This window comes from Schistocerca cancellata, chromosome 4, assembly GCF_023864275.1.
Source record: "Schistocerca cancellata isolate TAMUIC-IGC-003103 chromosome 4, iqSchCanc2.1, whole genome shotgun sequence".
NCBI classification, from domain to species: domain Eukaryota; kingdom Metazoa; phylum Arthropoda; class Insecta; order Orthoptera; family Acrididae; genus Schistocerca; species Schistocerca cancellata.
This window is the reverse complement of record NC_064629.1, coordinates 905,248,213-905,392,391: the sequence shown is the minus strand read 5'-3', so window position 1 is coordinate 905,392,391 and position 144,179 is coordinate 905,248,213. Positions and strand designations below refer to the sequence as shown.

The window sequence follows — 144,179 nt, the reverse complement described above, 5'->3', positions numbered from 1 at the left end:
TACTGTGGTGTTCGTTACATTATATTCTGCATAGATTCTCTTATTTCTTCATATTGCGCTCAGCTATATGTTATCATAAAATCAAAATGAATACATCCATCGCCATTTTGGGATAGTTTACAATTGTTTTGTTGAAACTGAACTTTGTAAGAGATTATCTACTTGAGATGTCCTACTACTCTCAGAAAATAACTATAAAATCCCTTTGTTTCAGTTTCTGCTTGCGCTCTCCACAATGGATTGAAAGTGATATACTTTGACACAAATTCTGCTGCAACAAATCGTTACAATACTCTTTGCAGGGAACTGCACAGGTGTGCGGATGCAGATTCATGAGGACTAGTGGTAACAATAGGGAACAGAATTACTCTGTGTGATACAGTAGGTGACTTTTCTTTTTGGCTGAGTTTACATACTGTGAGAACTTTCTTAGTCAGTCTTTCCAGATTGTTAAAATATACTGTCTGTCGAAGAATCTCGAAACATTTCTGTGATCCAAAGTGACCATAGCTCCGATGTTTATACCATACTAGTTTCTTTATTAATTAATCCAGTACGTGCACCACCCAATCAGTCTTTTCAGAGTCTCAACATTAAAATGAATCATCTCTCAACTGGTGAAACGTATCCACTGCTGTTTCGTTTTCATTCTCTAATCTTGATCTGAGTAATATCAGAATGGGATTTTTATCTTGTTCCTTCTGGAAGTTCTACAGGGATGCACCCACATATTTCTCAAAAGCACCCTGCCTGATTATATCGACTGCCATTCAGTTCCTCACGACTCTTCCTGTCCAATCCAATTAGAGTATGGGACAATTCGTCGGGCTCTACATCTTTTGGTCTCAGAGCACAAACAATTTCTGTCTTAAACTCTTGAAGGAAAAGGGCCTGCTCTATTAGTTAACCTTGCGTTAACGTTGCTGACATCAAGAACTGCAAAATTTTATTACTTGTTTGTACGTCTGTTGTTTGCTAAAGGTATAGTATCTAAAACTAGTAAAACCCCAAACTAAGGACTAAGCCTTGAGTTCAGTCACCTACTAACTGTTTTTTTGGCTTGCTTAGGTCATGGCTTGCAAACACAGCCGTCCATGGCACAGTCTTCCCAAATGGAATACCACAGACTAACACAAGATTTTGTGGCGGCGTTCGTAGTGACCAACACTTCGCTGTAGAAACGGCTTACGAAGTCACCGCCACACTTTTAATAGCGGCCCGACCGGTCCGCTGGAACAGTGAACAGAAAGATGAAAACACAAACACTCTGATTAAACAAAAGTCGGTACTTATCTTTATTAACGAAGATACAGAAACACAGTAGTGAACTCCGTGTCTACAAAAATCTGTCTAGTTCGAGTCGGAGTGGCTAGGTCAGCGTCGGCTGACTACAAACAACAACTCTGCTGCGATGAACACACAACTGACTAGCAAGTACACAAATCGGTGGCGAGTATACAACTGAGCGGCGAATACAGAACTGTCCTAGCGCTCGCGACTCCAGCGCTTAAGAAGCCAGAAGCCAGCGGTGGCGCGCGCAGACTTGCGGCGATTTCCTGTATCGCTGGCGCTGCTTATGCGGACGGCGTCCGGACTTTGATGCTGCCAACCTTTTGGCAGCGGGCTCGGTTGGCATTACTGGCTAGGATATAACACAAGAACGCCTAAATGCATGTCATACCTTCCCACCGTGAAAGAGACGCAGTTCCGAGGGAAGAAACGAGAACAGAAGCCGAGAGCAGAACCGTGTTAAGTTAGAAGGCCCTATGATAAGGGACGGACACCCACGTCGCCAGCCAAGCACCAGGACCACCCCCCAGCCCATGTTAAAAGATAGAGCCCTCCAGAAGAACAGTATAGATCTTACGATAACACTAAAAGGCCCACACCAACTGCAGGTTTTAGCGTGAGACTCTTTCGCGTCTCTGTTACGTTGCAAACGTTAAAAACATTGCCCCACCACGAAACGTATAACGTTTCTCATTGGATAGACAGCATTTTTGTAGGCGGAGCTTAAGGTTAACATTGAGACCCTGATTGGTCAGATGAAAACACAGCCAGATAGTTTTTTTTAAACCAACTTCGGTAAATTGTAGTAAGGAGAAGTTAGGAGAGAGTTGTTTCCGAGACGGCGAGGTGCGTGGAGCTGTGCCGCCCGTCGCCCCCTGACGAACACCGACAAGGTAATGAACGCACGCGATGCCACATTTTTGAGCGCATAAGGCTTCACTCAGAACTGCAGAAGTCTCATCTGTTACATCCCCTTTTTACGTAATACTAGTGTCGATCGTCAATTGAAGCTCATGGTATTCATATTTGCTATGTAAGTTAAAATCTGAAACGCGATGATTTTTCTGTTATATAATTATTGAGAAGCCACGTCAACCACTGTAATATACGACAAGTTAGATAAGTAATTAAAGATAATTGAGGGTCACTGTAGACCATTTTGATAGTTTTCTCTTTTGTGAAACTTAATTTAAACCTAGATTATAGATGTGATATGGCATAGGTCATCCTTCGATCCATTGTATAACTTGGAAACCCACTCAGGGAATATTCGTTCACATTTTTGTTGAAAGCAGCTAGTTTATTTCATCCTGTATTAAAACATCTCCTTCGATCAATAGTGCAATTTATAAACAATGTTTTGTGACTAGAATAAAATTTCCAATGGTAAACTTAACTGCTTTTTCGACGTTATTTTACCAGCTAACTAAAAATAGGAAAGCCTTGAACCCGTTCCACTAAATTTAGTTAGTATTAAGATTATTTTACAGGGAGTGCAGTGGGGCTGACGCTGAAATCATTAAGTATTTGGTTATATCATCGCTAGTCTCACTGAACTCTTCAGAACTCTACATGTCATGTGTAGTCTGGTGTCTCCCTACCAGCAACAGGTCCCAGGTTCAAACTAGTCAATTCCCTAAAAAGCACGCTCAGAGCGTCGTTGCGCGAAAGTGGTAGGGAGACACGACTTAGTACAAACAGACACCACGCAGAATGTTAGAGAATGGGGATCCTGCCAGGATGGCAAAATACCATGATTGAAGGTCGACCACATGCCTAACTAGATCAGAAAAATATCTTGTTGAAAAATTTTTGTAACAATTTTTTTTCCTAAAGTTATAAATAGTCGAAAACAGTAGCTGCAGCGATAGATACTAAGAAAGTATTCAATAGAACGTGAGACATTCTAGCAGAGACAATAGCATAATTAAATTATGAACTTTAATATTGTTAGAATTAAGTTTTCTCTCCAATGCAAGCGCACAGGTGGCGGATACATCATTGACAAGTTGGTTCTGACCCAACAAGTAAGTGAATGGGTTGTCAAGTCGTGTGCGCAAAAAGTTTATGAAACGCGTGAGATCGTATGAGCGCATGTTGACGCGAAGTAGGGCGCGTGAATTGCTTTTAAAACAGAAAATAAGGGATTCGGAAAGATTAGCAATGGCAGATCGAGACCTTAACCGAATTGAGGTAGAGATCCAGCGTGAAGATAGACAGAGAATAGAGGACAGTACAACAGACGATGCAGTATCGCGAGAAATATGACAGATAACGCACCATAACGAGGATAATGTACGTCAAGGCATAGAAAACGTAAGTCAGCATACGACAGAGGAGCAGGAAAGTAGAGAGACATTCGATGAGGATTCTAACTTGCGTTTTGAATACGTAGAAACCATAGTACAAGTAATCAGAGCTCCCTCACCACAGAGTACAAGGAATGCGAGCAGAAACGTGTCACCGCACAGTTCAATGCAATCGGTTGCGAACCAACACTTGGGCGAAAACACAGAGCGTAGGACGTCGGAAGAAAACGCAATAGGACCCACCAATCTGGCAGAATTATTACAACAAATTACGGAAACCATGCCAAGACAAAATAAAGAAATAGCGAACCAAATTCAAATTCAGAATGCAGAAACCACGAGACAAATGCGTGAGATTAAACAACAAAACAAAAAAATTCAGTTACACCAAAGTCATATTGAAGACGAGGCAAAAGAATCTCGAGAAGTGGTAGGGTACTTAGTAACAGGTCACAATCAATTGAGAACAGACACTGACAAGGTACAAGCGGACGTACAAACATTGCGTAATGACACTCAAGGCGAGATCAAAACATTACGTAACAACACCCAGGGAGAAGTCAAGAAACTAGAGAAACAGATAAACGCAATTACTAGACAAGCAGCAGGTACAGCGCGTGAAATTGTTGAAAACAGTGTGTTACGCAAACGTATCACAAAAACAGCGCTGAAAAGATATGATAACCGCATAGTCAAAATAGAAATGCAAACGAAGCAACAATTTCAGAAATTGCGAACAGAGTTGTTGAAAACTATTGAAGAGCGTAGTGAACAGGATCGAACAAGCACTGAGTCTGCAACCACATCCGTATCTGTAACAGCACCGGGAAAACAAGCAATTATCGAAGATATTACGCATTTGCGATTCCAATCACAGGCGGAAAGTAACATACGTGAAATCAGACAACCTGCACAGCAACAAACACGTTTCGAAATTCTTGATGAACAAACGGCACCAAAAACACACGCGGAACCACAAATGTATGTTTCAAGACAGTTTGGATCGTGCAATGAAGCAGCAAGATTAGCCAGACAAGATACCGAACCAATACGTGCCAATGGAAAGCCAGGTCGCGAAGAGTACAGTGCAATGCATTCAGCTACACGTTCACAACCGATGGAAGAAAATTATTGCGTACCACTCCAACGATACTACGCAAGGGTAGGTGAAAGTTACGGTGGACGATATCCAATGGATCTACCACAACCGGAAACAACGACGGGAGAAATGATCAGAAACCATAGTGGCGAAGAATCGCGAATTTCATATGGAACTATGACGAAGTACGACAACGATCATTTCCTCACAGTCAGAAAATTTCAACACTTTCGAGAAGGAAACTCATTACATCCACAACTTTTATTGATCAATTCCGAGTAGGATTACCAGAACACTGGACGCTAGCTCACAAATTAGACTTTATATGTGCACACATGTTAGGAACAGTCGCAGAAACCATGCAGAATGTTGCAGCGACATGCCGATCGTACGAAGATTTCAGAGAGACGTTTCTCTCACGATATTGGTCCAGCGAAGCACAGAACAGAGTGAAGTACGAATTATTACAGAACCCATATTTTGAAAATTCAGGAGAGAAGAGTCCCGTGAAATTTTTCTTATTAACGGCAAAGAAAAATCAATGCTTAGATGTACCATACAGTGACGGAGAGTTGATTAAATTATGCGCGATGAAGTTACCATTGAAATACCAGCAATCATTAGTAGGCCGCGGAGGCAATGACGTCGAAGCATTTAAAGGTATTCTAAGGGAACTAGAGTCCATATTTACGGAAGATGACGCAAGAAAAATACAAAGCGCACGTGAAAACGAAAGCAAAAAGCAGTGGAATCCACAAGACACGGCACGCAGAAACAATAATTACGAACCACGTGATAACTTCGCACCAAGAAACGACAATAGATTTCAACAAAGAACAGGTTATGGATTTAGAAGAGAATACGGCAATAACTGTAATTCACCCAGGAACGGCAACAACTATTACAGAGGGAATAACGACAACCGGAACGGGTATTGGAGCGCCAATAGACCGACAAATTATCAACAAAGAAACTGTAAGTAGGCTGTTTAGGTTTTTATATTGGTAACGCCACGTAGCGCACTGTATGAAAATCACTGGCTGTGCTGTGTGCAGTCTGTGGCTAGTTTGCATTGTTGTCTGTCATTATAGTGTTGGGCAGCTGGATGTTAACAGCGCGTAGCGTTGCGCAGTTGGAGGTGAGCCGCCAGCAGTGGTGGATGTGGGGAAGTGAGATGGCGGATTTTTGAGAATGGATAATCTGGAGGTGTGTCCATCAGAAACAGTACATTCGTAAGAATGGATGTCATGAACTGCTATATATATTATGACTATTAAGGTAAATACATTGTTTGTTCTCTAATAAAATCTTTCATTTGCTAACTATGCCTATCAGTAGCTAGTGCCTTCCGTTGCCGGCCGGAGTGGCCGAGCGGTTCTAGGCGCTACAGTCTGGAGCCGCGCGACCGCTACGATCGCAGGTTCTAATCCTGCCTCTGGCATGGATATCTGTGACGTCCTTAGATTAGTTAGGTTTAAGTAGTTCTAAGTTCTAGGGGACTTATGACCTCAGCAGTTGAGTCCCATAGTGCTCACAGCCATTTGAAACATAGTGCCTTGTGTAGTTTGGCCGTAGTGGCGCTCGCTGTATTGCAATATTTCGAGTAACGAAGATTTTTGTGAGGTAAGTGATTTGTGAAATGTATAGGTTAATGTTAGTCAGGGCCATTCATTTGTAGGGATTATTGAAAGTCAGATTGCGTTGCGCTAAAAATATTATGTGTCAGTTTAAGCACAGTCATGTATAATTTTTCTAAGGGGACGTTTCATATGTCGACCCTCAGCCGAGGACACCTCACTGGAATCTTCTGATTTTTTTTTCGTGTAGTTTGTGTAACTAGTGTAGCTATTGTTTATTGCTAGCGCCTAGTTATAGAGAGAATTTCCTTCGTAGTTGTAGTTTTTCATTGTTGTACAGTAAAACAGTTGTGGCTTGCATGTAGATTTGCACCAAGTATTGCGCAGCTGCACTAGCAATTAACGAGATTTTATTTTCAGTGGTATGTTAATGCGTTTTTTTTTTTTTTTTTTTTTTTTTTTGCTCTTCAAATTGTGCTTTTCTGTGTTGTCGTGTGAAATATTGTGACAATAATGGCGTGTGAAAAACGTAATACTAGGCTCCAAAGTAAATGAGAAATGACAGTGAAGACGAAAGCAGTGTGTTAGCGCCACGGTGTAATGAATGAACTAGTGTTCAAACTAGTAATTTCGTAATTGTGCGCAGGGAAATGGAGCGGGCTGCAAATAATGGTGTAGACAGTGAAACAATTAGTGAACAGGGAAGCATTATCGATCGATCGGTCGGCAACAGTTCGCCTCAGGAATCCGAAATGACAGGACACAATCTTGCAAATACTGTAGATTCAGGTTTTGCGTCTTCACCGTTTTCTCAAATAAGTCAAGACACATTTTCTGCTCGTCGAAATGGGAATGTTGCCGGTGCAAATGCACTGCCGAAAAGTATAGGGGAACAGATTCCAGACACTAATACATTATTATTGCAATTAATGCAACAAATGAAACAAAATCAGAGACAAACACAGCAACAGTTAGACACAATGGAACAAAATCTTTAAAAGTTAGACACAATGGAACAACACCAGAGACAAACACAGCAACAGTTAGACGCAATGGAACAAAATCTATACACCACGCTTGAACAAACACGTGTAGATTTAACTACCGAGTTAAATAAAATCGAATCGAAATGTCAAAAAGTCTGTAATGACGTAAAAACACAAATTTGTGAGCATTTCCAACCCATTTTTCCGCGACCTGAAAATACATTACAGAATCACGAAGCAGCCATAAAAGAACTGCAGACTATTGTTCATGAAAATCATGACACCTTGCAAGCTAAAATTGACTCAGTTGCATCTACCGATTCGGTTACGCAACTTGCAAAAAGCTCAGGAAAACTTAAAGGACACAGTAGATACGATTTCAACTCAAATGGACACTCTGAAACTTGGTTCAGAAAAACACACTGAGGAAATAAGTTCACTATCGGAGAAAGTAGCCGAACTTTCGGATCAGTTCACTAACTTATCTACAAAGGTGGATGATGATCTGAGTGACACAAGACCTGTAACCTTCACTGACACAGAAGAGTATGAACAAATTAAGAAATTCAAACAAAATCACAATCAAATTAATACGCAACACAAAAGAGAAATCCGTGAAGTACAAGATCAGTTGGCACAAGTAATACAAGAATTGCATGTTTCAGAGGACACTCGCGCTACAATACGGGAAGAGGGACATAGAAATACGGAACAGCCACAAAATAATAACACAGCGCATTTCGGAAATTATGAAAGAAATTGGCAAGGTGCACCGAATTTTAAAAAGGAACCGCCGAAACGACGTAACAATGACCGACATGCGACTCGCTGACACGATGATTTTGACTATAAGCTGTTCATTACTACATGTAAATTCAAAACATTTAAGAATTCTGGCAACGACATTCATCCACAAGCGTGACTTCATCAATTCTCTCATTGATTTCCTCCCAACTGGTCATTAGAGCACAGATTAGAATTTGTGTGTGACTATTTAGAGAATGAACCAGCAGTAAGAATGCGATCGGTCATTCACGATTGCCACAGTGAAGGAGAATTTTATCATGCCTTCCTTTCAGCATATTGGTCTCAAGCTACACAGGACCGAGTAAAACATAGCATCATAATGATGAAATATTTCGAACAATCTGAATTTTCCAGTCTTGTGAAATATTTTGAAGACATGTTGCACAAGAATCAGTACCTGTCAAACCCATACAGCCCCTCAGAACTCATACGCATTTGCTTAATCAAATTGCCTGAACATTTACGACACATTATTTTGGCAGGACGTTGCAAAGACGGCATTGAAGCTTTTCATGGATTGTTACAAGAATTGGAAATTGACACTGACAATCGCAGAACTCGAAAACAGGAGCACAACAACTACAGGTCACATACGTCACAATTCCGCGATGACAGAAATAATAAACGGACACGACAAGGCTATTCTTTCAACGTAAATCGTGATCAAAACAAACACCACCCATATGACAACCGTTGGCAGAGTAGTAATAATTACAGGGAAAGATCACCTCTCCGCGGTAATGACTATCACAGAGACAATCAGAGAAACAGACAATATGGGAACCAAAATAATTATTATCAAGGGAGACAGAATAACTTCAGACGCAACGGTCCAGCGCAGTTACGGTTAAGAGAGAAATTCTCCACCAAGTGACCAACAAGAAAGAAACTATGGAATCTACCAACATGACGACAGATGATATGATTGTAACGACAGACCTGAATTGCATCAGGACTGGCGGGATTCAAACAGGGCAGGGCCTTCTCGTCAAGGTGAATTTGTAGAAGTTAGATGTCCAAATTCCAGGAACGATGCCCGCCATCAAAGAGACAGACAATGACTCGCACCGCAGGCAGCCAGGTTCGCTGGCTGGCTCAGAGAAAAATAACATTAACGCTAACCTCGAGAAAAATTCCAGTTGAAACTCTGCGTACTAGGAAGTAAAGATTGCACCACATTTCACTTATAAAACTGTTTATTGAGAGATAATCTGTTTTTTATTTAACTTATTCTTTGCTATAGGATTTTTCACTTAACAGTACTAGTATGCTTTGTCAGACTTAGAATCTGTTAACATGCAACAAAGTTTGAAGCTAAATGCCCAGTCAAGAACCAAGAGAACTTATTTAGACAGTATATACGAGTGCATTGTTATAGTGAACAGACGACACAGTGTTATTGTGTGTGTACATTCTTGCTTGTTAGTTGCACGATTACATAACGACTGTCAGCCTGACATACTTAGAACATATACTGCCAATGAGATTTTAATGCAAGATTTTGGTTTACTTGAAAAGATACTATTTATTTGAAGTACATTCGGTTATAACACTCCTGTCTACCACTGCTATACCATAACCTCAAAACTGGAGGCAATTTGCAAATCAGAATTATTTTGTTGTAGTAATAATGGTATAAAGCAACAAAGCAGTGTTACCCCCTGAGAGGAATTTTGTTATGTTGACCGTGTTGTACCTAACGGAGGTGGCTTATCGGAAGTGAAAGTCAGAATTACGTAAATATTTGAACAGTACAAACAAAAGTTTGCCTATCTGCACTGTTTAACTGATAAAAAAACGGTCGCCGGCCTAACTATCAAGATAATGATTAACATTCTCGTTTAAGAAAATAGGTATTAGTAATTTTAACGAATAAACACAACCTATACTTTGTCACACGCGAGTGCAATGAACTCTGACACATACATATGTTTACGGTAAGATTGAAACTAACAGTTAGAGCAGCAGAAACTATTTGCAAAATTATAAGAGATACCGAAACACACTATCACTGTCAGGGCTTAAAGAAATTTTGGTTTTTATAATTAGTGGTCTTTCCGTTACTTGTTACTGAGCATTAACACATTAGACAAACTGTGGATACTTTTATGCTATTAATATGCACTTCGAATACACAAGAGAGACAAACACTTAGCAAACATGAGTATATAACGTTTCACAACTGTAGTTTTCCACTTTTACTACAGTGAGACACAAAATTAACATATATGTAAGATACTGACTCACCTTCTGCGATTTACAACAGGCAGTAATGTGATCATTTACTAAGCAAAACTTTATAAGCCTCACTCTTAAGAACTTTTAATTTGAAGTTGGCAACAACACATTAATAAGCAGCTCTACTAGGAAAATTATTTTCAGCAAGCATCATTAACTTTAACTCACTCTCTTGCCACATTAACTTTAACTTTCTCTTTACTATGTTCAAGAGGCATTAATTAAAAAAAGAAAGAAAACTGGTCTTTAATGTTCTTTCAGTAGGGACACTCAGTAATCACTTTAGTTCAAACGGAGAGGAACCTGAGAGGTGTTATGATAAGGAAAAAATCAAGGTAGGTACTTAAATTCAGATATAAATTACCTTATATTTGAGCACACTAACACATCCATTAAGCTGATCCTTCACTGTACATCATTGTAGCTTTCCCTATGCAATGATTGCGCAATGTGGTGGCAACTGCATGTTGGTAGGTGGAATTGCAGGTAGAATTGCTGGACTCTGTCAGTTCTTGGTGGCGATGATAGATACAAATTCCAGAATAGTTTCAGCTCTTTATCCATCCATCCGAGGCATGGACAATTGGCAGAAAAAGCCTCTCACGGAACCAGCACAATATGCTACCTTTAAACGGCCGTTCACAGTTTGGTAGCTCGTCCTCGACTCGTAGCTCGTCCCCGACTGACTATCAGTTCCACCTTTTCTACATAGGCCAACCACAATTTGCACGCGCTACACAGTTCCATTCCCAAGGGGAACCACTACACCATTTACATACAAACTAACTAAGAACCCTAAGTGAAGGTCAGCAGTTTACATAACAGCAAACAAATACAAGACAGAACATTTGCACAAATTGACATTTCTACAAAAAATTATTCACACAGAAATTACAATTATATAATGTAAGGTTTGTTCCCTCCAAATGGGACCAAGAATTTAAATGACAGATACACTACTTTGCATTGAACCAAACCATGACATCAAAGTTTGTACAAATAAAGGAGTATACAATTCTGTGTTATCTATTCAATCAAACACATTTACATAAGCTCAATGATGTAACATTAAATAAAACAAAATCAAAATAAATCCATACAGCAGAAGAGCTATGGTGTTACACATGCCCCATGTTTCGTTGAAGTTTCCTGTTAGGGATACTTCAAGGAAACATCTATAACACCTAAGTGGTGTTGGCTAAAAAAAAAATTATTCCATCCAACTTCAGTTGGGAGAAAAAAAATACATATTACAGATATACAGTATACAATCTAACAACTTCATACATTTCTTCCCAAAACATTTTCAAAAGTAAGACATTTACAGTAATTTTCATTTTCAGACTGGTTTAAGGAAACTAATTTTGCATCATTACACAAGTTATCTTTAAGCATGTTCATTTCATACCCAAACAGTTCAAATAACAGACAAACAGTACACAAAATAAATCTGCATATTAGTAGAAAATGGTATAGCCTTCAAATAAAATAAAAAAGTAAACACATATACAATAACACAGAACATTTTAACTTAACAAAGCAGATATTTGTTTTTCAATATTTTTAAAGAGTGTAATTTTTCACAAACACCCAAGCATACTCATGATCACAGTACATTTTGCAAGGTTCAGCATTTAATGGAATGTCATAAAAATTCATTTTGCATTCACATATGTATCAATAATTACACAGAATAGCTATATGAATGTTTTCCAACTGTCTCTTTAAATACCAAAGTAACTTTTCAAGGTTTTCTTCAAAGTAATTAACTTTAAAGCTGCCCTTCATTAATAGCAGTCCAAAATGATTGCTGCACATAAACACACTAACCTATTCAGATCCTAACTTTAATTATCACTGCTGTGTTTTAAAACATGGCAGTCCAAAACTTTAATTTATTCCAGAAAAATCTAGTATCAAAAACATATACATATATTTAAATAAGAATGGATATATATTTAACAATAACTTTTCACTGAATTCAATAAGAATAGTCAGTTCATAACACATTGACCAAGAAACCTAACTTACTTCACTGCTTGCTTCAGCACTAGCAGTCCATGTTACCCATTCTGCCCATTATTTGTTTGGCAGTCTTTGTATGTAAACACAATTTAGATTAAGAACACTAAAAAAACACGTTCTGAAATTAATACACTGCCCCATCCTCTAGGTTTGGCAGTTCATGACCACATACCAACGTCTAGCCCCACAATGGCAAGTCCTTTGGCTACTGCTCACACAGCATATTTGGTAGCCCTCAACTTCAGGACCACAGCATTTTTTATTCTTTTGTCTTATTTTGCTGCCCAACAACATATTTTTGAGCAGTTTATAGTCATCACCTTAAAGTTTTTTTTATTATGTCACCTCTTTGGTAAAATTTGCATTAATGGTATAAAACATAAAACCTGCAACTTTGAAACAGCAATTAGACATAGGTAATATTAAATCTTCCTTTACACCATAACAAGATCAGGTAACATACACATCATTAATAGAGAAAAATTTAAATGACATTTTTGGTATAATGACAATGTTCAGGAGTTATTTGAGAGTCCCAGATTTGTAGTTTTTACCTCCACTTTCTTACTCAGTAATATTTCTTTTAAAGTCAGTATTGAATTTAATAATTTTTACACACATTTAGGTTATCAAATACGTCAAGATCAGAACAATAATTTTACATCCTACTGCAAGTGATTTCTGCCCACTTTTGGTGGCACTAGACACATACCTCTCTAATCTATTTCATGTACATTAGTCAGGTTTATCTCCTCAGTTTTAAATACTCATACAGTTTTTCAACACCATATTTGCCCCTTTTTTCTAAAACATTTACATTTAGTCATATTATGGCATTCATTTACCTTTTTTTTCAGTAACCTAACCTTTTCTCATCCATATTTCTCTTTCCAATTACTTTTCCATTACATTTTTCCTTTTACAATACCCACTATACTTTCATTATTCTTGGTCATTTTCTAGTGTACCCAATGTAATTATTCATTTACTTGTCCACAAACAATACACAGATCTTACACTATTTCTACATTTTTCAGTTTACTCTGATAGAGAATAAGGGAAGAAGATAGTAAAAGTTCTGAATGATGAAGAGGAACGTTGGCATCACGAAAAGAAACGGAAGTAGTGCTGGCAACGACTCGGGTCCCTGGTGCTCGTCAGGCACCTGACAATGCAAAGAGTGCATGTCCCCTAAGGGTTAACAACCCTCATCTGAGGACATGTACCTTTAAATAGACAACATGGTGCAAACATAAGCCTTTTCTGGTCTTTAAGTATATTAAAAATTAATTATTATCTTGTGGAGTTCTTTGCACTTTCATAAAGTTACCATAATCATCATTATTCATAAAGTTTCCAGGTTTCTCAGACTACATGGCCCTGTCTTCATAATTAGACTGGCAACAATAAGTGTTCAATTGAAAATAAACATCTCCTAAGGAAAGTCAAACAGTACACTACAGTACAGTACAGTAAATAAGCAACACCTGCCCCATCCTCAAGATCAACAAAACAATAATTCACTTTCAGGTAACACTCAGATATAATGATAATACTAAAGTCATGCATTATATTAACAAAATATATATACATACATCCTACGCCCAGTCTCTTTATTAACAATGCAGTTTTTTATGGTTCATAAAACTCACTCAAGTCTGATGGCTTTTTAGGCCTCCTGTTTTCTACATCATTCACTAAGCTATTCAGATCTTGCCAACGTTTTGTTTCATCAGGTGGTTTTTTAGGTTTTGGAATTTCAAAGTCCTTAGCAAGGTACATGATCTCCTGTTCTGCTATTATCTTACCAGGTGGTTCTTTTTGTTTCTGTAATTCACACTCTTTCAAAACATTTGTTAAGGCTTGCCCCAGTATAGTATCATCTGGAGGTTCCTGCAAATTATGCCCCTGTGTTACATTACTGAATAATTCATTCGGTTTTGGCCCAGTTCTACTTTCTGTATCTTGCTTTGGAAAAATGTCACTAATTTTCTCATAGTCTCTTTCAGTAAAAGTATATTCACTTTCGATTACACCTGAAAATTCATCTTCACTGGAGTCATCACTACTCTCTTCTTCACCATCAGATTTATTTAAGTACTAGACTTTTGAACAATAGGGAAAGTTAGTACATTCATTCTTATCTGTATTCATATACTCTTCATCATCTGAACTATCACTGATTTCATTATCGTCATCAGATTCTAGCAGGAAAGCAACCTTTAAACAGTGGAGGAGTTCAACATTCGATGTTTTAGCAACTTCGTTTTTCGAATCGTTTTTTACACAAGGCACATCATTTGGAGACTCAGGCACTTCTGTTGTATCACTTTGAACGATTTCAGCCTTAACTTCATACTTAGTATAATCGTCATATACTTCGATAACATTCATTTCATTTTCTTCCTTACTATCAGTTTCAGGAAATCGTGCGAAATTCCTACTAGACCCTTCTGCATTAGAATTACAAAACACCTTTCCATCAACAATAACTTCAACTGCCCTGCTTATAATGTCATGTTCGCTAAGGTCCTCCTTTACCTCATTTTCACCTATTATTAATTGTGCACACGTCTTTTGCGTGGCTTATTCTACCTTCCTTTCCTCTTTATTCATCATATCCGTCCCCACATCTACGTCTTTTACCTCATACACATGATTAATAGTACAAATATTCCCCTTTTCACTCTCCTTTTCTGTCTCCCTTTCTTCCTTTAATAACGTCTTTTCGCACGATTCCGATATTGAGTTATCCTTATCACATGACATATTAACTTTATTTCCATTTTTACATTCATCTATTACTGAAACCGGCCAACGGAAGTGTCCGATCCCGCCTCTTCTGTTTCTCTCTACGGCAGCCATCTTGTTGTGACGCCTGAAATTTTTGTGTGCTGCCAAGTGCAATGTACGGTGCTCCAGCAAGCGCTGCCCCGAGCACAAACAGCCATGTGACTTCGCACTGGGAACGCCACTATGTATCACTCCACGCCCGTCTTCCATAGGCGCGTCCTTAACCTTCCTGCCCTGGGCTTTAAATCTTTCCTTCTCGAATTTATTATCTGACATATTTTCTTTGGGCCCAAAACCGGTTTCCGCGTGAATCCGGCCCGTAACACACGCGGTTTTCAGTTTTCCATTTCGTCTCTATTTTGGAAATTCCGTGCCATGTATCCTCTGCCGTGCGTCGTATAATTTCCTCTACCTCTCTGAATCGTGTTTACACGAAATCTATCATTTTCATGTCGTTCAGCTTGGTCATTACTTCCTCGCGAATAATTGTTGTTATTATGGGGACGAAACTCGCGATTTTTTCGCCAGTGATCTTCAACCTCGACCCTTTCCAAAAAGGCAGAAAAACTTTTATGTGTACTCCCAACATATCGTTTAGAATCCTCAGGCAGTTTCTGCCAAAGAACCCAAAAGATCTCGGCTTCAGTCCTTCTAGCCTTCAAATGTATCAGTTTTCTGTACCATGATTCGCAAAATTCTTTCATGGTTTGCCTCTGATATCATACAATCTGGCCATTAGAAACTCACGCCACAACTGGTCTTGTTTCTGTTCTGACCAGTATTCGTCAATAAATTTTTGTTTAAAGCTTTCAAAAGACATATGGTTTGTATCTAGATTCAACCCCCACCTTTTTGCATCTACCGTTAATGCACTGATCACAACATTGATTTTTTCCTGGTCAGACAAATATTCAGGAAAATTTGTTTCGCAATTCTTTACAAAATCAAGGGAGTGCCATCCATTATGTCTCTTTGCAGGGTCGAATTTTTCCTCGCCCTCTAATATTTTACTGAAAGCGATTCTTTCTGTAAATTGTGTAGGTCCTGTTTGTATTTTTCTTTCCAAGTCATACATTTTGCCTTGGATTTGTGAAGTGTTATGGTCACACTTCTTTTCGTAATTAACAATCGGTTTGGTTAGTTCCCTACTTTTTTCTGTTACAGATTGTTTAATCTGTGCAAATTCCGCATTACATTCTGTTTGTATTTCGGATTTAATACCGAATACCTTTTCGTCCACTTTAGTACAGAATAAGGGTTCTATTTGATCTTGAATTTTAATTACTTCAGAGCCAAATCTTTTGTTAATGTCATCAGTTTGTCCTTGTACATTGGCAATATTGCCATTGATGACAGTAATTTCGCTTTTAATACTTTTGATTTCATTACTCACTATTCCTACCCTTGAGGTGACTTCTTCAATTTGTTTACTAAGTCTGACGCCCTGCATTTCGATTTGTTTACTTTGTGCACTAATCTGTTGGTTTTGCTCAACAAGTTGATTATTAATGTTTCGCCCCTGTGCTGCTATTTGTGCATTAATATTGTCACTGTGTGCTGTAATTTTTTTTTTAAATATCTGGTGGTGCTGAAGTCTGATCAACTTCGTTGATTTTTACTTCTGTAGGGAATGTAAGGGGTAAAAATTTTCTCTTTATTTATTTATTCTTCTTTCAGCTTTAGTTTGGGCACACAGAAGGGTCCTTTAACTCGCTGCTTTTGGTGTGTATTTGAATACATGTGTGGAGAAGTGCTAAAGGACGATATGTCCTTAAATTATGGAGAAGTACGTAGGGATATCATTTACGGAGGCTCAAATACTATCGCCTTCGGTACTTTATATTTGTGGTTGCGTAAGGGTTCTTCCGTACCTACTGTGGTGAGTTGTGGTGTACTGTCACGTATCATGTCCAACTTCCGAAATAAGGTTCGTGCCTTCTCCTTGACCTTGTCTGAGAGGTAAGATTCGCTTAAGGCTCGATGAATGTCATGATTTCGGATCCACCATTAGGCTCCTGTGATCCATCGTAGGCATCTGCTCTGTACAACCTGTAACTTCTTGTAGTTAGTGGCACACGTAGTACCCCAAGAGGTCGATCCATACAAAATAGATGGTTCGACTGTGGCATGGTACAACTGGAGTTTCGTGCGTTGGCTGAGGTATGAACTCTTCAGAAATGGGAGGAGAGCTCCCAGCATTTTGAGGCCAGACGTCTTCTTCTCCATAATGTGATGACTATACAACAGTTTGGCGTCCAGATGCACTCCCAGGCATTTTACAGTTGTTGCCCAGGGGAGTGGCTGGTCTGATATCCGTAGGCGTTCATTGACGATGGGTCTCCGACGTGTGAAGACAATAACTTTGGTTTTCTCTGCGTTGACCGTTATTTTGTTCATGTGGGTCCAGTGGTCCACTAAATCTAGTTGGCACTGCGTCCGTGTGACGAGGTGGTCCATTCTGGTGCCTGCAGTCAGGAGCGCTGTGTTGTCGGCATAGAAACTGACAGTAAGATGTGGCACCGTCGGGAGGTCGTTTATATATAAATTAAACAGCAGTGGAGAGATGACCGATCCTTGTGGAAGTCCTTCAAGGACAGGCCGTGTTGTTGAATTCTTGTCATCAATGCGAACATATAATCTGCGATCCTGAAGAAAATTGTCGAGAAGTTTTAAATAGCAGTCAGGTAGGGGAGTGGTACGTCGGAGCTTGACGATCAAGTTGTGTCGCCATACTTTATCGTAATCCTTCTCTATATCGAGAAAGACTCCAATAGTATGTCGTTTCTTGTTGAAATTGTCTTGGATAGATTCCGTGATGCGCAGTTGTTGTAACTCAGCCGATAGCTTCGCCTGGAAGCCAAACTGCTCCAGCCGGATGATGTTGTGTGCCACAAGGATGTCCAGCATGCGTTTCAGTAGGACACGTTCCAGTACCTTTCCCAGCGTCGGCAGTAAACTTATGGGTCTTTAGCTGTCAGGGTGTGAGAGACCCTTGCCCAGTTTTGGTATTGGCACTATTCTGGCAATCTTCCATGCCTCTGGGAAGTATCCAGTCCTGAGGCAGCTGTTCACTATCCGGGTGAGAAGCACAACGGGCTTTCTCGGGAGGTGTTTCAACTCCGTATTGCTGATTCTATCTGCTCCAGGTGAGGTGTGTTTGCTATACTTGATAATCCTCCGAATTTCCTCCGGCGTTGTCAGCCGGGGCATAGCGGTAGTCGGGGCGTCCCGAATAGCTTCCCATTCTGCCGCTGTGTCCTCCTCTGCACGGTGGAGTGCATCATCTCCATCCTCCGTGGGGGGCGTAGTCATCTGATGTTGGTATGTATCCGCATACAGCTCCGCCTGCGCAAGTGAGTCGTACAAGAGGCCATGGGGTCCTCGAATAGCCCTTTTGGGGGGCTGTTGTTGTCTGAGACTTTTAACTATTCGCCATTCATCTTTGGTGCGTAATAGGAAGTTGTCCATTTTGAGTTCCCACATGCGTTGGTTCCAGTCCTGAACCTTCCGCCGGAGTTCGCGGGTTAGTCTGTGCGTCTCCCGTCTATCGTCCGGATGGCGGTAGCGGACCCATCGTTTCCGAAATCGATTGCGCCGTGCCTTAAGTTCCTGCAGTGGTGGTGGAAACTCGTCATAATTGACTTCTGGTTGCAGGTGCTCCGTGAGTGCTCGTTGTTTCGCATTGTTAATCTTCTTTGGGAGTACTGCGACTGCCACATCAATCGCTTCTCTGGTAGTAACAACCTGGGTTGGTCGCACATTGTTGTTGAGGTACGCTTGGAACTGCTGCTAGTCGTAAGTTCTTGTCGTCGGCAGTGGGAGTTGCAAAGTAGCCCTCTCTATGAGTCCTAACACCGGTCTGTGGTCCGACGAAAGATCATCCAGCGTCCGCAGATGGAGATTCGGGTTGATGTTCTTGATTATGGCGATGTCTAGAACATCAGGGTCTTGTGTCTGGACGTAAGGTATCCTCGTCGGTTCCCGTGGTCCATGGACGGAAATATGTAAATTCTCAGCCAGTGCAAACAACATACGTCCTTTTGGGTTAGTCTTACGGGAATTCCAGGCAACATGTTTACTATTAAGATCCCCTCCAAGGAGGATCTTGTCGTAACCCTCTGTAACGGAGTAAAGATCTTCTGGGTGGAGAGGCTTCTTTGGGCTAAGGTAAGCTGCAATACAGGTAATGTTTCCGAGCGTCGTGTGGATTGTTACTGCCGTGGCCTCTAAAGTCTGGAGTGGGGGTAAACGTTCTTGGTGGTGACGAATACATTTTTTGATCAGAACTGCAGTCCCTCCACCCCGTTGGTCCCGTCTGTCCGTCCGGTAGATGTGCATGTTCCTCAAGCGGAGGTCGGTTGACTCGCGGAGATGTGTTTCGGAGACAAATGCTACGTCTATCTTGTGGCGATGTAAGAAATCCGTGAATTCTATTTTCTTCAGTTTCAGGCCGTTGGCATTCCAAATGCAGAAGTTAAGATGCCTCGTGTGATGCCGTCTATCCATGTAGGGTGTTTGAAAAGCTGTCAGTACGCTTTCTACAAGCGAGAGGATAGACGTCAGCTTCTGCTGGAGGGCGGTGAGTAGTCGAAGAATATCTGTTAACGCTGGTGTAAAAGTGGTCGACCAGGCAGATGGTGTCTCCGCTGGTGTTGGCGTCGGTGGATGGGCACGTATTGCTTCGGAGTACGAGCGCTGTTGTCTTGTATGACGGAGAGTCACTCTAGGTGCCAGTTGTGGTTGAGAGGCGATTGTTTCCACAGGGAGAGGTGACGCTTGTTGTTGGGTGGCCGGAATCGCTGCCATGGCCGAGTTCTTAGCAATTATAGGCCGTTGTGGGGTCGACTTCTTTGGTGTCCTTCTAGTATATTTCCGTAGGAGTTCTTGAAATTTTGGGCAGCCACGGAAGGTCGCTGGATGTTCTTGTTCACAATTGGCGCACTTTGGGGGCGCCGTCCTAAGATGGGTACAATTCGAAGATTTATGGGATCCACCGCAGCGGACGCAGCGTGCTGGCGTGCTGCAGTAGTTCGCTGTATGCTCGAAACGTTGGCAATGTCGGCACTGGACTGGTCCTTCTTTACTATTATAGGTTTCTATTATCACTCGTGTGTAGAGCAGGTATTTGACATCATATATCTTGTCACTGTCTTTTCCGGATGGGAGGGTGACTCGGTACACAGGTTGCGGTATCAATTGTTTCGTCTTCTCGTCGTGTTCCTTAAATTGGTAGACTTGTAGCACGTTGAAGCCTTTTTCCTTGAGGGCATAGTAAAGTTGTTCTTCGGTAACTTCCGGCGGAAGGCGTTTGACAACTACTTTCAGTTCCCTGTCGTCTGGTGCTTGATGCGTAAAATAGGAGAAGCTGTGGTTCGTGAAGTATTTTATTGCACGCCTTTGATCTTCGAAGGACTCAAAGTGGTATTTGATGCGGTCCTTTTGGTATATACCTTTAAGGGTGCCCTCTAGAAGTCCGTTGAGCGTTTCATTGAGGTGAATGTAATCCTTTGTGTAATAAATTGTGACTGGGGGCACTTTGCGAAGCACATTCTTGTCTCTGTCCACGGCTTCTGCGGCATTAGAAGTTTGTGCCTGCGGCTTGTTGGTGGTTGATGGAGGCGCAGCTTGAGAAGTCAATGGGGCGAATCGGTTCGTTGTGGGGATGGTCTCCGTTCGTCTCTTAGCTGGGTTGGCTAAGTCCTTGGCTAATGCGTTGCTTCTGCGCCGTTTGTTGTGTACGAGCGTAAAGTCCCCCTCTGCGTGTGGGGAGTCGTTGTCGTTTTCTGCTGGAAAGGCCGCTGCCATTTCCGCGTCGGCGACCGTTTGGTGGGAGTGCTGTGATTCGACATCTGAGTCCACAGATGGAGATGCCAGACAGGTGTCGTTATCCTGCTCTTGCGTTTCCCGTGAATAGCGGATAAGGCGTTGTGTGTCCTTCAGCGTTTCTTTGTCCTCCTCCCGACATATTTCGAGTCTTCTGGCGTAGTCCTGGCGGGCGTCTTCATTGCTGCGTCCGTCGTGATGTGATGTATGGCCGACGTCCGAATACGGTTTCGTCGTGCGGTGTGTAGTCTTCTGCGGTCGAATAGCGCCTGTCGATCGTCGTTCTATCCTGTCATGAACCGGTGCCGTAGCCTGGGTCGTCAACCTGGGATCCGTCCTGTGTGGAGCGGCCGCTGGGGCGTCCGGCGGGCCAGGCCCAACCGACCGACCAGTGGCCGACTCCGGCGCGTCCTCGCTCGTCGGCGTCGCGAACTCGACTGACTGTCCTTGCTGTAATTTGTGCCTTAGTATTGTCATTTTGCGCTGCAAATTGCGCAGACAGTATTCTAGGTAAGTCAGTCAGATCTGGTGTCTTTTCACTTTTGGTTTCTACAGTATTTTCGGGTTCGAGTCCTACTTCCCTCTCAGTTTCTAGTGATTCGAACATATCCCGCGATTCATTAACATAGCCACTGTCTTTCACAACATCGCTCATATTATCTTGCTTAGTACGAGCGACATTCATAGCTTCTATCTGTTTATTGACATTGGCGTGGTACCGTACGTAATTTAACTCGCGCGTAATGTCATCTGTTGGTGTGCTGCCTGAACTGCTCTCGATTGCATTCTGTTCTCGCGTGTCTAGATTTATTTCTAGTTTCCTGTCCATTTTAGCTATTATTAAGAACTGATACCATTTATTTTCACTTTAAACTGAACTTTCACTGTCCAGTCTGTCAAATGATGCACAGGTTCGTGTCGCTGGACGTTTTAAATTCACTGTATGTTTGTAAAACGCTAACTATTTATAATTTTTTCCTGAACTGAACAACATCTCCGGCGGTACACCACAAGGTTACCGCCCTTCGATTGTGCCATTCCAGCACAAATCGAAGTGCTAGGTTCTTCAGGAGCCAGCCCAGCCCAGCCCAGCCGAGCCGAGCAGCAGCGGTCCAGCAGCAGCAGCAGCAGCAGCAGCGGTTCCGGTTCCGGTTCCGATCCCGGCCTCCAGCGGCGGTCCAGCCGGCAGCAGCCAGCCAGTCCTCCTACTGCAGCAGCAGCAGCAGCAGCGGTCCAGCCGGCCAGCCAGCAGCAGCAGCAGCGGCAGCTGCGGCGTTCCTACCACCCTCCGTCGCCGTCGCCGTCGCCGTCTCCGTCCGACCGTCCCCGTCTCCGTCTCCGTCCGATCGTCTCCGTCTCCGTCTCCGTCTCCTCTCCCGTCCCGATCCTTCCCTTCTCGAGGCCCGGAATCTCTCCCTCCTCCCCCGCCAACACTTCCCTGGTGCCCCCATCTCTCTCCTTACTCCCAGACGGGATTCTGTACTCATCTCCTCCCCCAGCCCAACCCTCCATACTGACATGCTCTCCCACCTCCCCATCACCCGTTTTGGCCCCAACGCCTCCCTCACCCCTGCTCCTTCTCCATCTCCTACCCGCCAACCCCAACCCGCGTGTCGCCCACCAACACTCACCGCCGTGATCACTCAGCTCACTCCGTCGATCACGGAGGAGGAGGTGTTGGCGGAGCTCAAGGCGCATCCCACGCTGGAGGTGCGGGCGGTCCGCCGCATTTTCAACTCGGCCGGCCCCACCTGCCTTATGCGGGTTTTCTCCGAGGACGCCTCCTCCATTGACTGTCTCCTGAAGGAGGGTGCCCTCCTCTTCAACCAGCGCTACAAGGTCGACCCCTCCCATTCCCCTCCTCAATCCCTGTGCTGCCAGAGGTGTCTGTGCTATAACGCACACCCAACAGCTGAGTGCCACGAGACCCCCACCTGCCCGCATTGTAGGCAAGCGCACTTCCTCCGGCAGTGCCCTAACCTTCAATCCCCTCCCTCCTGCAATACCTGCAATCTCCCCCATCCCACCTACTCCCAAAAGTGTAAAGCCCGACCCCCTCCGACCACTCCTGTCCGTCCTCTGGACGCCCCCACCCCTCCTGGCAATTCCCTTCGTCCCCCCCTCCCTACTGCTGAGGACATCATCAGGTTCCTCACCATAGTCCTTCAGAATGTTCATCCCTTTCAGCGCCCCCACACCCTCCAACAGATCTCCCTCGCCACCCGTTCGACTTTCCACTTCAAAATGTATGCCACCTACTCCAACAACCAGGACTATTTCACCTTCTCCCGTCTTGACACCCTCGTCTAAATCCCTGTCATGGCACGACAGCAACGTATCCTTTTCAACAATATCCGCTCCCTTCCCGCCAACAAGAACCTCTTCCTGCACACCCTTGCCACCCGCCGCGTGGATGCCTTCCTCCTCAATGAAACCTTCCTCCAACCCCACCACTCCATCCGCACCTCACCCTATCTCCTCCACCGCTCTGATAATCCCCTCCTAATTACGCATGGCGGAGTTGCCATTGGTCACCACCGCCAGATCCCCGTTCAGCTCCAACCTCTCCTTCCCGACCCCACCGAACACCTGATCCTTAGTCTCTTCTTCCCCGGCCTTACCATTATCTGCGCCACCATCTATGTCCGCCCCAACGCCCCTATTCCTTTCGACTTCCTCTCCCACATCGACCGTACTTTCTCCTCCTACGTGATCGCTGCCGACCTCAACATCCATAGTCGTTCCCCTGCCCAGTTATGGCGGTGGCATCGGTTCCTCTCCTCCCTTCAAGGCGACCTCATCCCCATCCCCTAGCACACCCGTCCCGAATCCAACTCCACGCCTGATGTTATCCTCTCCTCTCCCAACCTCCTTGGCCGCATAACGGTGGATGTCCTGGAGCCTATTGGTAGCGACCATCTCCCTGTCCTCCTCACCATTTCAGTCGGTCGTCACCGCGCCCCGACCCTCGTAATGACCCTCCCCCTAAGTACGTCCATGACTATTCCCGTGCAAACTGGAATGGCTACCGGGATACCCTTTCCACCCAGGTCGATAGCCACACCTTCACCTACCACCACCCTGACGATGTCACCCATGCCGCCTCCTTTCTCCAGCAGACCTTGTCTGAGGCCGTGGAGGCCCACGTCCCTACTGTCGCCATCCACCCCCACCATCCTACCTTACCCCCACAGGCCGTCTTCCTCCTCCATGAATCCCGTCGTCTCTACCGTGCCTTACTCCGCACACGTGACCCGGACACACTACGACGCCACCGGCAACTCCAGCGAAACATTCGTAATTTGTTCGCGGCAAAGAAACGCCGGGACTGGCGACAGACATGCACCCATTTAAATGCTACCCACCCAATCAACTCGCCCAAGTTCTGGTCGGCCTTCCATCGCCTTACCGGAACTAAACACTTCCCCTATTATCCTCTTCTCCATGATGATCACCCTTTCCCTGACACTCTTAGTAAGGCCAATCACTTTGCCTCCTACTTCTCCAATGTATTTTCCATCCCCGATGATCCCCAGTTCGATTACTCCCTCTTCCCGGATATCCGCAATCGAACAGACACCTTTGTCCCTCCCCTCGCTCCTGGTTTCCAGTACTTGGACAACATTGCACACACGGAACTCAATGCCCCCATCACTACACAGGATCTCATTGATACACTCCACACAAAACGCAGCACTGCTCCTGGTCACGATCGTGTCACCTACTGTCACCTTCGTGAAGCTCCTGTCTCTTTCCTCTCCACCCTGGCCAGGCTCTACAATGTAGTCCTGTCCACTGGTTACTACCCCGACCTGTGGAAAACCTCCCGTATCCTCATGTTCCTTAAACCTGGCAAACCGCCATCCGCCGTCTCCTCCTACCGTCCCATTAGCCTTACCTCGGTCTTCAGCAAGGTCCTGGAATCTATCCTCACCCGATGCATCCACCAGCATCTCTGTCAGCAACGCCTCCTTCCCGTTACCCAGTGTGGTTTTCGGCCGTCCTTCTCTTCCGACGTCCTTCACCTCACTCATCTCCTTTCCGAACACCTTAATTCCCGTCGCTCTGCAGTCTTCCTCTCCCTGGACCTCGAATGTGCTTATGACCGCGGATGGCATTCCGGTCTCCTCTTCAAGCTCCAAACCTTCGCCCTTCCCATTAACTACGTCCGTCTGATCGGCTCCTTTCTCTCCCGCCGTCCTTCCTATGTTACCATCCATAACACAGATTCCTACACCTTTTTCCCCTCCGCCGGTGTGCCCCAAGGCTCCATCCTCTCCCCCCTTTTGTGCCTTTTGTACACAACGGACATGCCACCGCCGTCAGCCCTCGTCCAACTTCTCCAGTTTGCCTATGACACCGCCTTCCTTGCCCTTGCCCCGACCCTACGGCGCTCCCAATACCTTCTCCAATCCCATCTTGACCAGTTCACCGCTTGGTGCAACCAGTGGCTGCTCAAGGTCAATCCCTCCAAAACCCAGGCGATCATTGTAGGCAAAACCACCCCTTCCTTACACCTCCTTGATTTCTATCTCACCATCTATCGCCGTCGTATCGCCCTCACTCCCACCCTTCAGTACCTTGGCGTCACCCTCGACCGTCGCCTCTCCTGGACTCCCCACCTCCGGACAATCCAAGCCAAGGCATGCATCCGACTCAGTCTCCTCAAGCTCCTCTCCGGCCGTACGTGGGGTCTGGACCGCTCCACCATTCTCCACATCTATAAATCCCTCATCCGCCCTATCCTCTGTTATGTCCATCCGGCTTGGATCTCCGCCACCCTACTTTTTACCAATCCCTCCAAATCCTTGAACGCCATGCTCTCCGCCTCGCCTATAGCATCCGTCTCCCCTCCCCTACGCGGCTCCTGTACAATCTCATCCCCATCCCCCACCAACTTTGATCCTCCCTCCCTCATCCTGTATCTGTTCCTTTGGGCACCCTCCAGCCCTCCTCCCCTTCTCCCCACTCCTCTCCCGGGACTCCCCTCCCCTGTCCTTCTACTCCTCCTCTTATCTCCTCAGCCATTGGCAACTCTGTTCTCCCCTCTCCACCCGCCCTCTCCCTTCTTCCCCTGTTGGCAGGTCCCCGGACTCGCACACGCTATGTGGACTTCATCGCCATCTGTGTCTCGTGTGTGTGACTTCGTTCTGTGATTTTAGTGTCCGCCGTCCCGCTTCTACGTTCACTTGTGCCGTCGGATTCATCAGTGTTACGTGCGCCGTGTCAGTGTGTTTTCAGTGTTGTTATCGTCGCGTGTGAACGGCTCCATGTTTTTTGTGTCTCTGTGACCACTATTTTTTGCCCACTCTTCATTTTAATTCTCCGTTCTTGTACTGTTATTGTCACCACTATGGCTTAATAGCGGCGTAGCATGCCGCTGCCTGCCTACCTGGTGGTTCAGGTGTTAAAATACCAATAAAGTAAAAAAAAATCTGAACAACGATTCGAGGGTTGGATTCCCTCACTTACTCATCGAGGACTCGCACCGCCTAGGCTACCCTCAGGGTGTATCTTCGATGTGGAAGAGCCCCAACTGTGCCTGTCGCGTTGTTGCACGTCTGCACGCCGCCGCCGCCGCCGTCGCCGCCGCCACCGTCTGTTCGCCGCCGCCGCCGCCGCCGCCTGGTCGCCGTCTCTCAGTGCTCGCCGCTTCTTCTGCCGCCTCCGCCGCCTGGTCGCCGCTTCTTCTGCCGCCGCCGCCGCCGCCGCCGCTGTCGCCGTCTCTTGGTGGTCGCCGCTTCTTCTGCCGGTGTCTCTCGGTGCTCGCCGCTTCTGCCGCCGCCGCTGCCGCCGTCTCTTGGCGTTCGCTGCCGCCAAAATCATGGACGCCCCAACTACCACCATCATCTACACCTCTCCTTCACCTGCTCCCATTGTAACGTCATGGAGTGCTTCCTCTGGGATTCACCCATCTCATGCACCTCCCCTACTCACAGTCTCCTCCCCATCTATCTCTGCTCCATCGCTGTATCCCCACCTGTACGTCACTCCTGCTCCTACCCCTGCTACTGCCCCTGCTGCTGCTCCCGCTCCTGCCTCTGTCCATGCTCCAAACTCCCCTCCCGCTCCTGTCGCCCGCCGAGACTTTTCCCCTCTCCCCTCTGCGACTACCACTGCTTCCCCTGCCAGAGTCTCCGCCCGCCGCGCCACAGTCGCCGCCACAGAGCCCCCTAACCTCTCATCCGGTGCTACTGCCTCACAGGATGGCCCTGCCTCCCACCACCTCCCCATCCATCCAGTCCCTCATCCCTCCTCCCAGGCAGCACCCGCCAAAAAATCTTCCAAACGGCCCAATGGCGACCTCTCCTCTACTCCTTCATCCAACAATCACTGCCCACCTCACCTCCCATTGACCCCGCTATGGATACCACCCAACCTCCCTCCTCTCCAGCCCCCTCCCTGTATACCTTTGTCCTAGCCAACCCTGATCCGAAATTCCTGGATGCCCGCACCCTCACCCTTGAAATCCGGAAGTACATCCCCAGTGCACCCATCACCCAACTTATCCCTTGCAGAGACTCGTTCTCATCAAGTCTCCCTCTCTGTCCTTCCATACTGATCTCCTCCGGCGCCTTCCCCGCATCACCTTTGGGCCCCACGCATCCCTCACCCCATTCCTTACATCCTCCTCTCCTCGTCAACCCCAACCGCCTTGTCGTCTGCCGACCCTCACTGCCGTCATCACAAAACTCAGCCCTGTGCTCACGGAGGCTGAGGTGTTGGCGGAACTGAATGCCCACCCCTCCCTGGAAGTCCGCTCTGCCCGCCGTATTTACAACTCCTCTGGCCCTACTTTCCTCATGTGTATATTTACAGAGTCCACCTCCTCCATCGACCACCTCCTCACGCAGGGAGCCCTGATTTTCAACCGCTGCCACCCTGTTGACCCATCCCGTTCCCCTCCTCAATCCTACCGCTGCCAGCATTGTCTTCTATACAATGACCATCTCACCCAAAACTGCAAGAACGCACACACCTGCCCCCATTTTAAAGCTTCCCACTTCCTCAAACAGTGTCCGAACCTCGCCTCCCCCCCATCCTGCAACACTTGCAATGAACCTTACCCCACCTATTCCTCCAAATGCAAGGCCAAGCCCCCTCCCACCAACCCTGAACTCACTGTCTCCGTTCGCCCACTTGACTCACCCAACCACCCTAACAATTCCCTCCACCCTCCCCCCACAGCAGAAGACATCATCTGGTTCCTCACCGTCGTCCTGCAGAACATCCACCCCTTCCAGCGCCCCCACACACTCCAGCAGATTTCCCTCGCTGCCCGCTCTGTTTTGCACTTAAACACCTACGCCACATACTCCCACAACCAGGCCCACTTCACCTTCACCTGCCTAGACACCCTCGTTTAAGCCCCTCTCTCCCCTTCCCACACCCAACCTCATGGCTTGTCAACAGTATCATCTCCTCTACCTCAACATTCGCTCCCTCCCTGCAAACAAATACCTCTTCATGCATACACTCTCCCAGCACCAGGCTGACTCCTTCATCCTTAATGAAACCTTCCTCCAACCCCACCATGTAGTCCACATCTCTCCTCCGCACTGACAATCCCCTTCCCTAGCTCGAGGCGGGGTCGCTATAGGCCACCTCAGGCATCTCCCTGTCTGGCCACAACCCCTCCTCAATGACCCGACCGAACACCTTTTCCTCAGCCTATTTTTTCCCTCCCTCACCGTCACCTGTGCCACTATCTATATCCGTCCCGCAGCTCCTCTCCCCTTTGACTTCATTTCCAATGTTGACTGTACCCTTTCCACCTATGTGATCACCGCTGACCCCAACATCCACAGCCATGACCCTTCCACCCTTCGTCGGTGGCATCAGTTCTTTGCCACCCTCCATGGTGACCTTGTTCCTCTCCCACAGCACACCTGTCCTGAAAGTAACTCCACCCATGATGTTATCCTCGCTTCCCCCAACCTCCTTGGTCGCATTGCCGTTGATGTCCTTCTCACCATCTCCTCTACCCGTCCCCCCACTGCAGCCAACCGCCTAGCTGCCCCTCCGAAGTCTGTCCATGACTACCACCGTGCCAAATGGGATGCCCTCCGGGAATCCATTGCCTTACAGTTCGAAAGCAACCCCCTCACTCTCCACCACCCTGATGACATCACCCATGCCTCTTCCTTCCTTCAGAAGCCCATCACTGACGCTGTGGAGGCTCATGTCCCTACAAAACTCATCCACCCTCACCGCCCTACGCTTCCTTCACCGCCGTCCTCCTTCAGCATGAATCCCGCAGGCTCGACCGCTCCTTCCTCTGCACTCGTGACCGGGATACTCTCACCCGCCACCGGCAATTACAGCGACCTATCCGGAACCTCCTTAAAGCAAATAAACGCCGGGACTGGCGTCAGACATGCACACGCCTCAACTCCACCCTCCCTGTCAACTCCTCCAAGTACTTGTCAGCCTTCCACCGCCTTACTGGTAGCCATCCCACCCCGCATTACCCCATCCTCCATGACGATCGACCCTTTCCTGACAAGCTCAGTAAGGCTAACCATTTTGCTTCCCACCTATCCGAAGTCTTCTCCATTCCTGATGATCCCCATTTTGATTACTCCCTCTTCCCAACATTCCTTGACCACACTGACACCTCTGTCCCCCCGCTCGCCCCTAGCTTCCAGTACTTGGATAGGTTACCCCCCTCAGACATCTACACTCCCATCACCATGCAAGATGTCACGCTCATCCTCCGCTCCAAACGCAACACCGCCCCTGGTCATGATGGCGTCACCTACCGTCACCTCAAGGAATCCCCTCCATCCTTCCTGTCTGTCCTTGCTACCCTGTACAATGTCCTCCTCTCCACTGGATTTTACCCTGACCTTTGGAAGACTTCTCGTGTCCTGCTGTTCCCTAAGCCTAACAAACCCCCCTCTGCTACCTCTTCCTATTGTTCCATCTGCCTCACCTCCGTGTTCAGTAAGGTCTTTGAGGCCATCCTCTCTCACCGTATCCACCGCCACCTTAACCAGCACCGCCTCCTTCCTCTTACCCAATGTGGCTTCCGGCCTTCCTTCTCTGCTGACGACCAGCTCCTTAACCTTACCAATCTTCTTTCCCTCCAACTTAAACTCCCGTTGCTCTGCTATCTTTGTTTCCCTTGATCTCCAGAACGCCTATGACCGTGTCTGGCATCCCGGGCTCCTTTTCAAACTCCAGACCTATGCTCTCCCCATCAACTTCGCCCGTCTCGTTGCTTCCTTCCTCTCCCATCGTCCCTCCTATGTGACTATCCACAATTCCAACTCCCATACTTTCCACCCCTCTGCCGGCATGCCCCAAGGTTCTGTCCTTTCCCCTCTCCCCTGTCTCCTGTACACTGCTGATATGCCCAAACCTCCCCCTCCTGTTCATCTTCTCCAGTTCGCTGATGACACCACCTTCCTAGCCCTTTATCCTACCATTCAACGGTCCCAACGTAGCCTCCAAACCCACCTTGACCAATTCACTGCTTGGTGCAACCAGTGGTTCCTCTGTGTTAATCCCTCCAAGACCCAGGCGATCAACATAGGCCGCACCACCCGCTCCTTCCGCCTCCATGATTTCTACCTCACCATTTATGGCCATCCTATCCACCTCACTCCTACCCTCAAATACCTTGCCTCACACTCGACCGCCACCTCACCTGGACTCCCCATCTCCTTACCATCCAAAACAAAACTCACAACCGCCTCCGCCTCCTGAAACTCCTGTCTGGTCGGACATGGGGTCTGCATCCTTCCACCATCCTTCACACCTACAAATCCATGATCCGCCCCATCATTTGTTATGCCAGCATCGCTTGGATTTCCGCCCCTCCCCGGTTCTATAAAGACCTCCAAATCCTCGAACGCCATGCACTCCGCCTCGCCTTCTGCATCCACCTTCCGTCCCCCACACGCATCCTCTATGACCTCATCCCCTTCCCCCACCTTCTCCTTTTCCTCGAACACACCCGCACACTATATATTGTCCGCCGCCTTGATCCCCCTCACCCCCTGGTGTCTCCCTTCCTCTCCACACCCAACCAGTTGCCGCGCCTTTACCGTTGTGTCCCTCCCTCTCTCCATCTCCACACCCTCCATCTCCTTTCCCAACACAACTTCCACCGTCTACCCCTCCTGGATGATGAGCTTCGCCCTGACATCTACCCTTCCTACCAACTCTAACCCCCTTTTCCTGCCTCCTCCTCAGGGCTCCCTCTCCTCCCCCTCCCTCCTTCTAAGCGGATTTCCCCTCCTACTCTCCCTCCATCTCTTGTGCTTTCTGTCAGTGTCTCTGCGCTCCCTCCTGCCCTGTATTCCCTTTTCCTTTACCGCCCCATGTGTCTCCTGCCTCTTTGTGAACCCACGATTGCCCCTCCTCTCTTCATCCCGCCGCTTCCCCAGCTGCCCCATGCTCTCCTCTCTTTTTCCATCCTCTCTGACCTTTCCCTTGGCAGGTCCGCCTGGTAGTTTTATTCTTCGTCGTGTGTGCTCCAAGTGGGTTTTAAGTGTGTTGTTTCGGAGTGTTTTTAGTACTGTGGCCAAATTTTAACCTGTGCATGAGCATCCAGTGCTTCTCTGTGTTTTAAGTATCGCCAACTCTGTTTTTTAACTTTCTGGTGACTTTTTTAACTGTCCCCCATGAACTTCTACATGTCCATGTCTTTTTACCTCCATTTTCTCTCCTTACTCTGTTTTATGTTCCCCTTTTTTATCTCCTTATGTATGTATTTTTTATTCTTGATTTAGTTGTCGTGTCACTCGGCTGAAGAGCGGCGGATTGTGCTGCTGACAACCCTCCCCTGCCCATATGGGGCAGGGGGATGAAATCACAATAAAGAAAAAAAAACTGAACAACGTCCTGTCACGCGGCGCCACGTATAACACTACTGTCTGCCACTGCTATACCATAACCTCAAAACTTGAGACAATTTGCAAATCAGAATTATTTAGTTGTAGTAATAATGGTATAAAGCAACAAAGCAGTGTTACCCCCTGAGAGGAATTTTGTTATGTTGACCGTGTTGTACCTAACGGAGGTAGCTTATCGGAAGTGAAAGTCAGAATTACGTAAATATTTGAACAGTACGAACAAAAGTTTGCCTATCTGCACTGTTCAACTGATAAAAAAAACGGTCGCCGGCCTAACTAGGCAAGAGAACGATTAACATTCTCGTTTAAGAAAATAGGTATTAGTAATTTTAACGAATAAACACAACCTATACTTTGTCACACGCGAGTGCAATGAACTCTGACACATACATATGTTTACAGTAAGATTGAAACTAACAGTTAGAGCAACAGAAACTATTTGCAAAATTATAAGAGATACCGAAACACACTATTACTTTCAGGGCATAAAGATATTATGGTTTTTATAATTAGTGGTCTTTCCGTTACTTGCTACCGAGCATTAACACAATAGACAAACTGTAGATACTTTTATGCTATTAATATGCACTTCTAATACACAAGAGAGACAAACACTTAGCAAACATGAGTATATAATGTTTCATCTAATACACAAGAGAGACAAACACTTAGCAAACATGAGTATATAATGTTTCATAACTGTTGTTGTCCACTTTTACTACAGTGAGACACAAAATTAACATATATGTAAGATACTGACTCACCTTCTGCGATTTACAACAGGCAGTAATGTGATCATTTACTAAGCAAAACTTTATAAGCCTCACTCTTAAGAACTTTTAATTTGAAGTTGACAACAACACATTAATAAGCAGCTCTACTAGGAAAATTATTTTCAGCAAGCATCATTAACTTTAACTCACTCTCTTGCCACATTAACTTTAACTTTCTCTTTACTACGTTCAAGAGGCATTAATTTAAAAAAAAAGAAAACTGGTCTTTAATGTTCTTTCAGTAGGGACACTCAGTAATCACTTTAGTTCAGATGGAGAGGAACCTGAGAGGTGTTATTATAAGGAAAAAATCAAGGTAGGTACTTAAATTCAGATATAAATTACCTTATATTTGAGCACACTAACACATCCATTAAGCTGATCCTTCACTGTACATCATTGTAGCTTTCCGATGCAATGATTGCGCAATGTGGTGGCAACTGCATGTTGGTAGGTGGAATTGCAGGTAGAATTGCTGGACTCTGTCAGTTCTTGGTGGCGATGATAGATACAAATTCCAGAATAATTCCAGCTATTTATCCATCCATCCGAGGCCATGGTCTCTGAGCTGATAGTCCATGCTGATGCAAAAGCCGTCGAACTGTTCGTGCAGATGGATGTCGTCTTGCAAGCGTCCCCATCTATTGACTCAGGGAACAAGACATGGCTATACGATCTGTTACAGCCATGTGGATAAGATGCCTGTCATCTCGACTGCTAGTTACATGAGGCCATTGGGATCTAGCACGGCGTTCCGTTTTACACTCCTGAACCCATCGATTCCATATTTTGCTAACAGTTATTGGATCTCGACCAATGCTAGCAGCAATGTCGCGATACGATAAACCGTAATCGCGATAGGCTAAAATCGGACCTTTATGAAAGTTGGAAACGTGATTGTACACATTTCTCCTCCTTACATGAGGCGTCATAACAACGTTTCACCAGGCAACGAAGGTTAGCTGCTTTTTGTGTATGAAAATCGGTTGAAAACTTTCCTCATGTCTGCACGTTTAAGTGTTGTCACCGGCGCCAACCTTGTGTGAATGCTCTGGAAAGCTAATCATTTGCATATGACAGCATCTTCTTCCTGTCGGTTAAATGTCGCGTCTATAACACGTCATCTTCGTGGTGTAGCAATTTTAATGGCCAGTAGTGTAGTTAAAATTTTTAATTCATGTGGTCCTCCATTTTTCACAAATTTTTAATTTATCACCATTGAATACTACTGGTAGTATTCCAACATATTTAAATTGTCCAACAGCACTAAATCGAAAAGCATTATCTTCACTATAGTTAAGAAATTCTAAAATTCTTTCACTCTTATTTATTTTTTTAACATCTTTTGTTTTCTATTTTCTTTCTTATTCATAATTCTGTTAAAGCAATTTATTTCTGATAAAATTAAAGTAATATCAAATTAATGACTGTCACATTTTTATTTGTTGGAATAACATTAAAATATTCAAAATGTGTTAATTATAAGGAACAATTGTTTTCCAACTTCTCTATTTCCTTCAATTGTTTTTAAAACTTTCATCCTTATCTTTCAATTCCTTGGTTAATTTTTTCAATTGTACCAATAACTTGTTGTTCTTGTTTTTCAAATTTTTCATATGCAGTTCTTTGTTGGTTTTTCCAATTCTTAAACTATTCCTTTAATTGATCTATTACTTTTTTGTTTTTTTTACCTTTTTTAACGGTTTCTGATTCATATTTTGCAAACACTTATTAAGAATAGAAATATAATGGAAATCATTATTTAAATTTTATGTGTAAAATTTATAATAACGTTTATGTTTAACATTTACATTCAACATTAAGTTTGACTTTTACCTTCTACATTTATCTTTAATGCTTAGATTGAACTTTTATGTTCAATGCTTATGTTCAACATTTTTATCTTCAATGTTTTTATGTTTAACATTTTTATGTTTAACGTTTTTATTCTGATATTTAAAAAAAATTGTTTATGAATATAACTGCTGGTTACATATCAATTCTTTATATTATTTTATGTTTAACTTTGAAAATTTTAATCTTTTCTCTATATTTATGTTCATAAATTTTTATTGTCATATCCATTGGTACAAAACCATTTACTACATATTTCTTTACATTCAGCAAATTTTAAATCACTACCTAGAAATTCATGATCAATATGATTTAAATTTGTACAGTGCTGTTTAACAATATATAAAAAATTAGTATTCTCACTGACAAATCTTTTGGTAGTTTTAATATGTTTGATGTAGATAAAAATTACTTTATTTCTACTTTTAGTAAAATATTCTCTAATTGTATCTCGATTCTCCAGAATGAAAACAATAAAGACTTACACCTGAATTATTTTCAGATTCGTCTAAAGGAATAATTTCATTGTTATTTTCAATAAAACTTTTTACAAATTTATGAGATTTAGGTAGACCTAAACGTTTTGTGTAAATTTGCAAATACTTAATTTTTTCCAATTTATCCTACCAGGTGTTAAAATATAATTATCGATCATTAATGTTGTTTTTCTTCAACCACTTGGTCCTATAATTGCTGATAGAAAAGAATTTGGTAAGAGTTTTCCATGTTTATTTTTTACTTCCTTTTCTGGAATTTTTATTTTTCGGTCCCAATCCATCTTTTATTTACATAATTTTGACTAATATAAATGAGTAGAATATTCAAGTTGAGTGATAGTTCTTCTGGTCTCAATAAACGATTGACTCTTCCAGTAAATGAAAATTATAAAAGTGTTTCACAATTTCTTTTTATTCGACTTTCTTAACTCCAAATATCACACACAAAAATAATAAATCTTACTGTGTTGCAGAAACAATAGAAATACCTGTTGGACAACATAGAAAGAAACATTCGAATAATCTTAATATTCATATTAAAAAGATAAAATTCCAAATATAATTGTAATTGAAAGTGCTAAGAAATTATACATAGCTTTAAAAGAAAATATTACTGCAATTGTTTTATGATTTAATAATCAAATTATTGAACCTAATAAAAGCAGTGTTCATAAAAGAAGTTATTAAAATCATCCATTTGAATTTATTAGAGTAAATTTTAATTTGGCAGAGGTAATGTTTGTGAAATATAATGATAATTTTCATAGAGAAACTAATATTATTTCTTCATTTAAACCTAATTCTGAATTTGGTAGTCCAGTAACTTATAAACCAAACCATTCTTTATGTATTCCAGTTCTCATACTACTCAGAATTTAGAAATAACTATATGAGATGAAAATGATAATTCAATTGACTTCAAGGGCGCTAATGTAGCAGTATTCTTAAAACCAAACCAATAAATTGCAAATACGCTTCTCGGGTTTGCCGCCGGATCGTATTGTGTAAATCGTACAATATTTCTTCGATGCAACTGCTCGACATCATGAGGTGGTGGTAGCTGCTGCTGTCAGTGCTGCAAGGCGTGACGGATGATAATCGCGCGGCGGCGGTGGGTGCCTCCACATCTTCATATACATCCTTGCGTCGAGTTTGCTGAAAATGTATATGAAGATGTGGAGGCACCCACTGCAACAGCGTTCTTGCCCTATTTTGGCGGCATGTCTTCGAGAATAGAAAGAATCCTCAAAAAGCACGACGTCAAGTGTGTTTTTCGGCCACCAGCAAAATTGAGGAATTTATAGTGCTCTGTCAAAGACGACCTTGGCCTCAGAAAACGTGGCGTGTACAAAATCCAATGCCAATGTGGAAAATCTTATATTGGACAGACATGCCGAACCGTGCAAGAACGCTGCGTCGAACATCATCGTCATACACGCCTGGGGCAACCTGATAAATCAGCGGTAGCGGAACATTGCCTGGACACGGGACATCGTATGCTTTACGAACAGACGGAAATTTTATCCCCAGCGTCATCTTTCTGGGACTGTGTTATTAAGGAGGCCATATATATTCGCACGGCGGACAATCTAATCAACAGGGATGCAGGTTTTCAACTGAGCGCCGCCTGGAATCCAGCACTGGCTGCCATTAAATGAAAAACAGGGAAAATAAGAACTTCCGTTTCCTCAAGTGACGCAACGCGTAGCTGAGATTTAGTTCAATCTTTATCCGCAGGAGCGTCCGGCAGCACAGTTATTGCCCAAAGCGCACGCGTGGATGGCCTTTCTGCAGCTCCCAGTAGGGGGCACCAGGAGCGCCGCTTTCTCCAACTATGAGCGTCTTCTATCGCACGCGTATTGCCTGCTCCCGTCATGATAAATTCCGACGCCGCCGCGCGATTATCCGGAGAGGGTTGGATCCCCTCATTCGAAGGTGTCCGATTCCAAGGCCTGGGCTACTCCCTGGTTGGAATCTCCGCTTTCGAAGTTTGTGTTCGTCTGTCTGCCTGTCTGTCTGTCTGTCTGTCTGCCTGTCGCTTCCTGCTGTCGCTGTTCGTCCGTCTGTCCGCCTGCCTGCTCGCTGTCCACCGCCGCCGCCGCCGCCGCCGCCGCCGCCGCCGCCGCTGCTGCCTGCTGTCCGTCCGGCCGTCCGTCTGCCTGTCTGCCTGTTCGCCGCCATCTGCTGTTCATCCGTCCGTCTGTTCGTCGCCGTCGCCGCCGGTGCCCGCCGCCGCCGCCGGTGCCCGCCGCCGCCGCCGCCGCCATCCGGTGCCGCCGTCGCCGCCGTCCTGACCTTCGTCTACGGCCGTCTTCGTCTTCCTCAGTCTTCGTCTTCATCCGTCTTCGTCTTTGTCTGTCCCCAGTTTCTGTCCTCTCTTCTTCGTTCCGTTAGTTATTGTTTCTGTCTACCGTCATGTCCGCCCCCACCACCGCTACCACCACCGCCATAGTTTATACTTCCCCTTCCGCCGCCTCCACCACTATAACTTGGTGTGCCCAGTCCCACCCCCCTCCTTCCATCCCACCTCTCCTCACTCTCCCTTCACCCTCTATCTTTGTCGCCCCCTCTCCCGCTTCTTCCTCTCGTTCTGATCCTTTCCCCCCACTCCCCCAGCCTGTCACTGCAGCTCCGGCTCGGGTGGTGGCCCGTCGGGCCACTGTCCACGCCCAGCTCTCCCCGTCACCTTCGCCATCACCGCCGCCACTGCCACCGTCATCGTCATCGTCATCGTCGCCGTCGTCTTCACCTTCACCTTCACCGTCACCATCTCTGGCGCCGACTCTGGCCCCGGGACCTGCCCCTCCCCGCCACATTCCCGTTGTTCCCGTCCCCCACACCTCCTCCACCGCCGTCAAGCGCCCCAGTGGCACCCCTGCTTCCTCTGCTTCCAAAAAGGCTCCGCCTCGTCCTCCTTCCCCCACCCATGATGCCATGGATGTCTCCCCGCCTGTCCCTGCCCCCTCCTCCTCCTCCTCCTCCTCTACCCCCTCCTCCTACCGCTACCTCCTCACCCATCCTGATCCCTCTCTCCTTGAAGCCCGGAACCTCACCCTCTTCCTTCGCCAGCATTGTCCTGGTGCCCCCATCTCCCTCCTCACTCCTCGCCGTGATTCGTTCCTCATCTCCTCCCCCAGCCCAACCCTCCACACATACCTCCTTTTCCGCATCCCTGTCACCCGCTTTGGCCCTCATGCCTCTTTCACCCCTGCTCCTTCACCACCTCCCTCCCGCCAACCCCAACCTCCGCGTCGCCCGCCAACTCCCACCGCCGTGATCACTCGGCTTAGTCCAGTGATCACGGAGGAGGAGGTGTTGGCGGAGCTCCAGGCGCATCCCCATTTGGAGGTGCGTGCAGTTCGCCGCATACATAACGCTACCGGCCCCACCCGCCTTATGCGGGTTTTTTCTGAGCACGCCCCCTCCATTGACCGTCTCCTGAAGGAGGGTGCCCTCCTTTTTAACCAGCGGTACAAGGTCGACCCCTCCCGTTCCCCTCCTCAAACCCTGCGCTGCCAGAGGTGTCTGCGCTATAACGCGCACCCCACAGCTGAGTGCCGCGAGGCCCCCACCTGCCCGCATTGTCGGCAAGCGCACTTCCTCAGGCAGTGCCCTAATCTCCAATCCCCTCCTTCCTGCAATACCTGCAATCTCCCCCATCCCACCTACTCCCAAAAGTGTAAAGCCCGACCCCCTCCAACCACTCCTGAACTCACCGTCCCTGTCCGTCCCCTGGACGCCCCCACCCCTCCTGGCAATTCCCTTCGTCCCCCCCCCACCGCTGAGGACATCATCAGGTTCCTTACCATCGTCCTCCAGAATGTTCATCCCTTTCAGCGCCCCCACACCCTCCAGCAGATCTCCCTTGCCGCCCGTTCCATATTCCAACTCAAGATGTACGCCACCTACTCCAACAACCAGGCCCATTTCACCTTCTCCCGTCTTGACACCCTCGTTTAAATCCCTGTCATGGCGCGACAGCAACGTATCCTTTTTAACAACATACGCTCCTTTCCCGCCAACAAAAACCTCTTCCTGCACACCCTTGCCACCCACCGCGTGGATGCCTTCCTCCTCAATGAAACCTTCCTGCAACCCCACCACACAGTCCACACTTCGCCCTACTTCCTCCACCGCTCCGATAATCCCCTCCCGATTGCGCGTGGCGGAGTTGCCATTGGGCACCACCGCCAGATCTCCGTTCGGCTCCAACCACTCCTTCCCGACCCCTCCGAACACCTGATCCTTAGTCTCTTCTTCCCTGGCCTTACCGTTACCTGCGCCACCATCTATGTCCGCCCTAACGCCACTCTTCCCTTCGACTTCCTCTCCCACATTGACCGTACCTTCTCCTCCTACGTGATCGCCGCCGACCTCAACATCCATAGTCGTTCCGCCGCCCAGTTACGGCGGTGGCATCGGTTCCTCTCCTCCCTTCAAGGCGACCTCATTCCCATCCCCCAGCCCACCTGTCCCGAATCCAACTCCATTCCTGATGTTATCCTCTCCTCCCCCAACCTCCTTGGCCGCATAACGGTGGATGTCCTGGAACCTATTGGTAGCGACCATCTCCCTGTCCTCCTCACCGTTTCAGACGGTCGTCGCCCTCGCCCCGACCCTCGTACTGATCCTCCCCCTAAGTATGTCCATGACTATTCCCGAGCCGACCGGAATGCCTACCGGGATACCCTTTCCACCCAGGTCGATAGCCACCCTCTCACCTACCACCACCCTGACGATGTCACCCATGCCGCCTCCTTTCTCCAGCAGACCTTGTCTGAGGCCGTGGAGGCCCACGTTCCTACTGTCGCCATCCACCCCCACCGTCCTACCTTACCCCCACAGGCCGTTCTCCTCCTCCGTGAATCCCGTCGTCTCTACCGTGCCTTCCTCCGCACGCGTGACCCGGACACACTACGACGCCACCGGCAACTCCAGCGACACGTTCGTAATTTGCTCGCGGCTAAGAAACGCTGGGACTGGCGACAGACATGCACCCGTTTAAATGAAACCCTACCAATCAACTCGTCCAAGTTCTGGTCGGCCTTCCGTCGCCTTACCGGAACAAAACCCTCCCCCTACTATCCTCTTCTCCACGATGATCACCCCTTCCCTGACGCCCTTAGTAAGGCCAATCACTTTGCCTCTTACCTCTCCGATGTTTTCTCCATCCCCGATGATCCCCAGTTCGATTACTCCCTCTTCCCGGATATCCGCGATCGAACTGACACCTCTGTCCATCCCCTCGCTCCTGGTTTCCAGTACTTGGACAACATTACACACACGGAACTCAATGCCCCTATCACTCCACAGGATCTCATTGATACACTCCGCACAAAACGCAACACCACTCCTGGTCACGATCGTGCCACCTACCGTCACCTTCGTGAAGCTCCTGTCTCTTTCCTCTCCACCCTGGCCAGGCTCTACAATGTAGTCCTGTCCACCGGTTACTACCCCGACCTGTGGAAAACCTCCCGTATCCTCATGTTCCTTAAACCTGGCAAACCGCCGTCCGCCGTCTCCTCTTACCGTCATATCAGCCTTACCTCGGTATTCAGCAAGGTCCTGGAATCTATCCTCACCCGCCGCATCCACCAGCATCTCCGCCAGCACCGCCTCCTTCCCGTCACCCAGTGTGGCTTTCGGCCGTCCTTCTCTTCTGACGATCTTCTCCTTCACCTCACTCATCTCCTTTCCGAACAGCTTAATTCCCGTCGCTCCGCAATCTTCCTCTCCCTTGACCTCGAACGCGCTTATGACCGCGTCTGGCATTCCGGTCTCCTCTTCAAGCTCCAAACCTTTGCCCTTTCCATTAACTACGTCCGTCTGATCGGCTCCTTTCTCTCCCGCCGTCCTTCCTATGTCACCATCCATAACACAGATTCCTACACCTTTTTCCCCTCCGCCGGTGTGCCCCAAGGCTCCGTCCTCTCCCCCCTTCTGTACCTCTTGTACACGGCGGACATGCCGCCGCCGTCACCCCCCGTCCACCTTCTCCAGTTTGCCGATGACACTGCCTTCCTTGACCTTGCCCCCACCCTGCAACGCTCCCAACGCCTTCTCCAATCCCATCTTGACCGCTTCACTGCTTGGTGCAACCAGTGGTTGCTTAAGGTCAATCCCTCCAAAACCCAGGCGATCATTGTAGGCAAAACCACCCCTTCCTTCCGCCTCCTTGATTTCTATCTCACCGTCTATGGCCGTCCTATCGCCCTCACTCCCACCCTTCAGTACCTTGGCGTCACCCTCGACCGTCGCCTCTCCTGGACTCCCCATCTCCAGACAATCCAAGCCAAGGCACGTTCCCGCCTCTGTCTCCTCAAGCTCCTTTCTGGCCGTACATGGGGTTTGGACGCCTCCTCAATCCTCCACACCTATAAATCCCTCATCCGCCCTATACTTTGTTACGTCCATCCCGCCTGGATCTCCGCGCCCCCTACCTTTTATAAATCCCTCCAAATCCTTGAACGCCATGCTCTCCGCCTTGCCTATCGCATCCGTCTCCCCTCCCCCACGCGGATCCTGTATGATCTCATCCCCTTCCCCCACCTCCTCCTTTTCCTTGAAAGGATACGGATCCTGTACACCTCCCGTAAACTTGATCCTCCTCACCCGCTCGTGTCCCCGATCCTCTCCCAGCCCCACCCGCTGCCGCGCCTGTATTCCCACATCCCACCTGGTCTCCATCTCTCCACCCTCCTTACCCTCTCCCAAGGTGGCTTCCGCCAGCTCCCCCTCCCTGATGATGTCCTCCTCCCTTGCATATACCCCTCCTATCAACTTTGATCCTCCCCCCCGCCTCCTGTGTCCTTTCCTTTAGGCACCCTCCCTCCCCCCCATTCCCTTCCCTTCTCTTTCCTTTCCCCCCTCCCTCCTACCCTCTCCTCCGGGCTTCCCCTCCCCCTTCCTCCCTCCCCCTCTCTCCTTTGCCCATGCATCTCTGCTCTCCCCTCTCCCATCTCCCCTTCCTCCTCCTTCACCTCCACTCTTGGCAGGTCCCCGACTCGTACACGCTGAGTGAACATTCGCGCGCCAGAGGTCGTCGCCATCAGTGTATCGTGTGTGCCGTCGTGTTTAGTGTTCAGTGTTGCCGTCGTACTCCATCGTTCACCTGTGCCATCGCCATCTTCAGTGTTCGTGCGTCGTGACAACAGTTTGTAGTGAATTATCGTCGAGTGTGAACGGCTCCGTGTTTGTCTTTATGTGTCTCCTTTTTATTAACCACCGTTATGTCGCATTTGTGTATTCTTTCTGTGTTTTCTTATCTCGTCTACGGCTGAAGAGCGGCGTACCATGCTGCTGACAGCCTGCCTGTTTTGTACGGGTTTTAAAATAACAATAAAGGAAAAAAAAAAGCGCGATTATCATCAGTCGCGCCTTGCAGCAGTGACAGCAGCAGCTACCACCACCTCATGATGTCGAGCAGTTGCATCGAAGAAATATTGTACGATTTACACAATACGATCCGGCGGCAAACCCGAGAAGCGTATTTGCAACAGATCCGTCGGGAAAGCATGAAAAGTTGCCATGCATTCCGTTCTCAGCAAACTCGACGCAAGGATGTATATGAAGATGTGGAGGCACCCACTGCAACAGCGTTCTTGCCCTATTTTGGCGGCATGTCTTCGAGAATAGAAAGAATCCTCAAAAAGCACGACGTCAAGTGTGTTTTTCGGCCACCAGCAAAATTGAGGAATTTATTGTGCTCTGTCAAAGACGACCTTGGCCTCAGAAAACGTGGCGTGTACAAAATCCCATGCCAATGTGGAAAATCTTATATTGGACAGACATGCCGAACCGTGCAAGAACGCTGCGTCGAACATCATCGTCATACACGCCTGGGGCAACCTGATAAATCAGCGGTAGCGGAACATTGCCTGGACACGGGACATCGTATGCTTTACGAACAGACGGAAATTTTATCCCCAGCGTCATCTTGGGACTGTGTTATTAAGGAGGCCATATATATTCGCACGGCGGACAATCTAATCAACAGGGATGCAGGTTTTCAACTGAGCGCCGCCTGGAATCCAGCACTGGCTGCCATTAAATGAAAAACAGGGAAAATAAGAACTTCCGTTTCCTCAAGTGACGCAACGCGTAGCTGAGATTTAGTTCAAACTTTATCCGCAGGAGCGTCCGGCAGCACAGTTATTGCCCAAAGCGCACGCGTGGATGGCCTTTCTGCAGCTCCCAGTAGGGGGCACCAGGAGCGCCGCTTTCTCCAACTGTAACAATAATGTACCTATAATAATTTTTTTCTTTGTGCATTTAGATAAATGTTTCTTTCTGAATTTATGTAAAATAATGTAAATATTAATTTGAACTTTTTTCCTTTTCGTGTCATGTTAAAGAAACTGTACACAACTTTTTAAATGAATGTTATTATTTATGTTAGATTTCAAGCGATTTGATAACCAAAAGGAAATGTATTTAATGTTAAAACTATTGTAAAATGTGTAAATTGTAATTTAAACACTTGGTCCATACGTAGGTAATGCATTAGAATATGTGTAGTAGAAAACCTGTGGTGAATACCCTACCTGTAGGGGCGCGGGAAAAGGTGGATGCAGGCGAGCGCGGGAAAACGCACACTGGCGCGGTTCGGCACAACGGGCTCAGTGAAACAGTCGGAGTTGAGTATCGGTCAGAGGAACATGTACTGTACCGAGGAGGCTATCTAGGAAAAGTGGATCCCATTAAGCCTCGGATGGGCCGATTCCGACGACTACTTGGCATGGCTATATTCTCAGGCACAAAACTGGAAAGATTACGACGCTAAGAAGAATGAAAGTGCCGATACTGTGAGAGCCTTAGCCGTGCTTGTATGTGTGCTGTGCTGCCCGCTATCTCGCTGCCCGCCATCCGCCGTACCGACGTGCACAGGTCAAACATTTATTTCATCTTTAGAAGTGTATCTGTGTGGACCAGTGTTGAAACTGTTCTAACTGTTCAATAATAACGTGACTTCTACCAGAATTGCCTTAGACATCACTTATCCTTATCATTGACCTAGACAGGGTCCTTACCATATATTGTGCAACCCGAGTATCCTGAATTGAAAGTTTACTGTTAGTACTAAATTATCTGCAGACAAATTTAAGCTATAAAGCAGTTGAGAGTTAGGAGTGCAAATGTAAATGTTAGTAAAGAACTACAGTGTGATTAAATTGAAAGATAAAATCTGAATTGAGCTAGCAATGTTAGTTAATTAATTTGAGACTGAAAGAATAATAACTAATTGATTCAGTAATAAAAGGAATAAAGTAGTTATCCACAGATTGACAATTTTGAGTGTTAATGTACCTTCAGGACTTACTAGTTTCAGCATAACGACCGTAACAGTTTCAGGGCCCCCCCCTTTCTCTTGCCTATTCTTGCACATTTTGAAGTGTACTGATCAGAATTGAACAGTAAAATTAATTTCTATATTAAACCTAAGTGTATTAGTGTTTTTTCCAATTTTAATAGTGACATTGTATGTGTGTTTTCAAAATTACTGATTCTAGGGTAATCTATGCCCGATTTCAGTCTGATCAATATACAAAGTGCAGCTCGTAGTAATCATTGCTGTGTGGTGTTGTGTAAGTTTAGCTCATCCAAACTAATACAAAAGAAGAAAACCTTAGTTCAGTAGATTCTTTCTGGTTCTAAATTTTGCTATAAAACGCAACATTGCTACGTGTCATTATGCTTGTACATGCTACCACTTGTACAGGGAAAAACTCACTCAATGCCTAATTAGGCTGGCGACCGTATTATTAATCATTGGTAGTATCTACTGTGTATACTTCTTGTCCATGCGAACGCGTAATTGTACCTTACTTTTGCTTGACGCCTCACTGTAGTTACTGACTGAATATAAGTCCGAATTGCTTCCATTAGGTACACGCGGTCAACTTAGGTACTAAATCCTTGTTTACAAGGTGAAGCCCGTGAACTTATTACAGTACAGGCTTTATAGAGTTAACGCACGTCCGGCAGTGCGGTAGGGTTACACGTGGCTTCCCGGTGACAGGACATCCAGTTGTTGTCGGTTATAAACTTAAGACCGAACAGTGGATGTTCAGTGGCACGAACAATAATAAAGTTTAGCAAAGTAATCTGCAGTGTGAGTCAAGTATAATAGTGTGTGTGATTGGCATTCAATATGGACAGGAACGGGGACAGGGTAGATGTGCCGAGCGAAATGGAGAATGCGGCTAGCAGTAGCAGGAGTCTACGCGGCCAGATAACAGATGGCGTTAGCGGAAGACAATTGGCGTACATACAATACCATGAACACGTCAACGAACAGATTGAAATGTCGCGATCACCTCGAACACAGCAAGGGACAAAACAGGAAGTAGAGGGTGACTTTGTAGATGATAGTGGATACGTGAACGAATCCACTGACATATTTGATTCACCACTGATAAAGAAAGAACCGAAAGAAACTTATGAAGTAGGACCGGAACACACGGATTCTGTAGAACAAAACAGTGTAAAAATTTTAAATATGAACGACTTATTTGAACAATTAACCAAACAAATTGTAGGACAGAATGAGCAGCTTAAAACACACGTTGACGAGCAGCTCAAAACACAGAACGAGCAGCTTAAAACACACGTTGATCAAATTAAAGCACAGGTCAAAGATCAAGGAATTAGAATTAGTAAACAAATAGAGCAGGTAGAACAAAAAGTGGGAAATTTAGGTTCTGTGGTAAATAATATGAGATTTGAAATTGACACCATTAACAAAAATATGGATACTATGCAGGAGGAAATTGGTAACATTAATAGTAGATTCGATGTTGAAATTCTCAACATCCAAGAGAAAGTAGAACCTCTGGTTGAAACTAAGGTAGACGAAAAAGTTTTCGGTCTTAAATCTGAGATCGTAAACGAATGTCAATACGGAATATCTCAGTTGAAAAAGGTAGTTGTAGACACTGAAAAAGAATTAGGTGAAAAAGTAACCAGATGTGTTCAGAATTGTGAACAAAATGCTACGAAAATTCAAGGCAGAATTTTCGATCTAGAGAGCAGAATTAAAGATAGGCCTGGTGTGGTCTGTAATGGCGCACCAATTACGAAGCTGTTAGAAGGCGAGGAACGCTTCGATCCAGCCAAGAAACATAACGGGTGGCATCCGTTAGACTTCATAAAAAATTGCGAGAGAATATTTCCTGGGCACTTGTCTGATCAGGAAAAGATAAACGTTGTAATTAGCGCTTTAGCAGGTGACGCTAAGCGCTGGGGAATAAATTTAGATACCGAACGAATGACGTTCGAAGAATTTAGGCAAAAATTTACCGAAGAATATTGGTCTGAACAAAAGCAGGACCATTTATGGCGCGAGTTTATCATGGCCAAACAGCATGATAACAGGGGCAGGAATTCTTTGAAAGATTTCTGCGAGTATTGGTACAGGAAATTGACGCATTTAAGAGGTAGAAGAACAGATTCGGAAATTATCTGGGAGCTGTATAAAAAGCTCCCAGAAGATTCAAAGAGGTATGTAGGAAGCAATCATCGCAGCTTCCAAGCATTTCTCGAAAGAGTCGAAGACGAAGACCATTGGCGCGAAAGTCGTGCCAATTATCAAAATTTTGGCAACCGTAATACCCGACACAATGACGAAAGGAATGACGGCGATGGATTTCGCGTCAATGTAATACAGAGAGGAAGAGGCAGAGGAAGAGGCAGAGGAAATTATCAAGGTCGCGGTAGAGGGTATGCCGCGCAAAATAATAACGACGCGGGAAACTAATTTCCGCGAACGTTGCGGGCCAAACGGAAGCGGACAATACATACCGGCCCCGATTTAAGAACAGATACCGGACCGACCGTAATGTAATGAGACAGGTTAGAGACAGGCGTGAAACGAAGCAACGTGTTGTGGCGAGACAAGCGTCAGGTGTGAGCGAGCATGAGTCATCTATGCCGCACAGAAAGCTCCAGGTTAACGGGCGAGTGGAGCATCAGAGGGCAACGGCCCAGCCTAGTGGAACATCTGTTCAGAGAGAAGCAGCTAGCAATACGGCAGCAGTAGGTGCGAACGTAGCCGTAAGAGATAATGAAAATTTTACGAGTGATAATTCCGTGGCAAAGGAAACAATAGATGAGACTGTGAAAACACAGAGAGGTGCGGTTAGCAGTGTTTGCAATGAGGAAAAGGGCGATAATGAATTAGCAGAAGTAACTGATTGGCGTGTGCAGATCGACGATCTGTACAAGGGCCTAAAGCAATGTGAGTGGGAGGATGTTAAGAAGGAGTATGAGACGAAGAAATTAGTTGATAGAAAGGGAAATGAAAGGGGCGTCAATAAAGTGACGTGGCCCAAATTTGAAGAGGGGAGAATAAATAGCGCCGCGCAAAGTACGCGTGCTGACGATAAGAGGAAAGTTAATGATAGGAAGGATTTGGAGGATGAAATCCTCAGCATTGATGAAGAAATAACTTCTGCTAACAATCCGCCAATAGTGCAAGCTGCTACCGAGAGGCACCGTGGAGAAGGGGCAGATGATTACATGAAAGTAATTAGAGTCCACGAGGATTACACCGAATATGAAGTCACAGTAGAGGTAAATAAAGCTGATGATGAGGCCGTTTCACCAAAAGAGGAGATTGAATTAAAATCTAAGCCTGACAACAATACCGAGGAGGAACTTAGTGCCTGTCTCAGAAAAGCCTTTATGTTAGAACCTGATAGCGATCCGGAATGGTCGGATTCCGACGATAGTTCAGAAGATGAAAGATACGCTAATATAGACAAAATTGAATATACTAACTTTCCCTGTTGTGCAAAAGTAGCGTACTTAAATGAATCTGGTGTTGAGGAAGAGAGTAGTGATGACTCTAGTGAAGATGTATTCTTAGGTGTAAAAGAAAGTGAATATACTTTTACTGAAAGAGGGTATGAAAAAATCAGTGAAATTAAAGGGGATGCAGTTAAGTACGATATGGTACCTAACAATGACGAAGTGTCAAAACAGAATCCAGATGTTGAGACCGAACAAAGAAAGAAAGAGCCGCCTGACGACTCAGTGTTTATTTTGCGAAGAGTTCAAGTGAGCAAAGACTTTGAACTCCAGAGGCCTAAGAAGCCACCAGACTTAAGTGACTGTTTTATGAACCATGAAAGACTGCCTTGTTAATAAAGAGACGAGCAGGGGCAGGATGCTGTATTTGTATATATTATTAATATTATGCATAACTTTATTGTTACTGTAACTCAGTGTTAGCTGAAATTGAATTTTGTGTTTTTTATTAGAGCTTGGGGCAGATTCATATCGGATTTTGAGAATGTCATGAACACATTACATCATGAAACTACAGAGTTCCCACCGGAAGAAATTTTGTTAGATAAAAGTAGTAAAAGTTTAATTGAAGAAAAATTAGAGTTTCCACCTTGTACAAGTTTGGGATTAAATCAAAAGAAAGAATTGGTAATAAAAAGGGCAAAGCAAAGAGCCGAATCTAGATCTAGAAGACACGATAAGAATCTAAAAGTTTCAAAATTTAAAATTGGAGATCATGTTCTTCTGAAAACCCACGAAAAATCTAGTGAACTAAACCATGAAATTTCAAAATTTAAATATATCTATAATGGACCATATATAATACAGAACATTCCACACGAAAATGCATACTACCTAATCTACCCAAAATCCAAAAGACCTTTAGGTGTAAGAAATATAGTGGATCTGAAATTATATGTTCCCAGAAACGAGTAATTGTGCTGTATCTTATGCTGAACACAAATTGTTTCAAATGTAACTATTCTTTGTAAATGCCTGTATACCATTGAAAGTTTACTAATGTAGTTATGTGAGTTTCAGATTACCAATTGTATTGTAACTATAAAAATGTATGGAGAAAAGGACTGAAAGGAAAGGATAAATGCTGTCAGCCAGATAAAAGATGGAACTGTCTAAAATGAAAATGGGCAGTGTATGAACCATAATATGAAGGACTGCCAAATACCAATGAGGGCAGATAAATAGTCGATGGAAAATAGTAGATGTAATCCAAAGGATGTGACAATATGAAGTGAAATGGACTGCCCAAATCCACATAATAGGCAGTAAATATGTGTAGTTAATTTTCTGAAAATTTTGTGTGTGTGTTTTGTTTAGTAAATTAGAAAATGGACTGCTATTCAAAGCAAGCAGCGACAAATTATCTTATAGTATATAAGGAATATGCATTTGTTTTTGTAGTTAAATATTTGCATTCCAGAATTTTAAATTATTTCGTTAAGAAATTTGGGAAAAAATGATTAAATTGCTATTTTAGTAATGTTTAAATGGGAAGTTGGACTGTGCAAAAGGCACTTAAGTAAATAACAAGATATTGGTCTTAATATATTAAAATAGTGTGAACCTATATACAGTGAGTGGAAGGAAATATGTAGTGTAAATCTTCTTGAACTTTTACGTAAAGATTCAGAACCAGTGTATCATTGTTAAATTTAGTGTTCCCATAAAATTTGGACTTAAGAAAATTTTCTGGAAACAGGGGCATGTGTAACAATAATGTACCTATAATAATTTTTTTCTTTGTGCATTTAGATAAATGTTTCTTTCTGAATTTATGTAAAATAATGTAAATATTAATTTGAATTTTTTTCCTTTTCGTGTCATGTCAAAGAAACTGTACACAACTTTTTAAATGAATGTTATTATTTATGTTAGATTTCAAGCGATTTGATAACCAAAAGGAAATGTATTTAATGTTAAAACTATTGTAAAATGTGTACATTGTAATTTAAACACTTGGTCCATACGTAGGTAATGCATTAGAATATGTGTAGTAGAAAACCTGTGGTGAATACCCTACCTGTAGGGGCGCGGGAAAAGGTGGATGCAGGCGAGCGCGGGAAAACGCACACTGGCGCGGTTCGGCACAACGGGCTCAGTGAAACAGTCGGAGTTGAGTATCGGTCAGAGGAACATGTACTGTACCGAGGAGGCTATCTAGGAAAAGTGGATCCCATTAAGCCTCGGATGGGCCGATTCCGACGACTACTTGGCATGGCTATATTCTCAGGCACAAAACTGGAAAGATTACGACGCTAAGAAGAATGAAAGTGCCGATACTGTGAGAGCCTTAGCCGTGCTTGTATGTGTGCTGTGCTGCCCGCTATCTCGCTGCCCGCCATCCGCCGTACCGACGTGCACAGGTCAAACATTTATTTCATCTTTAGAAGTGTATCTGTGTGGACCAGTGTTGAAACTGTTCTAAATGTTCAATAATAACGTGACTTCTACCAGAATTGCCTTAGCCATCACTTATCCTTATCATTGACCTAGACAGGGTCCTTACCATATATTGTGCAACCCGAGTATCCTGAATTGAAAGTTTACTGTTAGTACTAAATTATCTGCAGACCAATTTAAGCTATAAAGCAGTTGAGAGTTAGGAGTGCAAATGTAAATGTTAGTAAAGAACTACAGTGTGATTAAATTGAAAGATAAAATCTGAATTGAGCTAGCAATGTTAGTTAATTAATTTGAGACTGAAAGAATAATAACTAATTGATTCAGTAATAAAAGGAATAAAGTAGTTATCCACAGATTGACAATTTTGAGTGTTAATGTACCTTCAGGACTTACTAGTTTCAGCATAACGACCGTAACAGTTTCAGGGCCCCCCCCCTTTCTCTTGCCTATTCTTGCACATTTTGAAGTGTACTGATCAGAATTGAACAGTAAAATTAATTTCTATATTAAACCTAAGTGTATTAGTGTTTTTTCCAATTTTAATAGTGACATTGTATGTGTGTTTTCAAAATTACTGATTCTAGGGTAATCTATGCCCGATTTCAGTCTGATCAATATACAAAGTGCAGCTCGTAGTAATCATTGCTGTGTGGTGTTGTGTAAGTTTAGCTCATCCAAACTAATACAAAAGAAGAAAACCTTAGTTCAGTAGATTCTTTCTGGTTCTAAATTTTGCTATAAAACGCAACATTGCTACGTGTCATTATGCTTGTACATGCTACCACTTGTACAGGGAAAAACTCACTCAATGCCTAATTAGGCTGGCGACCGTATTATTAATCATTGGTAGTATCTACTGTGTATACTTCTTGTCCATGCGAACGCGTAATTGTACCTTACTTTTGCTTGACGCCTCACTGTAGTTACTGACTGAATATAAGTCCGAATTGCTTCCATTAGGTACACGCGGTCAACTTAGGTACTAAATCCTTGTTTACAAGGTGAAGCCCGTGAACTTATTACAGTACAGGCTTTGTTGAGCTAACGCACGTCCGGCAGGGCGGTAGTGTTACACAACTATGAGCGTCTTCTCGCGCACGCGTATTGCCTGCTCCCGTCATGATAAATTCCGACGCCGCCGCGCGATTATCATCAGTCGCGCCTTGCAGCAGTGACAGCAGCAGCTACCACCACCTCATGATGTCGAGCAGTTGCATCGAAGAAATATTGTACGATTTACACAATACGATCCGGCGGCAAACCCGAGAAGCGTATTTGCAACAGATCTGTCGGGAAAGCATGAAAAGTTGCCATGCATTCCGTTCTCAGCAAACTCGACGCAAGGATGTATATGAAGATGTGGAGGCACCCACTGCAACAGCGTTCTTGCCCTATTTTGGCGGCATGTCTTCGAGAATAGAAAGAATCCTCAAAAAGCACGACGTCAAGTGTGTTTTTCGGCCACCAGCAAAATTGAGGAATTTATAGTGCTCTGTCAAAGACGACCTTGGCCTCAGAAAACGTGGCGTGTACAAAATCCAATGCCAATGTGGAAAATCTTATATTGGACAGACATGCCGAACCGTGCAAGAACGCTGCGTCGAACATCATCGTCATACACGCCTGGGGCAACCTGATAAATCAGCGGTAGCGGAACATTGCCTGGACACGGGACATCGTATGCTTTACGAACAGACGGAAATTTTATCCCCAGCGTCATCTTTCTGGGACTGTGTTATTAAGGAGGCCATATATATTCGCACGGCGGACAATCTAATCAACAGGGATGCAGGTTTTCAACTGAGCGCCGCCTGGAATCCAGCACTGGCTGCCATTAAATGAAAAACAGGGAAAATAAGAACTTCCGTTTCCTCAAGTGACGCAACGCGTAGCTGAGATTTAGTTCAATCTTTATCCGCAGGAGCGTCCGGCAGCACAGTTATTGCCCAAAGCGCACGCGTGGATGGCCTTTCTGCAGCTCCCAGTAGGGGGCACCAGGAGCGCCGCTTTCTCCAACTATGAGCGTCTTCTCGCGCACGCGTATTGCCTGCTCCCGTCATGATAAATTCCGACGCCGCCGCGCGATTATCATCAGTCGCGCCTTGCAGCAGTGACAGCAGCAGCTACCACCACCAGATGATGTCGAGCAGTTGCATCGAAGAAATATTGTACGATTTACACAATACGATCCGGCGGCAAATCCGAGAAGCGTATTTGCAACAGATCCGTCGGGAAAGCATGAAAAGTCACAAACCAATAAATTATTTCCTTAATAAATCATAAACCAAATCATAAGTTATTACTTTTACTCATTTCCTGTTAGTCAGAAAACTTAAAATAATCTAAGTCTTCTACCAAGGAAAAATTAATATTGATTTTGGTGATGGTTTTATTCATCCGAATTTTTTACTACTGTATATGACTTTTGAGGTTATTCACATAAATGGAACTGATTTTTCTGCATAATATCAAATTAATTTATAATTATGTTTTAAAATTATTTGATCTTGTTATAACTAAATAAGGAAATAATATTTAATCTAGGATCAAACTTCTTCCATATCATATGAATTGTATAATGAAGGACATATTCTTAACAATGGAAAAATTAAAACTAGACAAATTTAAGTTCTTTATCCTTTAGAATTATTCAGTGGATTTCTTAAAATTTATAAAGAAATTATGTTTGAAAGTGATTGAACTTTGACCTTACCTTGGATTTCGAGAAAAGATAAAGACGATTGTACTCTTTATTGGACCACAGAAAATGATAATTCAAAACATCGAAAAGAAGGAAAAACAGTTGTTAAATGTATGGAAATTTGTGTTCCTCTTGTTAAATATGAAGCAGAATATTTATATGAACCTGACAGGTTGCATTTTAGCATAATCTTCACCCTCTTAATGCAACTGATCTCTAAATGAGAGACAGCTCAAAATTCTTACACACAATTTGGGTCATTAGTCGAAGCATTTTCCAAAAAATCCTCGAGATGTGTACAATATTTTTGTACTGAATATTTATAATAGTATAAAAAAATGGAACACTGTTTCACTGCGGTAGCATTTTCTTTGGAACCATTGAGTGCAAAGCTTGGAAAAAAGTCGCAGGACCGCCAACATTCACATAAGTGTTTGTGCCTCAAATTTCCTTCCATGAAGCTGATCTGTGAAAAAGACAAGTAATTGATTATACTACAACAAAAATATTTAAAAATGTAGCTCAAATATCACTGACATCATCGTCATGTTCCAAATTTTTCGATATATAGTAGGCATGAGTGGTAGAGGAGGTCATTCTAAATATCTGTACCAATATTTTTGAGTTTAACTTCTGTCATTTTGGAGGAAAGTGCACCTGAATGATGAAAATTCAAGTTTTCGCTAATGCGCAAAAGAAGACTTACAGATTTTTTAACTTACCACTATGTTCATTTAGAACATTCCAGATGCATACTCCAGTGGCAATCCTGTTTATGTATTCTCCATACTCTTTCTCTTTATTCTTTGCTTTATCCTTGATCCTTAGTAGCTGCTTCTGCAGCTGTCTCTGCTTCTGTTACCCACTGCTTATCAATAGAAATTAGATCTGAAGCCATATTACTTCCCACCTGTATGTTCAATTTCTTTATAACATTGATCTTTGAAATTGCACCGTCATTGAATATTATTATTCCATCCACTATGTCAATCTTCAGCACTGTCAGCTCAGCAAATACTATTTTGGGTATTGTCTCCTATAGACAGCTGTTGAAACTTTCATTTGCCTTCTGAGAGAGACCATGCATGCATTTCCTAAGTAGATTTTTATTTGCCAGATCCCTATATATACACCTAATTGCCTCCATTACGGCAAGTGGTAAGTAATGCTTGTGGGTATATTGCATGCCTACAGCATTGATCAATCAGTACTTGCACCAAGAATCTTCCCCCGTTTGGACACAAACCATGTTGATGGGTTTCATCTGTTGATACTCGGTTAAAGCATGTTGCCCAAACCGCTCTCCTCATGTTCTCAAAGTCTCCTACATATTCTCTTATTGCTAGTCCATAATATTGAGTCAAAGAATCAATTTCACTTTTTGTAAGCCGACCTGGACGACCTATATGTTTCCATCTGACCGTTGTTTACCACTTAATTTTTTACTAAATTTTCTCAGTGAACTCCCATTCTTTTTTGCACACGCCAAACACATTCAAAATTTTCTATCAGAGTGTCCCCATTTGATCTGCCATTAACAACAGTAGTCTTTCCTTTAAAGTCTCTATCCTAAAGGTAGCCTACATACCTCGCACCATGACTGACCTCTGATCTTCTAAAAAGGTTTAGAACTACTTCTGTTTCCATATTTTCACTTGGGCCATCAAAGTTCTTTACACAAACATGGGTGCCAATAAATTTACTTGATCAACCCTGGCAGTACTTTGTTAGACATTCATAATCTAGTATCTTACCAGTTTCAATAAATGTGGCAGCTGCAACCCCATTCAGAGAAGTATGAACTCTCTTCTGCCGAGATCCGTCAAATGCTGCTACAATGTCTGTATTCTCAGACAAGGCTCTGCTTCTTCTGCTGTTCTGTTCATTGAATGTTCACTTACACCACATAAGGCATTATGTATTAATTTATTGTATCTATCATACACAGTGAAGGTAGAGACAAATCCATCACTGCACAAAAAGTCGGGCAGCTCTCTTTACTCTTCCAATACATCGCATAGCATAAGCAAGCTGAATATTTACACTGTAATGTAGACTATCAGTTACTGGCAATGTCATAGTATCATTATGCATCTTACATGAGTTACAGGCAATTACTAACCGACTTGAAAGGCCCTTCCTTGCTGAAATGTCCTCATTAACATCAATACTATTTTGAAAATTGCAGTTCTTACATTTCACACCACTCATCAAAAGTCTTGACAGCATATTTAGATTCACAATAAAATTTCTGTCGTTATAGATGCTCACAATACTACCAGGCTTGTTCTTATTACATTGGAAAGTTTACCTCTAGAAGCTCCGTCTGTAGAGAGAGATTTTAAAAGAATAACCCAATTAAATAATGATGTAAATATACACTCCTGGAAATTGAAATAAGAACACCGTGAATTCATTGTCCCAGGAAGGGGAAACTTTATTGCCACATTCCTGGGGTCAGGTACATCACATGATCACACTGACAGAACCACAGGCACATAGACACAGGCAACAGAGCATGCACAATGTCGGCACTAGTACAGTGTATATCCACCTTTCGCAGCAATGCAGGCTGCTATTCTCCCATGGAGACGATCGTAGAGATGCTGGATGTAGTCCTGTGGAACGGCTTGCCATGCCATTTCCACCTGGCGCCTCAGTTGGACCAGCGTTCGTGCTGGACGTGCAGACCGCGTGAGACGACGCTTCATCCAGTCCCAAACATGCTCAATGGGGGACAGATCCGGAGATCTTGCTGGCCAGGGTAGTTGACTTACACCTTCTAGAGCACGTTGGGTGGCACGGGATACATGCAGACGTGCATTGTCCTGTTGGAACAGCAAGTTCCCTTGCCGGTCTAGGAATGGTAGAACGATGGGTTCGATGACGGTTTGGATGTACCGTACACTATTCAGTGTCCCCTCGACGATCACCAGTGGTGTACGGCCAGTGTAGGAGATCGCTCCCCACACCATGATGCCGGGTGTTGGCCCTGTGTGCCTCGGTCGTATGCAGTCCTGATTGTGGCGCTCACCTGCACGGCGCCAAACACGCATACGACCATCATTGGCACCAAGGCAGAAGCGACTCTCATCGCTGAAGACGACACGTCTCCATTCGTCCCTCCATTCACGCCTGTCGCGACACCACTGGAGGCGGGCTGCACGATGTTGGGGCGTGAGCGGAAGACGGCCTAACGGTGTGCGGGACCATAGCCCAGCTTCATGGAGACGGTTGCGAATGGTCCTCGCCGATACCCCAGGAGCAACAGTGTCCCTAATTTGCTGGGAAGTGGCGGTGCGGTCCCCTACGGCACTGCGTAGGTTCCTACGGTCTTGGCGTGCATCCGTGCGTCGCTGCGGTCCGGTTCCAGGTCGACGGGCACGTGCACCTTCCGCCGACCACTGGCGACAACATCGATGTACTGTGGAGACCTCACGCCCCACGTGTTGAGCAATTCGGCGGTACGTCCACCCGGCCTCCCGCATGACCACTATACGCCCTCGCTCAAAGTCCGTCAACTGCACATACGGTTCACGTCCACGCTGTCGCGGCATGCTACCAGTGTTAAAGACTGCGATGGAGCTCCGTATGCCACGGCAAACTGGCTGACACTGACGGCGGCGGTGCACAAATGCTGCGCAGCTAGCGCCATTCGACGGCCAACACCGCGGTTCCTGGTGTGTCCGCTGTGCCGTGCGTGTGATCATTGCTTGTACAGCCCTCTCGCAGTGTCCAGAGCAAGTATGGTGGGTCTGACACACCGGTGTCAATGTGTTCTTTTTTCCATTTCCAGGAGTGTAAGGCCATTCATTTTTATTCTAAATTGTCCTACTTATGTAATTAATATGTCTGGAAGAATGCATGTTTCAACTACTCAAAAACCAACAAATAAAATTATGTGCATTCTTTAATGAATATGTGCCAAGTGATACAAGAACACATGTTATTATGTATGGAAAAAAGATTTAACTTACAATGCACAACATATGAAAATTACTGAAAATTTCTAATTAAATAAAAAATTGAAAAAGTAAAAAATTTTAACTCCATGTTTTCATTTCATTTTGAAATATTTTCATAAAACTAGAGAAGATAAAAACTGAAAACTTTAGTATTTCAAAAAACATTGTGATTGGTGATTCCTTAAATTTTTTCCATATAAATAAAAATGAAATGAATGGTAGCACTTAAAGTCTATTTACTGAATGTAACATTTATAGTAATAGTTGTTCAGAAGTGTTCATGAAATTATCAGAACTTAAAAAGCATAAATCTTATGTCATTTCACATACTGAGATTTTACCTACTAAATTTAATGTTAAAGTTTTGTTAGTTCAAGATTATGTTCATAAAATTACTCTTCCAGATCATTACAAATGATAATAATAAATTAAATAAAACTGTAAATTTACTTTTTTATTTAAGGTAAAAAACAAATAAAGATCGCCGAATCGATGTTACTGAATTTGAATAAATTTTAAAAAATTTCTATTCTTCTTTTATTAAATTAAAATTTCCTTTGCTATACGTTTCTAAGGTTTTTTTAAAAACTCAAATTTGTTGGCCATTTTGTTTTCGTTGCATTTATGTGGAATTTAGTTGGAAAAAGGTGCAAAATTAAATTCTTGGTTTGCAAACTGGAATTATTACTCGTAAATGCTCTTTGGTCCAGAATATACTACTAGAAGGCCCCAAATCTTAGTTCAGAGCCCTCAAATGACTCAACATTCAAAAAACTCCAAATGAAGTGAGCGACTTAAGATGTTGCTACTGTGACAAACGAGAATATAGCTTATTTCACATAAAAATAGGGGAGCACAGAAGGAAATTCTCACTCTAGGCATGCAAAACTCACATTAGCGAACAAAAGATTGGTACTGGCAAGAGCAGTGTACTTCCGATTTTTTAGCCTCTTTACACCAAACAAGGTGGCTGAGCTACTCGTTTGACTAGATACACCAAAATTTTGGAGTGAAAGCAACCAATATTCTTATGCTGTTCATGCAGAAGCGAGGTGGCCTGTCCTATGATGTCCATACAGAAAAGGCAAAATATCATGCTCAGTTATTCTCTGAGGACAGTATTAGCGGCTCCTTGGTCTTTTCTCTCACTAGGAAGGTGCTAGCTCTCGCAAACAAAATTACTATGAGTAATGGTAAGAACAATAGACGTTCATAAATATTAAATGTTGCCGCTTTCAGGCCAGTTGCTCTATATGGGATGACTTTTTGATGTGGTCGAGGTATAGATTACCCAAAGTACAGATGGTTTGCTGAGGAAAATCTCTTTTTTATTTTTATTTTTTTCTACTGTTTAGTCGATAAGTAACATTAAATATTTCCGTACATAGGAGACACATTCTAATGGAACATGCAGCTGAGGGTGATATCTTTGTTCGTGGCGGAGAAAAAACGGTAGGTGCTTTTTCCAATGAAGAACACCGTCTGCTTCGCTTTCCTACTAAGTGACGGGCGTCAAACTAGCGTTTAAGGATAGGTGCACATTCGATACGGTAGAGCTGCTAGTAAGGGCTTGAAAAAGTATTGTGTTATAAATATCTTTCATTGATTCAAAACTGGGAATTTTCGAGGATTTTGCGACAAACATCACCTGCTTTTGGTGAAGCAGATCCTAGAAATCTTCATAATATGATCATTTCACGTATGAATTAGATAGTTTTATGTATTTCCGGCTTGTAGTTTGTGTCCAACAGAAATGTAGCGACAGCTCCTTAAACGTTGGTTTGTGTGCCAAACGGTACATTTGTACCGTGTGTTGCTTCATTTTCTGTACACACTACAAATTCACTTTGTAGTAACTAAAATACGAGGGGCTTTAAATAAGTAATGAAAACATTTTTATCTGCCTGATTCCATTGAAAAAATGTGGAATTTGTTGTGAGACATTGTGGAGTATTTCCGTCTCAGCCCCTATGGCTTCATGAAGTTCCAGCAACAAGGCATCTGTAACGGACTTGCGTTCCAAGCAGAGAGCTGTCATGGAGGTTCTTTCGACGGAAAATCAGAGCGTCGCAGATATTCATAATCGCTTGCAAATTGTCTACGGAGACCTGGCAGTGATCAAAAGCACCCTGAGTCGTTGGCCGAGGTGTCTGTATTCATCGCAACAAGATGGCACAAACATGTCTCATGTCTCGCTTGCCGGCAGCCCCGGCACAGCTGTGACTTCTGATATTTTGGATCGTGCGCAAACTCTCATTCGAGGTGACCCACGAATCACACAATGAGACATCTCGCTGCTCACCTGAACGTCTCTGTTGGTAGTGCTGACACATTCGTCTACCACTTGGGGTGCCGGCCGGTGTGGCCGAGCGATTCTAGGCGCTTCAGTCTCGAACCGCGCTGCTGCTACAGTCGCAGGTTCGAATCCTGCCTGGGGCATGGATGTGTGTGCTGTCCTTAGGTTAGTTAGGTTTAAGTAGTTCTAAGTTCTAGGGGACTGATGACCTCAGATGTTAAGTCCCATAGTGCTCAGAGCCATTTGAACCATTTCTGAACCACTTGGGGTAGGCAGAGGTGTGTGCCAGCTGTGTTTCTCGCCGCCTAACACGTGACCAAACAGAGCAACGAAGGACCATCTGTGCGGAACTGCTAAGCATTACGAGGCTGACCGTGACAATTTTCTGCGTAACATTGTCACTCGCGATGAAATGTGGGTTCATCATTTCGAACCAGAGCGGCAATGCAGCGAGTGGCACCACACCACCCCTCCTCAGAACGAAAAGTTCAGAACAACACCCTAGGTCTGTAAAGTCATGGCAACGGTCTCTGGGACTCTGTAGGGATTATTCTATTTGATGTCCTCCCTGATGGTGCAACGATCAACTCGGAAGTGCATTACCCTACGTTCAGGAAATTGAAGAAATGACTTCAGTATGATGTTCGTCGCCACAAAACTGCTAAAGAACTTGTCGTGCTCCATGACAACACAAGGGCTCAAACAAAACTGCCCACCTGAGAAGAGTTCACAAAACTTCATTGCTATGCTCTTTCTGATACAGACTACAGCCTGGATCTTGCAGCTTCTGATTTCCATATGAGTAAGATTGCGTAAGGCCACCTCATTGAATGGAGATTACGTTGAAGAATAGGGTTTGTATCCAAAAGTTTTGGGCATAATATTATGTACTAGAATCCTGACTAAGACCAATCTACTTTCAGGAAAAAGTGCTGCATTACTTATTGAACACCTCTCGTAAATATAGTTCACACAGATTTAAGAAAAATGCTTCAGTATAAACGATCTTCAAATATTAAATACGCAAGTGATGTGTACTTCGAATGATAACATGACGATTGGGTCTATATTAGTAAACCCGAAAATGGTGATGAGTGGTGGTAAGAGTAACCTGAATCATGAGTTTGGAACGTTATGAGTGATAAAAGAATGAATTTGTGTAAATGTGCATGATTCGTTGTAAAGTAGCTCTTGGTTTAGTGCATGGGGATGATTGATTTAGGAAACTAGACAAGAGGCAAGGATTTCTAAAGGAAGTGGGAAAATGTGGGAGAGAAGAGGAGCCCTGATGTGTGAAGAGAAAGGATATCCCAACTATATTTAAAAAAGTGATTAGATATCTAGAAAGTTTTCATGATTAAGGAGTGAGAATTGATTGGAATGTCTTGAAGAGTCTGTAGATTTAGAGAGCATGCACCACGAATTGACAGTGTGATATTCATGGTATTGTATTTTAGGATCAAATGTTGATATTCAGTTTGGGTTAGTAGGATGGGACTATGATAAGACGGTAAGGAAACAATAATGGTTTAGGAAAACTAAAGCTGAAAGCAAGATGGAGTGCGTGGCATCGAATGATTCGAAGAATGTGACGTAAGTTCGGGGGTGTGTGGTAATTCAAACGACCAGCTATTAAGTGAGCATCAGGCGGATAAGGTTTTGGGAATTAGATGTGCAGAATCATTTAAATGGCTTTTAGAGGTAAATGGTCATACATTGAGATGATTTGTGCTATAATTATAGATCTGGATGTAGGTCTATTTTAACGATCCAGAGATTCCGTCAGGATGTTAACACGTAGCTGTAGGGATTCTTTTGAGGTAGGCGTAGTGAAGAGATCTGTGGTAAACGGTTTGTGAAGAGTCTTAAAAGTAAGGGATGATCTGAGAATGATATAGTGTTGGCGATAACGTATTACGGAGGAGTGAGGAAGGAATAGGTACGAAAAAGTTTATTACTTATTATTTAGTAAAAAACTTGTATTATATACTGCCTGTCCTCCTAAGAGGTCAATAGTTGTGACTCATCTTTGACGGAAACGGCATTGTCCGTACGTTTTTCAAATAAATATCAGAGAGCGGGAAAAACAGTCAGTAAGCTTTTTATTATTTCAAAATAATCGCCTTGACTGTCATTACATTTATCCCACTGTGAGACTAGACGATGAATGCCTTCATGGAGAAATGTTCGCGGTTGCCCACTGAATTATGATAATACACAGGCGCGTATCTTTTCTTCTGAAGCAAAACAACGTCCACAAAGGTCTTTTCAGAGAGCTCTAAAATTATGAAACTGTATAAGGAGAAATAGGCACCGTACGGGTGATGTGTAGCGGCATCCCAGCGTAACTTCTGGACCGTATTTGAAAGAACTTTGGCAACATGTGCGACGGTCTTACACATCCTCCATACAGTCTAGATTTCTCCGCATACGATTTTTTGACGTATGTCACGTTTTTATTTGAGCCCCTTATATTTAAAAATTATCAGCAGTTTTCTTACACACGCAAAGACAACAACTGCTTCACATCGGAATTGACATTAGTATAATATTTGTTTGTTTGGATAGTGCAAAGACTTGTGATTCGTGACACGTAACTGTTAGATAGACGGAGCCATAAATGAAAGTGTGAAACTGACTCTCCCTTGGACGACTCAGCATGGCAGTGGATTGATTACCTCATCGGTGTGCGGCTGATCTGTAACTGACGGTTGAACACGTGTTCATTCGAATATTTATCATTTAGTTCCATATAAGAGATGAATAATATCTTAGTGAAGGTACGTTAGCCAACGGCCTTGCCGGCGTGGTAACACCGGTTCCCGTCAGATCACCGAATTTAAGCGCCGTCGAGCTAGGCTAGCACTTGGATGGTTGACCATCCGGTCTGCCGAGCGCTGTTGTCAAGTGGGGTGCACTCAGTCCTTGTGAAGCAAACTGAGGAGCTACTTGATTGAGAAGTAGCGTCTCCGGTCTCGAAAACTGGCATACGGCCGTGAGAGCGATGTGCTGACCACATGCCCCTCCATATCCATATCCAGTGACGCCTGTGGGCTGAGGATGACATGGTGGCCGGTCGGTACAGTTGGGCCTTCCAGGGAATGTTCATACGGAGAGGAGAAGGTACGATGCTGTAAAACTTTTCCTATATGTTTGTAGCTTTAGTTATCGAGTTGTTATTAAAGTAATAATCCTATTATGGACTCAGATTAGCGCCTGCTTAACCCCCGTATTCAGCATTTAAACGGCCAATTAGAACAGAGGTCTCTCTGTTTTGCGAATCTGTTGTAGTGCTCCTAGAAGCATAGTCACTTGCAGTAGTGACAGTTGGGTCAGATGTCAATTCTGCCTGCGTTAATGCCACGTCCTGATGAAGCCGTGTTCTTGTAACGAACAAATAAAACATGTGGCGCGTAATTTGATGCATATGCTTGAATAAACCAGAAATTTTATACTGACTTTAGCGGCTGGATAAAAAACATTCACTAAAGTAGAAACGGATGATTGGATGTGTATTAATATTTCTCAGATTTAAAAAGTAATGACATTGCTGACAGGGGAGAAGAGAGGGACATATGCGTGTTAATTATTGAGGTGCGAGATGTAGGGAAGCTGAAGTATGGCACTGAGATTCAAATTCAGAGCGCCGCCGCCAGAGTGAGGCAGACTTTGTGGTTGGGTGCGCCTTACGGCAGATATAACGTGGGCGACGCTGATCAGAGTAACGCACGCCCGCGATAACCCGCGACCCAGGCGCTGGCGCGCACATTCATTACGCCGGCACTGGCGCAGGCGGAGGGCGCTTTCACTCCCACCCACACTGCTTCTTTGAGCGCGCCGCTGTGTCCACTCGGCCCTAAGCGCCGTTACCTCGCGCGCTAGTTAGCAAGCTACTCGTCCGTTTCGGCGTTTCTTTAATGTGGTTACCCGGAAACGAGCTGTCATTTTGAAGTGGAAGAACACCCGTGTTTAACTGTTCTTTAGGGACTGCAGCACACTAGTTCACATTCTGTAAATCTATGAAAAGTCGACTGTGAAAAGACGCCAAATTTACACATTATTTAATGATCTAGGTAAGGCCTGCGACTGCTTTAATGCAAGATTATCTATAGAAAATTCACATTCTGCCTGAATTGTTAATCAATTTACTTATTTGTTATTGTGAAGTCGGGTGAAGTGCCATTGTCAAGCAATAACTTAAAAACTTTTGCTATATAAACAAATTCCGTTTTACGAATTCTTTTTGGTGTTTCTAAAGTTTTGCAGGAACGCAGGGAAAAGTGAACCGAAAGTTATCGAACAGTAGGGGAGAGTGTTGTACCAAAAGGAAATTGCACCTAGTGACACATGACGTTTCTTGTTCTGTTTATCAATCTAGTGTCGATTTTAGAATCATTGGAAGGAATGAGCACTAGATGCGGCAATAATCAGTTTTCTGCATTGTCAACTGTTTCTATTGTCGTGAGATACGAGTCCGTGTTCTGAGAAACATTTGCATATATTTTTTTAACTTTACAGTTTGTCTGACGGTAATACTTGAATCAAATTTTGCGGATTCTTATTTTCCCTTGTCGAACACCATTTCAAGTCCATAAAATTATTTTCACATGACTATGTTGACAGTTCGAAGTCATCACACTCGCGAATTCCCACATAAGCGTGCTCTAAGGCACTTTTAGTCACAAAATTAGATCTAGTAAAGTACACAAATTCTCCTCATGAAAGCTGCTTAATACGAACTTGTCTACTGAACTAGTTTATTAGTTTAATCTTGGAATTAACTTCTCAATTACAATAAAATCATAACTTTTTTACAGTTTAATAAACTGAATTTTGTTAATTAAACTCACAACATAGCCATATTATTGGTTGATCTACACGTGTCTGTTGATGCAAATATGAAATCAAGCGTCGATACCCAGGCTGACCATGGCACGCAGATGTAAGTGGCATTTCTTCATCATCAATCGCCAATCGCTATAGAACATGTAACAAGCATTAAACAAAATACACGTCAGAAATATACAAGGTTAAACCCTCCTGAAAACGAAACAAATTTTCATTAATTTTTAAAATATGAACGATATTATAATAGTTTGAGCAACACATAGTCCATTTAATCATGTAGCAAACAAATATTCGTCCTGTTCGTTGGTAAACAAAATATAAACTCCTACATCTTACCGATGCATCTCAGTAACCAGTGCGTCACCTGTATTGTGGCTGCCGCTAATGTGCTCTTGACCACCACAGCTGTTGGGTGTCGATGACCCAAACACTTTGAGTCACTACTTTACATTCAATCTGAACCATTAGCCGTTCTTTGCACTGTAAGTACCTTCTGCTCTGTTCTTCTTTACGCTAAACAGAAAACATTATAACATTCGTTAAAAATTGCACACAACATCAGCAAAACACTTATAGGTATTTTACAGTATACATTAAATTAATAGTTCCTCTTCTAGTAATCTGCTCATTATTATCTACAGCTTCCCACCCTACTACGGCATGTCGGGAATATGTCGATTGAAAGGGCTACGCTCTGGAGCCTCAAACAAGTAGACACAGTCTTTCCGAATAACACAAATATAGAAAAATCTTTTCTGAAGCTTTCCCAATAATCTTAGCAACGCTTCATTTAAAAAAGAAAAAGAATTCTGAAGCTTTCTCAATAGTCTTAGCAACGCTTCATTTCCATCATACGCTGTTGTCTGATCTGTTTGATCATTAATTACATCATCAATATTATTCTACAGCCAAATAGAGTTACACATTATTATGCAACTATTCGCGTTTTTGTAGGTTTACGCATGCATAGCTCCTCCATAGCCTTCAAGTTCCTGTAATACTAACTCGATATATTCTTTGTATGCGTTCCTAGTGGTCGCGTTCTTTGATAGGCATTTGTTTTCCTTACCACTACGTTTCTCGATATACGGTCAGTTCGTTGCCAGGCACCACATATATGAGACCATATTTTCAGTACCTTTTTACCCACTTTAGAGTGGCTTGTTTTTTTACCTCACTTTAAGTGCTGATGCAAACTGCCATCCACAATACATATTTTCCTGAGGCATCTTTTTATACTGTAATTCTTTGTTTTTACCACAGCAATGCCTGATGAAGATGGATCGAAAAGAGTTAATAAATTATTTCGTCACCAAAACGCTTTCCACAATTCACTGCATGTCACATAAGCTTTATGCCTCGCTACCTGAAGCGCTTAAGGAAAAATGCATCATTACTTCATATTCTTAGAGACATATATTCTGTGAAAGAGAAAATAAGAGAATCACAGTGTGATTTTTGTGGATTTCTAAAGTTTATTTGGCAGATATTATACACGCCGACAAGTTGAAGTTGATGCTGCAACAAAGAGTGCTCGGTGGCTAAAAAGTAAGAGTAAATAAATACAGAGCAAAAACATTTCGTTTACCGAATGAAACGCTGCATCAAACAAAACAGTTTTTTAAATAGCAGATTACCTTTGTCACAACAAATGTTCATTGAAGCATGATGAAAAAGAGGGTGATTTCGAACTGGCTGCAGAAGCAGACGTGTTTCCGCCTGTAGGCAATGAAATGGCCATCAAAGCCCTGATAATGGTACGCTACGATAAGAGAACCATGCGGTATGTGATGCAATGAACACAATTCACGTGCGAGCCATTTTGCCACTATACACGACCTAGCGGTCGGACAGGAGCTAACACACCAATGCAATCGCTGCTCGTGCCCTGGGCAATAGTAGCCTGTGTACACTACGACAAAGCGCCCCGCCGTGCCGTGTGCAAATGGTCCGGTCGCAACTGCGCTGTGCCAACGGACCTCAAAAGATAGAAGAAACAGTCCCCAGTTTTAGAAACGACGTGTACACTGGCAGCCAAATGGCCTTCAAGTTTGCCACAGATAGACCGCTGATGATAATAACGACACACCGTCCAACGCTAGCTGCAGGCGTACAATTTACGGTATTTACAAATTCGGAGAGCCAATAATAAAGAATTTTCAGATAACGTTGAAAGTTTGAGACTGGGCTTAAACATGTGACAGATCACTTTAATTAGCTACATATTAGATCGTTATATTAAGGCATTCTCGACCAGTTACCGCGATATTTTAGGCACATGTCGGAACACTGGGTGTCAATCCAAAGGGTCGTTACCTGCATCTGTTGTGCTGTTTCGCCAGATATTTGCACTGTGTAGCTGGGGTCAGCCCAAACAAATACTGTTCACCACGTTTTTTGTGCGACGCTGAAAATCGTGCTTTTTTTTCGTGATAATCAAAATTATTTTTCAAGAGTGTCCGTAAGTGGCCATTTGACAGAACGGTCCCAAATTGATCTAGTACGATATTCGTTTCATCGACATGTATTAACAGGGACAGTAAGACAGGAAGGCTGATCAATATTCTAGCAGAGACTGAAAGGCGCTGCTGCTTGGAAATAACACTCAGGATGAGCCAGGTTGCTGTGGGAATACTAGCTATTCTTCCTGTTCCGCTGTCTTTGTTAACACGTATCGAGAAAACTAATATCGCACTACAGCAACCTGAGACCTGTCTATCGAATGGTTAGACATAATTACTCTCTAAAAACCATTTTGTTTGTATCAGGAACCAAAACCGATGCTTTCCGTTGACAGTGTCACATTAAAGATATGGTGAGCAGTATTTTTCTGAGCTGCCTCCAGTCATATGCTGCAAAAACGAAATTGCAAATACCTGATGGAAAGCCAAAGAAAATACGCCTGATGGCTCTTAGTGACATCCTGTATAATTTTATGCATCAAAGGCATAGCAATGTTCATCAGCAAATCAGTTAGCGATATATATCTTTGGGCTCAGTTGTGTACTCCATGTTCGTTATCCATGGTTTCAATATACGAAAATTAATGTATAAATGACATTTCCACATACACCAGAAAAAGTTCCTATTAAATAAAACTGTTTTTTCGTTACAAGTTTCGAATTTACATGATTATATGACTGTACAGTAAAAAGTCGTATAAACGACTTGTTCAAGACTGCAATGTATTGCAAGTACTATATGTAGTTTATAATGCAGAAACAAGTGGAGTTGCTGTGTTGCACAACATCAACCAGCAAAAGAAAGCTGTTTTTTTGTTTTGCAGTCTGACAAAAACCGCCACTAATCATGTAGCGTGTGGAAACCAAAGTTGACGCTAATAGAAAGGGACATGCAGTGGGAAAGGTATTTACAGTCGCGGAATGATGGAAAATATCAGACATTGAGCTATTTGGAAGGAACAAAACATACAATTATCGAAGAAGATGGAAAAAAAATGATTGTCTGAAGTGGTCCAATGAGGTCACAAAAACCAAATTATTGTACAACATATCAGGGATGCTGAATGCACTACAAAGAACATTTTATGAAAATTAGTAGTTTGTTATATCGACAAATCACTGAAGTTATTACCTGGCACAGAAAACTGAAAATGTGGTCAGGATTGTTGCACCACCATGTTCCTGTCACGTAAATGGAGAGGGGAGGTAGTAACAGCAATACTCTGGAAGTGGATTACTTTCATGTTGCGTATGTCGTATTCATGATACCAGTATCGGCGAATGCTGTTTCAGTTAAGGAATTCGCTGATCTCATTTTGGCATTTGTGACCTGACGTACTGTTAGTGTTGAAACGCAAACAATGTGTGACTCAAATGTATGACATTATTCTGCTTTCGAAAGACATAAACGAACATGTGGTATGGTTAAGGGAACTGTTCAAACGACTGCATACAGTGTGATGGTGTGAGCTGTCGCCAGCACACCAGGAGGCAGAGAGGCTGGAAGATCGATACAGGCCAAAGACTGACTCACAAGAAATGTGCTGCCAACGGCCTCTCGGCCGCCAGTATTTAGATCGCCGCTGTGGACCGGAGGGCCCAGTCAGTCATCCAGTGAGTCAACAAATCGAATCATCAGTCGCAGCTCAGTGCGAGTCGCAGCTGCAGTTAGCTCAGCCCCTAGTTGACAGTCAGGCAGAACATTCTGACTGGAGTAGTGTACATAGCAGACTTGTACTTCATCAGCAGTGCGGCTAACGCGGAATATCACAGAACAGCTTGTACCACAGCCCTGGACTATCTTAAGCTAAATAACTTCTTGTTCTTACGAATAAAGAACCCTGTTCATATATGCTTGCAGTTGCGTTATAGAGAGAGGAAACCGGCCACCAAACAACATCCTCTCCTTGCTTTCCTTGGTAGAGCTCTACAGTGACAAAGAGGTGAAACATAAACTGGCGACAAGTATAATTCAGTGCAGACTTTGCTTCCTTTCCTTGTGTTTTAGCTTGCAGGGGTGCTAATATTTCACTGCTATTGTATTGTTGTGTTCTTGCATGTATTCCAGGAGGGAAGCTGCTGAACTAATCAAATTTCCTTTTTCAGAGGCTTTATTTGCTTTTTGCTATAGCGTATTTGTGTAAGCGATGGCTACCCCGCCGGCTCTACACTCGGCCCCCACGCTTCAGCTGCAGAGGGCCAATGTGACGGATTTAGCACAAGCTTTTCAGTTTCAGAACTAACAAACTGCTGCTTGGCTAACGATGGTACAACAGCTTCTGGCTGCACAAGCCACATCGGCCGCACAACAACAACCGCCCGACCAACTAGCCTAACACTGCCGCCGACCAGCATACCAACATTCCGGAAATTTAACGACATCGAAGAGGAATGGTTCGAATACCGGACACAGTTCCAAGCACACTGTGAAGTTCATCGAGTTCAAGGTACTGTAAAGTTACAATCGTTTCTTTCGATTGAGGGGACCCGAGTGTTCATGTTAATACAAAAACTATTCCCAACGGTGTCTCCCGACGAACTCAGCTATGTCGAAGTAATGGCGTCATTAACCAAGAACTATGACCTGCAAGTCCTAGTAAAAATGGTTCAAATGGCTCTGAGCACTATGGGACTTCACATCTATGTGCATCAGTCCCCTAGAACTTAGAACTACTTAAACCTAACTAACCTAAGGACAGCACACAACACCCAGCCATCACGAGGCAGAGAAAATCCCTGACACCGCCGGGAATCGAACCCGGGAACCCGGGCGTGGGAAGCGAGAACGCTACCGCACGACCACGAGATGCGGGCGCAAGTCCTAGTAGCTGCACCCAAATATCAGTTCTTTTGCTTGCAAAAAAAGCCGAAACAGACGTACCGTCAGTGGTACACAGAATTAACGGGCATGACTAGGAAGTGTAAATTTATATGTAGTTGTGGCAACTTTTACAGTGACTTAATGATTAGAGACGCGACAACATTCAGTGTCCCAGATAGTACGATACGGGAGCAGATCCTAAGGAACTCTGATCCATCGCTTCCTCAAGTGTTGAAAATTTTAGAGCAGTATGATTCAGGTGCCATAGCGGCCGGTAAGTTTGACCAGGCCCCGATCTGTCGAGTCGAACCGTCCCTACTTCGCGACCGCCCCAAGCAACTACAACAACGAGCGCGTACACAGCCGCGCTGACAGCCACTTAGACAGGTAAACAATCCAGTGAGTTTAGTGAACATTTGCCTTAGATATTTTGCTCGCCATAAACGACAGCATTACGCATTACGTAACGCAACGTCTTACGCGTGTGGAGTAAAAGGCCATGTCTAAGCAGTTTGTTTACAACGGCACAAAAACGCCAATTATGCTCGCTCCCAGAAAAAACAGGCTCGTGCACATGCAGTGAACGTTGTGTTTTCCAAACCGACAATCGGTTCTGACAAAAATAAGATTAAGGTTGTGGCTCCTCGCCCTAATGCTGTGCGACGACGTCCTAACAAACTATTTGTCCCACTACGAAGTGCTGGCCTTCGTGTGAACGTTCAGTTAGACACAGGTGCCTCAGTAACTTTTCTTGATCGTCCCACGTACGAGCAGTTAGGCTCACCACGCTGTTCTAAGTCTAGCAAGCACCTCACTGGTTTGAACGGACAGGAAATTCCAGAGCTTGGACAGTTTAGTTTGCCTGCAACTTACAAATCTCACACTAGGACAATGAATTTTACTGTGTTGAAATCCGGAGACAGTGAGAACATTTTCGGTTTAGATGCCTTTGATTTGTTTGGACTTAGCGACTACAGGACGTACTTTCCATATCGGCTTTTGCATCGAAAGACAGTGTCGCTAGCTTACTTAAAGAATTTCCTGAACTATCTTCAGCAGGAATATGACAGCAAATTACTTCGTAGAACATGTTACATTGAAAGATGATCCACGGCCTAACTTTTTTCGGGCCCGCCTCGTTCCAATTGCTTTAAGAGACAAAGTAGCCAGTGAACTGAAACAATAGCAAGATAATGGTGTAATCGCTCCAGTTCAAGTAATTCAATGGGCAAGTCGTCTCGTTTTGTTGTCTATGCTATCTGGTCGGATTCGCATTTGTGCTGACTTCAAGTCTACAGTCAACCCACACAAAGTAGCCGACACTTACCCGTTACGTCACTCTGAGGAACTCATGGACAGGCTTGGTGCGCGGCGTCACCTTCCTGATATAGATTTATGTGATGCCTACTTGCAGATTCCTTTGAATGGAGAATCACAGAAAGTGTTTGTTGTAAATACACACTTAGGACTGTCCGAGTATTTGCGTTTGCCCTTCGGCAGTGCTTCCGCACCTACAATTTTTCAACGTTACGTGGAACAGCTGACTGCTAAAGCGCCAATTCGTTCAAACTACCTTCACAATATGGTCCTCTCAGGTCGTACACCAGAGAAACACGTTGCCAATTTGCATACTCTTTCTCGAGTGTTGTCAGAAGCAGGACTCAAATGTCGTCTCCAAAAATGTGACTTTTTCCAAACTGAACTACAGTATTTCGCTCATGTGATAAATAATCAGGGAGCGTATCCCTTCTAATCTCATTTGCAAGAAATCCATGGCCTGTCTGTTTCTCGCAATGTGTCTGAACTTCAGTCAGTACTAGGCAAGATGGCATGCTACATTCGGTTCATACCGAATGCCGCTCAGATCGCGGCTCCATTGCATCACTTGCGTCACAAAAATGTACCTTTTGTGTACACTAAAGACTGTCAAGATGCATTTCAGAAACTCAAAAATGCCATGCTTAGTGACAGATGTTTAGTATATTTTGATCCTGCTAAGCCAGTTGTTTTGCAAATCAACGCTTCTTCCTACGGAATCGGCGCTGTGCTTTCGCACAGAATTGGTGCACAAGCCAGACCTGTTGCTTTTGCCTCAAAGTTGTTAACGAAAACTCAGAGCAATTATTCTCAATCTGAAAAAGAAGCCCTTGCTATTGAGTATGGTGTGACCAAATTCCATTACTATTTGAATGGTCGCAAGTTCTATTCAGTGACAGATCACAAGCCTCTGCAGTCCTTGTTTCATCCGTCAAAACCGGTTCCTCCATACCCTAACCGAAATTGCAACGCTGGACTTCGCAGTAGCAGTATGAAATTGTGTACAAACCCCCGACAAAGCATGACAATGCAGACAACCCTATCTCACCTTCCGATTGGCCCAGATTCTGATTTTGATGCATCTGCCGCATCTTGTTGTCGAAGCGTTGCGGAGGACTCCGAATTGCTGTAATCTTTTCCCTCGCACTAAAAAAAAAAAAATTGCACAGGCCTCGGAAGCAGACCCAGACCTGAAGAATTTGCTGCATTACATTCGCACGTCTTGGCCACGTTCACTGAACAGTATCCAGAACTCAGTTGTGCGCCGATACTTTGCACGTGGGTATACACTTTCGGTACAACAGGGTGTGATTGTAGTTCAAAATGACAGTGAACAGCCTCATGGCCTTATTCGCAGAGTATTGCAAAAGGATGTGCTGCGATTGTTTTCAATGAACAATAGCGCGCCGGCACTGTACTTGGCAGGGCATGGACGCCCACATTGAACAGATGACAGTCCACCCCGCCACAGGCATTCTCAGCTTGGCCTAAGACTCAATCGCCATGGAAACGAGTGCACATTGACTTTGTAGGACCATTTTGGAACACTCGTTGGCTCGTAGCGGTAGATTCTTTTAGAAAGTTACCACTTGCAGTGTCTACGGATTCCACCAAATCACGTAGCACCATTCAAGCGTTGTCCTCCATATTTTGCATAGAAGGTTGAACTGAAGTGCTTGTGTCGGACCATGGACCACAGTTTACCTTACGTGATTTTGAATAGTTTTGTGAACGGAATGGCACTCGTCACCTAACAAGTGCTCCGTTTTACTCGCAGTCCAACGGAGAATGACAATGCTTCGTAAGTACTTTCAAACAACAGATGGCCAAGTTTCGCATCACCCACACATGGGAACAGGCGCTGCAACTCCTTCTCGCCTCCTATCGCTCCCGCCCACGAGACAGACCACCACCGGCGCAACTCTGCATGGCCACCCCATTGTACGCTTCTCCTTTTCAGGGTTTATCGAAACCGTGCGCGCTGGGAAAGAGGCGTGATCCATGAACACATTGGCTCTTCTGCGTATGTGATTGCAGGTCCTCACGATGGTTTGCAGCGCAGCCACCAGAACCAAATTCGTGGTGTAATTTGCTTCGTGATTCTGCTCCTTTTCATCTCCCAGATACACGGTCTCACGGTACCGCGCGGCCTTCTCAGCTGCACGCTGGTGCCACCAGTGCACCCCAGAAGGAGTGGATAGACCACGTGCCTTCGCCCCCGCCGTTCCCGCTCACCAACCCAATGGACCTGGACCCACCATCGCCATCGTCGTCGCCGCCATCGCCCCGGGACGCACCCTCAGGCCACGTCATGTACCCTGGCAGCAGTTTTCCGAAATATGTTGTTGCTGCCTCGTAAGCCAGATGCGGGGTACGGTCGGGAGTACACCGTCCTCCACAGCTACAGCTCCCAGCTCATCCCTGCATCCATCGTCCTGCCTCCCTCACCATTGTCGTTTGCAGCCTCACTACACGACAACGGTGGGAAATTTCGGGGGCGAGGGAGGGGAGAGGAGGGGGGAATGTGCTGGCGTTATTTTGTGCTGCCGCCAGCACACCAGGCGACAAAGAGGTTGCGAGGAGGTTGATAGAGCCAACAGACAGACTCTCAAGAAAAGCGCCGCCAACGCCCTCTCGGTCGCCACTGAATAGATCGCCGCCGCGGACTGGAGGGCCCAGTCAGTCATCCAGTGAGTCAATGAGTCGAGTCATCAATAGCAGGCCAGTAGGAGCCACAGTTAGCTCAGCCTCTAGTTCAGAGTCCGGCAGAACATAGCGACCGGAGTAGTGGTCTTGTACTTGTCCACTTGCCCAGCAGTGAGGTTAACGCGAACTATTACGGAAGAGCCTGTACCACAACCTTGGAATATCTTAAGTAACTTATTGTTCTTATGAGTAAAGAATCTAGTTACTATATGCATACAATGGTGTTATAGACAGAGGATATTGGCCATCAAACGACATCCTCTCCTTGCTTGCCATGTTACAACTCTACAGTGACAACGAGACGACACAAAATGCAGCATTTTGAATACTGACAGTGGAGAAATGAAATTTTACGTCATTGGAGGTATGGTATTTAGGACATGTAATTAGTGAATGTGGAGTCAGGACAGACTCCAAGGTTGTAGGGGCCATACGGAATTTCACAGCACCACAGACAGAGAAGAAATAGCTGTCATTCAAATGTTAAGCAAACTAAAATAGCAAACCTCTACATCTACATCTACATCTACATGGATGCACTGAAAATCACACTTAAGTGCCTGGAAGAACGTTCATCGAACCACATTAATGATAATTCTCTATAATTCCAATCTCGAACAGCGCACAGAAGAAACAAACACTTATATCTTTCCGTGCGAGCTCTGATTTCTCTTATTTTATTATGATGATCGTTTCTCCCCATGAAGGTCGGTGTCAAAATATTTTCGTATTCGTGGGAGAAAGTTGGTGGTTGAAATTACGTGACACGATTCCACATCAACGGAAAACGCCTTTGTTTCGATGATGTCTAACGCAAATCCTGTATCATGTCAGTGATACTCACTCCCTTATGTCGCGATAATACAAAACGTGCTGCTCTTCCATGAACTTTCCCCATGTACTGTGTTAATTCTATCTGGTAGGCATCCCAGACCGCACAGCAGTACTCCAAAAGACGACGGACAAGCGTAGTATAGGCAATCTCTTTAATAATAGACGTTTTACATGTTCTAAGTGTTCTGCCAATAAAACGTAGCCTTTGGTTAGCCATCCCCACATCGTTTTCTATGTGCTCTTTCCAATTCAAATTGTTTGTAACTGTAATTCCTAGGTATTTCGTTGTATTTATGGCGTTTAAATTTGACTGATTCATCGCCTAATGGAAACTTAACGGATTACTTTTAGCACTCATGTGGGTGACCTCACATTTTTCATTATTTAGGGTCATCTGCCAATATACGCACCATTCAGATATCTTTTCTAAATTGTTTGCAATTTGTTTTTAACTTCTGATGAGTTTTGTACACGGTAAATGACAGCTCCGTCTGCGAAAAGCTAATACGGCTGCTCAGATTGTCTCCTAAAACGTTTATGTACATAGGGAACAACAGAGGGCCTATAACAGTACCTTGGGGAACGCCATAAATCAGTCCTGTTTCACTCGATGACTCTCCGACAGTTACTACGAACTATGGTGACCTTTCTGACAGGAAATCACGAGTCCAGTCACATAACTAGGACGATATTCCACAAGCACGCAATTTCACTACATGCCACTTGTGTAGCATAGTGTTAAAAGCCTTTTGAAAATCTAGAAATGCAGAATCAATTTGAAATCCCTTGTCATTAGCACTCAACACTTTGTGTGTATAAAGAGCTAGTTGTGTTTCACAAGAACGTTGTTTTCTAAATCCATGTTGATTGTGTGTCACTAGATCGTTCTCTTCGAGGTAATTCACAATGTTCGAACACAATATATGTTCCAAAATCCTGCTGCATATTGACATTAATGATATGGGCCTGTAATTTAGTAAATTATTTCTAGTATCTTTCTTGAATATTGATGTGACCTATGGAACTTTCCAGTCCTTGGATACGGATCTTTCGCCCAGCGAACGGTTGTATATGATTGCTAAGGATGGGGTATACAGTCTGGACCAGAACACATGCTTTCTGTTAAGTGATTAAAGCTGCTTCACTACTCCGAGAATATCTACTTCTGACTTCCTCATGTTAGCAGCTGTTCTTGATTCGGATTCTGGAATATTTACTGTTTCTTCTTTGGTGAAGAAATTACGAAAGGCTGTGTTTAGAAACTTTGCTTTCACAGCACTGTCGTCGACAGCATTTCCATTGCTATCGCACAGAGAAGGCATTGACTGCGTCTTGCCGCTAGCATACTTTATTTACAACTAGAATCTCCTTGGATTTTCTGCTAAGTTTCAAGACTAAGTTTCGTTGTGGAAACTTTTATAAGCATCTAGCATTGATGTCTGCGCTAAATTTCGAACTTCTGTACAAGATCGCCGAAGTTAGAGATTTTGCTTTAGTTTAAATTTAGCAATCTTCTTTGGTTGGTTCTGCAACAATGTACTGATCCCTTTTGTATACCATGGGAGATCAGCTCCGTCGTTTGTTAATGTATTTGGTATAAATCTTTCGGTTGCTATCTATACTATTTCTTTGAGACATGTGGTCTACACTTATATTGTTAATTTGGAAGGAGTGGAAATTGTCTCTCATGAAGGCTTTAAGTGAATTTTTATCTGCTTTTTTGAATAGGTATATTTTTCGTATGCTTTTGGAGGCTTTGGGGGCTACAATATTGTTTCACTACGACAGCCCTGTGTTAACTAATCCCTGTATTCGTTTTGATGCTCGTTATTAGGTCAGGATTATTTCAAGGGCTTATTTCAATAGTGGTACAAGCCCATTTAATGGGAGCACTTGCCATGCTGTCCAGCATCTGGCACCGGACCCTTCTAACCCCTGCCCACATACTAACTGCCGTCCTCAGACACAGCCAACTAGACGTCGGGAGCTAGATATCGCTCTCTGGATGGCACCTGTCATCGAAGCAAGCCGCTACCGAGTAGCCTAGGGACACCATTCATTCACCTTGTGAACGCGGAACACAGTGCGTCACCAGCACTGACTCACCGGTAAGCTGGTAAACTCTAGTCTGGACAATGCAGGGCTACTTACAGCTGTGGCTGGTATGCTGACAATCCATGACAATCAAGGATCGCAGTTTCTACGCTCACCCTGTCCACCGGACGTGGTCACTGACCATAAGTATAATAAACGAACCTGGTACCAACAATAGTGTTGCTGAATTTGCTTCTCCTTCCCACTAGTGAACCGGCTTACTCGGCGTGAGGAAATTGGAACGGACACCCTGAAAAGCCAACGCCCGCTCTCCCACTAGTAAAATTAATTTTCTTTTCTTGCAGTTAGTTTATTAATTGTAATTTTAATGTTCTTACCCCGTCAGTCCATAGAGTTTTGAGGACGAAATAATGCTTCAGGTGGTATAGATAACCTCCCACCATAGAGTCAATGCACAGAACATTCTTAAAAAGATGTGGACTTGTCAGAGAAATCCTCTCTTGAGATGTTGTTCAACTCATTCATCACACTGGTGTGAATATCGGTTACGTAATCAAAGCGCTGACCCTACATGAGTATTTCCGCACTTTGTCGTTTTGTGGGCGGTTCGTATTGACAACATGATTTTGTCACCTGTGATGATAGTTCCCAGAAAATAATTGTTTGAGTTTTGCATTTCAGTCGAGTCACGACAGCCGTCCAAAAGTTTCTCTTTGTGTTTGGGAGTCAAGGTGTATGGAACAACACTTGCACACACTTTTTTTTCTTTAAAACATTCTAGAGAAGCTCTTGAGAATTTCATTTAGTGATGTTACTCCACCGCAGCTTGTGGCACAACATTGTTGACACACAACAGCTGCACGTTCAACCTTATCAAAACTGTCTGGTCGAACGCACTTTAGTTATTTACAGATGTTAGTCACTCCGCCACCGTACTTACCGCGCTGAAGTCGCTTGCCAGGAATAAAATCAGTCTCGGAACGTTTTGGACGGACAGTGCAGAGCAGTTGAAGAAACAATTCTGTGTAAGAGACGGTTCTGAACAGCAGGTTCTTAATTGCCATAAGTGAGGTATTACTTCGCAAGAATCTAAAAAATTGGTTATAATGTTGAGAGATGTAGTACTTACAGAGTCGTATTACCCAAAATAGAAGTTGCTGTATGGCCTTACATTTTTACCTTATTTGTCACAACGGATTGGAACATTTCGTAGAAATATTTGGATAATGTGACCACGGTAGCTTTTTACTGAGGACTACTGCAGTGCGAATAAGCCGAAAACTATATAGATTGTCCAGATATTGGCATTCTTAAGCATAAATACTGTTCTGTTCCACTGTGTTTCAATAATTTCATTGAAATTCACTTCGATGACGAATAAGGGAATTAAGACTAACCAACAAATTCATTAGGGTATAATATGAACATTATCATGTGGCACAGCAATTCCAAAACAAATCTGGTTAGATATCCAATACAAAACAAATTTTCTTAAGAAGACATCGATGCGGTACGGAATCAACTTGGTTTCTTCTATGCTAATAGCGAGCATAACGCTTGCGAAAAGCACGAGCTATATTTCACTAACGTCGATGATTTCAAAACCTACGCTGATTTTCATGGAGAAGGGTATTTTGTACCAAGCAATACATTATGTTTGAACTGCAAATATGTTATTTTATCCCTATAAACACAGATGTGAGTGACGTAGTTCTGTAGTTCAGTTCTACTTCATTTCTTGAAACAGGTGTGACGTGGAAATGTTTGCCAATGGCTGGGGATGTTTCTCCATTCAAGGAATAAACAGTAAATTAAGGCCACTCGATAGTTCCAAATAGAAATTAACAGGGGCTCAGTCGGGCCTTGGGGATTTACTGAGTAACATTGATAGTTATCGCTACTGGAAACGAACATTATTGTGGCTAAATGAAGATAGCCGGTATATCTCTATGGTTTTTTAACCTACATAGGTTAACTTTGAAGATCTAGCCAGATGTCACCGTATTTCCGCTTGAAAAAAAAAAAAGAAAGCTGCTTTCGAAAGATAATGCAATCGATTCAGACGAAGGATCTTCCGCGTGATAGTTCACGACATTATGATTTATGGCCCCGGAAACAACTCTCTGCATGTATCGGGGACGTCTCGCGGCGCCCAATTAATAACTGCAGATTCTGTGGGCAGAGGGGGCAGTCTTTGTTACGAAACATTTGACGTCGCCGGGAGCATCGCAAGTGGCCGGCCAAATAAATACGGCACAATACATCTGCCTTAGCCGGCAGTCTGTGGCGCACACATCTATCCATCATTACTCAGGGCGGCGCTCGGCTGGACAAGCAAATTAGAGAAACAAAACGCTATGCTGGCACAACTGGTGCAATATTTATGTGAGCCGGCTTACTGGCTTTAAGCCCGGGAGCTGCATCAGCGGCCGCGGTAACAAGGATCACGCCGCCGCTCGATACCACCCCCGCAAGGAAATGGGAGCCGCGCCCAGCGCCCAGCTCCGACAAAGCCGTCTCCTGCAGACACAGACACCGAGGCGCATAATTCATCGCCTTTGTCCTCCGCTGGCCGGCGAGTTTAATTCAATCTTACAGCTCCCCACAGCTAAGTTCTTCGTGTCGTTCTATTTGTTGCAACCAGCATCTTTCTGTATCAACAGCACGAGTTTCTATTGCTCGCATTCTATGCAACTTCAGACACCAGTTGTTTCTCGCAGTACGAAACGAACTGGATTCAAGGAGTGATTGCACTCTTTCCGTACGTTTTATAGTCAACTCCGTCGTGTACATCCTTTTAAATTCTTAAAAAAATGGAGCAGTCATCAAACGAAGTGCCCTTTTAGGCATGCTCCCATTCTAGTGGCAAAACACCTAACCTTTTTTTCATACACACACAAATCATTAGCAGAAGCTAATATCACCTTAACTGCCACGTGGGAATTGTGCGTCTGTCTTCCAATCAACTGCAGTTTACATGCAGTAAGAAATCGCGCTCCATGTCTAGAAATATTTATCTTACATTAAACTGATTTCTCGAATTATGATGAATTGTTACAACTTTCTCTTTGCCATTTCCCAACTTCCTAGCTGCTTTTCCTGTATCACCCCAGCCTCGAATCATAGGTGTGTGACACCCAGTAAGTTTGCCCTATCTAAGCTGGCGCACCATATTTAACCACCCCAACATCGAAAGGTCACTGATAACAATCTTTCATTCTGTACCTTCTAAACACTGATTTATAAATACGACGTCCTTGTCTTTGTGAAATGTTTTCTACCAGAACGCCACTTGTTTTAAATTATTTCCTAATACATGTCTAAAGGTGTGAAATTTGATACGTGGTAGGACCTAGAGTTTGCTGTCTCTCATACTGAAATTTTTCACCAATTTCAATGCAAAAACATGAAATTACACTTTTACGTGTAGATCCCCTATACATGGGCAATGTAATAAATTCAGTTTGGTGATGAAATAACGTGCTTATGTGCTTTTTATGTCAAATTACTCCTATTTATGGACATATCCTACTTTCATGCAAATGATGTTTGCCCGATGTTTTTTCGTTGGATAACTTCGATCCTTTAACTGGGATTCTAAAAAGTCAGCAAAATCCCTTTCTACGGTTGTCACAATCTTTCCATTACGCTCAGGACTTTTTCATCCATTTTATTGCTGTTTTAATTTCCTCCAGAATCCTACAGTATTTCAGAAACAGATATGTGTTTCTCCACTTATCCATCTCCCAGTCGCTATTTAGTTATGTGTGCATTTGCACTGAATCCGTCAGAAAGTATTATAAGAAGTGCTACGTCTTCATTTTGTACAGCCGAGGAATCTATTCCCTCTTATTTGGCGAGTGGTTCGCTTCAATTTACGTGAAATCAACTGTTGTAGGCCGTCCTGTTGGCTTACTATTCTTTTATGCTCAGCTGGTGTGTCTGTTCCTGTTGATCCGTCTATGTATTTTGTATGGTCTTTCTATCATCTTCCTCGAGGCTTCATGTTTGTGTGACATTCCTGATTGTATCTCGGTTTCTTAAATTTTAATCCGTTGGGTAAATTTATGTTTTTGTCAGTGGGTCCTAGTAATCTTATCTTAAGAGTCTATGTGGCTCTGATGAGCTAGGCTGTTTAGTTTCATTTTTTTCAAGGCGTCTGTTGCATGGTACTCATTGTATAAGCATTATACGCGTGGTTTTAGGGATTTGCTTTGTAGGTCTGTCCTCCTAAGAGTAGCCAACATGGCCTTTGTGCTTGGTTCTGTGGCACGGTTAAAGGCAACGGGACGCAACATCTGTTATATTACCGGAAGACATGTTATTTTCCAAGTAGTCATCCTGAAATTCACCATAAGTGGTTTACAGATATCACAGAAAACCTAAATCTGAATGGGCAGATGGTGATTTCAAACGACGTCCTCCGAAATTCAATTCCATTGCCTTACCACTTCACCTCCTCAGTTGGCACGAGAAATGAAGAAACATTACTAACATCTTCTGATCATCAGATAGGAAGAAAGGACGCAAACTCACAGCATAACCTCCTGTCGAATAGGCTGACCTTTCGGAGATCTGTGAAACAGAGGCGGTCACATTTGATTGACAACTGTGTTTCTGTGTCACTATCGAATGACGCAGCACGTAGTTGCTGTTTGCGTGGCAGCAAGAGTACCGTTTCTTGTTACGCATGTCAGTACACAAAACCCAAAATTCTTCAGATACTCAGGATTTCGACCATAAATTGAGCGCTCATCCAAATTTTGGCTGTCTAGTCAGTCAATACGACGGTGCCCGCCCTCAGGATATTCTTTGAAATTCCAGGGTTTAAGCTACAAAATAAAATAATGCCACAAAAATGCAGAAATAAAAATTAAAGTTTTTGCACAATATGCAAAGTTTGTGCAAAATTGTGTTAGTAGAATATTTTATAAATTATACTATTAATGATGGTTTTAAAAGTGAAATGTATGCATGGAATTGAAGCTAACAGTAAACTGCGAAATGAAATTATATTTAAAAAAAACTTTTACACATGTAGAACCACACATTCAAAAGCATATTTACACTACAGCAAACTGTCAGAACTGTTCTGCATATTTTGCATTACATTATATGTCACCAAATAGAACACGCTAGGCAGCAGTGCAAGGTGTCCTGATGGACACTCACCAGTCGATGTGCTGGCAGGGAAATCAGGACGCGCTCAGTGTAAAGACACTTCAGCTATCAAGATATTAGCAGTAAATTTTCAGAATGTTCGGAGTAAAGTTCCTGAATTTACTGCACTCCAGGAAGCGTGTGGCGCGCAAATTATTATCGGGACTGAGACCTGGCTGAACCCTGAGATAGGAAGTTCTGAAATATTTAGTGAGGGTTGGAACGTGTATCGGAAAGACAGATTAGACACCGTAGGAGGTGGTGTCTTCATTGCAGTTGACAAAAATATTCTGTGTACTGAGGTCGAAGTAGAGTGTGATTGTGAAGTTATCTGGATATGTTTAACAGGGCTAGGAGAAATAAAGTTAATTGTTGGGTGTTATTATCCGCCACCAGGTTCCATCGTGACAGTTCTAGAATCATTCAGAGGGAGTCTACATTCTGTATCGCAGAAGTACCCGGATCATGCTATATTAGTTGGAGGCGACTTCAATATACCTAGTATAGACTAGGATGTCTATGGATTCATTACAGGTGGTACAGACAAGCCGTCGTGTGAATTACTTTTGAACACATCATATGAAAACTGTCTGGAGCAGCTAAATCGACAGCCAACGCGTAATGGAAACATTTTAGATCTGGTAGCCACGAACAGACCAGACCTCATCGACGGTGTCTCGTCAGTGTTGAGACAGGGATTAGTGATCATTATGTTGTCATTACGACTATGGTTACGAAAGATAAAAAGTCGGCCAAGAAGGCTAGGAGAGTATTCTTACTAGAAAGAGCAGATAAGCAGTTGTTAGCATCCAACTTAGTAAATGAATCGACTTCATTTACTTCCGGTACGATAGACGTGGAAGAATTATGGGCAAATTTTAAACACATTGTAAGTCACGCTTTGGAAAAGTATGTGCCGAAACAGTGGGTTATGAACGGAAAAGACCCACCGTGGTTTAACAGCGCAATTCGGACAATGCTCAGGAAGCAAAGGCAGTTGCACTCGCGGTACAAGAAAGATCGGGAGAATGAGGACAGGCAAAAGTTAGTAGAGATTCGTGCTGCTGTAAAAAGAGCGATGTGCGAAGCATTCAACCACTACCACCGTCATACCTTAGCAAAAGATCTTGCAGAAAACCCACTGATCAGTCTGTCCTGGCAACGGAAGACAGCAAAACTAAAGCTGAAATTTTAAATTTAGCATTTGCGAAATCTCTCACGCAGGAGGATCGCACAAACATACCGCCGTTTGAGTCTCGTACAGATTCCCGTATGGAGGATATAGTGATAGACATCCCTGGGGTTGTGAAGCAGCTGAATGGGTTGAAAATAAACAAATCGCCAGGTCCTGATGGGATTCCAATTCGGTTTTACAGAGAGTACTCTACTGCATTGGCTCCTTACTTAGCTTGCATTTATCGCGAATCTCTTGCCCAACAGAAAGTCCCGAGCGACTGGAAAAAAGCGCAGGTGACGCCCGTATATAAGAAGGTAAGAAGGACAGATCCTCAAAATTACAGACCAATATCCATAACATCGGTTTGTTGCAGGATTCTTGAACATATTCGCAGTTCGAATATAAAGAATTTCCTTGAGACAGAGAAGTTGCTGTCCATGTGTAGGCACGGCTTTAGAAAGCATCGCTCCTGCGAAACGCATCTCGCCCTTTTTTCACATGATATCTTGCGAACCATGGATGAAGGGTATCAGACGGATGCCATATGCCTTCACTTCCGGAAAGCGTTTGACTCGGTGCCCCACTGCAGACTCCTAACTAAGGTACGAGAGTGTGGGATTGATTCCCAAGTATGTGAGTGACTCGAAGACTTCCTAAGTAATAGAACCCAGTACGTTGTCCTCGATGCTGTGTGTTCATCGAAGGTGAGGGTATCATCTGGAGTGCCCCAGGGAAGTGTGGTACGTCCGCTGTTGTTTTCTATCTACATAAATGATCTTCTGGATAGGGTGGATAGCAATGTGCGGCTGTTTGCTGATGATGATGTGGTGTACGGAAAGGTGTCGTCGTTGAGTGACTGTAGGAGGATACAAGATGACTTGGACAGGATTTGTGATTGGTGTAAAGAATGGCAGCTAACTCTAAATATAGATAAATGTAAATTAATGCAGATGAATAGGAAAAAGAATCCCGTAATGTTTGAATACTCCATTAGTAGTGGAGCGCTTGACACAGTCACGTCGATAAAATATTTGGGCGTAACATTGCAGAGCGATATGAAGTGGGACAAGCATGTAATGGTAGTTGTGGGGAAGGTGGACATTCGTCTTCGGTTCATTGGTAGAATTTTGGAAAGATGTGGTTCATCTGTAAAGGAGACCGCTTATAAAACACTAATACGACCTATTCTTGAGTACTGCTCGAGCGTTTGGGATCCCTATCAGGTTGGATTGAGGGAAGACATAGAAGCAACTCAGAGGCGGGCTGCTAGATTTGTTACTGATAGGTTTGATCATCACGCGAGTGTTACGGAAATGCTTCAGGAACTCGGGTCTGGGTCTCTAGAGGAAAGGAGGCGTTCTTTTCGTAAATCGCTACTGAGGAAATTTAGAGAACCAGCGTTTGAGGCTGACTGCAGTACAATTTTACTGCCGCCATCTTACATTTCGCGGAAAGACCACAAAGGTAAGATAAGAGAGAATAGGGCTCGTACAGAGGCATACAGGCAGTCATTTTTCCCTCGTTCTGTTTGGGAGTGGAACAGGGAGAGAATATGCTAGTTGTGGTACAAGTTACCCTCCGGCACGCACCGTATGGTGGATTGCGGAGTATGTATGTACACTCCTAGAAATTGAAATAAGAACACCGTGAATTCATTGTCCCAGGAAGGGGAAACTTTATTGACACATTCCTGGGGTCAGATACATCACATGATCACACTGACAGAACCACAGGCACATAGACACAGGCAACAGAGCATGCACAATGTCGGCACTAGTACAGTGTATATCCACCTTTCGCAGCAATGCAGACTGCTATTCTCCCATGGAGACGATCGTAGAGATGCTGGATGTAGTCCTGTGGAACGGCTTGCCATGCCATTTCCACCTGGCGCCTCAGTTGGACCAGCGTTCGTGCTGGACGTGCAGACCGCGTGAGACGACGCTTCATCCAGTCCCAAACATGCTCAATGGGGGACAAATCCGGAGATCTTGCTGGCCAGGGTAGTTGACTTACACCTTCTAGAGCACGTTGGGTGGCACACGATACATGCGGACGTGCATTGTCCTGTTGGAACAGCAAGTTCCCTTGCCGGTCTAGGAATGGTAGAACGATGGGTTCGATGACGGTTTGGATGTACCGTGCACTATTCAGTGTCCCCTCGACGATCACCAGTGGTGTACGGCCAGTGTAGGAGATCGCTCCCCACACCATGATGCCGGGTGTTGGCCCTGTGTGCCTCGGTCGTATGCAGTCCTGATTGTGGCGCTCACCTGCACGGCGCCAAACACGCATACGACCATCATTGGCACCAAGGCAGAAGCGACTCTCATCGCTGAAAACGACACGTCTCCATTCGTCCCTCCATTCACGCCTGTCGCGACACCACTGGAGGCGGGCTGCACGATGTTGGGGCGTGAGCGGAAGACGGCCTAACGGTGTGCGGGAACGTAGCCCAGCTTCATGGAGACGGTTGCGAATGGTCCTCGCCGGTACCCCAGGAGCAACAGTGTCACTAATCTGCTGGGAAGTGGCGGTGCGGTCCCCTACGGCACTGCGTAGGATCCTACGGTCTTGGCGTGCATCCGTGCGTCGCTGCGGTCCGGTCCAAGGTCGACGGGCACGTGCACCTTCCGCCGACCACTGGTGACAACATCGATGTACTGTGGAGACCTCACGCCCCACGTGTTGAGCAATTCGGCGGTACGTCCACCCGGCCTCCCGCATGCCCACTATACGGCCTCGCTCAAAGTCCGTCAACTGCACATACGGTTCACGTCCACGCTGTCGCGGCATGCTACCAGTGTTAAAGACTGCGATGGAGCTCCGTATGCCACGGCAAACTGGCTGACACTGACGGCGGCGGTGCACAAATGCTGCGCAGCTAGCGCCATTCGACGGCCAACACCGCGGTTCCTGGTGTGTCCGCTGTGCCGTGCGTGTGATCATTGCTTGTACAGCCCTCTGGCAGTGTCCGGAGCAAGTATGGTGGGTCTGACACACCGGTGTCAATGTGTTCTTTTTCCCATTTCCAGGAGTGTAGATGTAGATGTAGGCGCTGGTTTTTATACATACTCCACACACTGTATCCGTTTTCAAAAAAAAAAAAAAAAAAGAAGGTCATTGCGAAATGACCCTTCGTTATTAATCAATCAGAGGTTTACTAACTCATCCCACTAAAAGACGATTTCTGATTTTTGGTTTGATATTGTTCATGCAACTAAACCCTCGGTCACAGTCAGCAGAGTTCAGGGGAATATTAGTGGCGTATTCTATAATTAAATATATAAGAGTGAATTGTTCACTCAACTTACTAACGTAAACGAACTGTACCAGCTCTTAGAAATTTATTCCATTCGATCTACTGTTCAACAACTTCGTATACAGTATTCGTTCCAGTAACACATCGTTTAAATGTAGAGACGGGCAGAATTAATTAGTGCACAAAGTTATATGATAGGCTTATTCCACACTTGTCATCATTGCTGTAGATTTTAGCATACAACTTATTAACTACTCCTATGTTATCTAATAATCTATCATCCAAATTTAGAAACAATTTATCTAAGACTTTGCAAGTCGTGTACTTAATAACACTTTACGGTGTAATGAATTTTGTATGATGTTTCAGCAATATTCGAACTCATCTTCATGAAATTTTTGAGGTACTTTATCAAGAAAAAAACTGTAATTATGACCAGGTTTCAGTTTAAGGTCCTCAAGCCCTTATGTACATTAATTCACGTAAATTTGTATGTACTCGGGATCTAAATTTGTCTTTTGAAAAGTCAAACACAAATTGTTAACAAGGAAGATGGTTCCAGAATGAGATTTTCACTCTGCAGCGGAGTGTGCGCTGATATGAAACTTCCTGGCAGTTTAAAACTGTGTGTCCGACCGAGACTTGAACTCGGGACCTTTGCCTTTCGCGGGCAAGTGCTCTATCATCTGAGCTACCGAAGCACGACTCACGCCCGCTACTCACAGCTTTACTTCTGCCAGTATCTCGTCTCCTACCTTCCAAACTTTACAGAAGCTCTCCTGCGAACTTTGCAGAACTAGCACTCCTGAAAGAAAGGATACATCGGAGGCATGGCTCAGCCACAGCCTGGGGGATGTTTCCAGAATGAGAGTTTTCACTATGCAGCGGAGTGTGCGCTGATATGAAACTTCCTGGCAGATTAAAAGTGTGTGTACGACCGAGACTCGAACTCAGGACCTTTGCCTTTCGCGGGAAAGTGCTCATCCCCCAGGCTGTGGATAAGCCATGGCTCTGCAGTATCCTTTCTTTCAGGAGTGTTGATTCTGCAAGGTTCGCAGGAGAGCTTCTGTAAAGTTTGGAAGGTAGGAGACGAGATGCTGGCAGAAGTAAAGCTGTGAGTACCGGCCGTGAGTCGTGCTTCGGTAGCTCTGATGGTAGAGCACTTGCCCGCGAAAGGCAAACGTCCGGAGTTCGAGTCTCGGTCGGGCACACAGTTTTAATCTGCCAGGAAGTTTCAAGGAAGATGGTGTTTTTCGTAAAAGATAATACTGGCAAAAAATATTCGTCACTTCATATTTATTAGCAAACCAGCAGCTACTGGTCTTGTGTATTTTTCGAGCCCAGATATGAAAGAATTCCAATTTACATATTATGAGTTTAGCACTTCTCTCATTCGGAGCCAGCGAATGCCAAAAGTTGTAACAATTTTTTTCCGTGGCTCATTAAGTATTTCTTACATTCCTTTAAGGGCTTTGGAATTCTTTGGTGCCTGTTCAAAGAAGCTATAAATTCTGCATAGAATATCTTGAAACTTTACAAGCTCCGAACAGTGCTAGATGACTGCTAGAGGTAATCGATTTGCTACACAATGCATGGTGGCAGTTTTTTTTAAACAGTTGCTTATATCAATGCCATGCCTCTCCAAAATTCGTACAATAAATGGATAGATGTCCTGTTAACAGACACAGTGGTAATTAATGTGAGTACATTTTCCTCTTCTGCACTATTTTTACACATATAATTAGAGTTTCTGTTTGAGTAGTGTCAGTAGACTCTTCTATCATAGTTGAATACCACTTGACTGACATCATTTTCAATAAAATGTCATCAGTAATTATTTTACACGTTGCAACCTGCATATCATGAATACTACCATAACATTCATAATTTGCGTTGGCCATGAAAGTAAATTTGGACAAGAAAGACATAGTTCTCTCAATATGGAAAAATTTTAGCAATACTTTCATTCATTGTTATGCGGGTGGTTTTCGCAATGCCTACTACACCTTTTTGCGTTTTTACGGGATGCAGCTGAGGCTTTGACGAACTTTTATGTCTCTAAGAATGCCCTAACTGAATTCTTATGGTCCGCCGAGATTTCATGCCTCCTTAATGTACCTGCTTCGACATCACGATATTTTGAACGTAAAAGAAAAACAACGAACCTTTAGTGGTCACGTATTTACATGCATCTAGCTTAGAAGTTATAGCTAGAAGTAAGCTGTACTTGTAGTACATGGAATTCAAATTATTTATCAACACAGGAACAATTTATAGTTACATTAAAAAATTAATTAGTTCTTCACTTATAATTTGAAGCGGTAGCATTTTTTCCTAGGAACATAATTTTAGTTAGGTATAAATACATAAAGAATGATTTTATAATCATCATTTGATTTTATAATCTACATTAAAAAACTGTTTTAAACTGGTAAGTTCTTTAGTTTGTTGTGAATCTTAATCAATACTATAGCTAAAGTGATGGTGACGATCCACAGTTCTTTTTCTCGTGTTCTCGCACAAACTGCACACAAATAATGGAATGTCTCCAGAATTCATCATTTTCCACAAATTATACTACACTTTCGACTTTTCCACTAGTTGTTTGCCTCGTATGCCTATTTTAGTAACAAACTTTCTTTGTTTCGTATGTCGAATTTTAGTTACGCTGTGAGTAGGACTTCATTCCATTTTCTTCCTTAAACAAATTTATCCATCACTTTTTAATCCTTAACGTCCCAGGTGCGGTCTCACAGACCGCTAGCATTTATTGCTATTCTATTGCTAATGCATAGGTCAGGGTAGGAGATTACAGCGTTTTCTAGTTGTTGTTTCCCAAAGCTGTAGTGATTTCCTTAGTCCGGGCCACTTAAATGTGACGCGAACCTATATATTACAGCTTCTTTGGTGTTAACGGTCTCTGAGACCACACCTGGGATTTTGTGTTAGGTGTTCATTACCCAAGCCTTCATCTACTGTTCATGTTGCGGACGCTGACTTTGAAGATACTGTTTTAAAATGGTTTAATGACAGTTTATGAAATCATATTGGATTAGATAGTGACAACGAAATTGAAAGTGAACATTATTCAGAATAGGAACAGCATGAAAGTGAAGATGAATTTGTTTTGCCACTTCTGAAATACTTGATCAAAGTGACGAAGACAGAACTGCAGATATAGAATCTTTACCTAAACGTTCTATTAAAAAGATATTTAGTTGAAACAAATATCGCTGGAGCATGCATCTAGCTTACATGCATCTAGCTTAGAAGTTATAGCTAGAAGTAAGCTGTACTTGTAGTACATGGAATTCAAATTATTTATCAACACAGGAATAATTTATAGTTACATTAAAAAATTAATTAGTTCTTCACTTATAATTTTAACCGGGAGCATTTTCTTCCCAGGAACCTAATTTTGATTGCCAATGACAACATTTATCCGCATGTTGGACATATGTGTGGTGAATACGTTTCTCCTTCACATTTCCCACAAAAACCACACTCAGGTGAGCTGTTTTAATTTTTTGGTGATGCTGTCAAAGTCGTTGGTGACGACACAGATAAAAAGCGAGTCACGAGCTGTCACATATCCTGTGAACTTCGTGTATGAAATGGTTCAAATTTCTCTGAGCACTATGGGACTTAACTTCTGAGGTCATCAGTCCCTGAGAACTTAGAACTACTTAAACTAACCTAAGGACATCACACACATCCATGCCCGAGTCAGGATTCGAACATGCGACCGTAGCGGTCGCGCGGTTTCAGACTACAGCGCCTAGAACCGCTCGGCCACTCCGGCCAGCGAACTTTGTGTATCCATTCATCGGGTTTTGAGTGTAGCAGAACCAAGAATAGATATCCGTGTAGAAAGATTGGAAAAACGCAAAACGTGATCCACCTGCGCACCTGAAAAGAAAAGTAAGACGAATTATATATCTAATTGTTGTAAGAAGCCAATTTAGCTTGATTTCTCTACAAAAATTTCCAGCGAGTGGAAAAAAAACCTCTAAGAAGAAAACTAAAGACCTGCAAATTACTAGTGTATTTTTCATTTTCTAGATGTGTTATGGGAGTTTCTTTTATGTTTTTATTATTAAAAGTATTATAAACAGTAAAAATATAGCAAAAAGTAAAATTTTGAATGCTGGGTGTTTGTGTTTTCATAGCATTGACATTATCATGTAATATTATGATCATTTTTAACATTTTTTGTTAAAATTATTTTTTTCGTAAAAATGAACTTTAAAATTTATTAGAATATATTTTTATGTGGTACTAATGTAACCTTTTACATACAAAACTGAACGGTTTCGATGAAACGGCTGAATGCAATTTTTATGGTTATTTAAACGTAGCAGTCTGTTAGACTGCACCTGGGACAGAGTATGATAAAAAAATTTGCGTAGGAAGCAAAAGGTTAAAATGCAAAAAAATATACAGCGTGCATTTGACAAGAATAAATGAACCACACAGACATGATCAGTAATGAGATCCATTAGCTGGGAGGGAAAGAGGCATATCGTTTGTCTGAGTGAGGTATTGTTACGGCCTGTTGAAACCTGGAAGGTTGTGTTTTAAGCCTCTATTGTTTGGATCTGTGGCAGATTTTTGTCGTAATCTGGGAGAGAAGGTAGCATTTCGTTTGTTTCTTTAGCAGATTTTAAAGGCTTGTTTGTGGTTATAGCTTAATTGGGATCCCCCTGCCCCCGTGTCAGCTTTCGCAACGCTCAGAAGAACAGAGTTCTACATGCGCCCGCTCTCTCCTCTTGGAGAGAGACTGGAAGGTGAGATAAAAAAAAAAAAAAAAACGTTAGTTTCTGTGGCAGAGTGGTATCGCATTTTTGTGAAAGCTGTTTTAAAGTTCGTTGCATTCTTTGACTTTGAATAGCAAATAGCGACAAAAGCGACTGTGACTTAAAGCCTCTTTGAAACTCAATAAACAGTGGCTATCCGGCAGGTGACACTGTCTTCTTCTTATGAGATGCAGGATTACCCTCTTACATCGCTGTTAATGTTGTTTTGTTTGTGGCCTGAATTGATCGCGTCCCATTCGTACTATTAAATCGACGCACTAGATCGGTTGAAGGGTTTTGAAAACTATTCCAACAACGCTATTGATTTTCTAATTTGATGTTAGTCTGTATTAAAATCGAATTCAAAAGGGAAAGTAGAGTTTAACATCCCGTTGACGATAGCGTCGTTCTTTCGTAGCCCTACCTCAGGCTGGGGAAGGAAATCGGCTGTGTCATTTTCAACCAGGAAAATCGTAGATCTGTATTGCCAGGCCGTGATTTAAGCCGTCGTTCACCACTTACGAGTAATCCTACTCGAGGGATACACTTTGATTTTAATCGGCTTTGAATATGTTGTGGTGTAGAGAAAAATAAGACATTTATTTTTCTTTTATACGTGACCGTACGACCGTTGGTAACGGCCTTGCCGCAGTGGATACACCGGTTCCCGTGAGATCACCGAAGTTAAGCGCTGTTGGGCGTGGCCGGAACTTGGATGAGTGACCATCCAGCCGCCATGCGCTGTTGCCATTTTTCGGTGTGCACTCAGCCTCGTGATGCCAATTGGGGAGCTATTCGACCGAATAGTAGCGGCTTGGGTCAAGAATGCCATCATCACGACCGGGAGAGCGGTGTGCTGACCCCATGCCCCTCCTTTCCGCATCCTCCTCTGAGGATGACATGGCGGTCGGATAGTCCCGGTAGGCCACTCGTGGCCTGAAGACGGAGTGCATTCGACCGTTAAGGGGATGAAACACCCCACTGAAACAGATTGATTTTAATATTTCTGAGTGAATACTGTCGAAACCTTAACAGATAAAAACAATTTTAAAAAAAACTCTGTGGTTTTTACAGTACGTTACAAGGATGCACCAACATTTGTCCCAAAAGTGATTTCTTTCGTAACCCGCTTCCATTCAGCATTCTTTTTCATTCAAACACTTCGACGCTTCCCCATTACTGTACAGATCTACAGTAATGTTACAACAGTAATGTAGCAATAATTTCAAATATTACATAATTAAATGTGAAAAAGTTACAACTTGCAAACAATAAAATACACAAAATGTAAAAGGAAAACACAACAAGAACACAAGAGATTTTATATTTCATAAAATGAAAAGAAAATTTGTGTGTAGACGAAGGTGTGTAGAATATACATTTATTATATATTTATGTGGAAAAGACTTACTAAACATTTCAACATGACACTGACACTGAAGCTAACACATATTGGGCACCCATACAGCGATATAGATTAGTTCTATCATATTTCTGACAAATACGTTTTAGGAATAACATTCAGTTACATATGATGGATTTTGATGCTATCGATGCTATACGTTTTGCTGTTAGTCAAATGTCGAAATGAAAAATAAAATAGCTTGAAGGGAGGAGATTTTTTAAAAAAATGACTGTTTTGATATATATGTGCGCTCTGTTGTAACATATATACTGTAAAAACAACTGTTTTTTTATTTGATTTTCTTGTAACATCTGTTACCGATTCAACGATGTTCAGTCAGAAATCTTAAACTCAGTTCCTTTCAAGGGCAGTGTTTCACCCACTTAATGGCCGTATGATAAAGTGTTCAACACGAGAGTTACAAAGTGATTATGTCTGGTTCTGGGCAACGTGGCTGACACGCTGCAACTAGCCGCCGCTATCCGGAGTGGCCGTGCGGTTCTAGGCGCTACAGTCTGGAACCGAGCGACCCCTACGGTCGCAGGTTCGAATCCTGCCTCGAGCATGGATGTGTGTGATGTCCTTAGGTTACTTCGGTTTAATTAGTTCTAAGTTCTAGGCGACTGATGACCTCAGAAGTTAAGTCGCATAGTGCTCAGAGCCATTTTTGAACTAGCCGCCAGGCAGAAGACACTGACGAACATGAAGTGAAAAATAAAAGTCAAATTTTTATACTAATAAATCCATTCAGTAACGGCCCCCACTGTACAAAATACATGTCTCTTAGTTTGCTCTACATTACAACATATTCGATACCGATCAAAATCGGAGTGTATCTCTTTGTTGGACCTATTTGTTAGCCGCCTAATACTATATCTGAATGCAAGAAACGCACCACCTATCTTATTTTAAAGCTGTCTCATACTTCGTTCTTCACGTGAAATGTGCTGCGCTGATTATTCTGATACACACAAGGTAACAAGTACCCTTAATCACCGGTCCCCCACTACTAAGTTGTACATTCTCTCTATGTTTAATCTGTGGGTGAAGTTTTGGTAGTCCTGAACGTCAAGAGAAGTTCTTCTACGAGGTAATCACATGTTCATTTATTATCTTTTGAAAGTAAATAAGAAGACTTCCTGTTGTTGTTGTTGTGGTCTTAAGTCCAGATACTGGTTTGATGCAGCTCTCCATGATACTCTATCCTGTGCAAGCTTCTTCATCTCCCAGTACCTACTGAAACCTACATCCTTCTGAACCTGCATAGTGTATTCGTCTCATGGTGTCCATCTACGGTTATTACCCTCCACGCTGCGCTCCAATACTAAATTGGTGATCACTTGATGCCTCAGAACATGACCTACCAACTGAACTCTTCTTCTAGTCAACTTGGGCCACAAATTTCTCTTCTCCTACCCATCTACTCTTCAGCATTCTTCTATAGCGCCGCATTTCGAAAGCTTCTATTCTGTTCGTGTCCAAACCATTTCTCGTCCATCTTTCACTTCCATAAATGGCTACACTCCAGACAAATACTTTCAGAAACGACTTCCTGACCCTTAAATCTATACTCGATACCATCAAATTTCTAATATTCGGAAACGCTTTCCTTAGCGTTGCCAGTCTACATTTTATATCCTCTTTACTTCGACCATCATCAGTTATTTCGCTCCCCAAATAGCAAAACTTATTTACTACTTTAAGTGTATCATTGCCTAACCTAATTCCCTCAGCTTCATCTGACTTAATTCGACTATGTTCCATTATCCTCGTTCCGCTTTTCTTGATGTTCATCTTATCTCCTCCCTTTCAAGACACTATTCATTCCGTTCAACTTCTGTTCCAGGTCCTTTTCTGTCCCTCACAGAATTACAATGTCATCGGCGAACCTCGAAGTTTTAATTTCTTCTCCACGGATTTTAAATCCTACTCCGAATTTTTATTTTGTTTCCTTTACTGCTTTCTCAATGTACAGACTGAATAACATCGGGGATAGGCTACAACCATGTCTCACTCCCTTCCCAACCACTGCTTCCCTTTCATGCCCCTCGACTCTTACAACTGCCATCTGGTTTCTGTACAAATTGTAAATAGCCTTTCGCTCCGTGTATTTTACCCCTGCCATGTTCAGAATTTGAAAGAGAGCATTCCAGTCAACATTGTCAGAAGGTTTCTCTAAGTCTACAAATGCTAGAAACGTAGGTTTGCCTTTCCTTAATCTATTTTCTAAGGTAAGTCGTAGGATCAGTATTGCTTCACGTGTTCCAACATTCCTACGGAATTTAAAAACAGGTGGTTGGCGGAATTGGTGAAGGCGGAAAGCCTCGCTCGCGGGGTGAAATCTGAGCTAACTATTTGTAGTATGGTTCACAGAACCGATCGCGTTCCTCTGCTTTGGAGCTGAGTAGAAGGCTTAAACCAGAGGCTCAGACGATTCTGCGGAGATCTGGGGTGCAAATTTCTCGACCTCTGCTATCGGGTGGAGAAATTTAGGGTCCCCCTGAATAGGTCAGGCGTGCACTACACGCCGGAAGCGGCTACAAAAAGGAGTTCGTGTGGAGTGCACATGTGGGTTTTTTAGGTTAGAGAATTCCCTCCCTAGGCCCGACAAAACGCCTCCTGAGACGCGGGAAGGTAGGAGTAGGCAAAATGCAGCAGGGAATAAAAATATTAATGTGCTAATAGTAAACTGCAGGAGCGTTTATAGAAAGGTCCCAGATCTGCTCTCATTAATAAACGGTCACCATGCCCATATAGTACTAGGGACAGAAAGTTGGCTGAAACCAGACGTGAACAGTAATGAAATCTTAAACTCAGATTGGAATGTATATCGCAGAGACATGCTGGACAGTGAAGGGGGAGGCGTGTTTATAGCGAGAAGAAGTGCAATAGTATGGAAGGAAATTGACGGAGATTCGAAATGTGAAATAGTTTGGGTGAAGGTCACGGTTAAAGCAGGCTCAGACATGGTAATTGGATGTCTCTATAGACCCCGTGGCTCAGCAACTGTTATGACTGAGCACCTGAAGGATAATTTGGAAAATATTTCGAGTAGATTTCCCCACCATGTTATAGTTCTGGGTGGAGATTTTAATTTGCCGGATATAGACTGGGAGACTCAAACGTTCATAACGGGTGGCAGGGACAAAGAATCCAGTGAAATTTTTTTAAGTGCTTTATCTGAAAACTACCTTGAGCAGTTAAACAGAGAACCGATTCGTGGCGATAACGTATTAGACCTTCTGGTGACAAACAGACCCGAACTATTTGAAACAGTTAACGCAGAACAGGGAATCAGCGATCATAAAGCGGTTACTGCATCGATTATTTCAGCCGTAAATAGAAATATAAAAAAGGTAGGAAGATTTTTCTGTTTAGCAAAAGTGACAAAAAGCAGATTACAGAGTACCTGACGGCTCAACACAAAAGTTTTACCTCAAGTACAGATAGTATTGAGGATCAGTGGACAAAGTTCAAAAGCATCGTACAATATGCGATAGAAGAGTATGTGCCAAGCAAGATCGTAAGAGATGGAAAAGAACCACCGTGGTACAACAACCGAGTTAGAAAACTGCTGCGGAAGCAAATGGAACTTCACAGCAAACATAAACATAGCCAAAGCCTTGCAGACAAACAAAAATTACGCGAAGCGAAATGTAGTGTGAGGAGGGCTATGCGAGAGGCGTTCAATGAAATCGAAAGTAAAGTTCGATGTACTGACTTTGCAGAAAATCCTAATAAATTTTGGTCTTATGTCAAAGCGGTAGGTGGATCAAAACAAAATGTCCAGACACTCTGTGACCAAAATGGTACTGAAACAGAGGATGACAGACTAAAGGCCGAAATACTAAATATCTTTTTCCAAAGTTGTTTCACAGAGGAAGATTGCACTGTAGTTCCTCCTCTACATTGTCGCACAGATGACAAAACGGTAGATATCGAAATTGACGACAGAGTGATAGAGAAACGATTAAAATCGCTCAACAGAGGAAAGGCCGCTGGACCTAATGGGATACCAGTTCGATTTTACACAGAGTACGCGAAGGAACTTGCCCCCCTTCTTGCAGCGGTGTACCGTCGGTCTATAGAAGAGCGTATCGTTCCAAAGGATTGGAAAAGGGCACAGGTCATCCCCGTTTTCAAGAAGGGACGTCGAACAGATGTGCTGAACTATAGACCTACATCTCTAACGTCGATCAGTTGTAGAATTTTGGAACACGTGTTATGTTCGAGTATAATGACTTTTCTGGAGACTAGAAATCTACTCTGTAGGAATCAGCATGGGTTTCGTGTGAAACCCAGCTCGCGCTATTCGTCCACGGGACTCAGAGGGCCATTGACACGGGTTCACAGGTAGATGCCGTGTTGCTTGACTTCCACAAAGCGTTCGATACAGTTCTCCACAGTCGTTTAATGAACAAAGTAAGAGCACATGGACTATGAGACCAATTGTGTGACTGGATTGAAGAGTTCCTAGATAACAGAACACAGCATGTCATTCTCAATGGAGGGAAGTCTTCCGAGGTAAGAGTGATTTCAGGTGTGCCGCAGGGGAGTGTCATATTACCGTGCTATTCACAATATACATAAATGACCTTGTGGATGAAATCGGAAGTTCACTGAGGCTTTTTGTAGATGATGCCGTGGTGTATTGAGAGGATGTAACAATGGAAAATTGTACTGAAATGCAGGAGGATCTGCAGCGAATTGACGCATGGGCAGGGAATGGCAATTGAATCTCAATGTAGACAAGTGTAATGTGTTGCGAATACATGGAAAGATAGATCCTTTATCATTTAGCTACAAAATAGCAGTTCAGCAGCTGGAAGCAGTTAATTCCATAAATTATCTGACAGTACGCATTAGGAGTGATTTAAAATGGAATGATAATATAAAGTTGATCGTTGGTAAAGCAGATGCCAGAATGAGATTCATTGGAAGAATCCTAAGGAAATGCAATCCGAAAACAAAGGAAGTAGGTTACAGTACGCTTGTTCACCCACTGCTTGAATACTGATCGGCAGTGTGGGATCCGTACCAGATAGGCTTGATAGAAGAAATGGAGAAGATCCAACGGAGAGCAGCGCGCTTCGTTACAGGATCATTTAGTAATTGCTAAAGCGTTACGGAGATGGTAGATAAACTCCAGTGGAAGACTCTCCGAAGAGACAAGCTGTATATTGCTCCCTCCTACGTATATCTCGCGAAGAGGCCATGAGGATAAAATCAGAGAGATTAGAGCCCACACAGAAGCATACCGACAATCCTTCTTTCCACGAACAATACGAGACTGGAATAGAAGGGAGAACCGATAGAGATACTCAAGCTACCCTCCGCCACACACCGTCAGGTGGCTTGCGGAGTATGGATGTAGATGTAGATGTAGATGTAGATCTTCCCTGAGGTCGGCTTCTACCAGATTTTCCATTCGTCTGTAAAGAATTCTTGTTAGTATTTTGCATCCGTGACTTATTAAACTGATTGTTCGGTAAATCTCACATCTGTCAGCACCTGCTTTCTTTGGGATTGGAATTATTATATACTTCTTGAAGTCTGAGGGTATTTCGCCTGTCTCATACATCTTGCTCACCAGATGGTATAGTTTTGCCAGGGTTGGCTCTCCCAAGGCTGTCAGTAGTTCTAATGGAATTTTGTCAAATTCCTGTCCTTATCTAGACTTAGGTCTTTAGTGCTCTGTCAAACTCTTCACGCAGTATCATATTTTCCATTTCATCTTCATCTACATCCTCATCCATTTCCATAATATTGTCTGAGGACATACATCGCCGTTGTATAGACCATGTATATACTCCTTCCACCTTTCTGCTTTCCCTTCTTTGCTTAGAGCTAGGTTTCCATCTGAGCTCTTGATATTTAATTTTCCTGTAGGCAGTATCTATTTTACGCTTAATGAGATATGCCTCTACATCGTTACATTTGTCCTCTAGCCATCCCTGCTTACCCATTTTGCACTTCCTGTCGATCTCATTTTTGAGACGTTTGTATTCCTTTTTGCCTGCTTCATTTAGTGCATCTTTATATGTTGTCCTTTCACCAATTAAAATAATTATATCCCCTGTTACCGAAGGATTTCTACTAGCCCTCCACTTTATAACTCCTTGATCCTCTGCTGCCGTCACTATTTCATCCCTCAAAGCTACCCACTCTTCTTCTATTGTATTTCTTTGCCCCATTCCTTTCAGTCGTTCCCAAACGCTCTCCCTGAAACTCTCTACAACCTCAGGTTCTTTGGGTTTATCCAGGTTCCATCTCCTTAAAATCCCACCTTTTTGCAGTTTCTACAGTTTTAATCTACAGTTCATAGCTAATAGATTGTGGTCAGAGTCCACATCTGCCCCGGGAAATGTCATTCAATTTAAAACCTGGTTCCTAAATCTCTGTCTTACCGTTATATAATCTATCTGAAACCTTCCAGTATCTCCACAGTGGTGTGCTGACCACATACCCCTTCATATCCGCATCCAGTGACGCCTTTGGGCTGATGATGATACGGCGGACGGTCGGTACCGTTTGGTCCTTCATGACGAGTTCGGGAGGAGTTTAGTTTACTTTAGTTCACTATCTGAATAATTTCTTTTATTTCAACATGCATTTCATCAATCCCTTCGTCATCTGCGGAGCTAGTTGGCATATAAGCTTGTACTACTTTGGTAGGCGTGGGCTTCGTGTCTATCTTGGCCACAATAATGCGTTCACTATGCTGTTTGTAGTAGCTTACCCGCACTATTACTTTTTTTATTCATTATCAAACCTACTCCTGCATTACCACTATTTGATTTTGTATTTATCACCTTGTATTCACCTGACCAGAAGTCTTGTTCCTCCTGCAACCTAACTTCAGTAATTCCCACAATATCTAACTTTTACCGATCCATTTCCCTTTTTAAACTTTCTAACTTACATGCCCAGTTAAGGGATCTGACATTCCACTTTCCGATCCGTAGTTTTCTTTCTCCTGATAACGACGCCCTCCTGAGTAGTCCCCACCCAGAGATCCGAATGGGGTACTATTTTACCTCCGGAATATTTTACCCAAGATGGGACCATCATCATTTAATCATACAGTAAAGCTGCATGCGCTCTGGAAAAATTAAGGCTGTAGTTTCCGCCTGCTTTCAGCCGTTCGCAGTACCAGCACAGCAAGACCGTTTAGGTTAGTGTGATAAGGCCAGATCAATCATCCAGACTGTTGCCCCTTTTCAGGAACCACACGTTTGTCTGTCCTCTCAACACATACCCCTCCGTTGTGGTTGCACCTCCGGTACGGCTATCTGTATCGCTGAGGCACGCAAGCCTCCCCACCAACGGTAAGGTCCATGGGTCAGGAGAGGGGGGTGGGGCGGCGGGGGGGATGGGGGGGGGAAAGACTTCCGATGAAGCTTAATTAAATCCTGGAAAGTTTTTGTTGGCTATAAAGTACCCGAAAGAAATTATTTTTATTAAGACAGGTTTTTTCTACGTACTGATTCGAACAGGAATCGTAACCCGACTATTTCTAAAGGACGTATGACCAAAACTATTTCGCAAATCTAGCTAACGACTGAGTAGCGCTATTGAATAACATGTCCTACATCAGAAAAAACAGTGTTCTTGATAAAAACGCAGTTTTCAACTCACCCTCTTAACTAGGTGGATGAGTCAGTTCATAGGCCACACCAAGGAGGGACGTATCATTAACAGAATTACCTCCAGGTTGAGGATGGTTTCCTATTTATTAACCTATACTTTCAGATCTTGATGTTCAGTGCAGTTCATTTGTAATCTCGTTTGAACAAAATATGCCCACCTACCTCTGACTTGCGTAATTTTCGAATTATATAGACTTACTCGTCAGAAAGTGATGGCAGAATCTGCCCTGAAATTTTTCTTTATAAATGTATTTCCATAGTTCCTTTTTTTCTGTGGTACCAAAGTCAGCAGAAATGATTATGTTTAATTTGATTTTAGCCTCTTGGTTCAGTGACTAGCAATGTATAAAATTTTACAGTTATTTCTTCATTCCAGAAATAATTATACCAACGAATAAAGAGAGTGTTTCACTACAATCAGTGTAACGCAACAAGTGAAAATGCTGTAATTCTCCAAGTTTTTTCCAGCCGACACTCTCACAGTTTTTTCACTGTCCACTCTCTCCATAATAATGTACAGGAATGATTAAAAAAACGCCTTGACGTGGATTGTAATGTATGCTACTTGTTGAACTGCACAGACTGGTTGATGATAAGGCGAATTACAGACTTTTCCACAGACGTTTCAGCGGTTATTTACGAGCATGTAAGGGTCTTGTCCTACGCGTCTCCTGGGGTGGCAGGTTTTCAGTTAAGGATCTTCCTCGATCTACACTAGCGTGGCAAACGTGAGTAGGGCCTACTACAGCGCCAGTGCGTCTAGTCGAAACAGTGAAAATCGCGGAGCACCTACAACATACTTCTTCCACTGTGGGTTGTTATAGTCTGTCTGTAAACAGAAGGGCGAGCAATGCTTGTGGTGGGCGAAATAGAATTTCCCGTAAGAAAGCGACAACTGCAGCAGAGGATGAAAATTTAACAGTTGCTGTCTAGCAGCCGTCGACAGCGTACTGTGACTTATGTATACTCTGATCGTGTGCGTTTTCTGCGTTGGCTATATTACTTATTAGCTGCTTTTCCGTTCAGTGTTAACTCATTTAAGGAAAGTAAGCATTCCCTGGTCATGTGCACACGTTGAGTGACCACTGATTCAGATGGTGCGGAAGAGACGGTATAACTTACAGGAAGACTTTGAGCTTCCGAGCAGCTTTAATACCCTCAAAGAAGGTTGTCATTCTGTCTGTCCGTGGGATGAAATAGTTGATTGTCATGAAGGTGGCCGCGATTCGATTTCTGACCGAGGTAAAATTTTAAACAAATGGTCATGTTCCATGAGCATTCGCATGAAGCGTAAAATACGTATGGTTGAATTTTCAATTTTTTAAAAAATTTAAACAATCTTTATTAACAATCGGTTATAAAATATCGGTAATTATGAATTTATATTTGCAATGGAACTGTATTTCTCTGTGTGACATGTAATTAGAAATAGTGTTAGCCAATCAAATTGAGGTGTTCCTTCTGCTCGCTCTTCACTTTACATGAAAAAGACCATTACTTTTAAAAAAATTCTATTTACATGACGTAAGTATTCGAACTAAGCTGGGAAAAATGAAAAAAAAAATGATCAAAATGTGACTCGAACCGGCTATTACAAGATTAGAGCGGTACTGATTTTTTACGTATTTATGTGTTTTACACTTCACGGAAATTGTAGTAGCACATCCACCTGTGTTTAAGAACTTCTAACACGCCAGAATCGAGCCCAGGACTCCAAGGGTCAAGCGAGCAATTGTACCACAGATCAGCGCTGCCTGAATATCCACTTTTGCTTATTAAGGACAGTCGGAAAACTTAAAAGTTGATTTTAACGAGAAATTTTGAAATTTACATCCATCTGCATTGGATTATTGATATCTGAGGCCCGAACTTCACTCATCATAAATATCACAAGTTAAAAAAAAATTTCAATGTAGTCTCCTTGGTAGTGAAACAGCCGGAGGTCTGCGTTGCGATTTGGCTGAGCAGACATACTGAAGACCTGCCAGGTCGTTCTTCATTTTACAAACAAACTGCAACAGCCTGCAAGCCCGTACTTGCTGCCATTAGATACTGCGACAGCTTCGTCGCAGCTAAGAAAAGGATCCACCTGACAGTCAATTTTAATTTTGTTCCGGTCATAGCGACGAGCAACGCTAATGTAATGTACTGGTGCACGAGCGGAAGGCCACAGCTTGGTTGCCGGTAGGGGGCTGTGGACACGCTACCGTCATGTCTGGAAGCTACTCAGTCCCGCATGCGTGACTTTCGAACAAAGCCTCCATAAAAACGGGGTTACAGTGCGGACACCGGCAGTTACTGCTTTCCAGCAGTAACAAATTGACGTGACCATGTCGAGAAAATGACCGATGGAAATGTGGGATTTACATAATGTTATGTTTCATTCTCTGTCTCCGATTATTTAAATATATTGAAATCGTTCCGAAGAAATCTTCTTTACTCAATATAAAGTAATTGTTTATATTCAACCTTTAATCTGAAATTCTTCCCTCTGTAACCCTCATTGTATCGAAATAATGAAGCTGAAACTAGATGTACTTCTTTATTACATTTTATGTGGCCATAACATCATTAGTCTATTTATTAACCATTTATGTAATTAAAGCTATTATTGTCAAAGGAAATCAATCGATTTATGACAGACACAGTGTTTTAATTTCTTAAAAAGTCAATGACAAAGATGGGTTAAGTGTCTCCTTCACAAATCGCCAATGTGGAAACTTATTCTAATTGTACCAAGGTGAAAAGCGAAGAGAGGTTTGATAAGAAATTAGAAACCCTCATCTATTTGTCAGAGATGTCTGAATCCAGATTTGAGAGAAAGATTAAGCCATATGGGTACAAGTATAAGCAACTTTCCAATTTGAAACTTCCAGGAAGATTAAAACTGTGTGCCGTACAGAGACTCGAACTCGGGACCTTTGCCTTTCACAGGCAACTGCACGGTCCGGTTCGAGTCTCGGTCCGGCACAAATTTTTAATCTACCAGGTAGTTTCATATCAGAGCACACTCCGCTGCAGAGTGAAAATTTCATTCTACATTCCAGTTTGTATATAACTGTACAAATAACGAATAACATTTTATTTGTAGCAGCTCCGTCCCTCGGTAACTATACCCGAAAACAGATTTCGTCGAGGCCAAGAATTTATATGATTTGGTACTTTGCACCTTCTCCTCAATATACACTGCGATGAAAGTATAATACAACTTTATTTGTATTAAATACAATTCCACTAAATGAAAACTAGTCATCTGTAGCGCACTATCAGCAGACACCAGAATAATATCAAAGATCGAGGATAGAAAAGCAATGATGTTAATCAATGATAAAATGTTCAGACTCGCGCTGATGTCGATTCGGTATTAATCGAAGTCGCCATATCAGTCCTTTGCCAGCCTTTCGGCAGAGCTGCAGCTCGGTATGCGACGAAGCGATGACGTAAATGAAAGCGTACCTCAGGTTGCTTCGTACCTCCCCGAGCACTGTTGGGGATAGGAGACCAACTATTTATTGATAATCCGCTGAGATTGAACACAGCTGGTCCCTCTTTCGTTGTTACGCTCTGTGGAGCAAATAGAAAGTAGAAGTAATTTCTGTATGACACCATTGGTAGACACCTGTACTCACACTATGTGGTCAAAAGTATACGGACACCTAGCTGAAAATGACTTACAAGTTCGTGGCACCCTCCATCGGTAATGCTGGAATTCAATATGGTGTTGGCCCACCCTTAGCCTTGATGACAGCTTCCAAACTCGCAGGCATACGTTCAGTCAGGTGCTGGAAGCTTTCCTGGGGAATGGCAGCCCATTTTTCACGGAGTGCTATACGGAGGAGAGCTATCGATGTCGGTCGGTGAGGCCTGGCACCAATTCGGCGCTCCAAAACAACCCAAAGGTGTTCTGTAGGATTCCGGTCAGGACTCTGTGCAGGTCACTCCATGACAGGGATGTTATTGTAGTGTAACCACTTCGCCAAAGGCCGTGCACTATAAAGAAGTACTCGTTCGTGTTGAAAGATCCAGTCGCCATCCCCGAATTGCTTTTCAACAGTGGGAAGCAAGAAAGCGCTTAAAACATCAATGTAGGCCTGTGCTGCTATAGTACCACGCAAAACAAGAAGGGGTGCAAGCCCCCTCCGTAATAAACACGACCACACCATAACATCAACGCCACCGGATTTTACTGTTGGCACTATACATGATGGTAGATGATGTTAGCCGGGCATTCGCCATACCCACACCCTGCCTTCGGATCGTCATATTATGTACGGTGATTGGTCATTCCACACAACGTTTTTACACTGTTCAGTCGTCCAATGTTTACGCTCCTTACACCAAGCGATGCATCGTTTGTGATGTACCGGCGTGATGTGTGGCTTATGAGCAGCCCCTCTACCATGAAATCCAAGTTTTCTCACCTCCCGCGTAACTTTGTACTTGCAATGGATGCTGATAGAGTTTCGACTTAGTGTGTGATATTCTGGATAGATGTCTGTCTATTACACACCACGACCCTCTTCAACTGTCGGCGGTCTCTGTCAGCCAACAGACGCAATCGGCCTGTACGCTTTTGTTCTGTACGTGTCCGTTCACGTTTCCATTTCACTATAACATCGGAAACAGTGGACCCAGGGATATTTAGTAGTGTGGAAATTTCGCGTGCAGACGTATGACACAAGTGACATCCAATTTCCTGACCACGTTAGAAGTCTGAGCTCCGTGGAGCGCCCCATTCTGCTCTCTCAGGATGCCTTATGACTACTGAGGTCGCTGATATGGAATAACTGGGAGCAGGTGGCAACACAATGCACCTAATAAGAAAATTGTATGTATTTGGGGGTGTCCGAATACTTTCTATCACATGGTGCATACAGTACAGGGTGCTAAATGGCATGGGGCAGAATGTTTGATCCATACGATATGGTCAATCGGCTGACGAAGCTCTCTCGTAGCGAAACCATGAGGCTCTCTAATGATCGGAAATTTACATCTCACTTGCTTACCAGAATGTGCGAAAACGGGAGGGGGCCTGGAAGGTGACATGATCATCAGTATCGGACCCAATAAATCCTGCGGCCGTTCTGAGGCATCTGTCGTCGGTTCCTGCGAATGAAATGAAATGCTGGTGAAAATGAAGCGTTGCATCGTCCGTATATGCTGATTTTAAGCGTGCCATTGATAAGGTGACTTGTCTGTCTGCCAGCAGTTATGATGAGCATGATCCTTCTTCGCCTCAAACCTCGAAACGGTCCAGAATAGGGCGCAGAGTGTGGAAATCAGTCTCGAAACCACATAAACACACAAATGTGTAAATATTCATATGAAAATCTCTGTCACACCATGCCTGACAGGGTTAAGTGTCATGAGATGGTGCAGGTGTGAACACAGTTGGCGGATGAAGGTTGCGAACTCTTGCCTAGCAGCACTGCATGCATGAAGAGCTGCCATGTCTGAGCAACATTTCTTAGTCCAAAAGGCATAAAATTATAATAGAACAATCCGAATTATATTGTGACAGCTGTCTTGTGTTTATCTGTCAAGGCCATCGGAGTTTCAAAAGAAATTGGAAATTTGTGGTAAGATATTATGGGACCAAACTGCTGAGGTCATCGGTCCCTAAGCTTACACACTACTTAAACTAACTTACCCTAAGTACAACAAACACACCCATGCCCGAGGGAGCACTCGAATCTCCAACGGTGGCAGCCGCGTGGACAGTTACAAGGCGCCCTAGACCACGCTCCTACCCCGCGCGGCCTCGGAGTTTGAGAAAATCCATTTTCACAGTCGATCACAATAAAAACAAGGGCACTGGACACATTGCTGTTAAAATTCGCTGTGTTAAGGTTGGAAAACCTGCCTGGAATGTGGCAAGTGTTTAAGGCACTTTAGTCTCCACAAACTCTCCAACAACCGTCCTTCTCTCGCACCATTTGCATCAGTGACACTGACACACTGCAAGATCTTGTTACGGTACCATCACTGAACATTCTGTCCAACTCCACAGTAGTTCATCCGGTAGTATTTGCCGCAGCTGAACAGCAACAGGCTGCCACTGTGGGGGCTCAGTGCGATGGTGCGTAGAAAGGAATCGCTTGTTTTTACCACAGACGGATCCATGAGCGTTTGGAATTCCTTAACCAGCTGCTGACAAAGGTTATCATCCTAACTTCTTGTGACATTGGCAGAGTGATTGTAATTATTGTCATATTTCCAAGAATGGTAGAGCAGTTTATGTTTTATGTTATCCGTTACAGACTGTGTAGTAGCCGGTCAAACTATAATGGATGCGAATCTTACATTTCCGACCCTGATATCGCGGTATGCCTGGATAGCTTCCTGTGTTGCACAATAAGAGACCAGACGCAGGTGAGAAAAATGTGGAGGATGTCACTTTCACCAAATAGCGCTCAAGTAAGTATAGAATTAGGCGAAAATAATGGCGGAAGGGGGCGCCATAATAGCACAGCTTACGCCGGCCACCACAAAATTCCACGTAGGGCTGATACACACTAATTACCGATCAAGCGTTGATAAGACAATGTTCACCAGTGATAATATCCAGTGTGACAAGACAATAGGAACCATTAATTGCAGACACAATGGTGTCTGGTGGGCTACTAACACAACTTCAAAAATCAAACTCCACCAGAACAGGCTGTCTTATCCTCAGCCCACAGGCGTTATTGGATGCGGATATGGAGGGGCACGTGGTCAGCACACCGCTATCCCAGCCGTTTACGAGACCGGAGCCGCAACGTCTCTGTCAAGTAGCTCCTCAGTTTGCCCCACAAGGGCTGAATGCACCCTGCTTGCCAACAGCGCTCAGCTGACCGAATAGTCACCCATCTAAGCGTTATCCCAGCCCGACAGCGCTTACGTTCGGTGATCTAACCGGAACCGGTGTTGTCACTGTGGCAAGGCCTTTGGCAATTTTCACCGTCTATGATTTTGTGCAGATGCTATTCTGGCCTCAGAACAAACCCCTCCAACAATGTCCTTTGAATACTGTATATCATTGTTGGAGTGTATCGTCGATCTGCTTGTTCATATTAAGGTCCACTTGTGACATAGTAACATTAAATTTATCTGAATTTGCACTAATTCCATGCTGGCGAAAAATGGCTTCCACTTGGACGAGGCACAGCTGTACTTTGGTATGCCAGAATGATGGCAGCTTCAGGCTGTTAATCCTGTGAGAGCAGTCTATATGTTAACAGTCATTCAGTGTAGTCAACGATAGAAAGGCGTTACTGGCTGAAAGCAGACTCGTCCGCTACAGTTTGATCGTTGTGTCATTATGATTCTCCACTTTCGCCGCACTCGCGAATGATAAGGTAAGGTAGTTTCACGAAACAGATCAGTTCGGTGTCATCATTATGGGGTTTTTTGCGCTCTTCCTCAGTATTAACCGCGTACATGGTAAGTGTGGTGTCACCGCCAGACACCACACTTGCTAGGTGGTAGCCTTTAAATCGGCCGCGGTCCGTTAGTATACGTCGGACCCCCGTGTCGCCACTATCAGTGATTGCAGACCGAGCCCCGCCACACGGCAGGTCTAGAGAGACTTCCTAGCACTGGCCCAGTTGTACAGCCGACATTCCTAGCAATAGTTCACTGACAAAATACGCTCTCATTTGCCGAGACGATAGTTAGCATAGCCTTCAGCTACGTCATTTGCTACGACCCAGCAAGGCGGCATTACCAGTTACTATTGATGCTGTAAAATATGTACCGTCAAGAGCGATGTTCACCATTTATGGATTAAAGTTAAGTATTCTACAGCTACGTCCTTTTTTTGCTAGTCTCATTTCCTTGACCTGTTCCAGACCTCACGCCAGCCTGCGTGAGCTAAAACGCGTGCCTTTCGGTTTCCTCTCATAGTGGGTTGGCTCTCTTGCCAATCCACAACAGTAAGTAACTTATAACCTAATTTTATTTGCATTAAATACAGTTTCACAAAATGGAAAATAATCACGTGGGACGCACTCTCAAGATGCACGATCGCAAGATATTTTTTCTTTATTGTGATTTCATTCCCCTGCCCCACGTGGGGAGGGGAGGGCTGTTCACGGCACAATTCGCCGCTCTTGACATGACAACTAAGACAAGAATAAAATGTTACATATATACGGCGATAAAAAAGGGGAACATAAAACACAGTAAGGGGAGATAATGTAAGTAAAAATACACTGACATTGAGACGTTCATGGGGGGACGCTTAAAAAAGTCAACATAAAGTTAAAAAACAATGTTGGCAATTCTTAAAACACAAAGAAGACACTGAAGGCACACGCACAGGTTAAAAGTAGGCCACAGTACTAAGAACACTCAAGAACAACACACTTAAAACCCACTTGGCGCACGCACTATGAAGAATAAAACTGCCAGGTGGGGTCTGCTGAGGGAGAGGCTGGAGAGGATGGAAAAAGAGGGGAGAGCAAGGGGCAGCAGGGGAGGTGGTGGGATGAAGAGAGCAGGGGCTTCAGCGGGTACAGTAAGAGGTAGGAGACTGGTGGGGCAGGAGATGAAGTGTGAAGACAAGGCAGAAGGATGTGCAGAGACACTGAAGGGGAGCGCAAGAGAGGGAGGGGCAGTAGGAGGGGAAAGCCGCTTAGGAGAAGGGAGGGGGAGAAGAGGGAGCCCTGAGGAGGAGGCAGGCAGATGGGGTTAGAGTTGGTAGGAAGGGTATGTAGATGGTGGAAGTTGGGTTGGGAAAGAAGGCGGAGGGTGTGGATATGGAGAGAGGGTGGGACACAATGGTAAAGGTGCTGCAACTGGCTGGGGGTGCAGAGGAAGGGAGACACCAGGGGGTAAGGGGGACTGATGTGGCAGACCACATATAGTATGAAGATGTGTTCAAGGAAAAGGAGAAGGTGGGGGAAACGGATGAGGTTGTAGAGGACGTGCATGCGGGATGGAAGGCGGATGCGGAAGGCAAGGCGGTGCGCATGGCATTCGAGGATTTGGAGGGATTTATAGAACCTGGGAGGGGCGGAAATCCAAGCTATGCTGGCATAACACAGGATGGGGTGGATCAAGGATTTGTTGGTGTGAAGGATGGTGGAAGGATGCAGACACCATGTCTGGCCAGACAGGTATTTCAGGAGGCGGAGTCTGTTGTGAGCTTTGTTTTGGATGGTAAGGAGATGGGGAGTCCAGGTGAGGTGGCGGTCAAGGGTGAGGCCAAGGTATTTGAGGGTAGGAGTGAGGTGGATAGGATGGCCATAAATGGCGAGGCAGAAATCATGGAAGGAACGGGTGGTGTGGCCTATGATGATTGCCTGGGTCTTGGAGTGGTTGATACAGAGGAACCACTGGTTGCACCAAGAGGTGAATTCATCAAAATGGGTTTGGAGGGTACATTGGGACTGTTGAAGGGTAGGATAAAAGGCTAGGAAGGTGGTGTCATCAGTAAACTGGAGAAGATTAACAGGTGGGGGAGGTTTGCGCATATTAGTAGTGTACAGGAGATAGAGGAGAGGGGAAAGGACAAAGCCTTAGGGCACGGCAGCAGAGGGATAGAAAGTAAGGGAGTTGCAATTGTGTCTAGTCACATAGGAGGGACGATGGGAGAGGAAGGAGAAAACGAGACGGACGAAGTTGATGGGAAGAGCATAGGTCTGGTGTCTGAAGAGGAGCCCGCCATACCAGACATGGTCATAGGCGTTCTGGAGTTCAAGGGAAACAAAAGACAGTGGAGTGACAGGAGTTAAGTTGGAGGGAAAGAAGATTGTTAAGATTAAGGAGCTGGTCATCAGTGGAGAAGACCGGAAGCCACATTGGGTAAGTGGAAGGAGGTGGTGCTGGTAAAGGTGGCAGTGAATACGGTGAGAGAGATGATGTCGAAGACCTTACTGAACATGTAAGGAGGTTCCGGAAATGTCGCTGTAATTTCTGCTGGCCGATGAGTGTATCCTGGTCACAGGTGCGGGGGAAGGAGCTCTAGCCTGCGGGATTCATGCAGAAGGAAGACGGCCTGTGGAGGAAGCGTAGGGGGTGAGGTTGGATGAGTTTGTTAGGGACATGAGCCTCCACAGCGTCAGTGATGGTCATCTGAAGGAAGGAAGAGGCATGGGTGATATCAGCAGGGTGGTGAAAGGTGAAGGGGTGGCTTTCGACTTAAAGGCACAGCAGTAGTCATGGACTAACTTTGGAGGGGCAGCTCGGGGGGTGGCAGCAGCGGTGGGATGGGCAGAGGAGATGGTGAGAAGGACAGATGGATGGTCACTACCAATGGGATCGAGGACGTCAAGGGTGATGCAACCAAGGAGTTTGGGGGAAGCGAGGATAACATGAGGGGTGGAGTTACTTTCAGGATGGGTTTACTGTGGGAGAGGAACAAGGTCACCATGGAGGGTCGCAAGAAACTGATGCCACCACCAAAGGGTGGCAGGTCATGGCTGTGGATGCTGAGGTCATGTGCGATCACATAGGTGGAGAAGGTACGGCCAACATAGGAAATGAAGTCGAAGGGGAAAGGAGCAGTGAGGTAGATATTGTTAGTGGCAAAGATGACGGTGATGGAGGGAAAAAGATATACTGAGCAGAAGATGTTCAGTCGGGTCATTGAGGAGGGGTTGTGGCCAGACAGGGAGATGCTTGAGGTGGCCTATAGCGACTCCACCTCAGGCTAGAGGAAGGGGATCTTCAGTGCAGTGAATGAGATAGGGGAGGTGCGGACAACATGGTGGGGTTGGAGGAAGGTTTCATTAACGATGAAGGAGTCAACCTCATGCTGGGATAAGGTATGCATAAAGAGGTATTTGTTGGCAGGAGGGAGCGAATTGACAGGGAGGGAGAGAATGTTGAGGTAGAGGAGACAGTACTGTTGATGAGCAAGGAGGTTGGAGGTGGGAAGGAAGCGGGATGAGGAGAGAGGGGCTTAAACGAGGGTGTCGAGGCGCATGAAGGTAAATTGGGCCTGGTTGTGAGAGTAGGTGGTGTAGGTGTTTAAGTGGAAAACACAGTGGGTGGCAAGGGAAAACTGCTGAAGTGTGTGGGGGCGCTGGAAGTGGTGGATGTTCTGCAGGATGATGGTGAGGATCCGGATGATGTGTTCTGCTGTAGGGGGAGAGCGCAGGGAATAGTTGGGATGGATGGGCGGGTCAATGGAGTGAATGGGGACAGTGAGCTCAGGGTTGGTAGGAGGGGGTTTGGTTTTGTATTTGGAGGAATAGGTGGGGTGAAGTTCGTTGCAAGTGTTGCAGGAAGTGGGTGAGATGAGGTTGGGACACTCTTTGAGTTAGTGGGAGGCTTTACAACGGGGGCAGGTGTGGGGGTTCTTGCAGTTTTGGGTGAGGTGGTCGCTGTACAGGAGACAGCACTGGTAGTGGTAGGATTGAGGAGGGGAATGGAATGGGTCAACAGGGTGGCAGCAGTTGAAAATCAGGGCACCCTGCATGAGGAGGTGGTCGATGGAGAAGGCAGACTCTGTAAATATACGCATGAGGAAAGTAGGGCAAGAGGAGTTGTAAATAGGGTGGGCAGAGTGGATTTCCAGGTCAGGGTGGGCTTTCAGTTCTGCTAACACCTCCGCCTCCGTTACCACAGGGCTGAGTTTTGTGATCATGGCAGTGAGGGTTGGCAGACGATGAGGGAGTAGGGGCTGACGAGGGGAGGAGGATGTAAGGAAAAGGCTGAGGGATGCATGGGAGCCAAAGGTGATGCGGAGAAGGTGTCCGGGAGGTGGCGACCAGTCGGCGGCGGTGACGGCGGCAAGCACCATGAGGCGGCGACCAGGCGGCGGCAGCGGTGGCGGTGAGGACCATAGGCGGCGACCAGGTGGTGGCGGCGGCGTTTTTTTTTTAATTCTTTATTCAATCCATTACATTATGCATATTTAACCCACTACCTAACTACATTAGTGGGTCCTAAGAATGATACAAAGTAATGCAGCTTTCTATTCTACACTACAGGTTTTTTATTATTATTACTATAATCTTACCGCTATGTGCTCGTGAGTCGGTGTGCGCAGACCCCTGATCTGTATCCTACTATTGGGGTCAAGATGCTATTATGATATAATTTGATTAAGTTGGGTGGAAGGTGATATCGTTTGTGACCAATTCCAATGAGATTGTTCAGTAAAACCAAGGATGTTTGATATACGGTATCAATGTGCGATGCAAAGTTCCACCTCTCATCGATCATTACACCTAGATATCGGGCCTCGCGGAGCCGAAGAACGCGCGAGCCATTAATTCTTACAGTAGGGTATCTGATCAGTTTGCCTTTGAGAAGCAGGTATGTAGATTTACTGGGCGCAATCGTCATTTTGGTTTTATGACACCATGATGTAAGTATAGTTATGGCTCTCTCCACTTTGGGCTCTAAGTCCTCACGGCTTCGGCCGCCGGCCAGCAGGAGGAGGCCGTCTGCGTATGCTATGACCTCTAGCACATCGTCACTGTTCTTCAGGTCTTCCAGTAATGGCTCCATGTTGACGTCCCAAAAGAGAGGTCCTAGGACAGAGCCTTGAGGACATCCTTTGGTCACAGTCTTCCTGACTGTGCCGCTAGGGGCCGATAGCCAGACCTCCCTGTCTGCACAATAGCTCCTCAGACAGCCATAAAGTAGCCCTGGGCAGTTCTTCTCCTGCAAGCAGGAAAAGAGTGAGGGCCACCAGAGGTTGTCGAAGGCGTCACTGATGTCCACCATGATGCCAACGTCATACTTGTGCGGGGTGGAGCCACAGACCTCGGCGGCCAGGGCGATTGCGTCAGACGCAGAACGCCCAGACCGAAAACCGAATTCTGTCACTCATCCCGCACAGCATGCGGAGTGCTGTCAGTCTGTTTGCCACTAGCCTCGCAAAAAGTTTGTCCAGTATGTCTAGCAAGCAGATGGGTCTGTAAGACTTAATTTCGGTAGGATCTTTATCAGGACCCTTTTTGATTTGCTTTTTTCCAGATTTCTGGGAATTTCCCGAGTCTCAGGCACTCGTTGTATAACTTAGTGAGAGGAGCTACGAGCTGGGGGGCAAGGAATTGCACTACCTCCGCAGTAATGCCGTCCGGGCCAAGAGCTCTTCCGCTCTTGAGGGCCTTGATCTGGGCAGCAACCTCTTCTTCAGAGAAGGTGTAAGTTCTGATATTGTTGTCATAAACCCTTAGGTCTTCTCTCCTTATTCTTTTCTGTTCGTCTGTTTCATATTCCTCCACGTCGTCAGGTAACAGGACCCGAAGGAGGGCCTCACCAGTTTCCTGCCATGTGCCCGTCATCTGGTCCCCGTCCCTGACAGCGGATAGCACCATGGGTGATCTTATTTTTTCCCGTACCTGTTTGTACGGGACACCCCAAGGGTCTGTAGCCAATTGGCTTTTCACGTAATTTTCCCAACTTCTAAACCTTATTGCCCTAAGCTCCTGCTGAAATTGTTCCTTGCTTTCTCTATAGATCTGTAGCCATCTTTGCTTTTCTCCCCAGACGACGCTCCACTGGTAGTACCTCCTTGCCCTCCTTACAGCGTAGCGCATCTGTCCTAATTCGACCGACCATGGTGTGGGGGTGGCCGCAAAGACTCTGCTCCTGGTTGGTACAGCAGCTCGAACCACCCTGGTGATCGCTTGTACCAGTTCTTCGGCGTACTCTTCCACATTTTCGTCACCCTCCAGCAATGCCGGGATGTTGCACTCTTCCGCGAGACGGTCCCAGTTGGTCTTGTTGTAATTGAGCTGCAGCTCCCACCCCATTTCCCAGTGGCACTCCCTTTCCCCAATGGTAAAGGTGATTAAGTTATGGTCACTGGTGGTTGCTCTGTCCCACACTTTCCAGTTGGCGACTTTTGTTCAAAAATGGTTCAAATGTCTCTGAACAATATGGGACTTAACAGCTGTGGTCATCAGTCCCCTAGAACGTAGAACTACTTAAACCTAACTAACCTAAGGACATCACACACATCCATGCCTGAGGCAGGATTCGAACCGGTGACCGTAGCAGTCGTGCGGTTCCAGACTGTGCACCTAGAACCGCGAGACCACTGCGGCGGCGGCGACTTTTGTAATGAGGTTTGGTGTTACTAGTGTAACATCAATATTTGTGCCTACTCCCCCGCCGCAAGAATAGGTGGGGGAGTTCCCTTGTTGGTTGACAACCACCAGGTGCAATGCCATGATTGTCTCCTCAGCCTTTAGCCCCCGATCGTCGTGTGCGCCACTGAACCATAGGGGGGACTTTGCATTTATATCTGCCATCACGAGCATCCTGCGTCCCTGCAATGCCGTGGCAACTTGTGTGTCTCCAAAAATTCGTATATTTCCCTTCCATATTGAAAGTATATGTTGGAGATGTATAACACTCCTGTAGGAGTTTGCAGTTCCACGACAAGGCAGAGTTCTCCAGAAAACTACACAAGGACTGTGGCTCTAAATGTACTGTTGATAATTACCACTGCAGCTTTTGGCTCTGTGTCAGAGTGTATTACTTGCCAGTTGGCAGCCATGAATGGGATCCGCCCCACTTGGGCGTACGGTTCCTGCAAACAGAGTACATCTAGACTCTTCTCTTCCACCACCTTATGGAGTTCCTGCAAGACTAGCCTGCTATTATGGGTGTTGATCTGACCCACGTTTAGTTGGCTCACGTGGGACGTAGGAATGAATGTGAGCCAACTAAACGTGGGTCAGCGTTTGCGGCGTTTGCGGCGGCGGTGAGGACCGGGAGGCGGCGACAAGGCCGCGGCGGCGGCGACAGCGGCGACCACTGGGAGGCGGCGACCAGGCGGCGGCGACGGCGGCGGCGAGCACCGGTATGCTCCAGGCGGTGGCAGCGGCGGCGAGGACCGGGAGGCGGCGACCAGGCGGCGGCGATGGCGGCGAGCACCGGGAGTCTCCGGGCGGCCGCAGCAGCCGGCGAACACCAGGAGGCGGCGGCGGCGGCGGCGGCGGCAGCGAGGACCCCGAGGCGGCGACCAGGCGGCGGCGACGGCTGCGGTGAGCACCGGGAATCTCCAGGCGACGGCAGCGGCGGCCAGGACCGGGAGGCGGCGACAAGGCCACGGCGGAGGCGGCGGCAACCACTGGGAGGCGGCGACCAGGCGACGGCGGCGGCGGCGGCGGCGGCGACGACGGTAAGACGGCGAGCCCCAGGAGGCGGCGACTAGGCGGTGGCGGCGGAGGCGACTACCGGTAGCGGCGAACAGGGGTCGGTGGCGGCAGTGGCGAGGACCGGGTGGCGGCGATATGGGGCCGGCAGCGGCGGCGAGCACCGAGAGGCTCTGGGAGGCAGCAGCGGTGGCGAAGACTGGGAGGCAGCGACCAGGCCGTGGCGGCGGCATCAGTGGTGGCGAAGATCGGGAGGCGGCGACCAGGCGGCGGCGGCGGCGTGATCCGCGTGGCGCTGACCAGGCGGCGGCGGCAGCCAGGACCGGGAGGCGGTGACCAGACGGCAGCGGCGGCGGTGGCGAGGACCTTGAGGTGGCGACTAGTTTTTTTTTTTTTTTAAAAAAATCTTTATTACCAAAATCATTATAATCATACAAGTTTAACCCACTACCTTAATGCATTAGTGGGTCTTAACAGTGATACATTATTTACACTTTTGCAGCTTAGTACACTTAATAGTAGGTGAGCTACAGTTAACATTAACATTAGTAACAATGGGCATCTAATCTACTTATATTGTTTATCCTAATTCCTATTTCTAATCTAGTTTATATATATATTTACTGCAGCGTCACATGCGTGCCAGTAGAGATATAAACCTACTTTTACTGCCCTGCTCTTCGAGCTAACCCCGAAGAGCATGCCCCTGGCACTGGGCGGGCCTCAATGTTTATTCGCTGCAGTCCCTATCTTAATTTCCTATGTCTAATTCCTACAAACTAATCTATCCTACGTCATGTCCGGTGTGTGTGTCGCAATCGGTAGTTGTTCCCTACTCCCCCTAGTCCTGCACGTGGCGGTTCCCAACTTAGAGGTAGTCGGCCAGTCCTCGCACAGGCGGTATGGGAATAGGGCTCTCAGACTCAGTTGGTGGTTATTGTCGCTCGTTATTTACTGTATCTCTCCTAGATAGTCGATTAATATTTTTCGTGATATCTCGTTTGCCAGGGTGTTCAAGGTCTGAAACGTTTCTTCTCGTCTGAGTAATTGGTGTGTGTCTCGGTTGGGTAGTCTGTCTCGTAGTTCGTTGGCGATATCATTGAAGAGAGGACATTCATAAACTACGTGCTCGGGCGAGCCCTCCGGATCGCCACAGTCGCACGCTGGTGTCGCCCTTTTCCCAAATCGACATAAATATGTCGGGTAGGGACCATGGCCAGTGAGAAAGCGGATCAACCCTCGTGTAGGCTCAAAATACTTCATGCCAAGTCGTTCCCTCACATCAGGTAGGAAATGGAAGGTTCTTCGTCCAGTCTCTTCTGCCTCCCAAATCTCCTGCCAGAGCTCTTCCCCTCTTATCCTTATCTCTCTTTTGTCCCTCAATCTGGTACCCATAATGTCAACTATTTTCTCATTATTTCCCTTCTTGGCCCAATACCAAGCCGCCTGTTCTCTAATCTTTATGTCCAGAGGGCAGAGCCCCATTATGATTAATAGGGCTCCCCCTGGAGATGTTCTGTAGGCACCTACGGATCTTAATATCATGCTTCTCTGAACCCTTCTCACCGCCATGGCGGGCACAACCCTCGTGAGCCTGTGCGCCCAGACTCCCGAGCCGTAGCCCACTACTGAGGTTAAAATACTGTTATGATAAAGTCTAATTAGGTGTGGAGGAAGATGAAATCTTTTGTGACCTATGGAGATTAAATTATTTAATATCTGAAGTGCTCTCTGAGTGACAGTTTCAATGTGCTTCCCAAAATTCCACCTCTCATCAATGATAACTCCCAGGTAGCGTGTCTCTCGTCGTCGGAGAACTGGTGATCCGTCTATTCTGACAGTCGGGTTTCTGATAAGATTTCCTTTTAGTAGTAAGTAGGTCGATTTGCTAGGTGATATCGTCATCTTTGTCGATTGGCACCACTTCTGAAGTTTGTCTAGTGCTGTCTCTATTTTTGGTTCTATGTCTTCGCGGCTACGGCCGCCAACCAACAGAAGGAGGTCATCCGCGTAGGCTATCACCTCTAACACCTCATCGCTCTGTTGTAATCTGTCTAATAACGGCTCCATATGTATGTCCCAGAAAAGGGGTCCTAAGACTGAACCTTGGGGACATCCTTTGGTGATTTTCTTACCGATTCTTTCGCTAGATGATGATAACCAGACCTCCCGTTCATTGCAATAGCTCCTCAGGCAACCATATAGCGGCCCTGGACACTCTTTCTCCCGCAAGCAGGAGAAGAGCGAAGGCCACCAAAGGTTGTCGAAGGCGCCACTGATATCCACCATGATGCCAACCACGTATTTATGCGGGGTCGAGCTGCAGACCTCGGCCGCCAGGGCAATAGCATCAGATGCTGATCGCCCCGGCCTGAACCCGAACTGCCTGTCGCTCATCCCGCACAACACTCGGTGTGCCATCAATCTGTCAGCCAGCAGTTTCTCCAATATTTTTCCGAAAATGTCCAACAAGCAAATCGGCCTTTAAGATTTCACATTAGCAGGGTCCTTATCTATTCCTTTCTTTATAATGATTACATTTGCTGTCTTCCATCTCTTCGGAAATTTCCTCTGTCGGAGACATTCATTATAAAGATGTGTTAATGGCGCGATTAACTGAGGCGCCAGGAACTGCACTACCTCCGCCACAATGCCGTCCGGCCCAGGTGCTTTACCTTTTTTCAATGATCTTATATGAGCTGCCACCTCCTCCTCTGAAAAAGGGTAGACAGCCGTCTCATTATCGTATTCCTCCTGATCTTCATTTCTAAGTTGTTTCTGCCCTTCTGTTTCCCCTTCTGCGTTGTCGTCAGGCAACAGGGACCGGAGGAGGACCCCCGCAGTTTCCTGCCAGGACTCCGTCATCCCGTCCCCGTACCTGACTGTAGATAACTCCAGAGGAGAGCGGATTTTTTCCCTTACCAGCTTGTATGGAAGCCCCCATGGGTCCGTGACTAGCTGGTTAAGCACGAAACTCTCCCAACTTCGTATCCTAACTTCGCGTAGTTCCTTTTGGAACTTCAGTTTTTCCTCCCTGTATAATCTCTGCCACCTTTGGCGTTCTTGCCAGACGACACTGCGCTGGTAGTGCCTCCTTAGCCGTCTGACAGATCGACGTAGTTCACCTAGTTCTGCAGTCCATGGTGACGGAGAGGCCGCCATGGCCCTCCTCCTTGTAGGTACGGCTGCCTTCACCGCTCTTGTCACTGCGTTCACCAGTTCCTCAGTTCTTTGGTCAACGTCTATGTCTAGATACATGTCACCTTCCGGTAACAGAGGAATGTCACACTCCCTCGCTAGGCACTCCCAGTCAGCTCTTCTGTAATTTAGTTGCACCTCCCACCCCGTGGCCCAGCGGCATTCTCTTTCACCCAAGGTAAAAGATATCAAGTTGTGGTCGCTTGTGGTGGCATTTTCTAGGACTTTCCAATTTTGAATAAGGTTAGCCGTATTTGGTGCTACATGTGCCCTGTCCTCCCCCTGCAGCGTAGGTAGGAGGATTGCCAGGCCTGTTAGCCACCACAAGTTGTGATGCCATTATAAGTTCTTCAATTTTTTCACCGTTGGCATCCCTTGTGCCACTGTACCACAGGGGGGATTTTGCGTTAATGTCAGCTGTTACTACTACTTTTCTTCCCTGCAACGCCGTGGTGACTCTAGCCAGGTGGTCTATATAGAGTTCTATGTTGTCCCCATATTGGAAATACATGTTTATGAGGATTATTGTTCCCATGGGGGTTTGAAGCTCCACGACGTTGCAGTGGCTAGTTGCGAATTGTGACAGTGTGGTAACTCTGAAGAGCTTATTTGTGATTATAATCACCGCCTTCGGGTTATCTCCCGTGCTGACTATTTGCCAGCCTGTAGCGGCAAAAGCTATTTTTCCAGCCAGGGAGTATGGCTCCTGTAGACAGAGCACATCCAATCTCCTCTCTTCCACCTCCCTCCGGAGCTCCTGCATGACGAGTCTGCTGTTATGACTGTTTAGTTGTCCAATGGTTATTTTCGTCATTAAGGGTAGTATGTATGTATTCGGTCATGTGGCCAAGTCTTATTCCAGTCGAAAGCAATTCGTCCGTGTGCTATTACTGATTGCTCGTAAATTTCGTTAAGGTCAAATTTCTCACCTCGTCTGTCGAAAACTTTCTTGAGTAGATCACGCAAGGCTCCGAAGTCAGTGGGGAGATTCACTGATTTTAGCTGGATCCTGTCAACAGCCTCCATAACCGAGAAGGTTACCTTTCTGCCTTCTTCATGTCCTACCCGGACCACATGTCGTAAGGCTGTGGTCAGGGTTGCCGGCTGCTCCAATCTGGACAGTTGCATAGTATACTCCAAGTTGGGGTATACCCTCACCGGATCGACCGGTGGGACTCTGACAATTGGTGAGCTTAGTACAGTGGTGCTCGTGCAGGAGCTCGTCACTGTATTTTCTTGAATCGGTAATTGCTTTATATGATTAATGTGAATGTCCTTTGGCGTTACTATGTGATTGTCTCTTGGCGTTACCACAGTCACAGGATGCCCTTGCCGTTGTAGATGTAATGTCGGCTTTGTTCCCCGGCTTTCAGAGGAGAGAGTTTCTGTCGTGAGGGGGAGATTGGTTTGTATACCAATGTCCATTGTTGGAAAATCAGTCTGGGTTGCTTTGTCTTGTATTTCAGATCTAGAGGCGCCGGAGAGCGACCTCAGAAACTCCTTAAATCTGTTTGCCCTCACGGCATCCCTCCTCCTTTTGCTCGGGGACTTCCGTTTTGGCATCCTCTTTGGTGTACCTGGCTCAGCCATAGTCTGTTCTGGAGATGAGTCTTTGCTCCAGCATTCTATATGTAGGGCAATTCCTGCCTGTGGCTCCGCAAGACTTCTTGCCTCTATTTCTACACGGTATGCAGACCGCCGCCGCCTTACAATCTTTGCGGCTGTGACCAAGTTCTCCACATTTAGTGCATGCCGGCTCCCTGGTGCACAACCTTAAGACGTGATCCAGGTCACCACAGTTGTGGCAACGAGGTACCACGACATAGTCTCTAGCGTTAACGGCGTGAAAGCCGATATATATATTCTGCCCATTGTTGTAATGTTTCGCCACATTTGTGCTGACACCTCGGCGACGTGATGAACAACGTCACGACCCCTTGGCCCAGTCTTAAATTTTAATTTAAAGCAGTTTTTGAATTCTTCTTCATTAATCTCTTCGAAATTTTGCAGCCTGATTGTTTCCATTAATTCTTCATTAGTCATTACTGATGGTACGTCATATAATATGACTAAAGGATTACGTTTCCTTGGTGGTTCGCATTTGACCACCGAGTTCAGTTTTTGGTTGTTCAACAATTTTTCTTTGTCATTCTCTGAGGCAACTTCTACTATGACAGAATTTCTACTTGGTTTTATTCTTTTGATTCGTATCTTGTCTTTAACAGGATCTATATTTTTGGTTAATAATTCTTGGATCTTTTTGACACTGGTGTCCTGCCCAGGTAGTGTCCTGAGGAAGACTGCCGTGTCAGTTCTCTTTGTGATTCTGTCAATTGTGTCTTTTGTTGAGTTTTGTGGGCGCTTTGTGGGCGCTTGCGCGGCCACAGCTGCCCACGTCTTAGCTGGTTGTTTCCTTAACCTGTCATTCTCTTTTTCCAGTTCTTCAGCCCTTCCTTCTAGTTTGGCGTGGGCAATAGCCCATGCTGCCAACTCATTCTTAATAATGGCAAGACCAGCCTGGCTTATCTTGCCGTTTTTAATTTGTTGCTCCATGAGCGACGCTATCCGAGTATACCTCTCCATAACTGTTTCATTCGTTGCCTGTCCCTGCTCGTCCTGGGGAGAGGGATCAGGCGCAATGGAAGCTCGTTGAGGCGCACACATATCACTCGTATCGTTAGCAGCCATGATTGACGAGTGATAAAAAGAAGTGGCAGCCCGTCTCTTGCCCCGGACCGGCTCCTCTGGCATGGGGGGGGACTTCTGCAGCTCGCCCACCGACCTCGCCCCTAGGTCAAGGGCACTCCAGAGCTGCCGGGTTCAGCACGCCGTCGCCAGCGCACTGGTCCCCATCGATGGCCTCGTCGCCGACGATTTCACACGACGCTCCTCGGCAACTGCACCCCGCACTCCGGAGAGGCGGATGCACCTCTCGCCCTTCGCCGCCTACTTGCCCGAGTTTCCACCTGAAGGCCAAGGACCCACTCCTACTCAGGTGGTGGGTCGGTCCCCCAGTCGTTCGGCGGTCTGGGCCCATCTAACCTGGCCCAGGCGATGTCACCACCACCTGGGTTTGGCAGAACACGCCCCGGTTACCCAGGGGCGTGGCGAAGCACCCTTGCCGACTCGCGCCGTGATCCCACGCCGACAAACGAGGTCGCCGGCATGCAGAGCACCTGCTGGTCTGTGCCCTGCGAACAGAAAGGGACTGGTGTTCGGTCCCTCGACACAGCTCCCCCTGTGCCACGCACCCTTCGCTTTCGCATCGGGTTGGGTCGCAGCTCTCCCTTTTGACGCAAGGCAGAATGCCAAGCTTGACGTCTGGCACCACGGGAAGGCGGAAAGAGCCACTTGGGAAGGAGAGGCTATGAGAGACGCATCACTTCCCCAAGTGAGGACTGTCGCGGCACGCTCGACGTGAAGCGGCGGGGAGCACCAGGAGGTGGCGACCAGTCGGCGGCGGCAGCGAGCCCCGGTAGGCGGCGACAAGATTGCGGCGATGGCAGTGGCGAGCACCGGGAGGCTCCGGGCGGCAGCAGCGGCGCCAAGGACCAGGAGGTGGCGACCAGGCCGCGGCGGCGGCAGCGGCGAGGACCGGGTGGCGGCGACATGGCGGCAGCAGCGGCAGCGAGCACCGGGAGGCCCCAAGTGGTGGCAGCGGCGGCGAGGCAAGAGAGGCGGCTACCAGGCGGCGGCGACGGCGGCGGCGACGGCGGCGGCGAGCACCGGTAGGGTCCGGGCGGCGGCAGCAGCATCGAGAACCGGGAGGCGGCGTTTAGGTGGCGGCAGCGGCGGCGGCGGCGAGAACCGGGAGGCTCCAGGCGGCGGCAGCGGTGGCGGAGACCGGGAGGTGACGACCAGGCGTCGGCGGTGGGGGTGGCGACGATTAGGCTGCAGCGACCAGGCGGAGGCGGCGGCGGTGGCGGCGGCTGCGATGAGGACCAAGAGGCGGCAGCCAGGCGGCGGCGGCCGCGGCAAACAACGGTAGGGTCCGGGTGGAGGCAGCGGCATCGTGGACCGGGAGGCGGCGACCAGGCGGCGGCGGCGGCGGTGAGCACCGAAAGGCTCCGGGTGGCGGCGGCGGCGGTGAGGAACAGGAGGCGGCCACCAGGCGGCGGCTGTGGCGGCGGCGCTGTCTGGGAGGCTCCAAGTGGCGACAGCGGCTTCGACGACGAAGATGCAGCGACCAGGCGGCGGCGGTGGCAGCGAGGACTGGGAGGCGGCGACCAAGCGGCGGCAGTGGAGGCGGCGGCGGTGGTGGTGGCAGTGGCGAGGACCGGGTGGCGGCGACCAGGAGGCGGCAGCGAGCACAGGGAGGCTCAGCGTGGCAGTAGCGGCGTCGAGGCCAGGGAGGTGGCGACCAGGCCGTGGCAGCGGTGGCAGCGATGAGCACTGCGAGGCGGCGATCGGGTGGCGGCGGCGAGAACCATGAGGTGGCGACAAGGTGGCGGCGGCGGCGAAGACTGGGAGGCGATGACCAGTGGGCGGCGAGCACCAGCAAGATCTGGATGGCAGCAGCAGCGGCGAAGCCCGGGAGGCGGCGACCAGGCGGCGGCGTTTGCGGCGGCGAGGACTGGGTGGCGGCGACCAGGCGGCGACGACAGTGCCGGCGAGCACTGGTAGGCACCAGGCGTCAGCAGCGGCAGCATTGGCAGTGAAGACCTGGAGGCGGGGAAAAGGCGGCGGCCGCGGCGGTGAGCACCAGGAGGCTGTGGGCAGCGGCAGTGGCGGCGAAGACCGGGAGGCGGCGACCAGGCGGCGGCGGCGCGGTCCATGAGGCGGCGACCAGATTGCGGCGACTGCGGCGGTGTCCACCGGTACGGTCCGGGCGGCGCCAGCGGCAGCGAGGACCGGGAGGCGACGACAGGCGGCGGCAGCGGCAGTGGCAGTGGCAGCGAGCACCGGGAGGCTCCTGGCTGCGGCAGCGGTGGCGGAGACCGTGAGGCGGTGAACAGGTGGCGGCGGCGGTGGCGAGCACCAGGAGGCGGCGACCCGGCTGCGGCGGCGGCAGCGGCGAGGGGTGGGAGGCGGCGACCAGGCGGCGGCAGCGGCGGCGAGCACCGGGAGGCTCTGGGAGGCAGCTGCAGAGGCAAACACGAGTAGGCGGCGACCAGGCGATGGCGGCAGCGAGGACTGGGAGTCGGCGGCCAGGCGTCGGCGATGGCGGCGTTTAGCACGGGTAGGCTCCAGGCGGCGGGAGCGGCAGCGAGGACCGGGAAGCGGCGACGAGGCGGCGGTGGCGGCGGCGAGCACTGGTAGGCTCCGGGTGGCAGCAGCGGCAGCAAAGACCAGGAGGCGGCGACCAGGCAGCGGCTGCAGAGGCGGCGAGTACCGGAAAGCGGTTTCCACGTGGTGGCGACGGCGGCCGCGAGGACCTGGTGGCGGCAACCAGGCGGCAGCAGCGGTGCCGGCGAGGACGGTGAGTCGGCGACCAGGCGGCGGCGTTGGAGGCGGTGAGCACCGGGGGGCTCCGGGCAGTGGCAGCGGCGGCAAGATCGGGAGGAAGTGACCAGAAGGTGGCGACGGCCGCGGCGAAGGCCGGAGGCGGCAACCAGACGGCGGCGGCGGCGGCGGCGAGGACTTAGAGGCGGCGACCAGGCTGCGGCGGCGGCGGCGAAGGGCACCGGGTGGCGGCGACAGCGGCGAGCACCAGGAGGCGATGTCCAGGCTTTAGCGGCAGCCGCGTCGGCGGTGGGAACCAGGAGGCGTCGACCAGGCGGTGGCAGCGGCGCCGAGGACCGCGAGGCTCCGAGGGTGGCAGCGGCGGAAAGGCCAGGGAGGGGGTGACCAGGCCGTGGCGGCCACCTCTGGGATCTGTGACCAGGCAGCGTCGGCGAAGGCGGCGAGCACAAGGAGGCGGCGACCGGGCGGCGGCGGCGGCGTCGAGGACTGGGAGGTGGCGTCCAGGCGGCAGCGATGGCAGTGGTGAGCACCGGTAGGCTGCGGGTGGCGGCAGCTGTGGCGAATATCGTGAGGCGGTGACCAGGCTTCAGCGACGGCGGCGGCGAGGACCGAGAGGCGGCAGCCAAGTGGCGGCGGCGGCGGTGACCACCGGTAGGGTCCGGGCGGCGGCAGTGGAAGCGTCGACCGGGAGGCGGCGACCAGGCGGTTGCGGCGGCTGGCAAGCACCGAAAGGCTCCGGATGGCGGCGGCAGCGGCGGCGAAGACCAGGGGATGGCGACCAGGCCCAGTGGCCACCACAGGGATCCGCGACCAGGCGGGCGGCGGCGGCGGCGAGCACAAGGAGGCGGCGACCGGGCGGCGGCGGCGGCGTCAATGACTGGGAGGTCGCGACCAGGCGGCAGCAGCGGCAGCGGCGAGTACCGGAAGGCGGCGACCACGCAGCGGCGGCGGCCGTGAGGACCGGTAGGCGGTAACCAGGCGGCGGCGGCGGTGGCGGCGCGGACTAGGATTCGGCGACCAGGCGGCGGTGTTGGCGGTGGTGAGCAGCGGGAGGCTCCGGGCAGTGGCAGTGGAAGCGTGGACTGGGAGGCGGCGACCAGCGGCGGCGGTGGCGGCGGCGGCGGCGGCGGTCGCGACCACTCAGAGACAGCGACCTGGCGGCGGCGACGGCGGTGGATAGCACCTGTTGGCTCTGGGTGGCGGCAGCGGCGGCGAGGACCGGGAGGCGGCGACCAGGCGGCGGTGGTGGTGGCGATAACCGGAGTTTCCAGACGGACTCTGCAGCGGCGAAGACCGGGAGGCAGCGACCAGGCGGCGATGGTGGCGGCAGCAAGAACCGGGAAGCGGCGACCAGGCGGCAGCGACGGCTGCGGAGAGCACCGGGAATCTCCGGGCAGAGGCAGCGACAGCGAGGACCGGAAGGCGCGACCAGGCAGCGGCAGTGGCGAGGACAGGGAGGAAACGACAGGTGGCGGCGACGGTGGCAGCAAGCCCCAGTAGACTCCGGGTGGTGGCATGGCTGCGAGGTCCGGGAAGCGGCGACCAGGCGGCGGCAGCGTCAGTAATCACTGTTACTCTCTGGGTGGCGACAGCGGCGGCGAAGACCAGGAGGCGGCGATCTGGCAGCGGCGGCAGAGGTGGCGAGTACAGGGTGGCAGCGACCACGTGGCGGCGACGGCGGCCGCGAGTACCGGGAGGCAGCAACCAGATGGCAGCGGTGGTGCTGGCGAGGACTGGGAGACTCCAGGCGGTGGCAGCAGTGGTGAGGACCAGGAGGAACGGACCAGGCGCGGCGGCGGCAGCGGCGAGCACCTGCAGGTGGCGTACAGGCGGCGTCGGCGGCGGCGAGGACTGGGAAGCGGCGACCAACCGGTGGCCGCGGCAGCGGCGAGGACCGGGTGGCGGTGACCAGGTGGCGGCGGCTGCAGCGGCGAGGACCAGGTGGCGGTGACTATGCGGCGGCAGCGGCGGCGAGGACCGGGAGGCGGTAACCAGGCGGCGGTGGCTTCGGCGAGCGCCAGTAGGCTTCAGGTGGTGGCAGCGGTGGCGAAGACCAGGAGGCGGCGACCAGGCGGGGGCGGCGGCGGCGAGCACCAGGAGTCTCAGGGCGGCCAGAGCAGTGGAGAAGACCGGGAGGCGGCGACCAGGCGGCGGAGCGGTGGCGGCGGCAGCGAGGTCCCGGAGGCGGCGACAGACGGTGGCGTTGATGGCATGCACCAGGAGGCGAGGACTGGGAGGCGGTAACCAGGCGGCGGCGGCTGCAGCGAGCACCGGTGGGCTTCGGGTGGTGGCAGCGGCGGCGAAGACCAGGAGGCGGCGACAGGGGGCGGCGGTGGCGGCGATCACCAGGAGTCTCAGGGCGGCCGGAGCAGCGGAGAAGACCGAGAGGCGGCGGCGGCGGCGGTGGCGTGGTCCGAGAGGCGGCGACAGGCGGCGGCGTTGGCGGCATGCACCAAGAGACTCCGGGCTGCAGCAATGGCGGCGAGACCGGGAGGCGGCGACCATGCGGCGCCGACGGCGGCGGCGAACACCAGTAGGCTCTGGATGGCGGTAGCGGCAGCAAGGACTGGGAGGGGCGACCAGGCGGCGGCGGCGGCGGCGACGGCCAGGTGGCAGCGACCAGGCGGCGGCGACGGCGGCGGCGAGCACCGGGATGCTCCAGTTGGCGGCAGCGGTAGGGAGATCGTGAGGCGGCGACCAGGCCGCAGCAGCGGCGAGCACCTGGGGCGGCGGCCAGGCGGCGGCCGCGGCGGCGGCATCGGCGAGCACCAGGAGGCGGCGACCAGGTGGCGGCGGCGGCGAGCACTGGGTGGCGGCGACCAGGCGGCGCTGGCGGCGGGGGCGAGCACCAGGCGGCGGCTGCGGCGAGCACCAGGAGGCTGCGACCAGGCGGCGGCGGCGGCGAATCCCAGGAGGCTCTGGGCGGTGGCAGCGGCGGCGAGGACAGGGCGGCGGGCAGCAGTGACGGCATGAAGACGTGCGATAATACGACAGGAACGGTTGGGGCTCTTGTGACACATTCTAACGAAGGAGGAAGAAGTTAAGGGAAGTGACGGTTCCGCCAACGTTGTGAATGGCCACCCGACGTGTTCGCGGTACTTGTTCATATAGTTGCCATTGTGTCCTACAGATGGCTCAGGTATGTGTATGAAGCTGGGCTGGCAGTATAGCTACTACTCATCGTAGTTTCAGCAAACAACCGTGCCCAGTTAGAGAAAGAGCCAATTTAACACCTAGGACAATAACACAATGGTGCACAGATAATAAATTAAAGATAGCAGGAAACGAAACAACTTATACATTGCTAAATGGTATCCTGCGCAGGAACCCAATAGTCAAAATCGGTGACACAAACATAAAAAGACTAGCAGTCACACGCTATCTAGGAGTATACACTGATGAATGATCGAACTTCCACGAACACATGCGAATATGCACAAACAAAGCAGAAAAGATACTACACAAACTGGCTAGGCTAAATTCGGAACAATTCAGGCAATCCCTGTCAGTAACACTTACATACCATTGCGCTCTCTTCGAGTCAGTACTGTGCTTTGCTGCCAGTATGTGGGCCCACAGATTAAATCTCTCAACCAACAGAACCATTGTACGTTGAGGCCAAAGAAGTATTTTACTTCGACTAACAGGGGCATTCAACACTACATCAAATGACGCACTATGTGTCGTCATGGGAATCTTCCCCATAGATATCACCATCAAGTACCGCGCAGCAATGTACTGGCTTAGGATGGGGAGAATAGACCAGGTTCGGCAGATCACTGGTGTCCTGATTGAGACAACACGCCGAGCATGGCGAGTGGATACCTGGCAGAGCGAGTGGGCCAACAGCGATAAGGGCCGCCATGTATACAACTTCTTCCCTGACATCCGGGAAAGACTAAAACTAAAACATATCGACCCCAGGTGCGGTATGGTACATTTCATCACAGGACATGGCTCTTATCCCACGCACCTGTACCACGTGAGTCTGCTGTACACTAATAGATGCACATGCGGGGCAGAAGGTTCCCCTGAACATACTGTCTTCTTCTGCAGACCACGCACGAACATAAGACACACAGTACACAAAAATCGCCTGAACACACAGAACGAACTACATGCCATAATACGCGACCCGGAAAGGTGGACTGAACTCAACAAACGAACGGACGAAATCTCGAAGATCCAACAAATAGAATACTTGCACAACAGACCCTACCGTAGGCAAGTCGGTCCAAACAGACATCACGATGCCTAGGGCGACACAGATATGATTAGCACCACGAGTGATGAAGAAGAAACAGATACAGACCATGGCGCCAACACAGATATTGAAGCGTCCAGCACGGATGATCCATAGTGTCAACCAAGTAAACTTCAAAGAACAGAGGGGAACAACCGACAAGAGGTGCACAAGTCACATACTATCCTAAAAACAGATTGCACCTTATATGTAAATAGTTAACAGCATCTCCATGTCTAATAAGGGCTTAAAGCTAGGTACCTCTTCAAGGGACCTACGCCTTCCATTAAGAGGCAGCACACAGTCAGGATGGAAGGATCTTAATTGTGGTCCCTCTGTTTTGAGCCCAACCCGACATATACCTATGGTAGATCGGGGAAAACCACCATTCAGGCTGTGTTACTGGCAGGACCGGAAGGTGCTAACTGCCACACCACGTATCATTGTAAGTCTCATTGGCTCAGTGTGAATTGTTTGTACAACCAACCTACACAGCCTATACCTCAACCTCCACTACACTAATAACTTCTGACCTGAAACTCAAAGTTAGGCACCTCTTCAAGGGACCTACGCCCCCTGGTAAGAGGCAGCGCATGGCCTGGATGGATGGATCTAAATTGTGGTTCCTCTCCTTTGAGCCCAACCCGACGGATACCTATGGTAGATCGGGGAAAACCACCATTCGGGTCGTGTTGTCGGCGGGGCTGGGAGGTGCTTGCGCCAGATGTACTCTACTAGGAGCCTTGTAGGCTCAACACAAACCGTTAGCGTCATCACCTTATTACTTTTACCAAAAGTACCCTTTCATTAGCAACTTTGAACCAAGCACAAAATCAGTTACCTCTCTATTGTATATCATAAATAGTTTAGCAGGCTCGACATGGATGTCTTAGTCTTAGTTTCTAGCTTTAACGTACCCTAATCTCTTCTAGTTACGTTAGTTTTTAGGATGGTAGATGTTACAGGCACGGTGAGCGACGGCCAGCGTCTTGAGGGTCATTCCAAGACCCGGGCCGCCACCCACAACCAGGTGACGGGCAATATTGTCCCTATCCCTTCTCTATTCAATTCTCTTCCTTCCTACTTTCTAAATATTTAATTTCGTTTTGTTTACTAATATCTTACTTGATTTTGTATTAGTTATAAGTTTTTCTAATGCTGCACAAAAAAAAGATATCAAATGGATCTAAAGCTTAAAGTTAGGCACCTCTTCAAGGGACCTACGCCCCCTGGTAAGAGGCGGCGCACGACCTGGATGGAAGGATCTTAATTGTGATTCTGCCTCCACGTGGTGGGACACAGGCAATGGTGTGAGTGGGGACGGGCGCCAGTGTGGTGTTACTTTCAGTCACTCCGGATCCCGGACCCAGTCACAGCAGCTAAGTGGCAACATACGACCCACCATAAGAAATTAAACGGTGGGTCATAAAATATAAGCAGCTAGTAAAAAAAAAGAAAGAAAAGGATAGCGTGATCGCCACTGTTCCATGGGGCAGAGCGCTTGCGAGCATCACGGCAGTGACTAGCTACCAACTTTCAAAGAACGGGCGTTTGTCGCGCACCAATTTGGCACCTAATCTCAGATGAGTGGGAAACATGACTGTTTTACCTTCCTCCCAGACATTACGTTGTTTTCCCTTATCTAGTTTACCATAACATTTTAAAGACTATTATTGGCTTTCGCGGGCTCAAACGGCAGTGCTCATTTACAGTGCGTCACCATGCGTCACACTGTTATCATTTAAAAATTTGTCCGCCCTATTTCATCCAAGCAACGTCGACCGGCCTCTTCATTACAGTATAATCTGCTGAGTGCAAACACATGTAACTGCAATTCTATTTTCAAAAGTGAAGTTCAAATAACGCCAATGGAGCTTCAGACAAAGTGTAAGAAGGCAAAAAGCTGCCAAGAGTGTGCATATAAACAAGTTTCTTTCGACCTCAACCTACGCTAACAAAGAAGGAAAAAGGCATTGATCTGCAGAATATACGAACATGGAACAAGAGGAAAAAGCGCAGACGACCACAAGAGATGCTTTGTAACTACAATCAAAATGTGTCTTGTGTAGAGCTCTCTTTACTTAACTGCAGTAAGCTTAAGACGGGGAACCAATACTAACTGATTTTAACAGCAGCTGCTGATGATATCCATGCAAACAAAAATAAATTGTAAAGCGTTGCACACAGAAATGTCGAAATTTCATGAGCAAATTCGGATGTTAGTAATTTCTATATTTCACTCTTACTGTAGCTGCGTATTTATATGCGTACGTAACTGATGTAAGGAGACTAGTAAGGCGTGTGGGATTTGGTTTCTCAGTAATGAAGATTTCTCTGTTTTTATTTCTTTTCCTGCTTTCAGGAAGATAGAAGGTACAAATCAGAACGGTCCACACACAATTTGCTTGCCACCAGTATTCTACTGATGTAAGACTGTGTGGGACAGCACCCGTCAAACAGTACTGAGTGGTTCCACCACTTCCTGCTGATGCACAGGAGTCAGCAAATATATACCGAATTTTGTGCTGAGGGTAAGTGCGGAATAGAGTGACATACCTAACAATACCTATTGTCAGTTATTAGGATCATGTTACTGGGACGTTCCATTTCAAATCACTTAATTTCGGAACATTTTCCTGCTCGACCATCACGCATTTCGATGCATTTGAATGTGAACATTCGCGCGTGTCCTCAATGAACATTGGGAAAGTTTAATATTAGTTGCAGCAATATTGGCGAGATATGGTCACTTGTTTGACTCCACGTGTCACTTTTCGTAGAGCGAGCATAAATGTCTGACGACTTTGAGGTGTGATATCTCGGCAATATTTTGTTGAAAGAAATGAAATTGGGGCATCTTGTACAACTTCATGCTTTCTCTTAAGAATAATAATGAAAAGAAATTTGCGAACCATATTCATACAGAAAATTTTGCTACATAAATTGAAGCAAAGTAGACAGAAAAATCGCACCGAGTAACGTTTTACCTGTGGCTTTTATATCACGTCGATTAAAGGCATGACAGACGTGAAACTTTGGACACAAAAACTTTCCAATATAAAATATCATTCACGTAACGCTTTCTGAACTTTTGCAAAATCACCTCGAACTTGATTTTCGTAAAAAATACAAAAACAGATCACATTAATTTTACATTTAGAAAATCTTTTTTCCATAACTGATTCCAAACCGATGTCAGCAGAAAAGAGCATGCTTCCAAGGATTCAGAAAATCAAGTTCGATTTTCGAATGTGCTCTAACAATACTTGAAAATGACGGACAGATTTGAGGGAATGTACTATTGCAATGTGTTACATAGGAAGAACCTCATGCCAATGTTTCGTTGCATGTAGTTTTTATTCTCAAGTTAATAAGTAATATCTCACTACTCTGCGTTGGTCTGTGGTGATACGCTTTCGGAGAAAAAATCGCAACACCAAAAAATATTTTATCTACAGTAATGATATTTCGGGAATAAAGTTGTCTATGTAACATATGTAAGTGATCAACATTGTAAGATGGCAGGTTAATGTAAGCGCAAGATAAGCAATTGCAAATGTGAAATGCTGGTACATTAATAACTGGTGTAACCGCCAGAATGTTGAATGTAAGCGTTTAAACGTTCATGCATTGTGTTATACAGCTAACGGATGTCAGTCTATGGGCTGGAGTTTCATTCTGTTGCACTTGGCCGTTCAATAAAGGGGCGATTACAGCTGTTTTTGGATGATGCTGGGGCTGTCATCCGATGGTGTCCCATATATGTTCGATCGGAGACAGATCTGATAATCCAGTAGGCTGAGACAACATGTCCACACTCTGTGAAGCTTGTTGGGTTTACAACTGCGGGATGTGAGCGAGCGTTATGCTGTTGGAAAACACCCCCTGGAATCCCATTCCTGAATGGCTGCACAACGGGTCGAATCACCAGACTGACTTACAAACGTGCAATCAGGGTGCGTGGGATGACCACGAGAGTGCTCTTGCTGTAATATGATACCGCACGCAGGAACATAACTTTAGGTGTAGATCCAGTGTGTCTAGGACGCAGACAGGTTGGTTGCAGGTCCTCAACTGACCTCCTTCTAACCAACACACGGCCATCACCGGCACCGAGACAGAGACAGATTTCGTCAGAAAACACAAAAAACTTCCACACTGCCCTATAACGAGCTGTCGCTTGAAACAACTGAAGTCGTAAACGGCGGTGGTTTGGAGTTAGTGGAATGCACGCTAGGGACCTTTGGTTCGGAGTTTCCCTTGAAGTAAAGGATTTGTAACAATTCGTTGTGCCACTATGGTGCCAACTGCTGCTCACATTACTGCTGCAGATGTTCTACAATGCGCCAGAAGAATACGCCGAATACTATTGTCATTCCTCTCGGTAATGTCAATTGGCTATTCGAAGACCGGTCTCCCTGCGGCCGTACATTCTCGTGAACAGCGCTGCCAGCAGACATGTGGCTATATTCCTGGCAAGATTTTCTGCAATATCGCAGAAGGAACATTCAGCTTCTCATAACCCTATCAATAGACCTCGTTTAGACGTCATATGTGGATAATGTCGCCCTTATCGCCTTTAAAGTATTCTTGACGATCATCAGCTCATTACGTCCAGCGTGAAAGGTAAATCAAGCCCATGATCATTACAGCGTGTATCTAAAGCAAGCCTCTTTTGCATCCTCACAGTGGCGCTACAAGCGCCACTCTTATGCGACTGGTGTGAAATTTCAACAAGCATTATATTTCAGACGAAGGAACATGCCTACCAGCTTTCGTTTTTGTCGCGCAGCTCCTTGGTGTTGCGACTGTTTTTCAGTCAGTTTAGTGTTGCTGCCGGTTCAAGAACATGAACTGGCAACCCAATGGTCCACTTTTTTTGCACAATCCAGCCATGGGAGGGTTTCTTAGCCAAAGTTTCCAAGCTTGTAAATTGGTTTCTTAATTTAGGTTGTTATGCTATGTATTTCTATCCCTCTGCTTGCAAAGCTGGTTGTTAGGTAACTTACCTCCATCTCTCAAATCTGTAGGATTATCTCTCAGAGGTGGCCGAAAAACGTACATCAGTTTTGCTTTTAAACTTCTCAGCATCGAAACATTATTGACATACCAACGCAACAAAGTGATGTACTGACGTAGTTTATACATCCTCAATGCTCGGCTCGTGAATTTTATTGTCCTGACGGATATGATGCTGTTGGGTATCAGATCAACACCTCGTTTCCACCTCTATGTTCCTTCAATATCATCATCTCATCGACAGTATTAGTTTCCAGAAAATGGACTATTGAAAGTGACCAAAACTTTTATAAAATATTAACTGAAATGCTTGCAAGTTTAAAATGACAACTGATATTCCTTTTTGCTTTCTTTTGTGAGATACCCATTCAGATTTGAGAACTAGAGGCAAGTTACTTAGCAAATGGCTTTGTAAGCATACAGGTACCAAAACAAGGCCTTGGAATCTAAATTAAGAAACCCAATTACAAGCTTGGGAAACTTGATGAAGAAAGCCTCACTTGATTTGTATTGCACAATTTTAGGGCGTCATTCGTAAGGCGATGTGGCAGTCAGTTCCGGTTCTTGAACCGGTGGTGACAATATCACCACGGGCCAACGCAATATAGTAAATATTACCCGTCAATTTAAAAATACAAACCACTTACAACGAAACTTGGATAACAGGTTCCTGCAAAGTAGCCTGTTACCATGATTCGTTCCCTCAACTTTGTCTGTCATTATCAGGTCTTGTTAGTGCGCATTGGAAAATGTAACGTGATTTTCTGAATGCTAGAAAACATGATCATTCCAGCAGCCATTAGTCTGAAATCAGTTGCAGAAAACCAATTTTCTAAATGCAAATTTGATGTTATCGAGTTTTGTATTTTGCACGAAAATCAAGTTTGAACTGATTTTGTAGGAATTTAGAAACCATTACGGAATGACATTTTTTGTTGGCAAACTTTATGCTGCTAGGTTGCTGTGTCCACAGTTTCATGTCCGTTGTGCCTTTAATCAACTAGACACAAGAAGCCAAAGTTAAAACATTATACACTGTGCGATTTTTACGGCTACTTTGTTTCAATCTATGAAATTTTAACCTTTGTGTGGAATTAAACCTATCATTCTTGGGGGCTAAAAACACATTTTTTCGAATGAGTGTGTTTGTGATGCTTTAATAGGAAACGGTATTTGTAAAAGAAGTGTCGAATGAAGCTTATTTTCACTATTTCACAAGAATCGTTACCTTATCAATAAATTTATAGGTTATTGGAAAACAGCAGGTGTATTAAATTTTGTAGTTCACATCATTGTTCTACCGCCCCACTTTGTGTTACGTTTCACGTTCAGCATGCGCTTACTCCACGACATATAAGAATCCGAAGTCTACACTTTTCATGTCGCAATTTTCACGCCCAACTTTTTCGAAGCATATAGCGTTGTTAGTCGGTGTTGGATAATTAAATACTCTTTTTTGCGTGTAAAAACCATGGTCCTTCTAACGAGCCCTGTTTGGAGGGTTTTATAGAACAAAGCTTTTTGCAAAATCAGGTTGAAACTAGGACATTTTTGTCATTTTCCAAAATCATCAAATTTGCAATTCATTTCTTCGGTATTGGCAAGTGGCACATAACTTAAACTTTATATTTGAGAACTTTGGGTTGTTAGGTTACTATATGTTAAGGTTAACGTTCGTCACACCCCTAGTCCTGGAGATGTAAGAAGCTGAACTTTAAGAATTCTCCGGCGCCGTTTTTTTCAGGTGATTTTATCTAATATATACTGGCTGAAAATGGCTCGTAAAAGTCTTTTCATTATTATTCTTAAGAGAAAGCGTAATGTGGTACAAGAAGGCTAAATTTCATTTCATTCAATAACATTGCCCAAGTTATCACAGCACAAACTCGTCAGAAATTCATACTCGCTCTGAACGAATTCACGCATTCAGTCAAACAAGCGATTAAATCTAGTCAGAAATACTTCAACGAACGTTGAACTTTACCAATGTTCGTTGGTGACATGTGCGAATTTTCAGATACAATTTTATCGAAATCAGTGATGGGCAATCAGGAAGGCCTAGGTGAGTTGACCATACTGTCAAATGCCGGGATGGTTCGTTTGAAAGGGCACGGACGCTTTCCTTCCCAATCCTTCCCTAACCCGAGCTTGCGCTCTGTCTCTAATGACCTCGTTGTCGATGAGACGTTAAACACTAACCACCACCACCACATACTGTCAAAGCTAAATCTAAGCCATCACAACGGTATACATGTTTTCATTTAATGTCAAGTCTGACATAAAGCTACTGAGCGGAAGAAAAAATTGTAATGGGTAAATGTGTCATTGGTACGTTGATGCTGCCACGACTTTTGTGAGCTTGTGGAAAGTAACTTTCAGTGAGGAAGAAACGGTTGTCTGTGAGAACTGTAAAATAGCGTCTTCCTGCAATATAGTTGTATTCTGTACAAAGTCATTCTAAAAAAAGAAGCATACCTTAGTAACTCAGGTAACATTAATTGCAGCACATATTTTTTTACACTTTCTAGGAGTGTTTGTATTTGTCGGCCATGTATTTAAAGGCGAATGTGGTAAGAAACAGTATATGAAATTCTGGGATTTTACCAGTGCAGCCAAACCAAGTAACAATTAAAAGTTTAGAATGTTACTATTTAGCCATAAGAATTAAACTTGCTCATAATGACATTGTATCCGAGTAAAAATATAATGTTGCTGAAAATTATTTTAAAATAGTGTTGATCACATAAAATATTTATTAAAATGGTAAACGGTTTCAGCCGACAATGATCACCTTCCAACCAATCTCCGAAATACAGGTACTGTTACAACTTCAAGTGAGCATGAACTACATGTGCCAAGGCACAAACGTCGACTTCTGAATAACATGAATACTCGATATGTTGCGTAGGAGAATGTCTGTGAAACGCCTGCGGCAAGACATCGGTAGGTACCAATGAGGATTAACGTACGGAGAAAACGTGTCAAAAATAATAGAACTGTAAATTTGGCTATTAAAAATAGAGATAATACATTAAAGCACATCAGTATTAAGTTCTATGAGCAGGAGCTAAAAGGCACAGATGAAGTAATAAAATTAACAGAACTGCTTGAAAGTACACTTTGGTTTTAATAATTTTTCGTTTAATCATAAAATTTATTTTCATAAAGATTGATTATCTGTGGGAAATTCTGTAGTTGGAAGTTTAGCTGATATTTTTGTCAATCATTCTGAAAATTTAATATTTAAAGAAACTTTGGAACGATAGGTAAAGTAATTTATTATAGAAGTTATATTTAAGATACTTTGTTACTTTATAAAGGATGAAAAGATGAAATAGATATGTTAACCGAACTTTTAAGTAATGTTCATCCTTAACTTTATTCACCATAGAACATGGAGATGACAATAGGTAAATTTTGCTACAATTTCTAACCATAATTGCAAGCATTATTGTGCAGCTTATAGACAACCAACTGCAACAGATGTTACCATAAATTCTGCTTGTTGTCATTCACGCAAATATAAAAAAAAACTTTCATTCAATGATTCGTACAGTATTAAAATTGTGACTAAAGTCAGAGGAAATTCAAAGGGAAATAACTATTCTTAAATCGACTGCTAGGGCCAACAATTTCAGTACTAATGAAGTTCACTTGATGTTCAATAAATCACGTGAATCAATATATTCTCTTGACACAACTACTTTAAAATTTACTAAACGGACTTATAATAGCAATGTTTCTGGCAAAATAAATAAATTGTTTTAAAATACTGACATCGCCCTAACTTTCTCTACCGATAATCTTCTGCAGAACAGGCTTAAACATACGAGTGGTGGTTACATAAATACTTCAGTTCTGGTATTTTCAAATTCGTTTGTGATGACGGTGGCAGTACATAGGACAAACAGGCCACAATTTCCTTATTAATTTTAGAGAACACATTGCAGGTACTTCTTGTAATAATCCATTATTTGCGTACGCCTTACGCAAAATAATAATTCTGACGGCTGTGACCACAGTAAGTAAACAATTCTGTGTAATGTCCCCAAAGGGCACTTACTAAATACCCATGAGGAAAATGAGATTTACGCACACTACAAAAAACAGCCATCCACTTTACTAAATGAACAAGTAGACTCACAGAGATAGTAATTTTAATATTTTTTCGATGTCTTGTTTAGAACATTCCTGTTCTTCTGTTTTCACGTTTTTATCCTATGTTACCTTTACGGCATAGCTTACACTTTTATATTTTAATTTTGATCATTTTTGGCCGTTTTTATGTTTTTTCTGCTGTCAAGTTCGAGGCCAACTATTTAAAGCAACATATTTTGGCCACTGGTATTTTTTATGCGTTCAGCTTCCAGGCCACTTACGTTTTAAGGTGCCTACTTTTGGTTCGTTCACCAATCTTCACATCTCCACTGTGCCTGGCGCGTCTTCTAGTCGCCAACTACAACACAGGCACGGCGTCTTCAGAGACGTACAAGACTTTCCTGGAGACTCATTTAGCGCACACATCTCTATGGCGACCAACGGCGATCGCTTTTCGACTCATCAGTATCCACCTGTCGCTGTTACATCTTTGGCATATCGACTGCTCACCGTGGACATCCCACATCGATATTCTTTTCGCCGTCTCTATTACAACCAGTCGTGTAACTTTTAATTGTTTTTGCTGCGGTCGTGATCCGATGATTTGTTTTATACTTATATGTACAGCCCACAAAGGGCTATCGTTCCAATAACCGACTGTTCACCCTTTCTATATCAACTATTGTTGCACTGATTAACTACTGATCACAGCAGTTAATGCTAGTGTAATTTCATGTATCTAATCTTAATACTCAAATTTATAATTCTAATATTTTTGACATATTTTTAACTTTCCCTTCGCCTCTTTGGCTCTTACTGATGTTGTGAGTCAGGCGTTGGACGTAGCTACCCCTCTTTAATCCATAGAGTATTTGGCAGTCGACGTTTGTATCATTACACACTCCGCTCACCACCTTGGGGTATACATCTTTACAATCAATCTTCTCTCAACTAAATAAAGTCGCGAAATGTGCAGAAGCAGTCAACCGGACATTTTACATGGGAGGGAACAAGGGTCTAACGCAAACGCATCTCCATATTCATTCTCAAATTTTCACGCGATTACGAAAGCTATCCAACACATACTAACTGTTATTTCGCTATTCGGTAGTCTAGAGGACAACACGTTAATTCATCTACATTCCTACGCTCCAACAGGCCTCTCCATTCTGACAGCTCCTACCGTTAAAGGGAAATGTTAATCTCCCGCACAGGTCACCATCGCTGCAGGCAGAGCACGCACAGGTAGAATCAATAATCCTAAGAAATCGGTCACATATATATTTTATCCCTGTATAGTAAAAGATTTGAAAGTGTAGTGATGTAATATCAGACGATTAAGAAGCACAAGAAACGAATTTTTTTATGTGCGATGGAGTTCCAGACAGATGTAGTTCGACGCATTTTAAAGTAAATCAACCAAATTATCAACTCTAAAGTATTGCTCTAGAGTCTAGGATCCGTACCTGGAAGGTATTGGTAAGCGATAACATAAATACATGCACTCCTTAGGCTACAACATTCGGCACTTAGAACGGCGTATAATGTTAGATCGCTTGCGTTTCCAACCTATGGAATGTAGTGCTGTTAATATTCCAATGTAAGATATATATTTCAAGCGCAGGACATACATACTTATTCCTGGTTTCTCTACGATAAACTATGTTATCAAAATGTAAAACAAAAAACTACTTGGTTAAAACATTGGCGCTGTGTGATACGAGTACAATATAGCTTTCTGGAGATGTATAACGCCCACTGTTCACATCCAATCACAGTCCAGAAATTATACTACGCCTGCATCGGCCCTATATATAATGATCGTTAGTAACGGCAAATACCTCTTACAAGGAAACAGATAAACGCACAGCAGCAGCGTCCGACATGTGAAAATTACAAGTTATTCCTTCACTAACTCTGTAAACAGCACACTTGTCAGGCAAATGTGTACACAGGGAATGCAGTGCCTCACAAGCACCTATCGCTAATTTAGTTATGACGCTAAAGACTCGATTTTACACCCAAGATGCGACAGGAGGGATGGAAGGCATCGCATAAATCAAAGTTTGTTTAGAGGAATGTGTCACGTTTCATCACACATGAGATGGAAATCCTCTGATGACTGACAGGTTTACCGTTAACGACCGCAAGTACGCAGTGCTTTAAATCACATAGAGAACACGTGGCTGTATATGAGTGGAACGCAGGTTATATCACGCGACTGATGCATCCTGACAGAACAGTGGAAAATTGACCTGTAGCAACTTCTTCTCTAGAAAGCATCATCATTTAACCATTAAATCGTACCTCATTACAGCTCCATCTCAATCGATCAGCCCGTCCACTCTCCATTATCCTTTAATGGAGATGGAAGTAAGTTTAGAGGCGGATGGATCTCTGTCTTCCTGAAAAGCATCATATACAGTAGTCAACTCGAGTGTAACACTGGTACCGCAACAGACATACAGTATAATGCTGCCTTGACGGAGAAAAATCGACTGCCTCCCTCATTCCCTCCGTTTCAATGCCGACGTTTCCTCGGATTCCTCTTGCTGCTACATACTTTTTCCCATCTACAAATTGTTCGGCGTGAACCAGAAGATACACATGTACTTCCTCAATTTCCTCGCATATCGATGTATATTCGATCAATTTATACCTATTCCCTCTTCATTTTCTGCAGTTCTATCGATTTTATGTGAGATCTATCCATGCAATCATGACATAACATCTCATTCTGTGTTCTAAAATTGCTTGTAATTCTAGCACAGCAGCCAAAACCTAGCCCAAATGCACTGATCAGGATGCATAGTATAGCACTGTACCCGAATGTATCCAGTCACCTAGATATGTGGAGAGGGTTTGTTGTGGTTTCTGTATGTCTAGTACTGTGGTAGTAAAGGGAAGAGTACGTAAAGTCATAAGAATGGTACCGATATTTCTATTTCGAGAGGCATAGCCGCCAACAGGGTGTATTTCTGATACTTTGCTCATTGTCCAAGTCGTTCAACTGAGACCGTGATCGTAACATTTAGTTGTAAGTACAGGGATAAGATATATATGTGACCGATTTCTTAGGACGATTGATTCTACCTGTGCGTGCTCTGCCTGCAGTGCTGGTGACCTGTGCGGGGGAGATTAACGTTTCCCTTAAATGGCAGGAGCTGTCACAATGGAGAGGCCTGTTGGAGCGTAGGAATGTAGATGAATTAACGTGTTGTCCTCTAGACTACCAAATAGCGAACTAATACTTAGTATGTGTTGCGTAGCTTTCATGATCGCATGAAAATTTGAGAATGAATATGGAGGTGGGTTTGCACTGAATCCTTATTCCCTCCCGTGTAAATTGTTCGGTTGACTGCTTCTGCACATTTCGCGACTTTATTTAGTTGAGAGAAGATCGACTGTGGCGTGTGCATCTAGCATGAGGAAGACACTTTTGCCGGTTCTCTAGACATGACAAACACCTTAGTCGACCTTGTAAATTATTGAGATACTTTCGAATATGTTCCATCACCGAGATCGCTATTCGCGATTGGAAATATAATTTTTTGTCTTTTTCTAGTTACTCAGTGGTCTAGAGAACGCTCCTCCTTGCTAAAATTTCGGGTTTCTATAGAAATAATTCCCAGTCTATATCTTCAGAATTATGTTGTGTGAGCGATCGGTAGGAAACTGCTGCGTGCGAACCATGCGAAATAAGATATGTTATTGCAATCCCAGAGTCTGGAGATGGGTGTAGAAACGCGAGCAAGCAGGCAGGTTCAGACCAGAAACAGTAATGCATTAGTACCGAAGGGAATGGGGGCAACGAGCCAGTCTTTGCACAACATTTCTGAGAGTGACTTCGATCCACTGACGGCTTTCTGATGTAAAAAGGATGATTTTGTATGGCGGAGGATATGAATTGCATGTTTACTACATCTACACGGTACCTGGTGTAATATCACTGGGTTGGAGATCGGTTTCCAGCTCTAATATTGAACCTCCTGTCCTCAGTAGGAGAGTAATGTAATTGAGTAAGAGTCTTTCCGTATTTTATGATATGTGTGGCACTTTGCGAGGTTTAGTTGTTGGTGCAATATGGCGATCAGTGTAAAATATTTTTTTGCCACTGAAAGTCATGTCTGTAGAAAGAAAGAAAAGGTGGATGGTGCTTCCCTATTACTACTGACATGCCTAATCTGTCCTTCAAATTCTCCAAGAATCTAAAGTATCTGCTGTACCTCCATTATTTCAAGCTCAGTGGTGTTTCGTAGAGTCCTCATTACTCTGCCCAGTCTGACTGGCTGTTTTAATCTGAGGGTAGTCTCTCCTCATGTGTGCATTCGTAACATCTTCTGCTGATCCTTTTCCTCTCAATTCAGAGTCATGAAAGATATATGCATATAAGAATGGACAGAGTTGAACACTTTTCCACAGTTAACATGAATGAATGATAGGTATTCAAAATGATACTACAAAAAATGTGGTTGTGGTACAGCAGTGCATTCCTAATGTTATAAATAGTTCATAAAAATGAACAATAGAGTGTACAAAAAATTAAATATGACGCAAGGAAGAGCAGTACAGTATTATGCAATATAAATTCCATAGCCTATTTCGCCCAGGAAAGTGACACAACCGAGGACAGTGGTTATGTCACCGAATCGATGGATATGTTTAATTCATCAAAAGGCAAAAGTGAAGCGACTGAATACGACGACACTTCAGAACAAGAAAGCGAAAAACTACTAAATATGACTGAATTGTTAAAAATATTGGCTGCTCAGATTTCAGCACAGGGTCAACAGATTTCGGAACAAGGTCCAAACATAAATAATCAAATCGAAATGCAAGGGGTTAAAATCAGTGAACAGATAGAAAAGGTAGACGCAAAATTGGGCGTTGTGAGTTTGAAGTAGACACTATTAATAACAATGTTGCCAACATGCGAGAACAAATTGATGATATTAATGATAGATTTGACACTGAGATAATGAAAATCCAAGACAAGGTAGAAGCATTGGTAGTAACTAAAGTTGACGAGAAAGTTTTCGGCCATAAAACTGAATTAATTAATAAATGTAACACCAAAATTTCTCAGTTGAGACAAATGGTGAATGAGCCTGAAAAGGAATTAAGTAAACATGTAATAACATGCGAAAAGAAGTGTCAGCAGAACACTTCTCCGATTCAGAACAAAATGAACGATCTTGAACGTAAGGTGCGAGAAAATCCGAATTATACCAATGAAACAGTGATTTGCAGTAAATTACTGGAGGGAGAAGAACGACTCGATCCGGCTAAAAGACATAGTGGATGGAATTCCTTAGACTTTCTGAAAATTTTTTAGGGGAATTTCCCTGAATATTTGACAGATTGGGAGAAAATTAATATGGTTATCATCACTTTAGCAGGTGACGCAAAAATATGGCGACTGAATTCAGAAACAGATCAGATGCCATTTGATTAGTTTAAGCAAAAATTTATTGATGAATACTGGTAGGAACAAAAACAGCAGGACTACCTGTGGTGAGAGTTCATTGTGGCAAGGCTGTATGATAATAGGGGCAGGAATTCCTTGACAGAATTTTGGGAAATATGGCACAGAAAATTTACTCATTTAAGAACTAGGCGAACAGAATCCGAAATAGTGTGGGAGCTATGGAAAACGTTCCCAGAGGAGTCAAGTGCCACAGCTGTGCATGCAACAACCTTAGAAGGAATTAGCGAGAGAAAAGGAGGAACCGCACGAAGTATGCGAGCTGACGTTATTAAGGAAGTAGTGTACGAAATAGTAAAATGGCCAGTATAAGTAAAAATCGGGAGGAAGATGAAATCCTCAACAGTGTAGATGCGATACTGACTGACAAACATCTTGCACAGACAATTATTAGCGATAGAAATGAAGATGACGATTCCAACAATTACACGTGAACCACTGAAGTCTACGATCATTATACAAACTACAAAGTGAAAGTCGACATCATTCAAAGTAATGTTCAAGAAGTGCCTGTGACCATAAATCAATGCAGACTTTAGTAGATAATCAGAAAACCTAAAATAATGAAACATCAAAAGATGATTTAGCTCGTTGTCTAAAGGTTGGATTCACGCTTCAATCTGACAGTGAAGGAGAACTAAGTAATGGTTCAGAGGAAGAAGACATAGAAATAGAGGAGAGGATACAAAACTTTACCCAAAATGAATATGATGGGCAAAACGAAGTTTTTTCAAAGCAAAATCCGGCGGTAGAGACCAACCGCATTAGAAAGAGCCTCCAGATAATACAACGCTTGGGCAAGAATTTATTACAGTAGTGAAAGACTTTGAACTTTCAAAACCAAAGGTGCTATCTGCCAATACGATGGAATGGAAAAAATTGAATAGGATAGTGAAAGACGTAGAAAGTAGGAGACCAAGGAAGCCACCAGATATAGGTGATTGGTCAGTAAATAACAATTTACTGCCACCACAATCATAAGTCCTGGGGCAGATATGTTTCAAATATAATGAAAACTCTTTATCATGAAACTACAGGTTTCACACCTGAAGAAATCCTGCTAAACTGTAAAACTGTAACTGAAGGGACTTTACAATTTCCACCCATTGTAGAACTTGATCTAAAAGAGAAAAGAACTGGTCCGAAAACGAATGAAAGAAAATGCAGAAGCCAGATCTAAAAGTCATGATAAGGGCCTCAAAGTAACTAAATTCAAAACTGCGGATTTGCTTCTAGGAAGAACTTACTAAAAATCCAGTGATATAAACGAAGAAATTTCTAGATTTGAATATATTTATAATGGTCCTTTTGAAATGCAAGGAACTCTGCACACAAATGCTTATTATCTAGTGTACCCAAAGCCTAAGAAACCATTGGGGGTACACAATATTGTAGATGTAAAGCAGTATGTTCACGGAAGTGAATAATAATGGGCGAAAATGAAAAAGTTTCTATGTACTTTAATATATATGTTCATATTCATGGTGTTGTATTACCAGAAGTTATCATGTTGGAAAGAACCCTTGTGTTACCAGATTTCTAATACCTGTCTGTAAGTTTCAGATTCTATATAACACAATGAGCTGTACAATATATGTAAGTTCCTAGCTATGGCGTGTATAAGAACTGCAATAAGGGAATATCGCAGTATGATAAAAATCGACTGACAAATATGTTACTTGGCAGACAAGCAATGATGATGACAAAAATAAGATATTGCGTTGAAAACAAAGAGGACAGCAAAGAAGGACTTGCCAAACTGGGGCAAGAACATATGAGTTGATCATAAACTGCCATAAATCAATCAGTGTTAGGCAGTGTATGGAACTGAAATTCTTTTGAATGTTTTCTGTGTAATGTTATGTTAAAATTGAACTGCCAGATACTGTTGCAGGCCGCTAAATAATTTGATTATAGCTTTAATTTGATGTTATGTATGTTTCATTATGTTTTTCTAAAATGGGCCGTCTGTTTCAAACAAGGACAGTGAGAAAATAAGGCTAGGCCCAATGTAAATTTGTGTAGATGTCTGTTTAATTGATCAAAATTGGACTGCTATTATTAGAAGCAGCACTGAAAACGTTTC

General features: G+C 45.1%; 1 protein-coding gene across 1 annotated transcript; it reads right to left on the bottom strand.

Annotated features, from left to right (window-relative positions):
* Window positions 1-78,573: 78,573 nt before the first annotated feature.
* LOC126184496 (basic proline-rich protein-like) lies at window positions 78,574-124,765 on the bottom strand. Its single transcript, XM_049926889.1, has 3 exons — window positions 122,632-124,765; window positions 122,081-122,461; window positions 78,574-78,671 (listed from the first exon to the last, which is right to left on the bottom strand). The coding sequence occupies exons 1-3, from the start codon at window positions 124,763-124,765 to the stop codon at window positions 78,574-78,576; spliced, it is 2,613 nt and encodes an 870-aa protein (XP_049782846.1).
* Window positions 124,766-144,179: the final 19,414 nt, after the last annotated feature.

What these genes read in the sequence shown, in the direction of transcription:
- LOC126184496 (XM_049926889.1), bottom strand. Translation starts at nt 124,765, where the DNA reads ATGCCACCACCCGGAGTCTACTGGGGCTTGCTGCCACCGTCGCCGCCA. An exon ending in GCCGCAGTCGCCGCAATCTG is followed by an intron (nt 122,462 to 122,631) that starts GTCGCCGCCTCA and finishes GGTGCCTACCAG; the next exon opens with TGCTCGCCGGCACTGTCGTC. An exon ending in CCGCCGCCGCCTCCACTGCC is followed by an intron (nt 78,672 to 122,080) that starts GCCGCTTGGTCG and finishes CTGTGTCTGCAG; the next exon opens with GAGACGGCTTTGTCGGAGCT.